We start from the raw sequence: 144,179 nt of genomic DNA, 5'->3' as shown, positions 1-144,179 counted from the left end.
TTAGGGGTCTATGTTAGGGAACAACCATTGAAGTACTGAGCTGTTATCAAAATCTTGACAGACTTCAGCTAAAATATTGAAAAAGGAACAAAATAATAGGTACGTAGCCAATTACCACAAGCTTACTGCCTGTCTTCCCTAATAATTTCAGTCTCTCACAAAAATCCACATCTTCTCTATTGCCACTATTTTTAAACTGCTCATTCTTTAAGTCTCTTTCCATCAAAACCGAAGCATGACTGAAACTCCAGCATTTTAAGAGAAGCACTTCTCACCTCATTTTTATGTCTAGAAAAATAGTCATGAAAAACATGAAGACTTTGAGACTATCATCGTCTCCGGTCCCACTTCTTTCAATTCCCCATTTTACTTTTAGCAGAGAAGAGGAAAAAAAATCAGTCTTCTCGCATCAAGAACATAGTGCCCCTGCTTTACTTCCTTACCTTGTTTGGTAGTAAATAATCACATACTTACTGAATTTCCATGCTTGTTCAGTTTTTGTGACCCACCATATTCTGCATCTCTGGTTATCACACCACAGGTCCTTTTCTGTTAAGTGCCACAAAATGTATGCAGAGGCCACGCTCCCTCCCATTCCCCACAAGCAATAGTTTTAAGGTGTGAAACATGAATAGCTTATTCTGTTGGCCATATTCTTATAGGCGATTTCTTCATCCCGTTCCTTTCAGTTTTTATAAAATGTGTTTCATTTCTGCTTTGATTAGATTTTATAGTAAAAATCTTCAAAGCAATGACTTCCTTTTTTTATTTTTATCATGTTATGAATTGGAACATTTATAGTTACAGCTTATAAGAGCACAGAGACCCACCCCCACTGGACCTTTATCTAAAGGAATGGGACAAAGTAATAAAGCACAATAGGACTACATACAGCTTAATCCTAATGCAAATGACTTGTGAATGTTTCATTCATGAACTTAAAACAAATGTCTTAGGTAATTGAACTGAAGTGCTAATTCAGTCAAAAAGGAAAAAGAAAGAATAAAAATCAAACATCCAAGGACAGAACTGAATGTAAATCAGCTGGTCCAGCCTGAGGGCGAAAAAATGAAAGTGTGGATAGCCATCACAAGAAAAACTGACATAGCTGATGAAAAAAAGCTTCCAGATGAGCGAATATCTGCTTGTCCTGTAAGAGTTCACACCTCCTGCTGGAGTTGGTAACAAAACCTTTATTTCTCCAGGAGGACTGTACACTCTCTGGGACGCGAGTATTCGCCATGACAACAAAGACAGTTTAGAAGAACTAACCTTCTTCTGTGTTTTGCCCTATGTGGTGGGTTAATAATAACCTAAATTAATAGAAATTAATAGTCTAATAATAATTGAAATAGAAATTATTAATAGTGGTATTTTTGCTACAACGTGTTTAAAAGCTGAGAATTTCAAGAAAATGTGTTTGCAGGCTTTAACAGAAAAGAACCACGTAGCACTAAATCATTCTTTTAGTAATCCTCAACTCTTTCTCAGGTATAGCCAATGAGATTCCTTAAGTGAAAATATGAGAATTAAAACCTCTCCAGTTTCAGGTAAATTACGACTGAATTAACTAGTCACACTCAAGACTCTCTGTATAGCACCACCCACCCACCCCCAAGTACTTACTAACTCCCTCAGAGGTTTGTGTTCTGCAAAGTCCAACCAATATTTTAGCATACCATAAAGACATTATATACAGACAATGCAAATAACAAGAGACAAGAAGGATTGATTCATCATCATGCCCATTCTTCTGGCATCACGATGATATTCTCCAGCACACATTTTTTGGGGGAAGACAAAGACACACTGTTTCTGCTTCAAAAAAGCAGCACATTCTCCTGAAAGGTCGCATCTTGCTTAGATCCAAGAACATGCTCTTCAGAACAACATATAAATTACTTACATTGCTCAAACCGAAAGAAAAAGCAGATTAAAATGACCACTTACTCTCCTAACTTTGCCCAGATAGCCAAAGCGACTCTCAGAATAATTTCAGAGCCTTCAAAGAATACTGAATCCCAGATCTTCAGAACTGTGTGGTTAGGCAGGCACGTGGCAAAGAGAGTCAGAAACCACTGCATTGTGAAGACATTTGTAAGTGGGGGTTCATAGCCTCCTGAAATAAAAAATATAAATGCTTAAAGTAATTTTGCAATTTATAGTTACTTTACAAGGAGTATGAAATGCATAGAGAAATCCACCAGTCATTCTAGTAACTTCTGTTAATGCTCAAAACTTTCTTCACTTGCCGCTGTCTGAAGAGAAGCTGAGGAGAACAATGAGAAATGACATACTTAGTCTTCCTTCATTCTGCTGCACTGCCAAAAGCTCTAAGCAACAATGGTGCTTGAATAAACTTCTGAAAACACCATTAAACATCTGTGCTTTTTTTTTTTAGTATCAGAAAAAATGTCTGTCCTCCACCAAAGTGACAGGAGCTGGAAGTTTTTATTAAAAAAAAGTATTGTCTTTCTGCAGACACTAAAGGCTTAAGAAGTCTTTAGCTGCATGAAGGTGACTCTCATTGAAGTCTGTCTTTTCTATTGTACTGAAGTCCTGATGCACTGACAGCTTAGCAGAAGCAGCTGTTACCATATTCAGTTTTCCTTTTGGCTTGTTAACAGTTTCATTCAAGATTTAGCATTTCGGCCTGAAAACCTGTAGTTTTATGTTCTTGTTATTCTTAGATAAAACTTCATGCACTGCATCAATTGATACTAGGATGAAGGCCATGACCCAGAGAGGCTGTTGTCTACAAAAACACTTTCAAACAGCGAACGCTTACTTGATACCCTTTCTTTGTTTTTGTACAGTCTGGGCACAGTCATGATTTTATTTACATTGAAAAGATGTACTACCGTGTTCCAAGATGGAACTCGCTTAGATTCCAGACTTGGGGGCAGGGGGGAGAAGACAACACAATCCCAAATGAAACAGCTGTGTGGTTTTTATTATTATTATTATTATTTAAGTCTAGAGAGAATGCTATACAAGAAAAATTCACAGGTGAAGTAATACTAACCAAATGCCATCTGCTCTCAAATCATAATTCTTCTCAGAACTACTAAGTTCAAGCAACTACAAACAATGTGTGGTTAGACAGATATCTTGAGCAAGAAACCTTTCCAAGGTAGCTTTTGTACTATGCTGTACATTAGTGTTGCCACTCCATTCATTTTATGACCTTGTCAACATCATCATGTTTGCAGTTAACTGTGGGACCAAATGATTTTGGTATTTATTTTTCCTGAGACACCAATATATATATTAAGCATATCAATAATGGAAATGGTCATCTTTCACTTCGAACAACCTAATATATAAATACATATTCTGAACAATATATTCAGGTAAATACTTAGAACGCTGTTTTTTAGACCTGTGCTCAGGTGAAACAATAACAAGAAGGAATTTAACAGCATTTTCTGTTGAGTGTACCTCCACTTTCTCTGTTGGCAGCTCTCTGCAGGGTGTCTAAGTGCTGGGACAGTTCAGGAAGTTTCATTCTTAAAAGATCTCGGAAAACAGCCATATCCACAGAGAGAGCACGGAGATTGTTGACAAAATAGCTATCAGGAAGCACCTTATCAATTAGGTAAATCATGATCTGTGAGAAAATGAAATACAATCATGCGGGACTTACAGAGACAGTTATTTTCTAGGAATAACAGAAGAAAAAATATACAGAATTCCAGAATTCTCTAAATTACAGCTTGGAGCCAGTGGCAACACATGCCTCTGGCATCTCTGTATATATGGGAAGAAATCATCATTTTAAGTACCCGCAGGTACTCCAGGTAACTACAAGCAATCAAGGTGCAAAGGCTAAGACAGCCTCTTGAAGCTGGTCAGATTTTATGAACCATGAATGGCTGGCATCAATTTCACAGTAAGCTATGAGTAAATTGGAAGCACTACTTGAATCAAAGGCAACTTCTTGCACTTCTGATGCCATAGGTGTTTATGAGATTCTCCAAATTGTTGTAAAGTTCCATTACCCCTTGTCTGGTTGTTAACTGCCACAACTAGAAGACTTATCGTCCAAATAATCTTTTTTCCTCCCCAAAATGCAAGGTACTGTTCTTTAAAAACATTCCTCCCACATTTTACTGCGATGTGTCACTGTGTGCTGCACTTCATCTTGTCACTTTAAAAGGTGCTAAATTAAGCAGCATGAGACAGTTGAAGCAGACATCTGTTTCAAGTAAGACAGCTCAACTGCATGGGTAATAATGCTTTAACTGGATACTGCCAAACTTTTGAGAATGAACAAATGAAACAAATATACGGAAGGCAATTTATTTCATCAGCCCAACAGAAGACAGTGGCCTTCACTTCAGGATCTTTGGCAATCTCTATTCACAATGTCTGCTTCAACCCTCCATTACTCACTTGTTTTTTCAAGTGATTTCAATTTCAAACAAGCACCTTTATCCTCCGTTTCACATAGCATCTAATGCTTGAGAGGTACTTGGTACCTCCATACAGAGAAGAAAATCCTCCTTTCAATCCCTCTTTTAAGATGTCAAAAAAACGATGTCAGATACTGAACTTCTGAGGGTACTGCCTTACACAGTCGTACTTGTTCCTTGCTTTCTCCCAGCTGCCTGTGACTGCATGCTGCCACTTATCCTTGTCTACAAGATTTCTCAGGCAATAAAATGCTTCTGTTCCATATTTTACAGAACAGAGAGCAGCTACCAACACCTGCATGTGCCTCCCCACCTTGGCACTAGAAGGTTCTCAGCCCTTGCTAACTCCCAAATCCCCTCAGAGCCTCTTTCTCTCTCATGCCTCCTTGAGAACAGGTATCTTTCGTCTTTAGCTTGTCCCACAATTAAAAGTGACAAAAGCTGCCCCCCCCCCCCCCCCTCCTTCTGAGGAAATTCCATTCCTGCAAAGCCCACGCACTGAAACTGGAGAAAAAATAACTTTGTTTTCCATTCTCATTTTTGCCAGATAAGACCCATATTGTGGTGCTAACAGTTTTCAGTGATTTACCTCTCCAGGGCAGTCTGGTGCTATGCCATTGCCTCCTTAGCACAAGGAGCCTGATGCCACTCATGATTAAATACAACTCAAAAATAACACAGAGTTCCCAATAATCAATTTGGGCTTCATAAAATCTTTGGAGAATCGTACTCCCTATACTATCATAAGGTGTCCTAGAAGCTTCTGGACAGCATAAAATCACACAAAAATAATAGCTGAAAGTATTGAATACATTTTCAGCACAAACTATTCAGAGGAAAACTTACTGCCTGACAAAGTAAATATATTATCTTCTTAATATTATAGGCTGCTCTCTGGAATGAAGCATCAAATGCCAACTAGCTGGACTCTATTACCAAAAGCTTTATATTTTAGAGCTCTGAGCAGACGTAAGTATTTACCACATTTTTGTCAAAGGCAAAACAAATGGCTCAGAATCTCAAGAGTCACAGTAATCTTTTACTATCTTGACCCTGACACATATGAGCAAGTTTACTCAATTAAATTTGCATATGACTGCGGTGAGCTGGATTTTCATTTTTATGACTTATGAGCCTCATGAAGCCTTCTCTTAATTAGAATAGAAAAGGTCTAAAAAATAAAACACTATAACAGGTATAATAAACGTGTAATAAAACACTGGCTAACACAGCCCTGACAGTAGCTTCAAATCTATTCATTTTCATTTTAAGTATTTATTTTGTGTCTTCCTACAATTTGTTTTAAAATACAGTTGATTTTTAACTGCTATGTATGGGGTTGATAATGGAAACTGGAGGCGTTAGCCACATACACGGTTTGGAAGCAGATTTGGGATTATGGGTTAAAATCTTCTAAAGTCAGTAGCAACGTTCTCTTTCATTTTGTTACGGCCAAACCCTCGTTTGTTTGAAAATTTTTAGCAAGGATAACATTCAAACTGTCCACCTTCAGCTCAGTAAGGATAACAAACAATTCACAAATACAAATAAACTGAGTCCTCCGAGTCTTCCTCTTTTTGGCTGTCTACAGCATTTGCACATTTATTTATTCTGACGTTCACTAAGCAAACACATTCTTCAACACTGCAACAAAAGATTCTACTCACTTTCAAGGCATCTCCTTCATTGCCCTCCATTACTTCCAGAATGAGTGCAGCTAGTATGTTAAAACCTTGACAATAGCCAACAGATTTATTCCACCTGGCATAAGCCAGCAAAACTCGTTTTAATACCACTCGATCTTGCTCTGCCTCCTGGCCACAATAGGAACTGCAACCAGTCCGGTGAAGGTCCTTTAAAGAAGAAAAAAGGAGAAAAGCATACACAGAAGTGTGAATTTTCCTTCCCCTTTTAGTTCTCCTGCCTGTCCAAGTGTTCCTTCCGCCTCCACCCTCCTGATACATACTCCTGAAGATGATGAGAGTTTTTTAATCTGTAAACCTTTAACTTACTGAAGAGAAATAGGTTGAGCAAGGTCTTAAGTTAACAAGTTATGCAGAAGATGTTCATATAAAGTTGTCACAGAAGATATTAGATGTTAGAAGACATCTAAATTTCAAATACGCGAAATATAAAAGTTGCATAATTCTTTTTAAAATTTCCCTTCACAGAATAGCGATTTCTCTCAATTTTAAAGACTGCCAAAAGCAAGACTTCAGAAAAATGCATTTTGTGTATCTTAAACAGAAGCCTAAGGGAAAAATACCACATTTTTCTATTTCTGAATCGCTTTCGTTGCATGGGACAGCCATTACACCATGAGTTGGCTCAGCAGAATATCATGACCTCCTATTATTGCGCAACATGGAGCAAAGGATTAGAACAGATGCTTATGTGAAACTGACATTGCCAGCAGCAATTTAAAGGTCTGAAGCTAGATACAAAATTTCTAGCAAGCATCTGTCAAGGACTTCCCCTTCAAGACCTTTGTTTCAGAAACCATTAGAGTTCTTGACTGGGATGTTCTTGACATATCATTGAATTTGTGAAGCGGTAGTTTGTGCGAGGAAAGGAATACAGACAAGGAAATGAATACAGACAAAATCAATTTTTTTAAATGACCAAATAAAACAAGAGGAACTGTTTGTTTGTTTTAAATCAAACTATAAAAGAACTGCCAGGAAGCTAAGTTTTCAAAACACAAAAACAAACAAACAAAAACAGTGTCCTTGAGAATTTAATTTAAATGATTTGTAAAAGGCAAAGCACACTACAGTTTTTCATGAGTAATATCTGTAACCTTGAATTACCAAGTACAGACAACTATTGTAATAATCAGGAACATAAGGTACTTTGCTCCGTGTACAGTAATTACGGTGGCTATAGAACATAAGCAATCTCTCCTAGGTAAATAGACTAACATCTAAGTCATCACAGAAACATACATCTGTTAAGCCCTTCCCCAAAACTACTCTCTGCTTTAAATATAGTGCCAACCAGCTGAGAAATATATACAAAAGGTGTTTCACCACTGTAAAATAACTGAAAAGATGTTCAATTGCTTTATTATAAAACATAACACTGTTTAACCCCAGAAAATATTTGGCTTTATTTACAGAGATGAGGACAAAACCATATAACTGTCTCCATTACTCCAGTATTTCTTTTATATATATATAACTTGAGAAAAAAAAAGTTCAGTAATAGCATTTTTTTTTTCCTGTTACTGAGCCAAAAGGGAATTAAGGTGCAGCTTTTCCCAAAGCTGTTACAGACAACAAAATAAATCCAAACTCTAAAAAAAAGTCTTCACTTTTCATTAAAAAGTTGAAGTAAAATAAGTTGACTACCTTCACTATCTGGATGCCCATTGAATCATCATCAGGATTACTTCTTTCATTGAAGGTGAAACGCATTGTTTTATCCCAGTCAATGGCTATACTGTGCAAGTACTGATCAGCTAGGGTCAGCCAAACCTGGAAAGCCAACAGAATGCATTATTTCTCAGATAAAATATGAGCAGTTTTTATAAACATCGTGAGATGAACCTCACCAACTTCAGCCATCGATGATCTGCTGTTAGACTTGAAGTATGCAGAAGAGAACTATATTTAAAATAACTTTTGCATGATTAAAGTAATCCCTTAATCCCTAAAGCAGAAAGGAAGGAAACAGCATTAAGCATCCAAACCTGTGAAGTGCTTACAAAGGTGTAAGCCCATTGTCAGAAACTGAATTCACAGGGACTCTCCAAAACAGAAGCCCACCTACTGCAAGGGCCCTCCTGGCCGGATCAGCCCTTCTAACCTTGTAACCAGCAAGGTGTTTTATAAAAAAAATAAAACAGTTGCAGGCTTTCCTCAAACTCCACCATGGATTCATTTCCTGAAAACACCACGAGAGAAATCTAGTAGTGCTTCTCTCCTGCAGAGGTGGTCTCATCTGATCAACTTTGCAGAAAAGCAGCATTGACTATGAAGCATTTGGGGACGATCTGAAAAACTACTACTTGAATCAGAGTAAGTTCATTCTCCAAAAGGACTTCCTAAATTATTGGCACAACACAGAGTTCTGAAAACAGACACGTTGCCTATTTTTAAAGCCTAGTAATTACCAAAACAGATTTATGAATGTGTATTGAAGACTACGGATGGACCATGACAACATACAATGGCAGCAACTAACAATGAAGGATTCTTGTCTTCAGGATACTGAAAGAAAACATGAAAGCAAATGGGTCAAGTTTTATACCAGCTGTTAAGTCCCCCAAGTGAGAAAAGCAATTCAGACACTTCCCACAAATATAAACACTTAGGTAATCGCATGGTGAAGGAATTTATAGGCAATTCACAGAATTTGAGTTTTTCTGCATTTAAACCTGCCATCCCACTTTTGGAAAGCCACCCATGCAGAGGAATGATGCTGCTCTCTGCCTCCCAGCAACATTTGGCACTGCTATCATCCTGGTGATGTCCCTTGCCTCTGCCAGCTCTGGACACCAGATGTCATGTGCCACAGCAGTAACACAGATGTCACCCTGCCCCTTCTGCGGCCAGCAGAGCAAGCAATCAGCATGCTGCCAAACCATGAAATGCTTCCTTTGTTTTGGTATCAATCTTAAAGTTATCAGAAAGCCAAGGGATAGCAGTGAAAAGATCACATCCCTTTATGTAACGCTGATTCTTTGGTTAGGACCATGGGACCATGTGGAGCAATGACAGAGATGGGCAGTATAAGAAGGAAGACAGAGACCTGATGGGGCAGAGCGCACCCCCAGCAGGTCTGCAGGTGACACAACTCTGGGAGGAGTGGCTGATACCCCAGAGGGCTGTGCTGCCATTCACAGGGACCTGGACAGGCTGGAGAAATGGGCTACGGGAGGTGATCCTTCCCTTCTGTTCAGCACTGGTGAGGTTACTGCAGTGAGTTACCTGTAGGAACGTGTCCAGTTCTGGACTCCCCAGTACAAGAGGGACATGTGGACACGCTGGAGGGAGTCCCATGAAGGGCCAGACAAGCATCTCTCCCTATGAGGAAAGGCTGAGAGAGCTGGAACTGTTCAGCCTACAGAAGAAAAGGCTCAGGGGGAATCTCATGATGTATAGAAATACCTGAGGGTAAGGTGCAGAGAGGATGGAGCCAGGCTCTTTGTGGTGCCCAGTGAGAGGACAAAAGGCACTGGGCACAAACTGGACCACAGGAGGTTACACCTGAACATCAGAAAGCCTTCCTTTGCAGTTCAGGTTGACTGTCCACTGGCACAGGTTGCCCAGAGAGGCTGCGAAGTCTCCATCTGTGGAGCTATCCAAAAGCCATCTGGACACGGTCCTGGACAATCTGCTCCAGGTAACCCTTCTTGAGGAGGTGGTTGGAGCAGAAGGCCTCCAGAGGGCCCTTCCTACCTCAGCAATTCAGTGGCTTTGTGACCTCCGCCACTCGTGCACCACGGAAAAGCTGAAACAGCAGTTCTGAGAGACTTACTGAAGAGGGATAAAAGAACTTCTCAGGAAAGAAAAAGGCTACCAAATCGATGTAATAATTCACTGGAGCTGTAGATCAAAAATAAACTGGTAGTGGTGTGAGGAAAGCAATGGCACTCACGTCTTACCTTTCCTTCCCCATTTGGTAAAGAGGAATATTTCAGTTTGGAAATACAGCAAGAAGAAAACAGGGAAGAAAATTACCTGATACATCAAAAATATATGGAACCATGTATAATTTATAAAGCTTTAAAAATATTTGTTTTAGTAGAACTAAATTATTAAAGCTGAGATCATGTGCCTCACTTAGTTGTTAAGAACAATGAATACATACAGAGGCTTGTTTTTTAGGCTAGGGAACTTCAAATGTTGCTAAAGAAAGCAGTAAGGCAAATTTAGCATAATCCCACTGGACACTTTCCTACAATACTAACCAAGTGCAATTTCCCAGTGATGGTGTACTCTGCTGTCCCACATCACTGCTGACTCTGAACCCTCCCATTTAGGGGACCTGCCCTTACCCTGTCAAATGTTTCTATCAACGTTCTTGCCAGCACCAGCATCTGGCAACTTCACCTCTCCTTTCAGTTGACCTGCAGCTGCTGGTGCAGCTTTGCCAGCGCAGTTCTTTGGGACTGACAGACTGAAACAATACCGATGGCACTGGAGTAAGTGACCTAAGCCTCGATCAAAAAGAACCTTTAAATAGGGTGTAAATGCTGTGTTTACCTGTCTCAGCCTCTCCAGCTGCTAAATGAGGTTATCACTGAAGAATGGAAAGTACAAAAAATCCCAGCACAACTTACACTTAAAATTTCCCAATAAATAAATGGTTGAAAAACACTGATGAGATTGATGTCGTTCATCTCCCTCTCATGCGAGACCACAGGTGATGTGTCCTGCATCATGTACAGGTCTACCTACCTTTCTGCGCCATTCTTTTGGGATGCCTGTTGGCAGTCTGGCCACTGCTTTGAGTGCATCGTGCCACTAAGCAAAAACATCCAAAAGGGTAAAAGTCCACCGTTAGCTTAATGCAAAAATGTGGCAACATCTATACACTGAGAACATGCACGTTCATTTCTGTACGCATTTCAAAGTTTAATTGCTTAATCCACTTACAGGGAAAATATAGATTAATTACTTAATGATCTAATAAAACAATAATATTCTAGAATACAAAGATGTAGGAGATAACCAAGAAAACAATTAAAACCTATTGTGTTTTCCAAATACTAATAGAACAGCTCTTCATGCAATAGCGAATAACATGCTGACATGACGACAGATGCTTTTTTGAACTAGGGTAAGTATCTCAACTGAAGATAGCCCAGTCCTTCATAAGCACAGAGAAAAATGAATCAAATTACCTGCTGAAAACCATTTTGACCTAAAGATGGCTCAAGAGTGAATTTCAATTTCGTATCAACCCCTAGAAACAAAAAGGAAAAATAATCGTGATCATTATTTTCATTTAGTTCAGAAGGAGAAAAAAAAAATCTAGTTGAAATAAGAACATGAGATTTCAACTAGATGTGTTTGAATAATTATATTTTCACCTGTTTCTGCTAATTCTTGTTTTCACAGTGGATTCTAGGCATGTTTTAAAAAGTACACGGACAAAACATTTTTAAAATGCAGTTGTGCCCTGTTCAAATTAATGCTGTAGTTCAGCACAATTCACTTAACTAAAAAAAATAAAAAATCTGGTATTTCACTGTTCTGAAAATCATATTAGGACACTACAAACTACCATATGAAATGATATACAAAAAGATATACTGCAAACTACCACTGAAAAAAGATATACAAAGAGGTGCTTTCCATCTACGTCAACTTCTGGACCTTAAAACACTTGATATTAATTTCTGACTTTGGGGTGTTAAAACTATTGTATTGCTCAGGATGTCAAATATTTAACCTACTTTATTTTTTGGCTGTAAGAGCAGATTACGTTAGTTTTTACATAGAAAATTAGCGGATACGCTTTAAAATACGTGACTACGAGGATCTCAAGGCCCACGCTGGATGCTGACTAGGGCATCTGGTAAGCCACAGCACAAAGAACAGCAACACTTGTCAGGCTGCTTAACAGCACCCATTTTGCCTCCACAACCCCCTGGTCCTTCGGCTGCCGCTGTCCAGCACTCCGGTTCTGAACAGCGCGTCCCGCCGTTCCCCCAGCTTCTGGCATAAAGAATAAAGCCTGTCTGTATTTTCCCTCCGTAACTCAGTATCGTGCATTGCTCCATATTTATGTCATGCATAACTTACGGTCTTCCTAGAATATCAACCCTAACCATTTTTGCATACATATTTAAATAGTCATATTAAAAAGCAAACAAAAACCCCACACGACACCACGCAACAATACTTTAATCCTGCAAGATTTAAGTATATAAAATCCACGCTAATCAACCCACCAGTAATACTCAGTACTTTGAAGCCTGGGAGTCTGTGAAAACCCAAACTGTAGTGGCATTTGCTAGTTCTGGAATATGAAATGTCTTTCAGGATTTGTATACTGTAATTTAAAAAGTGGCAATAAGTAACGTAGAAACCTCACTGCCTGATAAATACAAAGACTAAGCTTTCTCCTTCAAGGCTGCTTTTGTTTTGGCATGGGGAAGAAAAAAGAAAGAAAATTCACACAAAAATAAGTATTGTTTAGAATTTCAGAGTTTTAGTTGCATCATTGAGACTTGGGGACGGGTGCTGTCATTTCCCTGCTTCAGATTTAGAAGACACGCTTGACAGATTTAGAAAAATAAAAGCTTCAAACCATAATAGAAATGTCTTGAAAAATATTCGAGTGTTAACAGTAATTCCTGGAAGTAACTGCTTATTAGTATTCTACCCCATAAGTCCATGGCACTCAGCAGGGACTCCTGATATATAAATCTCTTCATAATAATTCAGAACAGTGTAACAATGCCGGTAACCTACTAAGACGCAATCATATCACGCTTGCTGTAAATGTGAAAAAGTGACTCTCGTTCCCACGCAATTCAGTGGTAAGTACCAGAAATCTCCAGTACATACAAACCAGTGTCATGACCAGGAACTCCTTTCGTTAAGGTAACAATTACCTGACACTGCTTGGTAGCAAAGGAGCAAGAGTCTTCCACGTTAATCACGTACTCATTTCCAACTCAACAGCCAAATATTAATCACTTCACAGTTTTCTAAGACATCTAAAGATCTCAGCAACAACAACTCTCTTTGTCTTGCCAACTTTTTAAGGAAGATGCAAGCAGACAGCCCGATCTGCAAAAGGTCAAGCACGGTCAGATACAACCTCCCAGTAAGGTGGAACGTGTCTATCATTTACTTAACATCACGGCAAGGGAGCTCACCAGATAAGCTGTCTTTCTCTTGATTAAATCAGACTGAGATGAGACCCTTGTATTTCCATCCATGTAAGTTTATCATATCATTGCTGACAATTAAGACAGATGTGAAAATTACTAGAAATAAGGCTAACATCATGTGGTAACACTAGTCCACGTGGCTAGGTCTCTGCCGTATGATGAGAAACCTCTTGGTCAGGCCATGCACTATAACCACGTAACTCCACAAAGCCATGGAGTCTGTGGCCCCTTATTTGTTCCCAGTTGCTAGTCAGAAATATTCCCAAAATCAAAGCCCACTGCCTGTTACTTGTTTCTGACACAAGAGACATCTCTACATGTGCAATTTCTGCACTCTTCACTGGATTTGTCCCTGGACTTCAGAGCTTCCCCAAGGAAATGAATGGCTATCCCTATTCCAAGCTCTCCTGGTTTCCCAAACCCTCCTACCCTCATCATTCCCCCTCTCCTAACACATTCCCCACCCTTCATGTACTTCTTTTGCAGTCAGTCCCATCATCCTTTTCATTCCGTCCACTCTTAATCTGGGGAAAGGCTGGTGATGAGCCAGGCCTCCTCCTCCTCCATCCAGTCTTTTCTCTCCTAAATTCCCTCATGTGCTACATCTTACCAGTGAATCCCGTTATCTCTGCTTTCAGTTGCCCTCTCCCCACAAAACTGGATTCCCCAACACCTTCTCCCCCACTCAGCACCCCACACCCATCCAACCCTGCCACGGACCCTCTGTACCCATTTTCACTGGATTTGCACTTTTTGTCCACCCCCCACCTCTGTCCCATATTCCTCTCCACTACATAAGCAGGCACTCTTTGCAGAGAAGACTCCTGACCCCTTGGGGCTTTGCAGGAACTTTTCTTTCCAGCTCCTCCGCATGGCAGAAACGTACCATACATGCCGCAATAATTCCTACCCTCACGGACTGTAAGCACTGTCAGTACCACTCAGCCCTTTTCCACCAAGCCAGACGGTTTTCCACCAAGCCAGGACGTAGACAAGTCTACGGTGTCATCTGACATATTACATATCACCTCCAGGTCAGACACTTTCAATTGATGCTTCATACCTAAAAAAATTATTAACCCGTGTAGGCAGGAACACAAACGAATTAACTAGCTCCACAAACACAAGCATACACAAAGGTACAGTTGTTTGGCACCGATCATATTTCTGAAGGGTAGGAGGATGGCAAAATACGGCCTGTTCAATGCCCTTGCAGCCAGGTCACCAGAAACAACTGCAGAAAAGCTATTTGGAGAGAAATTAAAAAATAACAAAACAAAAAACACAACCAACACACACAAAACACAACAAAATCCAGACCCGTTAGCTTTCCCATGAAAAACGCACCATGAAGCCTGACAACAAAGGGCTAAAAGAAGGAACATTACACCCCTAGGATTCCCAAACCCTAACAGACATCCACTGCGTGACAAAAACAGGGCACATAACCACATAATAAGCCACCAAAGCAGAGAAAACCATCCAGCCAAGCACCTGGATGAAGAATCAAGTCCCTGATCCTCAGCTATGATAAAGGGATGGGGCTGAAGTCTCAGATATTTTTTTCAGAAATACTAAAACAGGAAAGTCATAGGGAGATGATCTGTCCTGATGCACGTATACGAGCCACAGTTTCCAACTTACAAAGCACATCGCTGCAGGTTCTTGGTACTTAAAAGCAGCCGTTGAAATGTCTCCCATGGAAAACCAATAAATATTTTATTGAAAACAAACAAGGAGAAGGGCCTAGAGCTGCTTCCTGTGCAGTGGGAGTCCAAACCTGGGGACAAAAATGGCAACGTGAACTACTACCTTATTGTTGCTTGTTTTAGAACCAGAAAGACTCCTAGTCTCACCCTGTAATTTTTCTCTAAATATACATTTTCACCTGCAAAATCAGAAATAGCAGCCAAAGCTGCCACCAGAGCACATTCGGATATATCAAAGCACATCCAAAATCTGCAGTCCACAAAAACTCACTGCAAACATACGCTGACACAGATACTAAGAAAACCTGAAGAAAATTTCATTAAGCTTATATATTTTTAAGGGCTCATTAGGTTCCCTCTCTCCAGCACTGTGAAAGCATGTATCCCGAATGATGTCATCCCTATTAACTTACACTGAACAATGTGGAAAGCCCAGCCCAGCGGGATTTCCTAGCTTTAGGACTATGGCATTCGTGGTTGTGCCTCTCATTGTCTATCCTAGTCTTCACAGGAGCATTTAAGAACATCGTTACCCAGATATCATTACCTGGAATACGGGAAGACTACTACAGGGGTCTGTGAGAATCAGAAGTCAGGAAATCCTTTCAGTAACAGCAGTGGTATAAACCTACACCAGAATAAACCTGAGACAATAATAGCATCCCAAATGAATCTCGAGCACAGAAGCAGTCAGCACAACACAATTCCAAAAGCCATCTTGGACACGAGTGCTAGTACAATGGGAAATGAACCGTATGTACCTCCATGCACTGCTCTAGGTTAGGTTTTAAGACCTCGAGCTCACATATTTCCAGTACGCCTAGGAATAGACAAGACCTGACAACGCTTTAGCTCCGAGCGGCAGCTCTGACACTATAAACCCGGATTTCCACTAAAAACCAAAGGATCCAACGCTGTGACAGAAGCAACCACCACCCAGCAAGGATCCCCCGAGCCGAAAAGGATCCCCCTTTGAGCCCAAAGCCCATCTCCCCGGGACACGGCAGCCGCTGGCAGGGCTCCTGCCCCTCACAAGCCCGTGGCGCTGAGGCGAGCCCGTCAGCCCCGCACCGCAGACAAAGGCTGGGCGGCAGGAGGGGGCTCCGCCATGAGGCGGGGACCAGCCCAGCGGCACAGCGGCGGGCCGAGGAGCGACAAGGGGGCAGCTGGAGGGCAGAACCGGCCGCTGCGGGACGGGGAGCGGAGCCGGGCGGGTCCCGAGGCCGCTCCGCCCGCTGCCCGCCGGCCTCAGCCAGCGGCGCCCCGCGCAGGCCCGGGGGCGGCCATTTGCCGCCGGCCGCCTCCCCGCACCGCGCCGCGCCTACCCGGGGCGCCCATCGCCGCCCGGCCGCCTGCTCCCGGCCCTGCCGCCCGCACCGCCGAGCCGAGCCGAGCCGAGCCAGGCCAAGCGGCTTACGGGGATTAGGGTCGCGGTACCTGGCTCTAAGGTGCAGAGCAGGCGCGGCGCCGTGCGGGAGATGCAGCTGCGCTTCTTGAGGACGTTGCTGAGGATGGTGCCCACGCCGCCGCCCGAGCTCTGCCGCTTGAGGCATCGCCCGCCGCGCCGCAGCGAGCCCGTCAGCCGGTCCTGCCGCATGGGTGCCCGGCCCGGCTGGGCTGCTCCTCGCCGGGGCTTCGCTGGGCACCGCTCACGGCTCCCTCAGCCCCGAGCGGAGGGCTGGGGGCATGGCGAGGGCCCGGAGCCCCGGGCCGGGCTGGGCGGCAGCGGCTCTGTGCGGCGCGGGCCGCCCAGCGGAGGTGCTGAAGGGAAAGAGGGAGGACGAGGAGAGGAGAAAAAGAGGCGAAAAAAAAAAAAAGGAGTTGCTCCCGCCCCCAATCCTAGCATCACTGCGTGAAAACCGGCAGCCTCTCCTCCTTCTCCTCCTCCTCTTCCAGCAGCACCTGGGCTGCAGAAACAAAGGGCGGCGGGGGGCCCTCAGCAGCAGCACTGCAGCCCGGGGGGCGAGCACCCGGCAAGGGGACCCCGGGCTGGGGTCGGGCTGGGGACCTCCTCCACCCAATTCACGGCCATTTCTGGGAATCTGAGCCGCAAGCCTCACCTAATGCTAGTGACAAGGCGCCGTGTGCCAACACACTTCAAAAAAAAAAAAACACCCCAAACTAAATTATGGGTGCATTCTCAAGCACCTGCACTCGACCTAACAGCATCTTAAAAGGGCTTGGTAGGAAATCATCAAGGAAAATATTTGAAATACTGACAGCTCTGATGAGCTAAACCACTCGGTGCTGCTGCAGAAGGCGAGTAGGATTTATCACGTCACGCTGGTCAGGCTCAAAGAGCGAGCTGCCACAAGTCCGAGTCCACCCGCCGACAGCTGTAGCTGTGACACAGCCCCTCGCTCCTTTATTAAACAGATGTTTATCAGCTGCAGTACAAAGGCAGGAGAAAGCTGGCAACAGATAAGCAGTAAAGCCAATTATATAAAAGACACACACACAAAGTTATATCTATATTTAGAAGCTACCGTTAATTTTTCACAGAAGTGTGATTTTGATCATGCCTCTTTAAATATCTGGTTCAGTTCTGCAGAAAAGCCACCACATTGGAGCTGCTAGCTTGCACTCTGAATAGATAATTAAGTCTGTGTGTCGGTGGTTCTTTTTTTAACAAAGGTGACACTTCCCTGCTGATGTAGATGATGCAAATCACTTTGCTTCAGTGCCAGCTGGAGATGATGATTTAGTGGTTAAAGCATCAAATTTGAAATAAATTAATCTCCCTTGGTGTACAGATTGTACCAATGGGACTGTAACAGAAATATTTAACTACAGAAATAACCGTGTAATCTAATATTTTTCTCCTCTTCCTTGGGCGCCATACACAAACAGCCCCACATCAGTCTTTGATCATTTCAAGGCTGGGTAACTCAACACTACGCACCGCTGGCCAAAATCTCAGCAGCCATGGCCAATGTTTCAGGACTTGCCCAAAGAGGCACTCTTGTTATCCAGACAGTGACTTGGTCATCCCACCAAACCGAACACAGCCATATCCTTCCTTCAATTGTTAAACAAATCAGCTCTAAGAAAGACATCCATATTTAACTGATGAGGATAACCAGCTGCTTTGGTACAACCAAAGAATTCAGTGTCCTCATTACTGCTGTTTCTCCTACTTGTCATCCTGTCAGTCTTTGAAAACCAGAAACAAACAGGACAATCACTCCGTGACTGAGGACACGGATACCTGCAAGGACCAGCACGCCATTAAGGACAATTGCCCACATGCCAGACAATTAATGCAACGTTTCTTGTAAGAAAAATGCAAAAATGCACTTTAGTGCACAAAATGAACAAGCCAAAACATACTAATGGGTTTGATGACTCACTGGATCATTAGCACAAATGGATTTTGGAGACATGGATAAGTCTCCCATTATGTATACATATGCATATCTAAAGAGCAAGAACCTAGCTTCTAGAAAAGTGGATCGCATCAGTTTTTAAACCACCCATCAGCCAAAGCCTCTAACTTGCCAGCGGAAAGGCATGCTTTGTCCCACTCCCTGGACTTGCACACATCTAAGCATGACACTGCATGTCAGCAGCTTGTATAAATTTGCCCTATTTACCACTAATTTGTAAACAGTCTTCAACAAGAAAATTTCAAAAGGCAGACACTGCAGCTCACAGACAAATCATCAGTTTCAAGCTGAGGAAAAGGCAACAATTTGAACCCAAAGATGTCACGAGCCATCATGCATCTAGTTTGATCCACCGAGGCAGAGAAGGCTGGCCACGTTCACAAGTCCTTATCTATAATTACTGGCAGAACAGATGGCAAATTATTAGAAAATACATTTAAAAAAAAAAAGAGAAGAGTTTTGGGCAACCCGGATACTTAACCTCCAGATATTTTATAATTATCAGCCTGAGACTTTGCTTTTCTCCCCTGCAGTTCATTTCTTCCCTCCCACACAACACAGTCACTTTCTGAAAAACTTTTCCTCTTCATTTGGTATCTCTCTGCAGTCTTATCACCACCTGCTAACTGTGCCTTTTTAGGGCCTGAGCATACTTCATAAGAAATCCTCGATGACAAGTATAACTCGCGTAGTTGTCACAACCTGCCTTCTGGTGATTGGTCCTACGATCACCACCAGGTTTCGACACAGAAAAAACAACTCTATTTACCCTACACCTCCCCATTCACCAGCCCACTTCTATTCTGTCTGCTCTGCAATGAGGTTCAAGATGTGCAGCAAGAAAGGAAGACAGCGTCAGCAGATGCGGTGGTGACAGGAACAACAGCACAAATGGGGCTGCAGAGCAACCTTGTGATTAAAGAAAAGGACGCAGCTTTGTGCACAGAGCTTCAGCTACCCAGATCCAGGACTCCTGGAAAGCACACGCTTCACTGGCTCTCTTATGATCTGCACAAAGAAGACTAAACATAACCAAAAGACTAAAAATGGTAAAATATCTCCCCTGGCGCAACTTTAGCCCATTCCCCCTCGTCCTGTCACCAGGCACGTGGGAGAAGAGACCCATTTCCACCTTGCTACAGCCTCCTTTAAGGTACCTACAGAGAGCGATAAGGTCGCCCCTGAGCCTCCTCTTCTCCAGGCTGAACAACCCCAGCTCCCTCAGCCGCTCCTCGTAAGACTTGTTCTCCAGACCCCTCACCAGCTTCGTTGCCCTTCTCTGGACTCTCTCGAGCACCTCGACGTCCCTCTTGTAGCGAGGGGCCCAAAACTGAACACAGTACTCAAGGTGCGGCCTCACCAGAGCCGAGTACAGGGGGACAATCACTTCCCTAGCCCTGCTGGCCACACTGCTTCTTATACAGGCCAGGATGCTGTTGGCCTTCTTGGCCACCTGGGCACACTGCTGGCTCATATTCAGCCGACTATCAACCAATACCCCCAGGTCCTTCTCCGCCAGGCAGCTTTCCAGCCACTCATCTCCCAGGCTGTAGCTCTGCTTGGGGTTGTTGCGCCCCAGATGCAGGACCCGGCACTTGGCCTTGTTGAACCTCATACAGCTGACCTCAGCCCATCGGTCCAGCCTATCCAGATCCTCCTGCAGAGCCTTCCTGCCCTCGAGCAGATCGGCACACGCACTTAGCTTGGTGTCATCTGCAAACTTACTGAGGGTGCACTGGACGCCCTCATCCAGATCATCGATAAAGATATTGAAGAGGACCGGCCCCAGTACCGAGCCCTGGGGGACTCCACTAGTGACCGGCCTCCAGCTGGATTTAACTCCATTCACCACGACTCTTTGGGCCCGGCTACCCAGCCAGTTTTTAATCCATTTATTAAACATCACAGAAAAAAGAGCAAGAGCCCATACTTGCTTACCAAGGTGTTCACTGCAAATATAAACTGTATCAAGGATAGGAAATAACATCTATGATTATCAGAAACGGAAAACCAAGACTTAAATGATTAGTCTCAGGAAGTGTGCAGCAGAACTGAGAAACTAATCCAATTTTAGCCCAGTCCTACCTCTTCCTTTAGACTGCACACACCGTTCTTACTTATTTTCCCCTTCAACAACAGACAACACAGTAAGGAAGTTTTTGGCAGTTAAGTATGCCCAAGAAGTATGCCAAACTTTTCCATCATCAGTGAAAAGACCTGAAAGATCACCTATCTGTAACGAAGGCACTTGCAAACCAGTTGTGAAAGCACTTCCTAGAAACTTCTAGGACACCAGGATGGAACTGCGATGACCAGTCTCCCATTTAGGGAGGCACCACATTCACGGGCAGTGACTCAGTGCAGGTAAGGTCAGCTGCAAACCCCTCAATTCATATGTTGTTCTCAAGGTGGCACGGGAGATGCTTATGCAATAGGATCATGTGGGTGAGAATGTGAAAGCATCACAGGTTGCTAAAAAAAAGTACCAAAAGTACTGACACAGCTGTAACCCCCTTGAACCTGCCTTTAACCATCTCCACTTGTAAAGACGTAGCTGTTTTCATGAACAGGGGATGCACAGGAAGACATCTGTACGGTACCAGGGCTCACTAAGGCCAACAACAAAACTGCATGCTCGCGTCTCCCCAGACCCATGCACAACCCAGTGAAGTACCAAGACCCTACTTTCCTGAGCCCTTCAGGAAACCACACAGCAGTAAGGTTTTCGTGAGCTTGTCCCTGCAACACAATCACATTGAAAGCCATGGATATGTTAACATTCAAATGCTATACACCACAAATTATTAACTCTCCTCGCTGTGTAACCATCTCTCACAATCACGCCATTAAAAAGCTCATATTCTGCAGCATCTGCAGCTTCTAGGCAAAACTGTTTGAGGTGGAAGAATTAAATTTGCTGATAATGCAGGAACACTGAGCAAACAAATGGCAGCAACCAGTGCCAATGGGCCAGGTACAAAGAGCAGCCTATTTTGTTCCAAGACATGACTGTTCCCAGAGCATAACAGGAGAGAAAACTGAAAGAATTCCTGAGAAGTAGGAACCGACTCATGCTCTGTAAACAGCATATGCCACAGATCGAGGACACCTCAAATATTTTCAGGAGAAAAAAAAATAAAAAAATCAAATGTTACAAGCTAGATGTGATTTGGAAACCTCTACCTTAACACAGTGTTTCATGGCTGCACTGAAAGGACAAGGCAAAGATTTTTAGCTCAGAACCATCCATGTAAGAAACAAAAGAGTTTTAAATATAACACTAGTTGATTACAGGACAGAAGTAAGTTAATTCCCCTTATTATGCCAATTACAGAGGCAAACAAACTTGCACAACTGAGTAAGCCTGATATTCTATTAAAGCTGTTTCTGTTCACTCCAATGCCCATAAATTCTAATTCTGGGCTGCAGCATTATTGTAGTAGGTGCTGTACAAGCACAGCAAAAGACAGACTGCCTGTTTTAGAAGGAAGAAATAAGAGAAAAGAAAACATATTAGCATATGGAGGAGCACATGCAAACAGCAAGACTGTATTGGTAAGCACGACGGAAGGAGTCTTAATATAGGAGCTGCTATTGCATTTCTGTAGACTTCATGGCAAAAAGGACTACCAAGGGACACATCTGAAAGAAGACAATGACGTAGCATGAGGCCAGTAAGAGGGCTGAGGGATTAGGTTTTAATGAACTTCAACATGGATAAACACCTACAAGTAAATACCAGCACAGGGAGAAATAAGAAGGTACTTGTTTTAAAATGCTAAGTGTAGGATGCAGGGAGGAGGCATGAGCTAACCTTGAACATCGAACAGGAAATGACAAGTATGTGATAACGGAGAAGAGTAGGTTGTGAAGAGCTTTCTACGTTAAAGCAATGGAAGCAAGATATTGACTAGGTCTCTGAAGACCATAAGGGAAGCGTAGGCAACTCACACACGTTTAAACACCTATGTACGAATACTAAAATGTAGACGGGTTAACCTCTAACTGAAATCTACTGTCACAATTAATTCTTTGTACAGCACGTATGCCATCTTCCAAAAGGACACAACTATAGCCAGCAGGAAAAGAGCTTAAAGAAGTGTTGCATGTCCCAAATGCTTCTGACTAGATCTTGATTAGAAAAAAAGTGACAGGTAAATCAGTGGAAGGTTTTTCTCATGTTGTGAAATTACAGGGTGCTGGAATTGAACAACAGCATCCAGATTTCCTTTTCTTTTTTTTTTTTTCTTTTCTAATTAGGTTCAGCTGTATAAATTAATTCTAAAGTCCTCCTTGCCATTTCAGGAACACAGTGATCACTGTTGTCTTGATGAAGGAAATACAGAAATACAGTGGGGGGGGGGTGGTGGAAGACATGGAGTGAACGTCAATTTATTTCACTCGTTTATGCACTGACTATAGCAGTAAAGGGGATCACGTGCAGTTACATTAAGTAGATATTTGCATGTGGTGAGCAAGGTAAAAGACATGTCATGAAGGCATTGCTATAGCAACAATGTATTTAACCAAGTAGTAAACTGCATAAATTCTAATGTTAACAGGTGGAACAGAAGTCACAGCAATGCTTTTATGACCAATAAAATATGTACAGAGGAGTGTGTTTTAAATAAAACCCACATTAATTGAAGTGAGATCTCAAATAGCAAATACCTTTTTTTTGTCAGAGGAATTACCTGTCTCCACTGAAGTACAGAATTAAATATACTATTTTTGTAAAGGACACAGTAAGAGAAATCACTGAAGAGGCCTACATAAAAATATTATGTGTAAGAATTAAGAAATGTTCCCTTACCTTGCTAAATGATGGAAAGTAAATGCACGTCTTGGCCAGCATTCACACACCAGAATCCTGCTTAGATGCCACATGGTCATTTTAAATATCAAATCACCAAATCAGCAGAAAAGACTAATGCAATATATGAAAAAAAAGAATAACAAGAACTATACTTCTGACAGTTATTGTTTGTAGTCATGTTTAAGATAATATTTGTAGAAGAAAAGAGGTCACTTGATTGCAGGCTCCCAGCCCTCAAACAGCTGCTCTTCCCTTATTAGAATTTAATTATTTGCTTAGCATCTAGCATAGAAATTGAATGTTACAGTGCGGATTGCCAGCTTGTTTGGTTTGAACTGCTATTTCAGAAACAGCAAGGTTTTAACGCCCCTAACATAACTAATGAAAACTAAAATACTGTGTTCCCCAAGACAAGATTTATCCACAGACAGAACACGTAAATGTTTTTGACTGAAAAGTAATCATCAGTTTGAAAACTGTCTAACTAGAAAATGCCTTTGCTTTGGGCTGGGAAGCACTACGGGGGTGAGACCATGTTTATAAATAAGTTTTTACATATCTTTTACTACTTAGTTGCAGTAATGCTTAGGACTTCCATCAAAGACCAGGATCAGGAGGTACAAAGCTTTCTACAGACACGTAGAAAAAAAGACATCATCCCAGCACTGCCCAAGTACAGGAGTCCTGCTTCCAGCACAGATCCTCCCTTTCTCAATTCACGTGGCCTCCATGGACAGAGCTTCATTACAGAGGAATGGAAACAAAACCCTTTCTGGGGTTGTGGAGGAAAATGGTGTTCACTCTAACAGAAGTTAATGGAGCTTTTGGGAGCACAAATCTTGATCAGTCGCTATGGAAGCCCTCTACCAGCACTCAAGATCTTTGATCCCATATACATCAGCCTCTGTTTGCAGATGCCACTAGCTCTCTAAAGAAACTGAAACGTTCCCATTAAGTTTTGTTTGTAAATGAAGGTATTACAACTCTGAGTCCAGATAATTCTCTTCTCCACCTATCAGCTGGGCCATGGCTTCACAGAGCAAGTGCTCTGCAACCTCTTCAAGTGCTGAAAAAGGAGGTGACTAGCATAAGGGAACCTCAAGCTACCACCTCCCACTTCCTGAAAAATGAGAGTACATCAAGCATTTAGACAAGACTGACCAAGCAACAGGCTTTTACTGATGTTTGAGTGAAATGAGAAGAAAATAGTTACCAATCATGACCACATTACTATTCCAAGCTTTTTTATTCAAGTTAAACAACAAAGTTTCAGTTTATAGTCCACTCTCACAGGACAAGTTTACTGAACTGAATATGATTTGAATATGATAATTTATGGTTAATGAAAGCTTCTTTTAGAACAGAAGCCTGAACCATTAAAATTGTTTTTTAATATGTACAACACTATACAACTGTGAATTTTGGTAACACACAAACTCTGATTGTTTGCTTACTACTATGCAGCTTGGGACAACCCACTTCGCTCCTCTGAACTTATGCTGCTCCTACCAGCTTGAGTGCCCTGCTCTCACTAAAAGTTTATTTTCTAGAGAGTCTCTTACCAAGTGTTTGTCCAGTGACCAGCTCATTAGATTTCTGACTTCCCTGGGCTCCTCTAGGCATTACCACAAATATTATTTAATTCCTCAGATTAGGATTCCCATTAAAAAAAAAAAAAGAGTAGCTATGCACACTGATTACCTCCCCATTCCAACTTCCTCTAGTCTCACTGAATAATTGTTTTTCCTTCAGGATCTAAGGCCCAATAACATTTGTTGACAATGATGACTGGATGAGATGCAACCCAAGAACCACAAACTGCTCGTACTTCGGATTTTGGCAATAGTATCCTGTATGGATGACAGGAAGAACATATTGATTGGTACAAGTTGCTGTAATTTTTAGGGAGGTACATCATTTTAGAAAAAGATTTCACTGCTACTAAAACAGAACAAGAGGTTTCCAATTTTCACTAAGAAAAATACCAATAATATGCTTGTGTCACTTTTCTTTTACAAAAGTGTTTTAGTAAGATGATGTAACATGGAGATGTAACACGGACTTCACTTCCTTGGCAAATTTCAAGTGTTTCTGAGGAGCATCCACTGAGCATCCACTGCTCAGCAAGTCAAACTCAGGTTATTATTAACTTCAAGTAGCAAAACACTGTAAAATCTGAGGAGATTTCCAGAGCTGCTTCAGCACAGAATTACATGCAGGAGTATCGATCCAAATAGACTAAATTCACAGCTCGCTTTTCTAGTATCTTGTGTTTAAATGTCAAACTTATTTCGCAAGGCTGCAGAAATGTAGCTGCTAGCTGATGCTCCATAAACCGGTCTATTCCTAGGACTAATTATCCCAAGCAGCTGTTATCCTCCATTTGATCTTCAGTATCCAGGAAATCTCTTCGTCAAAGCCTAACATAGCCAAAGAATGTTTTATATGTCATATTCAGAGATAAAATGCATCTATATTACTTAAAGGCCACGTACTCTGTAGGGCATTTCCATAGAAGCTCCATTTCTCCATTTACCCTCCTGCAAGTTTACAAAGATTTAAGACAAAAAAGAAAAAAAAATGGCATTTAATTAGGAAAAAGAACAGCAAAGTTAATTGTACTGAAGTATAATACCTAGGAAAAAAAAAAAGAAGGTAGTGCTAAGCTAGACAAATGTGAAAGACTATGCATAGTCTAATTGCACACTTTATTCTCTTAGGCTATTTCCACATCCAAAAGCTTGTAAGAGAAAGATTAAAGATTGTAACAACTGTATTATGGTTCCAGAGCTCATACAGCCAACCATCCTATGAACTTATACACACAAACACATCTTTACATCTTGAATGTTCAACAATTCCAGTAAGTGCCGTGGGTTTTTACTACCTGCAGGTGTCAGAGCAGGATCTATCATTGGTTCAGAAGCGTCTAAATGCTTTGGGAAACACGAAGGTTGGAAATCTCCATCATGTGCACTCCTCACACATCACTCCTCCATGTATGGCCTTCGGCAGCACTGGCTGTACGGCCACATTCCTCTCAAATTCTCATTTAAAACAATGAACTTCTAGTTACATCCTGGATATCCTGGATACTGATGAAGTCCCACAGCAAAGCCCACGACTACTTTTAATTCTGGTTTTGCTCACGTCATACAGAGCTGCTGTTTGCTTGGCCAGCCTGCACACTCCGCTCCTCCCTTCCCCTGCCTGACGCTCCCCTGCCCTGGGCAGACTCACTGGGCTGGAACAGGATGAGCTCAGTTTCACGCTGTTCCTGAACCTGTACAGAAAATCAGCACGTCAACTCACTTAACCCAGTAATCCCAGCATGACTTCAGTAAAAGCCTCGCTTTTGCAGTTCTTCAGGCAAATAGGAGGCTAACTGAACTTCACTGTGGATCAGGCATCCATCCTGATGACTACACGTGTGAAGAGGAAACTGTTGTCTGAGAGATGTTTCTGATGTCACGACTGACTGACAAGGGACTGCAGATAGAGAACAGGTTGTTCTGATTTTTCTGTTGTTATCATCAAGCAACAGCATCCTTCCTTCAGGAGACTAAAGCGTCTCCTCAGTTCAAGCTGATTCAATACCACCTCTCCAGGTTACTGCAGTACTAGAGAAATAAGATGTCACTTATTTGAGAACCACTTTGCTCAGGGAAATTAGCAAATAACAACCACTAAAGCATTACTTGGTAAGGAATCCAAAAAAGAAACCCACGTGCAATAATCTATCAGATTAATCCACATTTCTAATACTCAGCAAGCATTTTATGTAACAAGTACTATCCAATACATCAACTTTTCATGGCACAGCTGTTGTGAAAAAGTAGTTCAGTGCATTCAAAATTCTACCTGCATCACAAAACTAATCCCATGAGGTCTGCTATTGCTTTGTAGCAGAAACAGGACCACCGTTACACAGAAGAATATGGAAAAGGCAGCAGTCAGTCAACCCAAGTTGTACACGTATACAAAATAAGCACAATCTCGGGTGTAGCACTAACTCAACTATTTCTCTGTTGTCACAGCTGCTAGCACGCTGACAAAGAATATTCACAACACGCTATAACAAACACTGTACAGATTACAGGATCACCACCAAGTTCTTGTCACTGAGTTATATACTGAGCAACCTGCACTTTCAATTGCAAACTGGGCCTAGGTTCAGCAGCAAGATTATTGATCACAGAAAGATTTACTGAATTCACTCTTCAGATCCATGATAAGCAATGAAGTATTTATTCTGGTAATTTATTTCATACCATAGCCACGTTCAGCTGTTAATACCCCATCGGGTGTCTGCACAATACACAGCTGTTGTAGAACTGCTTCACTGAGGACGCTGTAGTTAGATAAGCAGCGGCTGATGCTTTCACCACCTGAGGTGGTGAGCATTACAAGATGGCAGTGCCCCTTTCACCTCAGAGACCAACTACTGACCATGCCTGTCTGACACTGCTTACAAATTCAGCCCCACTTCACCCTCACCCCAGATGTCTGCCATTTCCCAAGGCAAGTATTCAAAGTGGGAGGAGAAGGCAGCATGCAGGTGCATGGTTCTCAAGTTCGCAGGGCCTAGAGTCTGTGGAGAAGTGGGACATCACAGCTGGTTGACCAGGGCCTCCTAGGTCTCACCACACTCCTTTGGGTGAAGGCTTGCTGTCTCCCAAAACATGCTTGACACAATTTACCACCAAACAGCTGGTCCACAGCTCCTTTATCACATGCAGTAATATATTTGAGGGTCAACAGGCAGAAGAGAACAGGAAGCTGAAGGCTATCTCCTCTCAGAGGAGAGCGCCTGAGTTCCCCTGCCCATTTCGCTCAGCACCCACCCGTCTCTGAACGAACCCCTGCTGTCTCCCTGCCCCAAGAAAATCCCACCCCTCGAGAGACAGCAGCTCTCACTGAGCTGGAAAATGAGCAGCAGCAGGGAGCCAGGAGGCAGTACCTCCCCCAGGGAGGTAGCAATCTTAGTCAGCAGCCTTCAGTGTCCCCAGGAAGCTACCATCAGCATCAACCTTCAGCTCTGACTGTAGCCATTCCCCAATAAAAGTAGCAATGGAATGACACCTACAACAACAGAAGTGGCAGTGGGGTATATCTGCACATCCCCTGCTGATACCGAGCACTGCCCAGCGTCCTCTGAAAGTGTGAGTGCCTAGACCCTGACCAGACTCCCAAGGTTCACAACAAAAGCCATCCTACCTCTGGATCCTGCCACTAGTTGAAGCAGCAGTCAAGAAAGTTTGCCTAGTTAAATCCTGAAAAATTCAGTTGAAGAAGCCCATGATAAAAGCCATTCCTGAGAATCCTGCAAGTTTTAGCCAATGACAGAATATGTGACAGCATTTGTTCGGGTGGGGCACTGACATATTTGCAATGCAGGCAAGACACTTCGGTGGCAAGGGACACAGAGGCATAGTAGGGAATATCTGACACAGAAAAATAAGGATCCACATGATCCCCAAAGAGACAGAAGAAAAACATATGCCTAATTATGAGTGTCAGCTCTGCAGCTCCCTAAATCAGCTTGGCAACCCCAGAGTCGAGCTGCCAGGGAATGAACTGCAGAGATGGATGGCTGCGTATTCCCAGGAAAATCTCAAGTTTGTTGGAAACACACTTTAATGGAAAACTCCATCATAAAACACCAGCTTGTGGAGAGCAAAGTCCTTCGTGGCAAAGTATTATCTTTGACAAAAAAAAAAAAAAAATGCCAAAAGCATAATTCAATTTTTACTCTTTTTAGGATTAAACATTTTAATGTCTTAAAAATGGCTCATTATATAACGAGAAATGAGAAAGGGCGAGGAGTGTCAAAATCTGAACAAAGCATTTTAGCTCAAAATGTAAGCTTTCAGAATTCTGCTTCATAAGCAATTGAATTCTGTGAGTAGGTGTTTTATTTCATGCTGGAACAAGATATTTTTGTTGCTGTACTCGAAAATCGGAATTTCCCTCCAAGTGAAGATTCCAGGTTCTGTACTGCTCTAAGCACTAGTTCTTGCCATCTTTTCAATTTGATACTCTGCAAGTGCACAGTCAACAGAAACTTTTCAGATGGGCTATGACCAAATCAGACAGCAAATCCAGCCTCTCATTTTTTAGAGGAGAAAAAAGAAAAGATTACTTCCTTTTTTACTTTAGAAAAGGAGAGAATTCTTACTTCATTTCAGGAGTCAAACTGAAATTAACCCTGAAGTGGTCTTCTGAGTGATATCAAGTCTGTACAATCACACCATTTGCTAAGTTTGTAAGGAAACTGACTGGAAAGTTTCCCAATCTAGAACTTATATTACAGCTTTAGTTCTACATTGGAGAATATCAGCAAGAGAAGATGGCAGTCAGCTGAATTATTTTGAATTAGGCAGCCAAGGGCTTCTCTGGCCTCACACCGGTCAGCTTTCTGGGGCTAGCATTAGTCATCCTGAAGAACTGTCTGGGGACAATGAAGTGGGATGGTCTGAATTCTCCATGGAGCTTACCAATACTACAGCTTGCCAAATGACCAAAGATGTCAACATTCATCGCCTACCTCAATTACATACAAAATCCATACTCTGTATGCACATCCCATCAACCAGTTACAAGATCCTATTCTCATCAAAATGAAGTAACCATGGAATTCACTACCTAAACAGTCCCCAGGATTATTCAGATACCGACTGTCAGCCTTTAACACAGAGCTGGTACTTTTTGTGTGAATAGCTTCCATAACTGCATAAAGTACTAAAACAGCAAACTTTGAATAGTGTTTAAAAAACAAAATTATTGCCCTTTCAACAATCAACATCTTGTTCACTGTTCCACACTGCTGGTATTGTGTATGAGATCAACATCTTGTTCACTGTTCCACACTGCTGGTATTGTGTATGAGAACACTCACTCTTCTGTCTCAAAGACTCACTAACAAATACCAAGAATACACAGCCTGATGTTCATTAGCAAATACTAAACATGACACACGACTATTTATTGAAACTCTTCTCCATGACCTGTTGCACACTGATGAACGATGCTATTTGCAAGTAATCCTCAGACCAGGCTCCTGTTGCACTGGAATAGGCTTTCAGGTTCCTCAGGATCTTGGCTGGCTATAGCTGAATGAAAAATGATAATGAAGTGTCATTTAGTTTTATAGAGGCATATTCACCACTACAGTTGGCTCTTTCTAAGGGTTCTCGCAGCTACCTTCCACAATGAGCCAAGCTCCAGCATCCTTAGAAACAGGTTCTCTTCTTTCCTCTCCTTTTACTTCACTCCCTACAAACCAGCACAGGACATAGAACAGATTATAAAATCCTTGCTAACCAATCCTCAGCCCACCTCCACATCCTGAGTCATAAATAATGGAGAAAGTCTTTGCTCTGTGTAGCATAGGTAACAGTCTGTTGACAATAACAACAATTAAAAATCAATAGCAGTATTCCATTTATTTGTCGTAGCAAATATGTATTGCTACAAGTGGACAACCAACTGTAAAGGTAATTCAGCATACCTCTGGCCTCTGGCAACTATTTAAAAAGCAGCTGGAAATGATCATCACATTTTCAGACTCATGATTCTGTTTCTTTCCATTTCCCTTTCCCCACCAGAAGTCTTCCCAAGGACAAAAGACCAAGTAGAATAAATTAAAAACAATTCGTTAGGGGAAAAAAAACGCAGCCATAAGCACTATTTCTTAGATATAAATTTCAAAAAGTCACAGCATCAATTTAAAGTATCAAATTCATTAACACCCATGAAGGATAGGCTAGTAATATAAACAAGTACACAGAACCAGATGAGATAATAGGAAAGCTACTGAACTGAAGTATACAGCCAGCTGAGTCATTTGAGGATGACTCATATGAAATCAGACTCCATGAGAAGCAAACCTCCTCTTTTAACTGCATCAAAGCAGGAATGTATTTGATAGATCAATTTAATAGTTATTGCTATAAAAAACAAAAAAAGGTATCAAAGCAAATCCATCTGGCTTCAAAAATCAGAGCTATTTAAAATTAGACGATTAAAAATGGAAATCTAAAGAAGAGTTGGAGATGAACACAGCAAGTACACAACAGCTTCTCTTTTAATTGCAAATGGAAATTGCACTGACAATATTTTAATACGAAATATCCTCTTCTTTACTAAACATTTCAGACACCAAAGTGACAAATGTGAATTGCAAATACAAGTTTGAAATTTGTACCACAGTTTATAACAATGGAGAGTCAGTGGGTTTTGTCTGGTTTTTGGAGCAAAACTGCCACAGTAGCAGCATCTGCTGAATAGCTCAGATCTTCATAGAGAAAGAAAAGAAATGAAACCAGAGCAATTGACATGTTCCAGCTTAAATGACATTCATACAACTGCAAGAGCACCTTCAACTACTGGGTTTTGAGAAGTATAAAGACAGGTAAGGCACACTGACCTGCATGAATTATTATCACACCAGCACACAACCCCACGTTAAAAAAAAGTACCCCACGTTAAAAAAAAGCAAAAGATATCTGATCCAGAGTGACAGTCGAATCAACATTAGCTGTGTTAGCAGTACACAATATGTTGCATTAAAGCTGTTCTCACACCTTATCAAACTTTCACCTTCTGAACTAAAATTTGCGAATGTCTGTCTCAGTCGTATAGCAACTGAGTGAAGAGAAGGGAGGGGACTGAGAGGTGAGCACATAATTAGTGCACGCAGGCAAAAAGACAAGGAAGAACATATGAAAAAGACTGAGGAACAACATGAAGAAAACTCAACACTGAAGAGTAGACAAGATGTAGGAAGGGAAAAAAAAAGCAGAACAAAGCTGAGAAGTCTGATATTTAAAGACAAAGATCAAATGGGAAAAGCTAATAACGAATTAGGAAGGGAAGAAAAATGTGGGAGATGGGACAGGACACGCAGATGAGGCAAGACTGAAGCTGAAGAAACAAACTTTGGAGGGAGAGAAAGAGAAGAGAGATAGCAGAAGTTTAATCTGCTTAATCAAGTTGAAGTTTAATCAAGAACTTTTGCATATCTAGATTACACTTAACCAGAGACACCAAATGAAGATGATCTTGCTCATTCATCTCCTAACCACCTCATACTACCACGACCTCAGACAGGGCTTTCGCACTTTCCCCCAGGGGAGCTCGATAACCTGTGAGCAGTATTGATGCTACAGTGAGAATAACATTCTCAGCAGTCAAAGAAACAGGCAAGCAGTCCACAGCCTGGTCATCTCCCAGGGAACTCTGTCCATCCCCTGGGAACACACAGGGTACTTCTTTGTGGACAGGTAATAGCAGTTTGTGCCGGCTTTCTACCTAGGTAAGATGCACTCAAAGAGATCAAAAGTATTGCTAGTAAGTATAGATATATAAACCTCTGAATTTCTATAGACCCCAAAACATTCAGCTTGCATGATTAGGAGCTTCTGAAATAACCTCGGCAGCCATGTGGGAATTAATAATCTCAGTTCTAATTAAGAAACCATCTGTCACCATTTTTTCCAACCGCTTCACACATGAAACCTAATACTTTCCTGAGGAGTAGCATTTATTCGCTAGGCTGCACCTGACTTCAAACCTTTTCACCCAGTTATTGCCTGAACATGTTTGCGAGGCACTTTACTTCATGTTTAAGGGAAGTATATGAAAGCCACCAACCTATGAAAAGCAGAGAGAAACCTCATTCTCTGCACAAAATAAAACATACTGTCTCCCTCTGCTGGCCCTGCATTAAATTAAACCAGGAGGAGAAAAAGGAAACAAAAAAATCTCTGTGAAAGTTTCTACTGAAAATATTACTTCATTAAAAATACATGAGAATATTAATGCACTTTCTGTTAATGTAACTTTGACTTATTTTATACTGAAACAGATTTAAGCATCCTTGCTTGCCAGCAGGAAGACTGAGCAGGGTAATTTTGCTTATAAGTGTCAAGACAACACATGCTTTTTTATTAGAATGACAGGCAAACAAAATTTGTGATTCTAAGAATTTCTGATTACTCAAAATATATTTAGTAATATAAGCTTGCTGTTACTATATAAAAACAGGATGAAAGATAAGAATGGGATGTCTTTTGCATTTCCTTTAAATGAAGCTGAAAAAAACTCGATTTTTTTTTTACTGTACTCTGCTTTTCTCAAGTGATACACTTCAGCGCATGAAGCACTGTGCTTGCTAAGATGGATTTGAAATAGTTCACAATGCTCCAGAAGAAACTTAATTCTCGTTATTCCGAATAAATCAAAATTGCAAAGGTAAGAGACTTTGTGCCTAGAAGCCGTATTTGGCATCAGGCCACCACTGTTATTTCTTTCTTACTGATGTTCTTCACTGGAGTGTTTTTGTTTGTTTTTAAATTGGGGATGAAATACACATTATTAAAATGTAACTGGTGAGGCATGTATCTTATAAACAGTCTGTAAGAGTACTGCTTTCAGCACGTATCCAACAGAGCAATTGATCCACCACCCAGCAGAGCCATAGCTATTCACGTATCCAACCAAAATGCATTTTACTCTGCTGTGAATTTTGTTTTCTATGGTAATATTTATTTGTATGCAAAACACACATTTCTTACAGACACAGAACTTTCAGATACTGAATATATACAGTTTTAAACATGCAGCTGTTTAAACAGTGCCTGTTTTCCTTTTTTTTTTTAAGCAGACTAATGCATGATAGACATTTCATCATAAAATAAAGGATAAATTTTATCCTTTGTAATTCCCTACTTAACTGAATTTATCATGAGGAGTGAATTCAACAGCATTCAATAAAGAGTCTGATATAAATCCAAAACTGAGGATGAAGGCACAGTTTCCATCTTTTTCTGAAACAGTCTTTGTTTGCAATTTGTTCTGCACAGATTGTTTAAAGGTAGCATTCAAACACGTGAACGTGACCCTAAGGTTAATTTGGCTTTCTACCTCTACGCATAACTTTCACTATGTCAGGAAAAAAAATTGTGTGGCAGTGGTATTAACACACTGTGAAACCCTACTGAAATCAATTGAGGCACCTCTGTATTATTATCTCTTTTGCAACATTAGAATTAATGATAACACAGGTAAAAGATTTTTTCTTTGTTTGCCACTAAAAATATTCTTTAAAAATGAAAAAATATTTAACAATTTCTTAGTTACTTGAGAAAGATTTTAGTATTACAGAATATTGTAATGGTAATGCTGTACATGAAAGCATATTATAAAGTATTATGGCATGTAACATAATATTCCAAGCATATAATTTCATCAGAAGAATCCGGAATAATAAAATCATCTACAAATCAATGTTTTCAATATTTTAAAATGAGGTAGTAGCTGCTATTTCAGGTGTAGCTAGCAAATTAACGGAAAGAGGCATTATGCTTAAAATGTAAATGTATCTGACATTTATAAAGACACGTTCATATTTAGGATGAAATCCCATCTCTCTTCAACTCAACTTTTTACTTAACAAATGAGGTGAGGATGTTCAGACCTTCACACTTGATAGTCAATCCTCTAAATACTTAAATGCATGCGAAATTCAAATAACATAGTTTCATTTAAAAGGAGACCACAGTGTATGCTCAGTGCTGAGGACTCAATTATCAAGATGATGTTGCGAGAGAAAAATAAAAGATGAGAAGAAGAAATATGCCTAATTAGTGGGTGTAAGTCAAGAACTTTCATGCTGCATTTTAAGTCAAACAAAGTAATAGTTATAAATACTAAAAAATTAATAGACCAACCCTTAACTAAATTAAATTAGCACATGCCACTATGGTAAGATTCTTTTAATAATATTGTTACATGCACCTCAAAGCTCCTACAAGCATTTTTGTGAAGAGACCATGCTTTATTTACTGTACCTGAACATTTCTGTACCTGTCACGCAGCATGTTAATGAAAAAATAAGACAGGAAATAGGTTATTCTCAACATGTCCGTTTGACAAAGGTATAATTTCTACTTATTTTTACATGTGACATTACATTCAGTTTCACTTTAGCAGAACAAACAAAAGCACTACTGTGCGTCTTTGGAGGACAACTTGGCCAAGGTAAACAAAAGGTTTCACTGGCTCAGAAGAAAAGGCTAAAGAATTAAAGAACAGCATTTCCCCGCTTTCCCACACATTCCCCTTAAAAACCAAAATACACAGGTGCTAATAAAACGGTTTGAGGAAAGCGGGTTTGTTTTTACCAATAGTCTTCATCTTGAAGCAATTCAATAGAAAGGAGCTACCTACATGCACTACTAGCCATGCTCTGGGAAGACAATTACATACGCCATCAATAGCTGCCAGCGAGCAGAATTTCCAATTCCAGCATCTTCCTTACGACCATATGAAGGTACACGGTTAAACACAGCATGCACAACCAAAAATTCATCTCAGAATTTTTGTAAACTAAAGGTGAAGATGTCTGGCAGACAATCTACAGTAAGGGTGCCGCACCAATATACAAAGCTGAGGCTCCAACAGCCTACCTAGTCAATTGTTTAAATCAAAGTGTACTTTGCCTTTTCCCAGGTGCCATAGACCACTGCAAGCTAGTCCTATCTACGGGATAACACAGCCTTACCTCTTGATTTTAAATTAAGTGCTTAATTGAAATACTGCCCATATTAATGAAATAAACTTCTTATACTAATATACGCATACAAAGAACAGTACTTACATCGTTTCTGGGAAACGGCCTGTAAACAAGCTGTGACAATATCGCAGTTCTTCTGGACTTTATGTACAAGCCTGTCTTTCTGCTTTAGAAGACGAAGCAACTTTGCTGACTGGACAGAAATTCTGTAATTCAGCTCCCGTTTTATAGTTGTCAATTCATCAACATCTGCCAATAAGCATAGAAAATAGCTTCAGTCCAGGACGAAACACATATAAACAGCCTACTGTAATTGACATGCGAAGGGATTTTCCCCCGCAGACATTTACGTATACAAACTTTCAATAAATGACAAGTTCTATTGAATGGCACAATTCCCAGTTACAACCATTTTCAGGATCCGAGCCAAAGACTTTAATTTTCATTTAAACTAAAGTACCTCAACTTATTGCATGGTGTATTAAACTAATTATACTTCTGTAAATTGGAAATTATATGACAGATGTACACAGAATTCATCTAGAGTAGCAAAAGCAGGGGGTCTATTTTAAATACTGAAAGTTGCCTATGGAAAACGTGCATGGGCAATAAGCAAATGATAAGAGGCAAAGGAACATGTTCAAAAAGCTGCCTCCAAGACCAGAAATGCAAGTCCAGGATGAACTCTAAATGGGAAACCCTTTCCACTAAGAGACAAACTACGTGGCTTCCGTTTCTTTTCATCAGTCAGTCACTGTTCCACCACACCCCCTGAGCTCACCCAAATCGTTCTGCTTAATTCTAATATTCCTATTAGCCCTCATGTGGTGAGCCTTGGGTCCAGGAGAAAAGGAAGTTGTGTGGGAGATGCCTTAAGTCCATTAAAATTTGGAATTCTATCCTCTGTCCTCAAAACAGCGCATCCCATCAGTGAATGCTTGGGTCTTGCTTATCGCACACTGACCTCTTCAGGTCTTTGCTGTAACAGCCTGGTGAAGTTTGCCACTAGTATCTGAACAGCCTTCTTCCTAAGGCTGTTATCAAACCTTACATCACTTTCAATCCAATCTTGCCTCCCCGATGCTGAAAGAAAAGTCAATCAAAAAAAAAAAAATCCATACTGTGGTAATCTGATCCAGTGAGCAAAAAGTTCATGAATCGTGGAAAACCTACTGTTAGTGAGATGGTGACCAGCTCAACTCATACAGAAAAGCCTTCCCCAAAATTCTGGGGAGCCTAGAAAAAAGGACAAAGTAGGCTAAAATGTTAGTTAGTCATGGGGTGACAAAGAGCCAGGTACAAGGCAAGGCAGGGCAGCCACGGGTACAATCCTGTATTTTGTAGTCTCCACCCATTTTGGCACCTGCTGCTCAGCTGGCGCCTCCAATCACGGGGATCAGGCAAGGCGACTTCAAATCACATTTATGAACCTTGAGGGGAAAAAAAAAAAGTATTCCTATCAATTTGTATGGTCACCACAAAAGCAGTGAGCTGAATTTTATTCTTTCTTGCTCATTCCAGTTAGCTGTCCCTATAAAAACAATGAATCAATTTTGCAGCAAAATTCAAGAGGTTTTATTCTCTAACACGTATTCCCAGGGAAGCTGATTCCTTGCTGAGTCCCAGATCGCCATGGGACATACGGACCGTGAGCTACATCCTGTAACATCATCACGTTAAGAAGCCAAACACGGAAGCAGAAAGCTGTTTGCACCGCCTGAAAAACAGGCACGTTTCTTCACCTCCTTTCTTTCCTTGCCAAAACCAAGAACATTTTAAGATCGGGAGACCAGAGCCCTTTGCAGAGCCTTCTTCGTTGGGTCAGCCTGGCGCTGCAAGCCCCATCTTCTCACAAGCATTCACCGCCACGGCCGCTTGGTTGTCATTAGCGCTGTTTGGTGGCTTCGTTTTGATTTTAGTGGTGTTTGATGGCTTCATTTTGATTTGGGGTAGTTTACGCGTTGTATCATTTTGCTTTCCCCTGGAAGTTTACCTGCAGGTGAGCTAAGCCTAAAAAGGCAAACCTTAAGCCTGCCAGAACAGAAATGACCTGAGAAGAGCAGCTGCCCTGCGAGAAGAGCAGCTGCCCCGCGTGATGCAGCACCTCTCACAGCTCCCCCAGGTTAAAAGGGATGGGGTGGGGGTCACACGGGGAGACCCGGCCGGTACCAGAGCGGCTCCTGGCACCTCAGCGCCGTGCCTTGCTGACAGGAGCCCCTCGGGGAGGGCTGTCCCGGCTGTCCCGTACCTTTGAGCCGCAGGTACCCGCCCTGGCTCGGCCGCCGCTGCCTCTGCAGCTCCCTCAGGACCCCGGCGCGGGCGCTGCCCGCCTCGGCAGCGCTGTAGAGCTCGGTGAGCAGCCCGCTGACCAGCGACGAGGTGCGGCTGGAGCGGCCGCTGCGGGGACCCTCCTCATCCTCCTCATCTTCCTCCTCGTCCTCCTCCTCCTCGGGCAGGCTGTCGGCGCTGCTGCCCGCCCCCCCTCGCAGGCCGCGCTCCGCCGCCTCCATCTTGTGGCGGCCCCGCCGGGTTCCGGTGGGCGGGCGCGGCCATGGCGGGCGGGCGGTACCGGGCTGCACGACCCGCCCCCCGCTCCGCCGCTCATCTGCCGGGGGCGGGGCGGGGCCGCGCGGTGCTCCCCGGGGCTCGGCAGCCTCAGCTCCGCTCCCCTCGGCTCCCCTCAGCACCTCGCCGCCATGTCCCCTCCTGCTCCCGCAGCAGCGGCCCGGGGGCTGGTGCTGGCCGCGCTGCTGGTGCTGAGCCCGGCGCCGAGCCCGGCGCAGGCGGCGCGGAGGCCCAACGTGGTGCTCGTCCTCACCGACGACCAGGACGTCTTCCTGGGCGGCATGGTGAGCCCGGCACGGCGGGGGGGAGCTTGTGGTAAACCCTGAGGGGAGCGGGGCTTCGGCACCGTGGGGCAGAAAACGCGGCGTCCCCCGGCGGGCTGGTGTCACCCGCGTGAGGGCAGGGGGAAAGCGGGCGCGGGGCGGCTGTGGGAGCTGGGCCCGGCCCTGTCGGCGTCTGGTGGCACCCGGCTGCGGCCTCACGGCGCCCTCACCTCTCTTGCAGACCCCCCTGAAGAAGACCAACGCGCTCATCGCGCAGATGGGAATCACCTTCGTGAACGCGGTGAGTGTTTGCGTTACCTCTCGGGGCCGCTCAGGTGTGTGTGTCTGTGCTTAACCCACAATTTCAGAGCCTGTGAACTTCTACAAATCCGTATGTACGTGTCTGGTTTCTTTAATACCTAACTACTCGTACGTCTCAAAATATATGTAGCTGAAAGCCATGCTCAGTCTTACAGGGGAAAATTTCACTTCCTAAAAGTACTCTGGGTTAACTTCCTTAGCCAGTGAAGTAAAACTGCCTAGTAAGTATTTTTATTATAATCTAAGAAGCTTTAAAAAAAGCTACTTAAAACTTTTACCTTTCTGTGCGTTGATAACACGCTTCAATATTCAATATTCTAATACATCATGGCTAAAGTAATGTAGTGAATCAACTGGTAGGTAGTATTTGTGATACAGGGAATGGGGGTGGAGGCCGTATGCTGGAGAAACAAAAAACTGGTTTCACATGCAGCGTTTCACTAGTGAAAATAGTTGGGGTGTAATTCTTTGCCTTTAAAAAGGAGAATATAATATCTTGTGCAGTTTTAAAGCCCTTGAACTTCTTAATCAACCTATTGTCTGATGTTTCAAACCTGTAAATTTAAAGGAAAAAAAATATTCCACAATATCAATCATGTATCTTTTCATCCTGCTTTTTTTCCAGTATGTTCCCAGTGCACTTTGCTGTCCCAGTCGTGCTAGCATTTTAACAGGAAAATACCCTCATAATCATCACGTTGTCAATAACACTCTGGAAGGAAACTGTAGCAGCAAATCATGGCAGAAGATTCAAGAGCCGTATACCTTCCCAGCCCTGCTCAAATCTATGTGTGGCTATCAAACGTTCTTCGCTGGAAAGTATTTGAATGAGGTATTATGTGCTTATGTTTCTACTGTTTGTATACATTTCTAAAATATTCAGTGATTTTTGTATTCATAATGATGTATTCCCAAAATATTTAAAATGGATACTTGGATAAACAATTTTCTCTACTGAAACAGGGTAAATAAGATGCAAAGTTCAAATCTGGAACTTAACTTAAAGTCAGATTCTTAGTTCCCTGAATGTTTTTAAAAGTTGATTGTGAAAGGATCCAAAGGTTTTTTTCAGTGTGTTCAAATGTGTTAATTGCTAGAGATGATTCATTTTAGACTGTAGGAAATAAATGACTGTCATGTAGTATCTATGAAGAATGCTATCAGGCCAGCACCATAGGTGTTAGAACAGTTTTACTTGAAGACAAAAATAGGTCTGTCTCACTGTTCCTGATGTATCTCCTTGAATCAGGACTACTTTCTTTTTAGCAGTTAATGTGCTATTTTAAATATTAAAAGTTCACTGAAGTAAACTCACTGGGATTAGTGGAGCTCTCTGCAGAGGTTACTCCACACTTTTTATTAAATTACTTGTGTGTGCATGCACTTCTTGTATTTTTCCTGTGAATTTTCCTGTATTTTTCCTTTGAACTGTGGTTCACAGTAGTTTATGGTAAGCTTTAAAATTCATCACTAATAATCTAAGATGAGGTGTGGTTCTTGTGTGATGGAGTTGTATTTGGAGCTAGATGACATAGAGTTCTTAACAGCATTATTTTCCTTGCATCTCTTGGTGGAAAACGGTGGTATAATAAAATAATGGAACGTGAATGTTCATTGCCAGGCACAAGTCTACTGAACTTACTGATGTGACTAGAGGAAGGAAGGCTTGTTTGGCCTCCTTTGAGCATCCCTTGACTCAGCATAATCTCCTGTCCCTGCAGTAAGGGGAGCCATGTAGATGGCAGAGGACAGCACTGAGAAGACGTGCTGTGTTGCTCTGAGGCATCTTCTGTTTTAAATTTGGCACTGGTTCAGCCATTGGTTTCCTTTTTGCTGGCTTCAGGGCTGGTTGTTGTGGATCATTTGGCACTAAGACGACAGCAGCTAGCACTGCTTTAAGTTCACACCAGCTCTTCAGGCAGGATGATGGAGGCTGTTGGTTTATGTGAAGTCATCTTTAATCTCTTCTGAACTGTTAGCACAAAACCCGAGACTGTCTCGTTGCATGTTTTGATCATATCTTATTACATGGTGATTTATTGTGTGTTCTGTAGGATTTCTGCATACATTCACGTGCAGAGTAGAAGAGGGAATAAAGTTTAAATTTTATTGGTGAATCCCTAATAGGTTAGTTACCTTAACCCTTATCTCTTTAACAGGCTGTACATACACTCTTATGTACGAGTAGATATATTCCTTCTGAAGTTGAATTTGGCTTATTTGGATTTCTGACTAACGTTGAATAAAGCACATGAATATGAAATGTAACTCCTAGCTTTTATTCATGATAACAGAAACTGAGTCATGGCCTGTCTCTTTTCAGTATGGAGCAGAGGATGCAGGGGGAGTTGGCCATGTCCCTCCTGGATGGAGTTTTTGGTATGCTTTGGTATGTGACTTGTTTTTAATATACTTAATTTTGGTAACTTTGGAATCCAACTCCTGTTCTAACTTTGCTGGTCCTGAAACAGCAGCCACAGCATCTAACAGTTTAACATAAATCTTACTGTCTTTTCTCTACTTCATGTCAGTCCGTTGGCTTTCACAAGGACTGCTCCTACTCAGATGTCTGGGGAAAACCCCCAATTTGTAAAGCCAAAGCAGTGTAAGATAACTGTGATATGTGCTGTTGTTGGGGACCAGTTTTGAGAATTCTTGGGCTGTCCTTGTGACAAATGCTTGTAACATATTTGATGAATGCTTGTTGGGAGTTCTTCTTGATTATTCTAAGTAATCAGTGTTGCTCTGTAGAAAAATGCGTGTAACTTTTCTTTTTTCACAGGAGAAAAATTCCAAGTACTACAACTATACTCTTTCAGTAAATGGCAAAGCACGAAGACATGGTGAAAACTACAGCGTAGATTATCTGACAGATGTACTGGTAAGAAATTTCACAACGTCTGTGTCACAAAAGCTACTTATGACCAGATAATGTCTCATGCTGGGGGCTTGAGGGGGGCTGGGGATGGCGATTCGTTAGTTCATAAATACTGCATGATTGTGCGGTCATGGTCATAAGCAGACATTAACCAGCAAAACAAGATTCACACGAGATTGTGTGAATTTAAAAATGACACGTTCGTGCACATGAGGTGTGAAAAGGAAATTGGTTTCAACTGTCCATTTGCTACCAGTAACCTCAGTGCGAGGTTACTAATGACTGCTGTGGTACGTGAGGAACGTGATGGATACAAGCCATGTCTTAAATTACTTCACAGAAGGATGTATTTCATTATAGTACTCAACTTCTGTAACAGATTAATTGCACCAAAATTTCAGTAGGAAATTAAGCATGTAAAAGTAACTTCGTGCTGTTCTGTTTGGTAGGTATTACAATGTGTCAGTGTCTTGTCACCCTTAACTACATCAAACAGATAACTTAGGCATATCAAAGGCTAATTAATGCACCATGGACCGTGAGGGCAACTTTTCTGCCAAAATGTGTTGCCAACCAGGGAAGCCTTTAGCCTTTTTGTCCTTTTGAGACAAAGAAAAGTAATTAAGAAAGTTAACAGAGATAATAAAATACTTAAAGGAAAGTTGTAAGAGTTAGTTTTAGTTCTCTTGAGGCCCTGTTTAGCAAGTACCTTGGATTTTGTTTTGTTTTTTTTCTGTTGCTTCCACCCCCTCATCTCCCTGCAAAAGCTGGAGTCTTAAGTTAGTGTTCTGTTACAGTTATGTTAATTGGCATTCCTGAGAGCTTGCATGCTCAGGAAAACTCTTCCCTGAAGTCTCCTGAAGAAGTAAGTTTGTAGTCTTCTGTTGAGACTCTGAGGTTCATTACCAGTTTTTTAAACCTAGACAACTGCTTACTAGGGACAGAAATGATTGATGTTTCTTAGGGCATGTAACAGCTGTCTGATTAAATTTAGATTTACAGTGGCTAAAGCTAGATTGGAATTGATAAGCCAGAAGTGAGTTAACTGTTCTGTTACTGGCATTGTATCAGTCTTACTGATCCTTCAGTAGCTCATAAGCATTTCAACCGACAGATTGCTCATAAACTTCTTAGCTGTGGTGGGTTGCCTGTCGATACAGCAGTATATGATGATTTTCAGTGTGTTGCATTCTAACTTCTGCCTACAGTTACCAAATATGTATTCATCATTTCAAATTAGCGTTTGAGTTCAATTCTCTGTGTGGGTGTTGCACGCCATACCTCTGCTGCCAGATGTGTGGCAATAGAGACCACCAGGAAAAAGCTTAAGGAGCTTATGCGAAGTTCCTGTGTTGCTTGATGGGATGAGCAACCTCCTTGTCCTAAGGACATCCAGGTGATGAAGTCCAGTATTAAGAATCTGAACACCTGGATCTGTCTACTGCAGTTTAAGCTCCTAACTAGCTCAGACTAGTTCTGAGTTTGCCTGCTTCACACAGTTCTTATCCTCCCTTAAGTCTGTAGTTACATACTTGAAGTCCAGTCCCTGTTGCTTAGCTGTGGAAGTTAGGAGGAAGGAAGAGGAGGTTGTATTAGCAGGAAATTCCTAGTGTTTCCTTTATTCTAGAGGATGAGAAGGAAATCTCAGGGATATACTAATCAGACAGGAAAAGAAAACGTTGCAGGATCTGAATAGTGGAGAACTCACCAGCAAGTAGTATCTTTGAAGCCTTCCCCCAGTCAATCTTAGAAATTAAAGCCGAAATGAAACTCACAGTCTCCTCGAACTGGCTACTTGAAGTTGGACATAGACTGAAGTGAAAATGAAAGTACAATGACTTGGCATGAGTGGTAGGAACCTGGCACTGTGCTTCACCGTAGAGCTTCTGGTTTCACCAGCACAGATGTGGCACCCCTTCGAGAGTAGGACTTGACTGCATCGTGAGCATACACTATAAACAGTGGAGCAAAATAACTTTTTCAGAACTTTTGCTACTTCATAAGACAACTGGATCTGACAGACTGTGATCTGTCAGGCATGAGATGGCATTCTGAGAGCCTCAAAGACTCAGACTATATTAAAGCTGCAATTTTACTCAGTGACAGGAGGCTTCAAGTGGATTTCGTTGAGACGTGGAGTAGGTGCAGTGGCATGAGAAGCTGGAGTCGTCCTTTGCATCCTTTTGAGCTTTCTAGGCCTAAATAATGTAAAGGTCTAAAGCAGAATGCTGTTCAGAGATGTGGGACAAAGAATTTAGCACTTGGTTTTATTTTATCGGGAGCTGCTGTTTTGGATGCTTGTAGATGGGCAAGTAATAAGCTTCTGAAGTGGCGTAAACGTTCCCGGTGCTACCAAGCTCTAACTGTTTTGCATGCCTAGTTTGGGTTTTTTGAGTACATTTTACCTTTGAAGTTACGACTTATTTTCTTCAACAAAACTCTTCACAGGCCAACATGTCATTGGACTTCTTGGAGTACAAATCTAATTTTGAACCTTTCTTCATGATGATCTCAACCCCAGCACCACACTCGCCTTGGACAGCTGCGCCACAGTACAAGAACAGCTTTCAGAACGTCAGTGCGCCAAGAAACAGCAATTTCAACATTCACGGAAAGGTAAGCTACCCTGCGAGGTTGTTCCACTAGTTTGTGGGAGCAGTAGGCAGTGACCCTGACTTGCATGTTAAATTTAAACAGAAGAATAGGCCAATGCAATGACTACTGGTTGTTTGGTTATTTTAATCACCCTTTATGGGTAAGGTATGTCTATTGTGACTTAGGTTTTGCATATTGATATCTTGTAAATAAAAAAAGTCAGTGGCAGAAATAACATGGTTTAATAGAATAACGATTGGTAAGTGGGGGAAAAAGTTAATTCCTTGTCCAGTTTCCAGATTGTCCTGAAGCACTTCATGTTCTTTCATTGCTCTTCAGCGTGTTCAGGAGAACACATGGGTGGTGTGCTACACAAAGGCTCAGAGGAAGAATGAGAACACCGTCTTCTGCGCGTGCCTGCTCGTGTGGGTGGGATGGTCCTTTGCTTGCGCTCATAGCAAAGCTGCCCCAACTTGACAAGCTTATCAGGCCAGCCAGAAGGCTTTGTGAAATTGTGAGCTGCAGGGCCCAGGGTCATAAAGGTCTTTGAGAATTTGGCTCTAGTTTGCTGAAATAACTTGTAACCAGAATTGCTCAGCCTAGCGTTACAAACTCAGACAGGTTTGTCACAGGCCAGTACCTTCCACTGATGGGAAACTTAGCCGTGTGTAGTCTAGTTTACACTAATCTGCTGCTTTTGCTTCCGCTTATTGGTAGAGTAAGCCACAAACAGTTAATCTGGTGAGATATTTAATTTGTGGGGTTTGGTATTTTTCTGGTCCAATTAGTCTCAAATGCAGACCTTACTGCACTTCACTGTTTAACTTACGTCAAGATTTCACTTGGAAAATACACTTAAAGGGCAGAAAACACCTCCCAGGCAGGAGAAGAGGAAACTCTGAGAAACAGCAGTGTGAGCACCAAGGTCACTGAAGAAGGAGGGGAGGAGGAGGTGCTGCTCTAGGCACCAGAGCAGAGATTCCCCTGCAGCCTGTGGAGAGGCCCATGGTGGAGGAGAGAAAAGCATGAGGGAGCAGCAGAGACATGCTGTTAGGGACTGACTGCAGCCACCCGTTCCTCATCTGCTGAGTGGGGGACAGGGGAGGTCGGGAGCACAGCTGGGTATGAGGAAAAGGGCAGAGAGGAAGGCAGCAGATGAATTTCTGTCTTTTTTATTGATCTTGAAGTCTTTTTTTCCATTAAAAAAAAATCCTTAACTTTCTTAGCCTGTGTTACCGTAATAACTGAATGCTTTCAAAGGTGTGAGCTAGAAATAACTTGACCAGTGAAGTTAGCACCTAGCCAAAAAAATACAATTTGGGATGTCGCTTATGTGAAGCAAAAGCTCTGCATGTGCTTATATAATACAAAGCAAAATGACAGACTCATTTCATGTTTGGTAGGTAATACCCGTGGGTGCAGCAATCTTGCTAGGTTTCATAACAGGAATGGACTAGCACTGCCTATCTTCCTAGACATAAAAGAGCTCTGGTCATTAACAGCGTGCATCTCTTTAGGTGGTAACGTCATAATCTTCGAGCCTAGCTCTTTTTTGAACTTCGCTGTTTTCTGGGGCAAGTGCAATTCCTGCCATAGTAATAAATGTATGCTTTGGCTCAGACCCTCAAGTCGCTGATGTAATGTTTGCTGGGCAATCTCGCATTGTGTAGTCTTGCATTTTACAGCCTTGATACCTGAATCAACGTTGCCTGGCTTCCTTGTGTAGTACGTGGGCAAGAGGTACTAAAAGGAGCAGCGTAGGTGGAATCTCTGCATAAAGAGTAGGATTTGAGTTCTCATCACGCTGGCCAGTGATGTGTACTCTGCTTTCTGCTTAGGATCCTCAGCAGTGAACTATACCAAGTGGTAGGTCGCTGCCTGGTTTCCCAGGCAAGGCTCTTGATACTCTGGGTGAGTGGTCTAAGAAAGCTTTTTCTGAGAGAAGTTGACCGAGATGTGTGTCAGGTATTTCTCTTGCTTGGATTGTTGTCCCTGCAAGCTGGAGCACAGCTGTGTCCAGATTCTGCTGCCAAGACGGGGTGTTCTGTCTCAAGGTCTTGTAAACTTTCTTTCAGAACGGGACACAGGGAGGCAGCAGGACAGGTGGACAGCTTTATGCATAATCTGGTGAAAGAAACTCGACAGGGAAACAAATTTGAGGGCAGTGCATCAGTATGAAGTCTGTTGAAATCCACAAAGGTGTTAAGGTGCTGTGTGAAGTTTCTGAAACTTAAAGAGAAAGCTAGGAATATCAAAATACTCCGGAAAAGAGGGGTTCCTATTTCACAGCAATAGAAACAAAGCACAGTTGTGCCTTGGGGAGGACCTTTCCCAAGTCCACCTCCTGAGAAAGGTGTCCGCACAGGTGACATTGCTGGATCCTTCATTTCCTGAAGAACTTGTGCTGAGCTGGGGATGGGGGTTGTGATGTCTGTCCTTAATTTTGCACTCCTGACCAACACATAAGCCCTAGGCGTTTGGTCTTGATGATGCCATCAGTTTTCTTGCCGAGATGGATGTAGCATCTGTCCAGAGAACTGCTTTACAACTGCCACAAGCAAGGTCTGATACAACTGAGTTAAAATAAACTGGGCATGATACTAGTTCTCCATGCCAAAAATCTTTTCTTTGGTCTGCAAAACACAGAACAGGGAAACTGCAGAAGATGAGTCACTTCATTGTGAGTCCTTAAAGCCTTCTGAACCCTTGCAGTCATTCACTTGTGACAGGAGGGAAATTGCATAACTAGAGGCTCTGGAGAGGAGTGACCAGCTAAATATAGGCTCAAGCTGGAGATGAGGAGTGGGTCATGTCTCACTTAGTAAACAAAAAAGTGTAAAGTTGCCTTGACAGGACTTTCTCCTTTATTCTGCTCCCCACTAATACTAACCTTCAGCCTGCTCACAACAGCCCTTCCCATGCATTTATACAGTGCCTGACCCAGTTCAGGCTGGTGCTTCAGGATGTGCAGCTGTAACTTTTCATATGAAGAGTTTGATCATCTCTCTTACTTGGGGAAGGGGGGGGGTGAGGGTAGAAGGGAGAGGGCTGTTTCTGAAACTTGGGGATGAAAAATAATAACAATTCAGCAAAGAAACACTCTTTCTGGAATAAAAAAAATCCAACTAAATTTGGGATGTTTTTTCCCTCAAATTTGGGATGTTTTTCTCTCAATAGTCTCCAGCCCTGAGTTCATAGGCTACTGAGAATCTGATAGTGGCCGATCTTTCTATCACCTGTCCATAAATTAGGTAGTCTTAATTGCAGGCATTTCTCCCCACTTCTCAACTTATGCTAGGATGCTCCCAAGTATCAGTCCCAAAAGAACCTTACTTTGACAACCATATCCAATTTTATAATGCTGCACAATCCTTCAGACTTTTTTTCCTATCAGACCTGTATCAGGCTTCTTCCTGAATTTTGGTAGCTATTGAAACTTTGTTTGGGAGAGCCTTCCCTAGCAATTTGCATGAATTCTTTCCTGGACTGCTTTGCAAATATTCACAGCTATTTTTTTTGTCAAAGGACCAAGCACAATGGAGCTGTAACATGTTCTCTCTTGCAACTTAGGTCTTACGTAAACCAAAACTGGAGTCAGGTCATTTTGATAGTATTACCTAGCTATTTCACAGGAATCATGTGGATGTTTTACCCTAAACAAGATTTATTTTGTAATCAGCCTAAGAAAGGTTTAAAAGCTGATACAAACCTTTTCTTGTTCTTCTCTTCTACCCTGATCTGTCTGTCTTTAGAACAAGCACTGGTTAATTCGACAAGCAAAGACTCCAATGACTAACTCCTCAATACAGTTTCTTGATGATGCTTATAGAAAGAGGTAAGAATTTTTTTGTTGTTGCTTAAAATTTCTGCTCAAAACTTGTCTTGTTTTTGGTTTCATGTTTTTTTGTTCCTTTTTTTTTTTTAAAGGGCTGTAATAAGTCTGACAATAAATGTTGAGTTACCTGTAATAGTTGTGTCATTTGTCTCAACACATCTGACTTTGAGTTTACTTTTTGCAAAGAAAATTGTAATTGACTTTGGAAATATTTTTCTCCTAAATCATAGAAAGACATCGTGCTTGGTGTCTTTACTTCTTTTCTTTCGATGCACAATACATTTTCAAAAATAATAATAAAAAAGACACAATTCTCTACTTTGGAAGCACTTGAATTCCAGATTCTTATATGATGTACATGAAATACCAATTTATCAGCCAGCTAGTCTCATTAATGTTGGCTCTGTCTGTTTCTTAGTCCCATCTTTTCAGGCAGGATTATCTGTAATAATTCTGACCGTCTAAGGCAAGTGCTCGATTCCCTTTTTATAAGGGGTTAGGGAAAGTGGGGAGGGAATGTGAAGATACAGCTTGTTCTCTTACTATAAAGAGAGGTGTATTTGTTTACATTGTAGGTTTCTGAAAGAAATGTTAGCTTAACTTTAAATGTTAAACTTCATTTTGAGCAGTTATCAGGCATTAGCTTATTGCTTTGGAGGTGGAAGACCAGGCTTTTTTTTTTTTTTTAAGGCTCTTGCTTTATAAAATGTGAAGGCAAAATTATGCAGCAATCTTAAATTAAGCCTGGAGACAACAGGATCTAAGAATTAAATAACTCCAGTTAATTCAGCATAATACTAGTCTGAGAAGAAGTCTTATTGTTGACCTACTGGAAGCGTTCTCAATGACAGACCCCATGACAAAGGAAAGAATAACCTGTGACTGTTCAAGGCTTTTAGATATCCTGGAATAACAGACCCTGATACTGCATAATACAAAATAACTGACGTGCTTTCCAGGCAGAAAGGATCCCTTAGAGAAAATCAAAAAAAAGACTTGTATTTTAGTATTAAAAATTAGATATAAAGAACTAATAACAAATGACCTTGTAGGAGATAACTCTGACTCTTTGTTACTGTGTTGCTTCAAAGTTGGTCCTGGCTGTCTCCAGATAAGATAAGAAGTAATCATCATTTTGACGTCTTTCTCAGACACTGCAGAATAAAATCAACAAGAACTGAAGACAAACAGTCCGTTTCTATCTTAAGCTGCAGCCTCAAAAAGTACAGAATAGTAATCTTTGAAGTTTGTTGTTGTGAAGTTTGAAGCAAATAAAATAATCTGTTTACAGTGCATACACTACTAATTTAGAGCAACATGAATGCCCTAAGAGCCAGAATTATTCTAAATTTTTCATTTTTGTGTGAATTGCTTTGTTTCTGTATAGGTGGCAAACTCTGTTGTCAGTAGATGACCTGGTGGAGAAACTAGTGAAGAAATTGGAATTCCATGGAGAACTGGATAACACATACATCTTCTATACATCAGACAATGGCTTCCATACTGGTAAGGTTTTCACTGCTTACTGAACGTTTGTAGAAGATCCAGAAATCACACACAACATGTCACTCTTGTGGCCACTCCAGAAAATGGGAACAGCAGCTATGGAAATCTGTAGACATGAGAAGTACCAATGTGAATTGCAAAACGTTCTGTAGTTGCAGTGTGGAGTGTTTGGCGATATTTCTTGGTTTGTTTGGGTGTTTGTGTTTTGTTGGTTTTCAGCATTACTGTCTACTGCTAAAATTAGATAGAAATGGAAGAAGGATCTCTGTAGAGTTGACCAATAAATATCTGTCTCGAAGACCTATCTCTACATCAAGTTGCACAGCTGAATATGTGGTATCTAAGCTGTTAATCCTTGAGATATGTCTTACAGAAACTGACAGCTTTAAAATATCCTCTACTTTGTTAATGTAGTTGATGTTAAGAACCTCTCCTGACTTCTTAAAATCGGTTGCTGGAAATTGAGTAACACAAGACTCTTTCTAGATATAAAACAAGAACCCATTTAACTTTCTCCCTTTTCTAATGTATAGGCCAGTTTTCTTTGCCAATAGACAAACGGCAGCTGTATGAGTTTGATATCAAAGTTCCACTGCTAGTTCGAGGACCAGGGATAAAACCAAATCAGACAAACAAGGTAGGTAAGAAGTGAAGACACAATACTGCTCTGCTTCTGTTGTTTCACAGTTACCCATTTTATATCATTTAGAAATTATTGCCTACATGGGGTGGTAGAAAATGCAAAGACCTTATTTAAAAAAAAAAAAAAGCTCTACAACCTTGCTTGAATCAGTAAAATTAAGTAATTGCAGGCTGTAGAAATAAATTAGGTGTGGAGATCACTTTCTGAAGACCCTAGCATTGCTTGTGAATGTGGTTCTGTAGTTCTACAGGTTCTATTAGACAATGAAGATGAAATTAAGTACTTGTGATTTTAGATACACCTAAACACTAAAATGTAGCAGTCTCATTATTATATCTGTTAGGTTCTGTTCTTCTGAACTAACAGTTTTCCTCACCCTGCAGATGCTTGTTGCAAATATTGATTTGGGTCCCACTATTCTGGATATTGCAGGCTACGACTTGAATAAGACCCAGATGGATGGAATGTCACTATTGCCGCTGTTGGTAAGTAGGTGGACAGGGATTGTAACCAGTAATTGTTGTAGGGGTTATTCAAAGTGCGTACCGTTCCCTTCAATGGACTTGTGGTTTGTATTCTTCCCTTGTTTACTTTTACAGATTATTCATAGCTTGCGGGGAGGGAGAGGGGGCGTTGGTATGCTGTTTAAATGCAGGTATATTGTGATAAGCACTACAGCTTTGTGGTTGATTTGTAACCAAAACTTGTCATCCTTTGGCTAATCCTGCCGTACATAAAGAACTTCCTATTATGAAGGCTGTATGGTATTTCCAGTTTGCACCATCGCTTGCCTTTTCCTTAGGATTTTTCAGTATAGATATAAGAGAAAAGCAGGCTGTTTTTACTGACATCTTTGGTTTGCCTCAGTTTTCAGCAGAACTAGTGGTTCCCCCTAAAACTCTGCAAAAATGCAGGTGGTTTCATAAAGTGAACCTGACCTTTCCACTATGCGAGCAGAAGCCTACTTAAATAAAGCTGCTTGTAGTTGATCCTTTTAGTTTTAATTAAATTTAGTCTATAAATTGAAGACAGCTTACTTGGAAATGTAGGAGATCATCTAGATTTAAAACAGTGCTTTGCTATTAAAACCTTGTATCCCAACCTTAAGCTGTTCATTAGATGGAAGCAGATAAAAGGTATCTAGTTTAAACTCCAACAAGCAAAAATGTGAAACTCGTTGTTTCACTGCTTATGTCTGTGATGGTGCTGTATATTAACCTTATAATTCTTTCCCCCACTCTATCTTTTAAAATACGTCTACAAATAGAGCAGCTTAAAACTTAGTTGCTTCTTAAAGCTGTTTATCTTTTATGCTAAGGCTATCTGTTTCCATCTGTTGTGGTCATCTGATATAAATCAGAGAGAAAGAGAAACAGCCTTGTTACAGGGATCTTGTCTGTAATACAGTAGTTTCTAGCCGTGTGGCTCATGTTTTGTACTGCTGCATGATTGATCCCTTTATAACTTGAAGATGGTACTTTAGTACCCTTATTATAAAGGTTCTTTGATTGAATCCTTGTCCTCTAGCTACCCAAGGCATTCTAACCTAAGACTGAATATTATTTTAAGATTGAGTCATGGTCCCTAGTTTGAGTCAAACTGCCTTTTAAGCAGTGAATAGAATTTATTTTCCCAGGCATGGAACATTTCTTCTCTTTCACAGTTCAGTGAATATTAAGTCATGTTAACCTCTTGTCCTAGAGAGGAGACAAAAATGTGACATGGAGATCAGACTTCTTGGTGGAGTACCAAGGAGAAGGATATAACGGCAGTGATCCTACCTGTCCTGGCCTAGGACCTGGTGTCACAGTAAGTAGGGCAAGATTTGTTTAATATTAGAAAATAGCAGCTGACTTAAAGCTCTGAATGTTCTGTGGGCTAACCTGGTTCTAGAAGCAAGCTTCCAGTGTCTTGGTAAGCAGGGGCTAGCTCTGTAGGTGCTGCGCAGCATTTAAGAATCAAGGAGACATCCAGCCATGCGGAAGTGATGTGTCCACATGACCATACAGAACAGTTGCCCTTTTAGTGGGAATCTACGGGGCCTGTGGGCGGAAGAAATATCCAGAAAGGAGTGGACTGGACAAAATGGCTGGCAGCGACATCTTCCTTCTAGAGTTCCAGTGGCTTGTCACACAGTACAATCTTACAGCTTTTTAAGTCACTACCTGCTTTCTGAATCAAAGTTTCCTTTAAGGAAAGCATTCATTTTGTGGTGTATTTAGTAGTGGGTTTTGTGCTGTACTCTTTAGTGTGCATACACAAGCTTCCCAGACAAAATGCATTTAATCACAGTGACTTCATTAACAACACTTCCTCAAGAAGAGCTGACCTTTGCTTAACATCCCCAGTGGACACTTGTTAGGCTAAGATCCAGGTGCTCATTAATTAACTGCATTTGGCTTGAGCTGGTATAGGCTCTAGGGAAAGGATTGCTAGTTCATCTTTATTTTTCCGTGACCTCAAGTATTTGTGAACTGCTTACTTCACAGCACTGCTTCCCGGACTGCGTCTGTGAAGACTCCTATAACAACACATACGCTTGTGTAAGGACGATGTCAACTTCCTGGGATCTGCAGTACTGCGAGTTTGATGACCGGGAGGTGAGTCTCTAACAGACCTTAGCTGTTCACAGCTGTGCGAGTGATTGCCCACAGTCCTGTCTGCTCTCAGCATTTGCATAAAGTAATCTGAAAAGCAGATTACCGCTTGCCCTGCAAGCAGTGCTAAAGTATTTAACTACTGATGAGAATGTTTGACCAAAACTTTGTGGTGAGATGGGGAGGCAGGTGGGAGGGCAGCACGGGAATAGCCTAACTATCACTTTTGCTTCCTGGTATTACTTAACACCCTATGGGGGAGCTGTTTTGAGGCTGGATTCAGTTCCCATTTTTGCCCTAATTCCATGTGACAGATTCCTCTGTACAGCATTTTCTGTTGCATTGTACTCTGCTGTTCTTATGTTTAACTGCAACTCTTTTCCTTGAACAGAAGCCTCAGGCTAATTATCTCTTCTGTTGCTCACGTGTTTGCCTGTTATGGCCAAAAGTCTGTTACAACTCTGAGAAAAGTCTCTGCTGTTAGCTTAAGTTATTTGGTTGTATGGGACGTAGTTGTCTGTTCAGAAACTGTTCACATCTCACTTGCGGAGCACCAGCTGTATGTGCTAAAGCTGGTGAGTCTCAGGGCTGATTGTTACTTGTGCCCATTTGCAAACGGTTGTTCCAGAGAGCACATTGAGTTTGAGGCAAGTGTTAGGATCACAAATTCAATAAGTTGCATTGTCAGCAGATGTGCAGTAAATCAGGTATTCCCAATATCATGCTGCCACACGTCTGGTAATCTGCAAGAAACAACTTAAAGCAGGACAGCCAATTCCACAAGGTGTGTTTTTGCAGGCAGACAGCAAAAAAAGACTGTATAGGAAATAAAGATAGCAGATTCTGCACTTCATTGGTGGCTGAATTTCTGGGTCACTCAGCTTACCTGGGTCAGCTAAATTAAGGCTAACAATATTGGAAAGATGCAGTGAAGTAGTGTTTGAGACCTTGCAGTGAACCTTATAAGAAAGCTTGCAACCAGAGTCTGTCCTGATGCATCTTATCGAAGTTAGACACAACTGAGTCAGTGTTAATAGTTATCATCTGCAATCACAGCTCCTACTGCAGCACAGACAAAACTCCAGCTGAATTTTTTGAGATATGTTTGACTACTGTTTGTCCCACAGACTAGTTTAGAGATTTAATGTACCAAGAAACAAATATACCCCAAAGTTGTCTAGACAAATGAAGTTCTCAAAGTACGTACACACAACAAAAGCTTTTTTTATTAAGGTTATTATTTGTATTCAGCATGTTTTGTACATGCAGTTAAGATGTGTCTGAGCTTTGACAGCTGGAAGTACATGATGAGCATACAGTGGTGATATGATTGTCAGGAAATCGTATTTTGAGATCCGTTAATGAAAAAACAGCCACCTTCTCCATGGCCTTTTCCTCTGGAATTGTAGGCTTAAGACAGGGTCCTTCAGGTGTTAAAAAGATCTGTACTGTAGCAGATGGTTTTGCACCCACCTAAAATACTCCTTTAAAAAAAAAAAAAACTCTAACAAAACTTTAGCTTTACATACACACTGTCCTGTCTATATTCAACAGGTGTTTGTGGAAGTATATAACTTGACTGCAGATCCACACCAGATCAACAACATTGCTAAAACAATTGATCAAGAAATTCTAGAGAAGATGAACTATCGATTAATGATGCTGCAGTCCTGTTCAGGAGCAACTTGCCGTACACCTGGAGTCTTTGATCCTGGGTAAACACTGTATCAACTCATAATACTTTTAAGTATAATAATGTACTTTAAAATATATATACGAAATTCTGCATAGAAGGTATTTATGATGAGAGAGAATATCACCAACATACATGCTTTTGTTTAATAGAAATGGCTTCTTGATGCTTATATTTCTTAAATACTTAACTTCTATTGTAATTTAACCTACAAAATATAACTTTATGGTATTAATTCTACTATTCTAATCTTGTCAGCCACTGACTTAGCATAGCTGTAAGCATACAGCTATTCTGGGTAGTCAGACACAAGTGACTTCAGACTTGCCTGCAAGCAATGAAAAGCTCTGCATATTTCCATAGGCAGGAATTTTCCAAATACTTACTTTGATTATTCCTGGAGGTACTGTTAGCAAAAAATATTTTATTGCAGGACCTAAGCTGTATGTATTAGACAGCTGTGGTAAGTAATTCTTGCTGCTTATGTCAAAATTCAGTCAGTACTCATTTGGACTGAAGCTTTTCTAAGCACTGTTTAAAATGTTCTTACAGTTGTGCCACATAAATCTGTAATTTGAGGCAGCAAATGCATCTCGTGAATGCTTAATGTTATACATACCAATATGCTGTTGGTATGTTGTAGCTCGTATTTATTTCTTTCTTATCAACTCCTTAACTACGCGTCGTTATAATTCAGCATACGGTAGAGACAGTCTCTCTACCTATTAGATACCAGCAGAGGAACTATTCGTGTAGCATGATATTGGACCTATTTTAGAGATCAGCTATTTCTAGAAATGACTGTTACTGTAGACTAAGTGTAACTCGCGCTGTTCCTTTCTACAGGTACAGGTTTGACCCACGGCTTATGTTCAGCAATCACGGTGTTCGGGCTCGGAGGTTTTCTGCACAGTCCTTATGAAGCGTTTAAGAGCCTCTTGCAATCAGCTCCCACTGACCAGTTTCTCCAGTGATTGCAGCAGGTCTGTCTCTGAAACTCTCACTGATCGCAGCTGGAAGACTTCTGATGGGCTATTCAAACCCTGTTTGGAAGAAAACCCTTGTCTTTAGCTGGTTGCCTTGTGCAATATGTATATTTTACAGCTGAACTGTAACTCTAAATCATTAGACACAGCTAACCTGTCTTGCTCAGATATTTGATTACCACCTTTGTCTTTTAAGTACCTTTTCATATCACAGGCACAGAGGTGAATCTATGGCCTACGAATCTGAACAGTTTTTGTTCTAAAAGTCAATAAATGCATATTTGAATTGGGTTAGATAGGCAGGAGCTATTGCACAGTAATGCTCACCTATATTCAGTGTCACACACTTTCCTGAAGGCTATGTTCAATGATAGGTTTCCTGTGTTGAGCTCAAAGCTGTTAATGACAATAGCAACCTAGCCCAAAATAGCATAGGGAAGGCATTAGTCAAAACTGTAGGATCTGACTAGCAAGTATCTCTTGCAGTCTAAAATCAGTATGCAAAATACCCTCTTTCAATAAGACCACTTTAAATGAGACCAGTGAATTTTGTAGATTTGCTTTGGTAGCTTGCAAACAAGAATGTAATTTCAGCCTCCTAGTTTGAAATGCTGGAATGGGTTAATATGTACTACTGAAAAAACTTAGGGTTTAATATAGGTTTCCTAGTGTGTTAATCAAAACAGAGACTAACAAGTATTCAAATAAGCGTGCCTGTGTTTTGAGCTGTTAAATCTATTTCAGTACACGGAAAGAAGTAATACTAAAACACAGAACAGGGCACCACAGTAGAGTTGATCTCTAACCTCCAAATGTCTTGAATTGTCTAACAAGTCATTAGATTCTTGAAGGTAAATTATTCTGAGAGAAAACTAAAATCACTGTTCGCTAGAAGTTAAGGTAAGAGGGCTATTTTAGGCAGTTTAAGTTCTTTGTAGAGAGCTGCTTTTTGGTTGAGACATAACTACGCAATCTGCAGTAAGTGGCCTTCACATCAAAGGAGTGCACAGTAGACATCTAACTGTAGTGTGTTATCATTTGGTTTCCCTTTGGAAGGGTGGTGTTGACTTTTCAACCTTCTGATTAGGCTTATCTGAAATGCAGCTGGCACTTGTACCCAAACTTGAGTATCTTTCTGAATCTTGAGAAACACCTGAACTTGAGTTAGTGTAGAACTTCTGTATAGGTTCATTAGTGAAACACCTTCTAGAAACATTGTGTTATTTGAAACACAAGTTCAAAGTTCATGTTGCTTGTGTGCAAATCAACTGTATTATCAGGCAAAATGGTCTTTCCCTTGTCAAACAAACTGTGGCGCAACTCTAGTTTTTAGCCAGCTATTTTAGATCTTCTAAAGAGAGAGCACGGTGTTTTCAGTTTCTGTCACACAAAACCTTTTACCAAGGGGGCAAAAAATGATCAGGCAACAAGTATGACAATATCAGAACTGCGGAGATACCCTGACACAGATCCACACACAGGACAAAAACAGTGCTACAGTAAAATCATATGAGCTTTCCTTGCTTTTGATTCTGAAGCACAGAAGTTGCCTTTCATGTAGTTTAGTTGCAAACTTCTGTGATGGTAAGGTTTTACTCAAGCTTTTAAAAGCCCTACTTAGAGCTTTTATTTCAAATTCAGCTCACTGTTTCAAATCTTTAAAGTGACCAAATATTTGGAGAAAAATTACTGGAAAAAGGTAGTTTCTCAGCTGAAGCATCTGTATCAATGCTGAGATTTTTGGATACTCAAACTATTTGCATGCTTTCAGCTACTCAGGATGTTTTTTTTTCCTCCATTACAATTGGTAGCTTTATCCTTTTCTCTTTGTTTCTCAAGCCTTAGTATCGCCCATCAGTTTGCTTCAGACTCTGTTTTGTCTTTAAAAACTAAACCAAAGTTTTTCATGCTCAAGTATTTTCTTGTATCCTGAGCTAAACCTAAAGTTCATTTACATAGTGTTTTGCTCACATAATTTTGGCAAGTTAGACTTGGTCTTTGTTTAAACTTCATATTGGTAGCTGTGTGGAGGCTGGTACAAAATACACTGTTTATGTTAAACCCTCAATAGCTCTATCAAATCGAGGAGATCGTATGTAAAGTTTATACTTCTGTTAAGTTTCAGTGCAAGTAATGATTTCATTATGATGCTTCTGAATAGAAGAAAAATCTTTGTTGTGGGTACAAATACATAACATACACTCACTTTTCTTAAAGTGATCTAAAGCCATAGTAAGCAAACTTTTCCTTTTGAAAGTTTTACTTTTTGGCTAATAAATGACATGAAAGTTGACAGTAGAATTGATATAGACTATTCAGCATGTGTGATGAGACAAATTAATCACAGGTTTATGCAGATAGTACAAGTGCTAATTTGGGTACGACTTTATCTGTAACTAGACTCAATAACTTTCCTTCTGCACTCAGAACCACACTATACCTGAAATCTGTTGTAGGTAATATGTCATACTATAAACTCAATTTTAGAATGAAATTAGGCCTTTCTTAACCAAAAAGAATTAGCTATTCAAGAAAATAACTTCACTCTCACTTCTGATAGAGGCTTAAAAACATACAATGAATTGAAGGGAGAACAGGAACCAACATCTGCCTGGCTTCCGTTACTTTTGGAGGAGTTTGTTGTGACTTGTCTAGTGTTTATTTCCAGGAATTATTAATTCTAAGTATTCTAACAGTTCTGAATGAACAGTATTAATTCTTATCCCTGACAATTAAAAAAATACATATCATGAAGGAATTTTAACTTGCAGCCAGATCTAATTCCCAACCAAATGGATTTAAAGCTAAATGGTCTTCCTGGATATTCAATTTCTTATGCTATTTGATCGTAGCTGTGTCTGTACCTTGTTACGGAAGGCATTTGTGTTAAATGAAGGGGCCTTACCAGTACAGAGCTGTGTTTAAGTAAAATGTGATTTATTTTTTTTATAAGTCATTATTATCAAAAGCAGAGCTGTGAACTTCAATGATCTGATGCGGTAAAGCAGATACTATGCAGGGAGAAATACAGTTAATAACTTTGACGTTACCCTGAAACAAGAAACACATTCTGTATCATCACTTCAGCATAAATCAATACAGCTAGTACATGTTTACCCAGCATAGGCTCAGTAAATTGGACTTCTGTTTGGGGAATAAAGCTGTAATGTGGACATGCATGGAAACACACAAAACAGGTGCAATACCTCTTCAAGCAATCAACTTAAGTTTGAGACTGATTATACATTTCCTCATAATGAAACAGCTGTCAGTTTTGTTATGATTCAATTAAAGTGAATCTTATTCGTATTCCTTTTCTCTGTATGTGAGCATACTTTGCTGTAGCATGTTGTGAGCGTATTTAGTTTCTGCTGTTTGAACATTTGTTTAGAAAGTGCCCTTCCAGAGGACCCTGTTCACTGCTGCACTTTTGGGAAAAGAAAAAATAAACTGCCTATCAAACTTCTTATCTTTGTTACTGAACTTCAATTAAAGCTTTCCAAAGGATCAGGCTGTGTCACTTTTCTAAAGACGGACTTCTGAACTGATAAGCTAATTCTGTGCTTACTGCCCTATTACTTTAAAAAAAAAAAGTCTACCAGTGAACTTCTACAGAGTCACAGTTGATCTCTATGTATAGAGTCTAGCAAGACCACGCTTGACTACTGCAGGAGGTAGGAACACTGAGGTGAGTGAAGTCATTTAAATGCAGGTTGTACTTCCCAATATTTCTGTGGAAACTGATGTAGCTGAATAGATGGAAAATTTTAAGAACAGACAATGGAGAAACTTGTTCATAACTAAAAGCAGATCGTTCTAGCTCTGCAAAAGAGGAAGAATACAATCCCGTGTAAGGCTTTTTCCAATAATGGGAACTGTGTGCAACAGTTAAATAAGTGCTGCTTCACTTAAGTGCTGCCCTCACCTCAAAATCCCTGTTACAGAATTTGATTCCTTGGATGATACTGTGCAACTGCTTTAAAAGTATACACATAACAAAAAAGTACATACATAATTTTCTAGACTAAACAGTAGGTATGTTTAACCTATTTAAGTCTGAGGATTTCCCAAGCTTCTAAAGAAGTATTTCTGCACTGTATCTTCATTTCTGCTTCAGTGATGTAGCAGTCTTTCATTAAGTAGAGGAAAATGTCTAACAGCTTCTTGAAGGATTTTTTTTTGATTCAGGTTATGAAAACTTGAAAGTTTACTGTAGCACCACAAGAAAATGCATCTCTGTTACCTAGGTGCATCTTCCCATTGTGCTTAAAGACATAACTGATAGCCCAAGTGACGTTTCCATATGGGTCATGGAAGCTTTCCACGCTGTCTCCTTTTGTCGTTGCTTTCTAGGAGCAAGTCACGTGCATGAAGAAAAATGAAGAATGATAAAGGACTCACATTCATTCAAGGAAAAAAAAAAGATGGTAATGCTAATACACAGTTTTCTAGATGTTATTCTATTCAGATTAAGCTGTCATTTAATCATATGTCGATATCCACTGGACTGTGTCTGAAGTTGGCAGTCCTGTAATAGCTCATTAATCTTAAAATAGAGTTGGTGCCTCCTTGCTCAAGGTGTGGATGGTACTTGAACCTAGTCCAGCTGCCAAAAGAAACTCTTTTTCTTAAAAACAAACACACATCAAAGACAAGAGGACTAAGAGGTACTTGATGGAATACAACTGCATCACCAGCCTCAGTTTTTCCTGTACAAGCTCTGAGGAAAAGGCAGCAGGGTTCCTAGAAAAAGTAACGTGTTTAATATTAACATGGTGTGTGACTCTTGCTTGGCAAGAAGGACTTTGCAGATTTAGATTCCTATAGCAAATTCCCCATATTTTGTGTGAAGGGTTCTTCACCTACATTGAAAATAGGCTGCTATAAACAAAGGGATGAGTGCTTATGAATGTGGGCTATTTTTGTTAATGCTGATTTTTCTGCTTTAGAAATAAGTTCTCAGTGTTACCGCAAAACTACGATGCTTCAAAATATAAAAAAGATACCAATCCTCAAGTATTCCAGAAAAACTGAAGTTAGTTTGTGTTGGGATACTGGCACACTGGTTGATAAAGCTCAAGCTATGTCTCTTGCATTTCATAATGAAAAATAGCAAGTTCTTTCATACTTCTCATGCTTTAAAACAATTGTGACTTCAGGTGACACTGATAGTTAATGCTATACAGCATCAAAGTTACTTCTGCAATAATCTCTTCAGGATTAGGTATGGTCCTGAAGCATCAAAAAAAGGAGAAAAACTAAGAAAGGAACTAACACGTATTCCAACTTTGTGTAAACCTCTGTTTAGTAATCCGATGTTGTTTGGATATCCAGGCAGGTTGTTCGCTAAGTTCTTTCTTTCCTACATTAGCTCCACTCACCCAATAGCCCCCAAAAGGGAATTACATGTGAGTTGTAAGGTCTGCAAAATACAGCCAGCTTATCAGCATGGAAGGCTACCTGTTCTGCCTTGCCTCCACCCCCGGCCACCCCCCCCAAAAAATAGCATTGCAATTCTTACAAAGCGAACAAAATGAAGACTAATATTAAATTTGGCTTTTTGTTGTTGTTTTGTAGTTTTGTAGAAATGGAAGCTATTGAGTTCCTTTAGAACTATTAGGAAATACAAAACTTAAGAAAACACTGACTCCTTTTAAAATGCGGAAAAATGGAGCATTATGCTATTATAATCATACAGTGACACTTGTCCTGTGAGGTCTGTAATGAGGGTGTAATGAAGATAACTAATTGAGTCTAAGGGAGTCAGGGCCCAATACATCAGTAAATAGGTATAAAAATATTTGGCAGCAGACAGAACTGTTCATCCCTACCTAGAATTAACTAAAAGTATTTTAGTCTGAGTTTCCAGTAGGAACCCTGTTAACTGCACACCTTCCATTTGCATTTTAGGAAAGTAAAGAAAATAGGGCAATACAAATAAGATACATCTTCAAATTGATTAAAAATGTATAGTATAAACTAATGTAGTATTTTGTATCCAGGAGGAGAATAAAGTTTTATGTGCTATATGATTCTACTTATGCTGTTTTCTGCTATTAGTATGTAGTCTTCCTAGGAGACAGTACAATCCCGTTTGCAATGTACAAGCCACCAAGCACTGTTCTTGCTGTTCCTGCTAGAGGATCATAGCCCAAGAGGAGACCAGGATGGTTTCTTTGTATCACCTCCATCATGAATCTAACGAAAGATGAGGTTATCAAAACACCTGGTTTCAATTAGAACAGGAAACATTCAGAAGTTGTGTTCACCTAAATTATTTAAAAGCAGACTTGCCGATGGCATCCTTATAAAAACAGAAATCTCACAGCACTTAAAGGAGTAGCAATTTCGTTCACACCATGCAGCAGTGAGCTACAGCTCTCACGGGCGGAGGAACGTGAGTGCTACAGGCCCTCAGCTCCAGGCGCGTCGTTCTGCAGCTCCTGCTCCAGCAGCGCGCTGAGGCCTGCGAGGGCCTGCGAACAAGTACAGCCTCTTCAAATCGAACTGGGAAGCGTTCACGAGTGTTTGGTTAAGCAAGAAATCAGCTGACGCTTTACTTTTGATCAGCAGGCAGCTTTGAATTACATAAACACAAGCCTCGTGAGGAAGAAATGGCTTTTGTGTTTGCCATGTGTACGGGCACCCTCTTGTCAGGCTGAGAGACAAAGTGGCGGATGAGGTAGCCACGATGTACTCCCAAACAGTAACTCTGAGTGCTTTAAGAAGCAGCAAGATATCCATAAGGGGTTTCAGCTAGTCTTTTTTTCCCCCCTCTTTTATAACCTGGATCTTGAGTCCCACCCCTTATTAAATATATTTCCCTTCATGTGACTTTTCTCCTTGCTTAATTTTACCCAGAATTCTCTGTAAGTAAAGAAGACTCAGTGTACACTTTATGCCTGGGACCTCTCTGAATTTCAGCTTTACAGCCAGTCCATTCTGGATAAACTTTTGTTCAAAGGGTAATGACTACACAGAAAAGACACCTTCAGGTACACCAGCAGTTTGCTACCATGCTCTCATTGCAGCGCAAGAGCACGCTGGTAGGCAGATACCACACGGAAAGCACCACACTGTAAGGACCCAGACACGACAGTTTCTTCTGGCAGTCTCACCCTGAGCTTGCTTCAGCCCACAGGACCTCAGGGCCTCGCCAGGCCGCATTCAGGGCACGCGTCTGCCCTGTAGCGTGGTGCACGGTGCTGCCGGCACAAAAATGGACAGGTGGCTGCGAGGACATCTCATCTCACCTCATATTTGTGCTGGTGCCTTTCCCACTTGCTGCTCGAATCTGTAAACAGAGCCAACCTTTGCTTTGATATTTCTAGTTCACTGAGGGCTTTGCAAGGAAGGCCATCCACACCTAGTTAATAAGCGTGACTGGTGATTAAAATAACTACAAATCCTCCAGGCCATCAAAATGATTCAAATCCACACAAGCTTAAGATTTCAGCCATTTCGATTCCAAATCTTATTGTTAATGCTATCCTTAATTTGTCCCAGGCTAAATTCCAAACTCCATATGACTTTTGTTTGTGGGGAAAGATGTTCAGGTTGTAACTCGACATAACACATACCAAAACAAAAGCCTATGACAAATATTGCTGCTTTTTTTCTCCTTCTATTTCTTAAAGAAGTCTTAAAAGTAGAAAACCAATGGGCTTGCCATCAGTCCCAATCCCCACCATGACTGGTACTGATCTCAACTGATTTAAGCGGTTTGATCTTCCAATTTAGATACAATCATGCAGGCCAAACCCAAGCTCAGTCTACTCCCTGTTGGCTGTTGCATCACCTTTTTCCCTTGATAACAGGAGTGTTTTGTCTCCTGTCCCTGGATTGACTTTGTACAGGCCAAATTAAGAATCCACTACAATCATGTTGCCATCCCAATCCATTTGGGCTCTCTGGGGCCAGCCGCAGGTTGGTTCATGGTCTGGAGGTCCTGACACAAGAAACAATTTGTTCCCTACCTTCAGCAATATTCAGCACTACTCCATTTCCCAGACAGCTTTAAAGGTGGCCGAAGAACTGGTAGGATTACTGAATCAGTAAACCAGTAAGGATTACCTGCTGCTTCATTTATATTACCAAGAAATAGATCGGGGAAAACTGCTTTTAGGAAAGATTTAACCAACTGCTGTCCTTCAGCTGAGGGACCCAGTTCCCCAGGCTCCATGAGAGCAGTCCTCAGCCATCACTGCAGAAGCCAGGTACACAGTGCTTGGTATTTTTGTTGTGAATGATTTTTTTTTTTTCCCTGAGAGCAATGAAGTTAGTGAAGCTTGACACCCTGCACTTTTCTGACCTAATGCCCTCTACCCCACGTCACATATTTTTCCCCATCATGGCACTTAGCTGAGCAGGGGACACCAGCATATCCGTAACACGAGCTGACCGACCGTCTGACAGCTGCCAGAAGTTAACAGCTGAGCTCTGGTCTCATTCTGAACAGATCAATCTTTTTGGTCTCATTTTGGGCCTCTTAACTTCCACACAGCCAATCATTTTCATGAGATTAAAAAAAAAAAATCAGAAATTGATGTCTTCCAATTTTTGAAAGGGACTGAGGCAAAAAAAAACATACAGCCTACTTTTTATATAGTTTTATATTTTCACAAAGCAGAAAGAGTAATAACAAATTGGAGATTAGCACAAATATGAGTTGCTCATATGTTTGTTTTAAATAAACACAATACATGTAAAACTTATCGTCAGACTTTTCTGCGTTAGCAGTGACCTAAGGCATCAAGGACAGAACTGCACATCCTCAGAGATGTTCTCCTGCTATCGATGAAATTCAGTGAAAACATTAGCAAAACTCCCACAATCAGCATTTTTCTCCTTGGGTCCTGCAACATTATCAGCTGGCCAGAATAGACAGGAGATAAAAGAAAATCATCATAATTACTGATCCAAGACAAGAAAATAACCCTTCTCCTAGGACATTAAAATCTTAAGGAAAAAATAATAAAAAAAGGAAGTTGTGGTGTTCTGCTTTGTTTTTCTTCTTTCTTCTTTTTCTTCTTCTTCCTTCTTTTTCTTCTTCTTCTAGGTCCGCAGAGAGGGTTCGGGGGGTTCTGGCTGACAGCAAGCTGAACACGAGCCAGCAGCGTGCCCTGGCAGCCAGGAGGGCCACCCGCACCCTGGGGTGCATCACGCCCAGCACTGCCAGCCGGGCGAGGGAAGGGATTGTCCCGCTCTGCTCTGCGCTGGTGCGGCCTCACCTCCAGCACTGTGTGCAGTTCTGTGCACCACAGTACAAAAAGGACATTAAACTGTTGGAGAGTGTCCAGAGGAGGGCGACGAAGATGGTGAAGGGCCTAGAGGGGAAGACACATGAGGAGCGGCTGAGGGCACTGGGCCTGTTCAGCCTGGAGAAGAGGAGGCTGAGGGGAGACCTCATCGCAGTCTACAACTTCCTCGTGAGTGGGAGTGGAGGGGCAGGTGACCTGTTCTCCGTTATCACCAGTGACAGGACCTGCAGGAACCGTGTTAAGCTGAGGCAGGGGAAGTTTAGGCTGGACAGCAGGAAGAGGTTCTTCACCGAGAGGGTGGTCGCACACTGGAACAGGCTCCCCAGGGAAGCAGTCACGGCACCAAGCCTGTCTGAATTTAAGAAGCGTTTGGACTGTGCACTTAGTCACATGGTCTAAACTTTTGGGTAGACCTGTGCAGTGCCAGGAGTTGGACTCAATTATCCTTATGGGTCCCTTCCAACTCAGGATATCCTATGATTCTATGATTTTTTTTCCCTCTAACTACCAGAATGATATCAAAATGTGTGAGTTTGCACTGAAGGACTGGGCACTGTTTTTACTGTTTAGCAGCTGCTTTCTCTTCTGCTTGTAATGCCTATAAATTATCAAGGTAAAAACATTGCAGAAAGTCTGCAGATCTTACGATGTTGTATTGTAACTCCAAAAACTTCTGTTTGATACCCGCCTACTGTAGAGTATCAAAGGAGAAACACCAGCATGGATGAGGCCACTCCTTCCAAAAACAGCGCAGGTGCGTCTTGCTCTCTTCTGATGAGCGCAGGTTGTGAAATAGCACAGCGCACATGGCCAGTCCTAGACTGACCCTTCAACAACATACACATTAGTGTGAGGTCTGTTAACTCTCTGGGAACATTCCTCTGATTTCTCCTTAATTCACACAGGCTGGAATGAGGTAGACATTATTTTCTTTAAATGTGACCTGCATTTTCAGCTGAGCCTTGTTCATGTTTAAAAATGTGCATTGTTACTTGGCAGCAGGCATTAAAAGATACTCCGTAAGAGTTATGCTACCTTCCTGTCCCAACATTAGTAAAAAACACCAACTCTAACTTTGTCCAATGAGCACGTATACCAAAGGATATAAACAGATGCAAAAATGTCTGGCATCTGCTCGCTCACAGATATGGAAAAATGTTATGAGCAGAGAGGAGAGATTCTCAAGATATCGGCTGTCAGATCTAGATTAAAAGAATTGTCTAGGATTACTGGCATACAGAAAGCACCTGTTTATCCCAACGGAGAACTTCGGAGCCACTGTTCAATACAATAATTTTGCCTAGGAAAAAAAAAAAAAAAAAAAAACAGGCTGAACTTCTCTGTCATCAAATCTACTGGTGCCCTAATGCCTCCCTGGGCATGTTGGAAATAGCTGAAATCTCTGATCACATACCAGATTCTGTATTTAAGGAGAGAAATCTTAGCCTTGTACTGCTATTTTCTATCATGCTATGCACTAGGCTATGATGTTATATTTAGGCTTATATAGCTAGTGCAAGTGATGTTTGCACTAGACTTGTCTCATGGGTACTTGTAGTAAATTCAAGGCAAAACAGAACTGCTCTAGTTACCCATAACATCCCATCTTATTCATATGGAAAGCAGCATTTACCTAAATCAGGCAACATCACTACAATCTTGGCCATACAGTATGATTTCACCTGACTGAATCCAAAACCATCCCAAAATTCAGGGATGACCCATGGTAGCATTAACGCACTCAAATATCACCAAAGCAGTTTTATACAGCACCATGAAAGAGGTTAGATTTGGCAACATGGAGCATTTGCAGGATTAGTCCTCATGTTTGAAATACAGAATGACAGATTGGCTTGGGTTGGAAGGGACCTCTAGGTCAGGTTGCTCAAGGTCCCATCCAGCCTGGCCTTGAACGCTTCCAGGGAGGGGGCATCCACAATGCAAAACTCCGGTCACAAACACAGCTTTCTGAAAGCTGTAGAGAAAGCAGTGGAGAACAAAATGTGCAATGCAAAAACTATTTAAAGTAACACTTTTGAGGAAAGTGGGAAGGAACCAGCTTTGAGAGGACGTGGTAGGAATGGTTGCCTCAACGAGAAGCGCTGAGCTAGGTCCCTTCCCATCCTATGTTCCGACAACTGAAAACACTTATAATTTCAGCTTGCACAACAGCAAACAGTGATTCAGATTATGACCTCTTAGCTCTGCAGAACACCACACAAGATGGGGTGTGTTAGTCACAGCCTGAGCAGTAGTAGGGTGAGCAGCTGCAACAACCCCTGAGATGTTTGTCTGATCATTTTTCACCCCACGAATAGGATGCATGGTGCACCCCAGCACAACGCATGAGTCCACAAGGGACTGGTAATATTTGTTCCCATGTTATCAAACAATATTCTTGGACCTGATGTTAATGATCAAGTGGGGTGAGGTGAAGCTCATTGGCTCTGTCTGTCCATAGGGGTTTCCCTAACTAACCCCACAGGAGTTAGTTTGTTATCTCCCTTCTATAGCTCGGTATCTCCCCTAGAAGTTGTTGCAGAGGGAGGCAATAATTAGGCAAATAACTGTATGAACAGTTGGGACACACTAGCACACGTGCCCTGTATCAGCATGCAGCAGGACAAGGTAGGCCAATTACTAAACAACAGGCAGTCCAACTGGTGAGCACTTGTGGATTTTGTAATGAAAATGAAGGATTATCTTGTCAGAAGTCAACCACAAGCAAACCTTAGGGAAGGGAAAGTCCTTTGAGGTACTCGGTATTGGACATGTGACACATACCTCTGAAGAACGGATTCATTATGATTGGAGTTGAAATAGTGAGTGGTTTGGGTAATGTTTACCCGACACATACTGCATCCAGATTGGCATCTACAGCAGAATTAATCCCGTGGTTTGCAATGCACCCAGTGCCAGAAGAGGTAGTCAGATAACAGGTCACATTTTTTTTAAATAAATAGTACAGGAATGGTGTTAAGCATGGAGTTATGTGGACTTTCCACTTACCCTATGGACATCAGAGTAACAGCATAGTAGAAAGATGGAATGTTAAACAACTCATATGGCAAAATTATAATGCTAACTGGGGAAGGAACTTACGGGAGGCCATACAAATGCTGAACCCATGTCAGGCTCCTACTGATAACCCACTAGATAGAGGTTTCGAACCATCACCTGTGTTGAACCAACACCAGCAGGACGATTTGAGCACCTTGACGTGGCACATAGGAGATCAGGTGAGAATTCAATACCAGTCACTGGAAAAACAACGTGTCAGACAACGGTAACCCTTGCACTGGGAAATCTGGCACACTGACCCAAATATTTATGTGCGTTATAGTAACCAGGTAAACCCACAGCATTTGGTAACTTCAGCCTTAACATGAACAGGTGAGACCCAACACATCCCAAACCCACCAGTGGGGTAGAAAGAGCCAGTGTATCCACCTGACCACCCACACCAACCTCAAGTGCCAGTAGTCCCTATCCAGGAACCTGGATGTGGGTTGGACAGACTAATACTTTTACTGTAGATGGAGGCATTGTGCCACAATATGATCACAATACCACAGAAGGACCTATTCATTTCTCACATGACTGCATGCCTGTAACAGTATCTGCTGTTCTGACATCTGCAGCACAGAGCAAAGGGTCCAGCCCAGGCAAGAAAGGGGGCTCAGAAAGGGCTGTGGGGACGGGAGCACCTCTGTCACCACCACCCTCACCTGCATCGACCTCTTTCCTCCAGGGAAAGAGCCCCTGGAGGGCTCCATCACCACCAAGGCCAAGGCATGACACAGTCATGGAGAAAGACCTGGGCTGCTGAGAAGTATGTGACACTCGCTCAGCCTTTCCTCCTCTTTCCCAGGAGGCCTGGCCTCCTGCCTGGCAGGGGTGGAGAGATGTTGGCTTGCTGGAGAAGGCTCTTCCCAGTTTTTCCTCCGAGTGCCATGAGCATGCCACACGGGCGTTCAGTCATGGCCAAGCAGGTTGGAAATTGCTGGGTTGTTCTGTGGAAGAGCCTGTGTTGGCCTTGGGCACTGCTGGTCTAGACAATGCTTGCGCCACACACCCTGTGTCACATGGCTAGGGTGCGAGAGCTGGCTGATGGCCTCTGAGCATCTGGGGACTTCCATGGTCACAAAAGGTATGTAACAGCAAAGCCACATCAGATTAGTCTCCACTGCGTGACCATGGTGAGACCACATCCAGCCCACCATGGGAACTGTCAGTAAGCTGGAGCAAGCCTGACAGAGCCTGTGGAGCTGGCCCAGGCTGGAGAATGTGGCCAAGGAGGGAAGATGGAGGTAGCTGGGTTTCTGCTGTCCGGGGAAGGGGTGGCAAAGGAGGATCCAGTGCAGTCACCCTGCACCTGAAGGGGGGGTGTGGGGCAGTGAGCCAGGCTCTTCTCGGAAGTGCTCAGTGCATAGTTTCTGAGGGACAAAGGATGGCCGGAGGCTGTTGGGTGCCTAGTCCTGCAGGTCTCCAGCGTGAGCTCCAGGCTCAGCACAGTGCAGCTGGGGCAATACACAGGCCACGGGGAGACATTGTCACAGCAGTGCTTGTGTGACCCCATGTGTGTATGTCCTGGTACAAGTATTGGTGCGACCCCACGTGCCCCATCCTAGTGTCCCCTGCCCTGAAATTCACAGTGAGCCCCAAGGCCCACGAGGTGATATTGCCAACACAACACTTCGTTGCATGAAAGGGACTGTGGGGATGCAAGCATCCTTGTCCCTGGCCAAAGAGGATGTCCTGTCACACATCCTTTGTCAAGGATGGTGATGCCACAGCACCAAGGCATCATGAACAGCAGAGGGAGCCTGTCAATGGAGGTGAATCTGGACTTGAAAACCAGCGAGGTAATCAGCAAATCCTGCTGCTCTTACAGAAATCTATTACCGGAGTATCCCTGAAGAAGGGTAAGAGCTAGTCAGACGGTGATTTGTTTCTGGTAGTCACAGCACCTCCAACACTGCTTTAATTCACCCTTTCTTGTCAGCCAACTTGGAGCGCTGGGGCAGCTTCACAAGCTCTGTACCCTTAGGAGCACCTTTACCACTGTGGGTATGGCATATACACATTCACCCTGCAACCCCCCTCTCTCTGGTTCCCATACTCACCTCTCCTACACTCTGCACCAGAGGTTCTCCAGGCAGTCAGGAACAAGGACTGATCTTCATCTATCTTGGATTCACACCACAGTCAAAGGGGAGCTGTTTTTGCCTTGGGCACTAATAAAAACTCCGGAGGAGCCAGATGAGCATCATAGCGCACAGCCATCCCACAGAAGTGTAATCAGGCTTACGTACTTGTGTGATCCTCCTCATTTCCATTGCACAGATGCCATCCTGACTAGTCACAGATGGAGAAGCAAGAAGACACAGCTCCCATTTCACTCATGTTGCAGCTCATGATGATACGCTACCTATGAGACGCCAGCTCCTCAGCTGATGGCAGATATTGGGGGCAGAAACAGCAAATCCAGGAGAGGATACCAACACTGCCCCTTTGTTGCACACACGGATGGCTGATGAGTGGCAGGTCCTTCCTGATGAAGCATCGTGTCTAGAGCCTGTCCAAGCATGTGATTTTGGGCACAAGGCTAAATACCCACAGATTACCTAATGAACAAAAGTCCCTGAGCTTCCACTACAGACATGGCACAGGAAACAGAGCCAGGGAGACACTGATACTTCTTTGAACATCTCCACAGCCCATTTCTTATCGACACTGCCCCTGGCTCCAGGTGGGGAACTCTAGGATGGTCTCCACTCCTGAGGATGGGCTTTCCTGTTCGTTGCCGGTCACTGGGCCTTCACCTCTTCCACCAATATCAATCTGCTACAGCCCACACTCTCAGGAGTCTCCTGGTGTGTGGGGGAGGTCTTCTGACTCACCAAGAGCTCACCAAGCACCTCCTCTGAAGGATAAGACAGGATTTAAGTTGGTTGCCACTTCTGACTCCCAGGCATCTGCCCAAGGAATGTGTCAGGAGACGGACAATATCGCATTAAATGCCCACCCACCCATGGATCCTCCAAGGCAGGGGCCTCTCACAAATACACTCACTTATCATTCAGTTTATTCAGGGCTTTAAGATTGAAAGTCAAGTTTTAGCCAGGTATTAAAAATAGCATCTCAGACACACGAATTACTCACAGACTTATCAAAAAAGCCCAGCTAACAAAACGAAGTCTGACAAGCACTGTAATTTCCTGACTAGGAAGACAAATTGTAAAAACAGCACAGAAGCATCTCCTTAGAACTAACATCTCCTACGGATTTTTAAGAAAATGGCATTGGAAATATTTCTATTATTCATATTGAGTCAGTTCTTCAATAGAATTTCAAAAAAGCTAAATTTCAAGGTGTGTGCCAGTTCCATGTATTCTTTACTGACTGTCAGGAATTTAAATAGTAGGTTCTTAACAACCACCAGACACCTACTCTGAAGAAGGCTAACATGAGGCAGCCACTGTGGGAGTCTACTTACTTTTTCTTGTTGTACTTGGAAAAAAATAAATCTGTTGGTTTAGTTTTTCCCATACTCTTTATCAAAAACAAGAGCCAAAATGAAAATGCAACCACGTACTTCCATACACAAGTATGACTGGGACACACGCATATACAGACACTGAAATTTACCGGCTGTTCCAGACAAACTTAATTTATGCTTACAGTGAGTGCATCTCCTTTAGCATGATCGACAGCAACAAGGAAGTCTCATCAAGTATTCAAGTATCACACCATGAACTCCAGATAATGGTAAAATAAAAACATACCACGTAGCTAAGTATTGCCAACTTCAACTTTAATAATGGAACCATCAATTGCCATTTCAGTAATAAATTTTAGGGGAATAAAAACTTCCCTATAAAAATAAAACTAAGCTTGTCAAAATTATAAATAATGTTTGCTTACTTTTAAAGACATACATTTTAATGTTTCCCTGCAATCCCCCCTTCCCCCCCACCCCCCCAATACATCCCTCCTTTCCCCCATCATCTAATCATTCTGGTACCATCATAGAATGAAATGAAAACAGTTCTGCAACAACAGTTTTGACAGTTTAATTTGATGCTAAAACTAAAAAGAGAAAAACTGGCCAGGCATGACCATTTCTTTTAAATTAAAGCTGCTGTAATTGCCAGTGTGTAAAAAAAAATAATAATAATTAACCCCACACACGACATCTTACAATAATTAACCGTGGACTAAGACAAAATTAAAACATAGTAAGTTTGTTTTGGTTCCTGCCTCTCTTCCCCCAATTTGAAACTTGTAGTGCATACAACACTGATTGAGGTTTTTGGCTAAAGTAAATGCAGATGTGCCTACTTAAAAGACTGATAGTTTAGTTCAAGTAAAAACAAAATTCACATATTTTTATACTCCACTTTTAGACTCAAACAGTGTTTAAATCTAAGCAACAAATGGTTCAACATTAACAGCGATTATGTAATGATTACATAGCTATGGGCAGGCATATAAATAAGTAGATGTTAACAGAATACCCATCAACATGCTGCATTCACAGAAAAATAAAATTAAAAAAAAAAAATGTAACAAAACATAAAAGCATTCCCTGAACCATTATAAAGTGTCTCACTTGAGGATAATGTTACTAACTCACACATGCACTACAATGTTACATGTGAAATTAAAAAACAAACAAGATATGCCTTATATATACTTTATAGTTAGTCCTACTTTTAATTTCTCTTAACACTTTAAAACATTATGATTGTCTCATTAAGCTTGCATTTTTTTTTCCAATTTTTTTTTTTTTTTTAACCAAAAAAATCAACCTGTGAAAAGTTTTAAAAAACCTAAGGAAAGGAAACAAAGGCACAATTACATCAAATTAAGGTGGTGAACAGAAGCTTGGAGTTTCACATAGTATCCATTAGATGTCACCAAAGTTTTAACAATTCCTTGGGAATTTAAAATGAACATCCTAAGAGTGGAGGAAAAAAAAAAAAAAAAACACCACCAACTTCTCCTGCTCTTAAATCTTTAGCACTTCCCTCCCACCCCAACCCCCAATATATAACTCATTTCCTCTCGGCTTGGTAATGACTAAAGTATTGGTTACTCAAACCTGCCTCATGCTTCTATTGCACACCCACTTCTTTGGTTTCTTTCAAACGTGCTTTTTAGATAAATAACTCTGAAAGAAAAACAATTTTATTTACATTAAAATGTTTTCTTGCTACATTTTCCCTACTTTCAAATCAAGTAAATCAGCAGTCTACAGAATTTGGTAATCAGTTGTTCAATTAAGAATTTTAAAAACATAAGAAAAAAACTTTCTGAATTACTTAAAGCAGGAGTTACCATGCTCAGTCACCAACACTGATGATAAATTTTAATTTTCTGTTATGCTGGAAACATGAATAAGTTCTACTTTCTTTGCCCGACTGAGCCTTTAACAAACAAGGAAGCAGAGGAAGCTATTTTTGTCTTTCAGATATATGACAATTTAAAAGTATCCAGCCTAAAAAAGGATTGCTGAGCCAGAGGAAAGATCCGACTTACAGTAAGACCAAATGTATCTGCAGTTATAGCTTGGATCTGAACACTCACTAGCTGGGCATTTCTCACAGGGTTAGCTGAGACATTGTCCGCATTTCAGAATTCAAGTAAGCTGCCACTTGTTAGCTTTGCTGCACTTTTCAACCCCCCATTATAGGTTTCTGGAACCAGCTTCTCCAATGGTGACCTGTTATGTGCAGCTCCATTTCTATTCTTATTCAGCTTTCGCCTCTCATTCCTTCCCAGTATTTCTATTATCTTTATTTCTTTTCCAGTGTGGATTTATGCAATTAAAAAACCCTAAAACTTATTCACAATATTATAACATCCTAAAACTTTATTCTTGTAGAATTAGTATTTTAACTTTCCTCTGTATAAATACTATTTCTATTTAAAACCAGTCCTCCTCCATCAGCTACTACACTTTTCCTTCCTCAACTCTTACCCTCTTTTCAACATTCTCTTTACCTTCTCCAGGAAGACTGATTTAAAGCCTTCCACAAATTCACAGAACAAAAGATCTCATATGCCCTCCATCTCTAACAGTTTCCTCACAAATTATACAGTAACTATTTGAAAACAGAAAGGTAGTGCAAATCAATTTCATCTCAAAGATAGTGCTCCAACTAATTCTTTTCCAGACAGTTTCATTCATTTTTTTTGTTTTTTACCAATTAATTTGCACCTCCTTACTTGAAAAGCTACCATTAAAGCAAAGAAGAAAAAAATAATCTTATTTCATAGCATCCTAGAAAATTGATTACAGTTTCACAGCTTGCACCAAGATAACTTGGAAAACTCTCTAGGCACACAGAGGGTTGCAAACTGATGTACAAACATGCAGAATCCCTTACACTTGTGGGTGCAAGATCTTAAGTGACCTGGCTTATGGAACTAAGTCTATAGCAAAGTTCAGGTACCCTGGCATCACAAAACAGTCTTCTGAATAAAGAAAACTACTCCTTGCTGCTCTTTTGTACATTGGGTTTGGCATGCTATACTGACATTTGGTAGCGTGCGTTTTTCCTGAGTGTTCTTTGGCCCCCTTTTAACCAGGTTTCCACACCCCACCAAGGGCTTCTTCAAGTTTGTCTCTGTAAGCTGCATAACGCTTCTTTAAGATTTGAAGTTGCTCGTTTTCCTCTTTGTCCAGTATACGCAAGAAGTTTTGCAGTTCAGGAAGACTAAAAGCTTCCCACTGTAAGGAGAGAAGAGGAAAGAACGGATGAGATGAACAGGAAATACACAAACCATTTATATATACAGCATTTTTAAACAAAACCTCAGACTCTCAAAACCATTTCAACACTGAAACAGCATCAGGCACCCTTCTTGCAAGTCCTACGAATCTGAAAACACTTTACTCTTTTAAACTTTTTCTTTGTTCTGCAAGTAACAGGAGGTCAAGCTAACTGCAGACTAAATGTTTACAAAAAGCACAAAATAAGTAGCACAAGAAAAAAAATGCTTCCAAAAAATGGATCAACATGCCAGCACAGATCAAAGAGGAGCTTTAACTTCACTTGTGAAGTTAAACAAACAAACAAAAGCATGAGTGTAACATACCATAACTTCTCCAGTTTCATGCTCACGTAGAACAAAACTAAGCATTTCCGTTCTGGGGCCTGCCACCAAACGCAGGTAGAGGGGATGTTCTCGGTCTGACAGCTTGCATGTATAAACTGCAAGAGAAGAAAAGACAGAAATTAATCATTTTTAGAAATAATGAAGTGTTTTGAATGGTTAATGCTAGCCAATGTTAGAAATTTTCAGAGATATGCATACGTAGCCATAAATTTCCACATTCTACATACTAGTTTTGAACAGATGAGTTTCAGAGAGGGTAACTGTGCAAGACTACATTCGAATATGAATGAAGTGGCTTCCAGTCAACACAGTATCTGAGTACTTGTGGGGGTTGGGGGAAGGAAAAGAAAAATCCAACACAGCTCTGTTGCTATAAATAAGTATTGAAAACATCACAGCTGTGGTGTCACCATTCTGAAACTTTTTTTTCTGACAGCCAGAAACATCTGAGCTCCTGCAACACTGTCAGTGTACACAGAAGAAGGCAGATTCCTAAGTGCACAAACACAATGCTGGCAAAACACATTTTTCACGGAAGATACCTTTTGCATATTCTGGTATTTCCAAGCACAATAAACACCAAACTTTAACAGTAGTCATGCAGAGACAGAGCCACGTGAACCAAGAAGCACATATGAAAACAACACACAGCCCATGATGGTCATCACCCCAACAGCTGTCTGCCAACGCAGGGACTGCAGGTATTGCTGACATCATGGTTTCTCTTCAAAAAAAAAAAAACCTGTCCCATAATTTAATCTCACAAATCTGCAGTGTTTCAGCCTAACTGAAATTTAGGGCCTGATAAGGGGCATCTTAAATGAAATACAACAGACTGAACAGCGGAGCGGACTTGTGCAGATGGTTCAGTGGGTTCTCCTGTCTTTTGCGAGCTATCCTCAAATCACTTATAGTCTTATGCACGCTGCTTTTCACACGAAAAGAAGATAAAAGAGAGCAAGGCTGTCACGTCCCTGTATCTTTCTTCTACCCTGCCCATTTCAAGTATTCCTATAACGCAGCTGCCCCCCAAAACCACTTTGCCACCGAAATGCCGCAAGTCTAATTTCTACCTTGGTCTTCCTTGTGACAGCGTTTGTAAAGTGCAAATTTCGCGGGGTTGTCGGTCACGAAAAACTTTTTGAGCAAGGCCTCAATAACTTCACGAACAGTATTGGTGCTGCTGATGTGAAGCGTATTCACACAGTCGTTCGGCAAGTAAAAAGCAGTTTCGTTATTGCTGTGAGCACACCTTCCCTGGCTGGGGGAAGACTGCACAGTGATCGGTCTGCATAGTTCCATCTGAACTTTGATGAAGCCAGTGTAAATCCCATTTGAGTTCTGCAACAGGAAGAAAGCATCGTGAAGTTAAAATTAGTAATGACCAACTGTGACATACTACGGGAGAAGGCAGACAGAAGTGGTTACAGAGAACAGAATTTAAATGCCATTGTAATATGTGACATCTCCTAGGAAAGACGTTGTTTCAGCATTTCAGATATTTATTCTTTCTGCTATTTCTGCTGAATAACAATACCAGCCTTAATAATAACAGCCAAATTCTAAGGCTATTAGGATCTCACCAAGCAAAAGGTACTATGAACTAGTGGTAAGTTTTCACGTTAGGAAAGAACTATGAAGTGAAAAAAGACCAGTGACACGCGTCTATAACTATGCCTCTATAACTAACTACACATTTTATGCACAAATGCAGAAATTACTCCCCACATTTCAGCTGCAAATTAGCCTACAGTATTTAGATACTCAAATCCTCTTTCAATTCAAAAATAATTAGAATAAACATTATTCTAATCAACATTTCAAATTATTTATTGATTGGTTCTGTAAGAAAATATCGAAATTGATCAACCATTACTGAGCTAGAGAACTTCAAGCAACCTGGTTTTAGGCATAAGTCATGACCCACATGGAAATACATAAAAGCCTTTTAGTAGATACTCATGCCTATATGGTTTAGGATATAGCACAATTTCTAAGCCTGCATGTACTGTACACCCAGAGGAATGCATAAGGTATCAGAAAAATCTAGACAACGAATGACAGCTTGCTAGGCAGGTAGACGTGAATATTATTAGTATGGTCTGGAGTAGGTCAGACTGAGTCTCAGACCTGGTCCAAAGTCCTTGGAAATTAAAAACCTATATGGGTTTTATTGTCTGCATTATGTTTATGGAGGGGATTGTGGGAGGAAGTCTCCAAATGCTGAAAACCAGTACAACTGCTCTGAATATTATGTCTCCTATAATAAATATGGCATGTTTTACCTTTTCTCACTGCTGAAGCATCTTTATCAAAGAGATAGTTGACAAACATTTATGAACCCAAACAGGATGAATATCTTCACATTTACCAGCTGAAGGGTTTTCATCTGATAAATTGACATCTTAGTGTTGAATTAGAATTTATCTTTTAAACATTTTAAATGACATCTGTATTTGTTTCAATCCATATAAAAAAGCTACGTGGATAAAAATATTCCAGATGTAAGATTTAATTTCCAGATCTAAGAGAAAGCCTACTACAAAGTCGTTAAACCAGAGACAGTTTCATATGTGAGATGCTAAGAATAAAATGATTCATAATTCACTACAAAGTTACCACACAGTTGCTCCTAACATAAGTTACAGTAATCATATGCAAAACTCACCAAGGTCATCTTTAATTTATCAGTGACAGATGAATTATAGCTTTGTATTTTCTCTTTAACTTCTTCTTTACTGAGATAAACATGAGGTTCTCTCTCCTTCTGAACATCCTGCAACAACAAGAGAAAGAGCGGTTTTAGAAAACAAAGCGAAGAGCAATCTTTTTATGACTTTGGATATGAGCGTTCTCAGTCCAAGTAATAATTACTTCACAGAAGCTCAATGGATATTAATTATCTGTACAGCAAAAGAAAGTATTAACAAGTTAGGCAAATTGAGTAGCGCACTTGAACTGAATAGAGACAGTCAAATCAACACACCCAAAGACACTTGGGTCATTTTTTTGCCAACTGTTTCCATTCAAATATTTATCAGCAGTATGTAAAACAGCTCAGCTCGCTTTATGGCCCGATTCGCTCATGTCAATGCTATGCAATATTGTTAAGAAAACAGTTGCAATTTTTCACCAGATATTACTTAGGGCACAGATGGGTATTTCTAAGCAAACAGAAGAATACATATAAAAATAGCAGCACGTACCGACAAGTAACACCAGCAATCCCCAAGTGTGCCAACAATGCAGGAGCATCCCCGCATTCCAGCCTGACAGACCGCACGCTACGCACTGGGCCGCTGACTACTACGTGAGCCATCGTGAGTAACTCTCTAGCTGTATCACGTTACACCAAATTCATGGTTTTTCCATGGGGAAGGCCCCGCTCGATTTTTGACTGCTGCTTTTATGAGCTTGCTACGGATTTTAATGCAGCAGTAAAACCAGTCCCTGGAGCTGGATTTTATCCAAACAAACATTTGTTCCCAATCCACGTCGCTGCAGCAAACCAGCGTTATAAATACACTCCGATTTCCACCATGAGCACCAAGGCCATATATAGTATGGAAGAGGTTCAGCTCCCAGCTTTAATGACTTAAGACATCGCTCGGACAGGGGGAAGCAGCGGCTCGAAGCTTTCAGGGCACAGCCGAACACAGCGACACGCGTTCACTGCACGAACGAGGGGCCAAGCGGCAGCGACGCGGTCTGTCCTCACGAGCGCATCCTCCCGGAGCTTACCCTAGGAGAGGAGGTCCCTGCCTGCCGTGCCCAGCCCCGTACGTCTTTAGGACAACTCGCACGGGAGCTACCCCAGCGATGACCACAGCTGGCGGGGAGCTGAAGGCTGCCGTTTCCCAGAAAGACTGTGCAAGACATCTTTCCGTCTCCTAATTTAAAAGCGGCTGGTTTTAGCTCCTTTGGGCTTAGGGTTGCTTTTCCTATATGGTATTTTACTAAATGACATGCTGGAGCTGACTTTTTTTCCCATAGCTATAAAAAAGAAAGGCGTGGCCTGAGTGCAGAACTGGGAGCCAGAAACCTTGAATTCTGATCTGGACTCAAATGCTGATTTCCTGCGTAACACAGAGAACACACCTTTATTTCACAGATCAGGAAACTGAGGCAAAAAGGAACACAGCCAGACAGCTCTCCTATTCAGTCCTCAAGCACAACTCTTACTAAGCATGTGCAGCATCTTGCACAGTCGCCAAACCCCACCTAATCTATTACAAAACAGCAAATTACTAAATGGCTTCAGAATCCAAGTCTTCAGTCTCAGTAGAGAAATTAATCTCTCTTACCCTTCTATTTGTCATCTTTCCCCTTCCCCCAAACTGCCATAATTATTACAAATACAACTTCATCTCAACTTCTCTCTTCATCTCCTCAGGGGCTCTTACAGCTTTGTGGTGCTCAATTTGGGAGCAAATGAGTAGATAAAAACCAAAACTGTAAGTGTGGTTTTTGTTGTCGGTTTTTTTCCTCTGACATCAAAGTAGATATCTTTGTTTTTTTTAATGCTCAAGATGAGTACCAAAAGCAATGACCCATAGTCAGAGTCTGGACGTATAGGTGTTCTGAATGCCGTCTTCAAACACTGTTGTGAGAATGGGCCAGCACTGGCCATACAAACTTGACAGAGCATTTACCATCTATCTGACTGCTTTCACGAACCCAAAGATTAACTCAGAAAGTTCCTGGCCTCTGCAGCCAAAGACGAGCCCCTAACCATAGATACTTGCCAAGACTCATTTTTCTGACAGACGAGCATGTTGTGGAGTTCACACCAATCTGCTCATACTTTCAATATTGAGTTTCCAATAATGGACACCTCAGCTTTAATATTTGTCATTATTTCACTGGTGATTGTTCAAGCAGGTACCTCTCTCCTCTACCCTGTCGGAGCTGTCATCGTGATTACCACAGTCATCCACAGCAGCACCATCACGAGAAAACACTAACCAGGAAACAGACCTTTCCTTTGCTTAAACCTCAACCTTTGTTTCAGTAACATCATCACATTAATTTCTGGGCACCTTAAGAGGCTGAATCTGGCAGCAAGGTCTTGTAACTGGAGATGACAGAAAGAAGGTGTTGCCTTTAATGGCAACAGGAGAAGTTCCCAGGGCTCACAGCAAGTAAACAACCTGTCTACGTTGCAAAAGTAAAAGAGGGATGAAGGAAAAAAAAAAAATAAAAACAAACAGATGGGAACACAGGGAGAGAAAGAGGTGACCATCTTCCCAGGGGTGGCTCCCTACAGGGCTGCGCAGAGCCTGGCGACACTGGGGGATGCATCATTCCCTCACGGAGCTGCATACCATTCCCTGCTTGAACGTGCCACTGCAACTCCTGGCTCCTTGCATTGGGGCCACGCGATTTTGGCAAAGTTTAATTCAGCAGACAGAAAACATAGAGCCCTGTTTACGCAAAAGCTGAGAGAACTTCACTCTGTAGTACACTGGCAACAAACTTCGCTATAACTCATTTTCTGAGCCACCAGAGTCTGTGCCTCAACTAGTCTTAACAGCATGTATGTTATGCAAAACTATGGACTGAATACAAAAAAAGACTACTGAGGATTTAAACCTTAAAGAATAGACTTGAATCCTTTCAAGAAAAATCATTACACATAAGAGACAGAGACCCTGTTTACTTTAGTAATCATTTTCACCCCGATCCGCCATCCTTGATCAAGGCCAGAGAGTGCGAGCAGTGAGGACATCAGTCACAGAAAAGGAAACACGCCTTTAATTGCAACGGGAAACCTAAGCCCGAGGTCTTCATGAATGAGCCTTGAGATAGTCTCCCACTCCCAAACAAAAGCTCTGGTGCTCTGGCTGTGCATGCAGGGGGGAATGTGCTTCAACCAAGCAAAGAGACCTCCTCGCCTGCCAGACGCACGAAGAATCACTCCGCTGTCACACGGACTGAGTAAGCCCCACATGGCTGCCGTCAGGAGAAAGCCCGCAGAAGCATACCTCACCGAGCCCATCACGGACACAAAGCCTTGGACCGCTATGATTCGCTGGGTCAGCTGTGCACAGTGCTTATCATTCAATACCACACACAGACCTGAGGCACCCGTGTATTTTAATTTTTCCTAATTACACTTAACCAACACGCAAGTAAAGCTTCTTGGTGAGATGGTATGCAGTTTTTCCCAGAGCTGAATCGCTCTCAGTGGCTCTGTGACACTTAGCTGTTGCCACACAGCTGTCTAGCCATGTCTTGAGTTAAAACAAACAAATCCTTGACCAGTATGCCTATAGGTGGGTGGGGAAGGACTTGGCAAACTCAAGGACTCTCTTATTTCCTCACTTACGTGTCACATCGTAACAAGACGCACCACAGGGAAACCTCCTCTGATATCTCTGCATAGGTTCAGCAGATCAAATTCCACCTCGCTATCGCAGCAGATAAACCTGCCACCTGCAGAAGACCTTGAGGCACCCAACAACAGCAGAGCAGCAGCAGTAATAAACACATCTCCACCAGGCTTCGCAATACGCTCACGTCACGCTGTTCCGAAATGGCCGCCGAGTGGCTCAAGTCACACCCGCTCTGCGTGGGACTGCTGCGAAAGCAATTCCTCCGACCTCAAGCATTTCAAACGAAGCTCAAGGGAAAGAAGGCATTTCAGAGGTGAGATTTAGATGTTACAGCTAAGTACTTACGGCCTCGTCTTGTGATGGGTTCTGCCTGGCCTGACGAGAGCCGAAACCAGTCCGTGTCGCCTGGCGGCTCACCCAGCCCAGGACACAGCCGCCATTTCCTCCACAGCCCCGTGCCCCGCAGGCACGCTCTGCCAGCCCCGATATGGCTCCCGGAGCATCCCAGCCCCCTGTGAAACACCCAGCCCGCACACCTAGCAAAATCTGAACGTTGGGAACTGCAAAACTGCCTTTCTGCAAAAGTTAGGCCTGGCGATGAGTTTCCTAGCCACAGATCCGTGTGCGTATCAATCACTGCGGAAGCGCAATCAGCAGAGCAGTTCATGTGTGAAAAAAAAAAAAAAAGGATTTTCCATACAAACCAATGCACAAACATTTCCGTGTCATTCTGGTCAAAATCAAAAACCAAACCTGAGGTAGGTGCAGCTCCTCCATCACTTAGCCAGATGATATTCTCAGCAATGGCTGCCATGTCGTCAGCGCTTCCTCCTCCCAGCCCAATTAAGTGTGTTTTCCTCATCAGAGCTCCTGGTCTCCTTCCATTCCCTGCTTGTCATGCTACCAGGTATTTCCTCAGCCCAGCACAGATGTGAAAGATAAAAATCTGATCTCAAGAAGACAGCTGAATACATCAGAATCCGTACGGATTGCGTCTTTGGGTCCAAAACACTACTTCCAGTACAGGCTGTTAACTTCCTGGGAAAATCACGCTGTACGTCCCAGTGCTTACAGCGCACACCACCGATGGCCACTCGTATTAAAACCATTTCTCAGGTCACCAAAGCAGCAGTTCATTCGCGAATGAAATTCCTAAGCAACAGCTGCCAGCAAGAAGGAAATGAGGCAAGTGCTCTTGTTTTCCCAAGGGAAGTAGCTGGTCTTTCATTAAAACTCATGAGGCAATGCCTCTTCACAGTTGAGCTTCCTCTCCACAAAAATGGCAGAAAATGTTTTTTTTTCTTTATCCCCTCCACACCCCCCCACATCTCATTTATTGCATGACAGAAGTTTGGAGAAGAATCACTCTCTTTCTTACACTTATGCCCAGCACAAAGCCTACAGAGACCAGTTCATCACGAATCCTCAAGGAGCACAACTAAAAGTGCACAGACTACAATTAAAATGAACTGCAAGTCAAGTCGTGGTCCCAGGAAAGAATCACACCACATCTGGGACTTTCATAAAGTCCAAGTCCCACGGTTACTGCCAAAGCCTAGAGAAAGCTCTAACTTCAACAACTAGCAAGCTGCTATGGAATTAGGCTACGATACAGTTCTACAAACAAAAAAATACCCCAAGCCCTGAAGCCTTTTTCCTCACGATCCTTGACTTGAGACAGATGCACAGCTTCCCCAAACTGCTGCTATGGACTTCTATTTATAGGGTGATACAAGAAGCTGCCTCTCCTCTATCTAACCTATTTCCACAAAATTTCTAGGAATTTAGTACCTTTGAGGAATGGGAAATCAAGTTCCTCTTAACTTTTTGGCCTGATAGACAAAGGAAAATAGAATGAACAAAAGGTAAACCTATCCTGGGAACATTACAATAGTTTTGTAACAAATCTAAACAACTGAACACCTGCGGCAGCTCAAGCCAACTTTTAAGCAATAGCAGTCCCTATCCCCTGTCCTCACACATCATATTAATCCCACACATACAGCGAACCATGATTCAGTCAAATGAATGAAGATGCGCTGATCTTGCTGTAAATCATGGCTAGGAATCATTTCTGAGTTAAAGCAGTAAAGCTTTTTGTCAAATGAGAAATGCAGCCAAATCTACATTAAAAAGAAAAAGTATATTTACATCTCCTTTAGTAATAAAAAAATGAAGCTAATGCATAGTATTTACATCCTGTTTGCATTTAAGAAATGATTTAACTAACATACATCATACAACAGAAGCCTAGTAGAGAATACAGGGAAGAAAACACTGAAATTACTTTTATCTCAATAGCTTCTTTCACAAGAAAAAAATGCTCCTTTTCCTACAATCTGCCAGCACTTCCACAGAAAATAAACCTTGCAATTACATGGTTTAGAAACAAACATTGTGTTTTTTCCCCATCTCAACTCTCCTGAGAGCAAAGCAGGTTTGCCAGCAACAGCAATTTCTCCTTCTATCCACACTCAGAAGACGCACCCTTCATTAGAAAGCCTGAGAATCAAGGTGGATACTGGTCATCTCCATCCACAAATTGTCAGACACACCAACATCCAGAAAAGCATGGAGGAAACAGCCAAATTAAAACAAAATACCCCACCCCAAACTAAAAAAAAAAAAAAAAAAAAAAAAGGCAAACAGACAGAGCTCTAAGCTCAGCACCTTCTCACGCAGCTGCACCTTGAAACGTTTGTGTCCTCCTGAACAGGCTGACACTGTTCTCTGGGTCAGGGAATGGGGCATTTTCTGACAGGATGGATGATGTAGGCAGAATAACCTCTGTATCCTGTTCAGTACCTTTTTCTTTCCGCACACAGTGTGACCCAGTTCCCACCCTCCATTCAGTGGCACACCGGGCAGGGAAGCAGTCCAAAACACTTTTGTTTTTCGGCACAGGCTTTGCTGACTCAAGTCTTAAATAATTTATCCTAACAGAGCAAGTAAGAACAACCTGCACCATGTCTTCCTGAGGCAGCAACAGCAGAAATGCCCGCCTGGGTCAGGTGTAGGGTCCATTCAGCCTGGTATTCCGCCTGCAATGGCAGCAGAAATGAAGGCTATTTCGAGAGAGCACGTGAGCCTTTCCTGCAGCCTCTCTGCTGGCATCCACAACTGCTGCAGCAGGAATGCAGAGGGTACCTCCCTTCCGAGTGCTTTTAGTCTCCATTTATGGACCTGCTGCCTATGCAAGCTCACAAACCCTCTGTGAACCTGCCGATGCTGCCCGTCCCTGCACCTCCTGTGGCAACCACTTCCAGAAATTCACAACTGCAGTGTGAAGGACTGTCATCTGCTTTAAACCGATCTTCTGTTGAGAAAAAAGGAAACTTCTGTTATGAATACTGGGCATCCCTTAATCCTAATACTATAGGACATGGTGAACCCAAGTTTCACATCAGTTTATATATCATTTTTTGTGATTTTGTAAACTGAAATCATACACTTTTTTCCCTCTCTCCAAAATGCAGCGCCCCAGACTCCTTAGTCTTCTCTCCTGATACAGCTGCTCCAGTCTCTCGGTCATTTAAGCAGGGCAGCTAGCTCCAGCGTGCCTCTCCTGAGATGTGGTGAGCAGAGCTGCATGCAGGACTCACGACAGGTGCACCAAAGCACAGGTGATCTTTATTTAATAACCTGAACACTATAGATCTGCCAGAAATCCTTAACTAAGATACCTGTGATGCACCTTGGTGCCTCTGCCAGGGCACCTTCACCATGTTCAAAGAGAGCCACCAGCAACTACCACAGTTTTGGCATAATTTTACAGGGTACAGGCATTCCAGTCAATAAATGCTTGTTACTTTCTGACTACTTCCAGTTTTTCCCCCCAAGTACCAGCACACCATGTGGTTTGGCATGCTAATGAAAGGGCAAAGCGAAGCATTTTCTTTCCTGCCTGACCTCCCTGATGTAAACATTCATATGTTTATATGGTGAACGCTTTTAATCAGCGGAGAAAGAAAACACGAACTTTAACTAACTTCCTTTTATTCATTTTAACAAATTATTTTCCTTTAAACAGGGGCAATATAAACACGGTTAACGTTCAGGCATTGTGAAAGGAAGGACAGCAAAAGAAATCTATTTGTTGGTGACTTTAACATTACTGAAGTTTCATTTAAGTTTATCATGACCTCACCTCTGAAAACCCCTAGTTACAAAGCCTGCCATACCCTATATGGCTGTACTTTAACTACTGGCACGCAACCCAGTTTTTAAAAGGCGGTCATTTGTTTAGAGTGAAAACCAACCATATGAAGAATAGTCTTCAACAGCTGGCATTAGTCTATCCACAAAGACACAGCAGGTTTTATGCAGATTTGCACTCTTTTTCTCATATTATGACACATTTTAAAAGCAATACATTACATGAGTTAAGTAACATTTCACAGCTGCTTCAATTCTGCAAATTACATCTACTAAAATTAGATGCAGGAAACATCAAATAACCTCCTTCCTTCGGGTCTTCTCTACAGAAAACGTGCGAGTTGATTGCTGACTATTTAAGCAGATAAGGAGTTTAATGAAGTAAAATGGATTGCCAGCCTCTCTGAGACCTGTACAACAAAATCTAGCTTTCAGCAGGCAGTTAGGAAACAAGCTTATACAAGACACTGCGTAGAAGTCTAATTAGTGTATCTTGAAAAGAAGGTTAAGCATCGTCTGAAAGCTGAGCTATTCATCCAGCTAGCAATCAGACAATGAGGTAACATTAGGACCCTCGGTCACTGCCCCACAGCATCTACACGTGAACCTGAAAGGAAATCCAGCAGGACCCATCTAACAGGAGGCAGGAAGAGGCTGCTTGGAGCAACGCCCCCCCGGTTTTCAAATGCAGCTATCGACATTGTACATCAAAACTGGCACTGGAAAACAACCAGCGGCTCCTGGGGAAGTACTGTGGGGGAAGAGCCAGCCCGACGGAGATCTGCCATCTTCTCCCCATGCCCACTCTCCAGTCTGAGGCCCGCTGGGCCGTCAGCCTCCTCCGAGCAGGAGCTGGGTGCTGGGCCAGGCTTTTGAGCCATTTTACCTTCAGAGCAGCGATCCCCTCCCAGGTTTGGCTGGGTAGTTCACAGACTGGGTCATCAAAGCATTTTTTAAGCCATATGACAAAGCCTGCCTGTGTCAAGAAAGAGTCATGGCTTCCTACCTAGGCCCGGCTTCAGGGCTTGGGTTAGAAATGGAGAGTCTGCACATGGTCATGTTCCCAACAAGCCCATCATTTCTGTTTGGATTTCTCCTACTTGAAAGAAAAATAACACAAGCTCTTAAAAAGGGCGCAGTAGTCACTCTGACTGTGGAAGCATGATGCAATACATTGCCTCTTCTGATACAGCACAACCCTGACAGACAGCTTTCCCTGACCAAGGCCACTGCAATGAAAACAGTGCTGTTCAAACAGACCCGTGGTCTTCCCAAGCAAATGCTGACCATGAGGGTGAGTTCCTCACTGAGGAACGTACAGCTTCCTAAAAAAAATGAGGAAGCTACTGGGTCTCTCTTGGCTCATCTGCTGCTGACCTCGCATTGGAAGCTTTTCTGAACAGAAAAAGCCCTCCCCGACCACATGTGCTTCTTAAGAAACCCCACGAAACTGAGCAAGTACAACTGAAGTCCACATTCTGAAGGCCTCAAAATCCCACAATAATCTAGGGGGAAAAAAAGTTGCAAGCAATCACTGTTGTCTTTAACAGCATACATCCTCTAGGCCACTAAAAAGCTTAAGCATCTTCTTAGTATGTTGAATATGATTATGACAAGGCTTTCATATGCATTTACAGTCAACCTACGTAACCGGTGCTTTATACCCACACATCAGATGGTAAGAGACAAAAACTAACACCACGCCTGATAAAGTTTTCAGTGACTGCAGCTCTTTTTCTCTTTTTTTTTTTTTTTTAACAGAAAAAGAGAGATTTTCATGAAATAGCACACGGGAAATATCTTTACTCCAATACTAGCTTTCTCACTGTACCTTGTGTGATTAACTGTCTACACAACTTTCACAGAAATATTAAAAAGGAGTCTCTTCAAAGAAGCTACCAGTCTCTTCAAAGAGGCATCCAAACGAGGTATTTCACAAAAAGCAAACAAAAGGAGACACCCCTGCAGACTAGCTTGTATGAAGGATTTTTCTCCCTTTACACTCCAGAAAATTTAGATCCCCTGGTATACTTCATTAACAACTAATTGTGTAGTGACTGCACCCTTCTGTACAGCCTCATGTCTTATTAAAAATAGGATAGTAGCCCAAAGACATTTCTGAAGAAGCACAGCACAACCATTAGCTTCACCTACTGCTGCCAGGTATGATCTGGCAAAAATTCAATTCGGTATTACAAAAAAAAAAAAAAAAGAAAGGGGTGGAGGGTAAAGCGGGCAACCATCTCAACACCACCACCATGTACTGCTACGTTGCAACTTACATTAACCTTAATGATAGGATTTTACACCTTTCCTTGACATCTCCAGCCTAAAGATGTCAAATGCTGGGAGGAAGCAAAAATAAAAGCACCCAAACCCCTTTAGTCAATGATCTATCTATCTAAAGGCTGCAGCAAAAAGATTTTTTTGTTGTTCTTTTTCCCACCTGGGTTCGATTTGACTCAAGTTCCAGCTTGAACTCACTGAAGCTTCAGAGCTCAGGTTCAACTGCAGTTCCAGCAAGAAGGAAAAGAAAAGGAAGAAAGAAAGAAAGGGCTCGAGGCAGTCTTTCACACTGCTGCAGCTCCCTGGTTTAAGTTATTTTCATCTTGCAGATGATGAATGCAGTCACAGGGCTCCGCTGAGAAGTAGGTAAAGGCAGGAGGTATCTGGACCTCAGATGCACATCTCAACAGGCTACCCAACACTTCAGTTGTGAGCAGAGTGGGGCTGAAAAAAGGACAAGTTTCTTCACAACTCGTACGTTCTCTAAGGAGAAAGACAAAAAACACTAGTACCATTACAAAAATGGAAATCTGCCACAACCTTATCTGACTCAGCCCTTTTTGCAAAAATACACTTGCTGAATAGTAGCCGACTGCCTAGTTTCAGTATGAACTTGTTTCTCCACAATACACACGCATTTATTTCTCACAAATGAACCCAGATGCCTCAACTTTTAGAAATCCACTCTGGGACAATCTAAAACAAAAGAATTAGCATGGGAAAGTGTTTTTGTGTCTTGGTTCTTGTAGCAAGGTAACAAAAAGGTTACAGTTTGTGCAATCAACCACCACTCAGGTCTGCAGCGAAGAGAATCACAGGGCAAGAAGAAGTAAGGAGTAGGAGGTCACTATGAGTAGGCTTTCACAGGAGGTGTGAACAGAAGACCTTAAAACATGGTTAATGAGTATCCCACTGGAAAGCTGGATAAACAAAACTGTTCTTCTGAAGAAAGGTCAGGAGAACCGCACTAAGCCTGCCCTGGAGAAAAGGGCTTGCTGGCTTACAACCTGACTGCATGGCCCGACTCCAAACGCAAGTTATTTTGCCATGCTGGAGAATGGCCACCAGGAAACCAGAGAAGGGGAAAAAACTTACAGGCTTTGTTCTTAAGCAGCAAATGGGAGAATGTGTTGATTTTACAACAAAGTTCAGAAGTTGTTCTCTTTTTTCTTTCCAAACAGCTATTTCCCTGCTTTTATGGGCAGGATGTTACAGGCACAAGGAAACGCTGCTGTTACTCCACCTTTCCTTAGCCTCAACTTCTGTTTCAGGAAATGTAATTACGAAGCTCATGAAGACGTGAGATCTGTTAGCACTGATACCCATTTCAGGTGGAGGGAGAAGAGAGTCTACTATTTTTTTTTCCCATTAAAAAAACCATACTTGTTAAAGAGCACAGGGAGAGTCAGGACCCACCACAACCCCCAGCAAACACCCTCAGAAGGCAGGGCACACTGAAAAGCACAGGTCACCACCTCACAGGCAGGCACAGGATAAGCTGAGAACAGTAGAATCAAAGATCATTTAGATAAACAACAAATCCTACAAAGCAAAACCACAAACGGATTTTTATTAAAAGTCCCCGAAATATTGCCATTAACATTTCCTGTACTCTAACAGAAAATACTGTCCTAACCTAAAAATCTTTGTTAAGTAATCAAAGAATGCCTTTCTTAAAGGCATTACTTTATAAATACACGTGTACTTCAAAAACAAATAGTCAAGGGGAATCTCTTTAAAGCTGGAAAAAAAACGAGAATATATCTGTAACTCCTGACAAAGACAGAAGCGTTGGGCCTGTGAACAGACCAGTTGGTTCATACTGATTCTTCTACTGGGAACGTGTAACGCAGTCCCGGTAACAAGGCCCCTCCAACTGCAGGCTTGCCACGTGTGAGGGACCTCAGCCTTACATGTCCAAACCAAACCTGTAACAATTTTAAGAAATATATTTATTTTTTTTCTTCTGTTCCAAACTCGTTCAGTTTGGCCAGAAGACTGAAATTGATCAGGTTTCTACCAGCAGCTCCCTTGTGTAACCTGACTGCAGAAACTCTCCAAATTAGCAAAGGTTACAGGTTCACGTGAAAACTTTTCCGTAACGCCTAATCGCATGTGGGGAAAGGAACACATTGTCGTTTCCTACCCAGCGTCTTGGCCAGGCAATACCATATTATAAAAATATGGAGCAGGGAGCAGACCTGCCTGCTGGAGACAACAGAACAATACCAAGTATTCAGGTAGCATTGGCTGGTATTTTTTGGTTTTGTTTTAAAAAGGCACTCATTTAGCATCCAAACAATGATTTCCATCTCAGTGACCTGTATTATGAATGCTATAAGTTACAGTAATATAGTAAAAATTGTCACATTTACACATAAATTACAAGGCATGCTTGGGCCTAAGAAAGTTCTCTCAAGATGGCAGAACCCGTTCCTTGACTATTAGGACCATTCATTTGTAAGTGCTAATAAAATCAGTAGATTTTTCACGCAATCGTACTTTACTAAGATTATTTGTTAGTAATTAAGTATAGTCACTTACACAGGCTCCATAAACATCCCAAGGTGACACACACAGAAGCACATGTGTGCACACAGGAAAGACATGTTTGTGTTTTGTTGTTTTTTTCAAAAAATAACATGCCAACATCAAAGTGTGGAAACAGTGGGACTTTAAAGGGAGTTTATTACGTGCTTTTAATCAAATGTTTTTTATGAAGCGAAGTGGGAAGAAGCCAGCCGCAGCTGGCTGTAGTATTATAAAATCAGCATTTCAGAAAAAGAGCAGAGGTAATATAAACAAGCGAACTACAAAGGATGCAAGTGATCCTAAGAAAAGATAATGCTGTGGGGAGTACAACTTGCAATGCCACCACACCTCCCGGTTTTGCTTCAGTAAGCCACATTCTGTATGCAGTTTCTCAATGCAGTACGTCTTAGTAATTTACATTATTGGAAAAATAACAAGAGCCCCAAACATACTACAGGCTTCACCAGACTGGGAAATGCCACATTTCTAGTAAGCCATATGAAGCTTACTCCTATCCCAAGGAATGACGTTGATCAAACCCAGCACCATCCTGACACCGCTGGTGCTACGAGGAGACTCGTACTCCCAAGCAGCTTTACACAGCCGCATAATTATACTCGAAATGAAAGCACACCTGCTCCCAGCCACCCTCCCACGGACTCACGGTGTCATGGGTGGTAGCGGTGGTGCCCAGCAGGGCCTGCTCCAGGGCCACGGCCTCCCAGAGCACCCGGAGCCACGAAGGGTAAGTCTAGACAAGAGACGCTCACCTTTTCCAACAGAACCGAGCCAGCCACGGAGCTATGCTCCTTTCCTGCTCAGGACACCCCAGGTGTCCACTGACGGTGGCTCTTTGCTTTCCCTGCCCACGCAGGACACCCACACCCCATTTGATTTTAAAATGCTTTGAGGGGAATTCCTGTGCGTGTGAGCAGGCAGGCGTGCTGCTGGGGAAGGAGTCCCGCCGTCGTTTTTGTTCGCTCAGACTTTGCAATAACACAGGTAACAGACTGTTTTCCACCGCAGAAGTGGATTATTTTATTACGTGCTAGTAATACATAATATTGGTGATAGGTAAGCGGCCAGCTGCCGGCTCCAAGTGGTGATGTGCTCTGCAACCTCCTGGGTGGGGCAGAGGCTGTCCTCCCACAGGTGCTGCCGTACCAGCCCTCTTGGCCACGGACTGCGGTCATCAAATGCTTATCGGGATTCCTCCCAGCCAGTGCTCCTACCCTCCCTGCAACCTTTCTGCATGTTTCTGCTGGTTGAGAGTAATGTCAGCACAACTGGAGATTCCTGGGAATGTTTCGCAAATCAGCTGTACATCGCAGGCTGAGCAAACCCTTTCCGAAACGTTACACATAGCACAGAAACACTACCTCTGCAACCATCATCTCAGCATTCTTGCGCTTCGGTTTACATTAAGTGCCACGTATCTGCTTAAGAGGATGTTTTGAAATACCGAATTATCAGGAATGCTGGCAATAGGATTCTAGATTTTCGCATCAACTTTTCTAACACTGTGAGATCTTCCAGATCTGACTGCTTCAGTTCAGAAAAACTACTCCTGCAGAAGGGCTACGGCTGCCTTCCACCACAACAGCTGTTTGCAAAACGTGATGTCTGACCACGTCCAGCACCTCGCTGTTAGCTGTGTCTTGATCCAAGCAGTTTAAATCACCGCATGATCCTGGTAGCTCTGGAGCACAAAAAGCACTGAAAAAATCCTCTGTAGGAAGATTGAAAACTAGAAAGTAACATAAGAAAGAGGAGCTAAGAGAGCACAACCATCCTCATTTAGGTTTATAAACAGCACAACACAACTCTCCTCCCCCCACCCAGACAGACTTAGAAACTGCAGCTTGCTTATTAGAAACAAGAGCCATCAAAATGCTGCCAAGGGACACCTGGCCCCTTCAGAGGCCTCTGATTTACTTTCTCTGCAGCTGGATGATGGGGAAAGTCAGTGTTTTTCACTCCTGCACTCAAATCGGGAATGAAGACCATTTCAATTTTTGCCATGAACACACACGTAGGTTCAAGGAGAAGCGTTTAATCTAGCAGTCTTTAATTACGTGCTTGGAGAGTGAAGTGCTGAGCAAGAGCAGGCTATCACCTGTACCACGAATTTGAACATGACCACTAAGTGATGGGTTTAGGTACATTTCATTATAAATAGGGCTATGGAAAGCTACAAAAGATGCTTTCTGTGGACAAATGCAAATTTGACACTTGGGTGTGAGCTGTAACAGTGATTTGAGATTATTTAAAAATCACAAACCACTACCTCTATGAATGAAACCAAGTGCATAAATACACATTGACTAAAACTGTAGCAGACATTTTTCACTTGATTTTAACTTCGATCAGTGCTAAATGCCTGAGCCAAGGTTCACAATACTGCATATTAATACATTTTCTCCCTCTCAAAACTTCAGCCAAGACTGCTCAGCCACAGCGGAGGGAAAAGCTGCAGGAAAAGGCTATTTTGTCCGCAACATAAATTCAGTTTAGTGTCTCTGGAGCAGCTGTGACCAACAAGGGAGAGCTACGGAGTCCAGAAGGATGACAGGGAACCAGTGGGGAAAGGTAGCACAGGCACAAGAAGTCAGGACTGTATCCTGAAGGAGATGTGTACAGCAGTGGTTTGTAAGCGTTGCTTAATTCAAGGACCTCCTACTGTTTAAATAAATCAGTAAACGCACAGATCTTTCTGAGCAGCACTGCTATACTTGTTTTCATTAACAGCCAAACAAAACCTCAGAATAAGCTTATTCATTTACGGTACTGAGAAAAACAGTATTGTTTTTCTTCACGCTCCACATAATACTGTTTTCCTCACGCACTTGCAAACACAAGCATTTTAAGTATTTTGTGGCAATTCTTCATTAAGCAACTGTGACTGTGAGGTTGGGAATAAAGCCCGGTCTGCAAGGTCCCTTACTGCAGAAACTGGAAGCAGTCCAGCGAAGGAGGCAGGAACCTCTCGGATAAATACTGCTCAGCAGAAAGGGATCCCATCTCTGGCCAGAAATGGAGTTTTAAGCAGAAAAATACTCACGGATGATTGCTAATGGCAGGTTCTCTCCTTCTAGGGGAGCTGACTTGTGACCTAAGTCAGAAAGCACCAGATCAGAAGACATTTTCCCTATACAGAGGAGGGAACAAAACAAGGGGAGCGCACAGATCTGTATCAAAACACCCCAAATGTTTCCCTTTCATTCGAGCTGATGCAGTGGGCAGGAGGAGACACCTCTCACCCACGTGCCGTAATTCAGAAATGCCTTTTGCACTCAAGATGCCTGCAAGTCACGAAGTGGCACCCGGAGGCCTGGCAGGATACCCATCCCACAGCACCCAAAATGGCACAGGATACCTCTGCTTTAGGCAACTGAATCCAACCCCATACACGTTGACTTGGTGCCGAGCTGCATTTCTCCGAGCTCCTCTGCCAGCAGTGCTGCTGAGATGCACTCACACACCTGCCCGTAGGTGTTCCAGCTCAGAGCTGAATCCTACCCAGTGACGACAGCAAGAGGCAGGCAAAAGCACAGAAAGATGGGCTGCTTTTAGTGTGTAACACAGTTAACCTGTGGAATCCCATGCCACAGAACACTGGGGGTGCTACAAGTTTGCACAGACCTTGCTTTTGTGACTTCGCATGGCTACTCACACGTTCCCTATGCTTCACCTCCCAAGACGGAAAGGGAATTGTATCGCTGCATCAGGCACAGCGGGTCCTGAACCGCGGCTGGGCTAACCAGACAGATCTGCGGGGAGGAACAGCCAGGAATCACATACTTCAGCCCTAGCGCCAAATGGACATCCTAAAGCCAGAACCATGAGTGGCAGTGCATTTGCAGATGGGAAGAAACTGTTAATGTGTTATTATTGGAAGGCATGTTCACAAACATTTGTGAAATACCGTAATAATAAAAAAATCCACGTTGAAATGATTAATTCTTTTAAAGCAAGCTCTGAGTGCTTTGCAGGAAATTTATGGCCATATGCCACCTTTTCCACAATAAGGAGAAGGGGAAAGACTCATCAAGATCAGCACCACACACTCTGCGTCCTGGATGAGGGAAGGAGTCTGTGGGAGGGATGCTGGCAAGCAATAACGTAATTAAGAGCTGTAACCTAACTCAAACAGACAAGGAGGAGGAATAACTCTGGCTTTTCCAAGCCAGTGACAACTTGACTTAGTTATCCTGTGTTTTTAAAAATAAACAAACACATGCTTTAATGTGGTCATTTATACTAAGAATTATTTTATTACCTAGAATGTCCAATCCAGGGTAAGAGTGCCATGGAGCTAGGATTTGTCAAAAAAACTATGAAGACTATGATGAAACTGTACACTTAAGGCCACTGAGAACAGTTATACTTGACTGTACATGACTAAGCCCTGGCATATATATATATATATCTCATACCTCAACAAGAATTCCTCTAAACAACTATTTATTCTCACAAGATTTATGATAAACTAAAAGACGTGGGAGTTTGGGCTTGAATGAAAAAATAACCACAGGACCAGATGAAACACTGCAAACAGAGATCATGATTTCCCCCCCCCATCCCCTTTTAAAATAGACTGCAGCAGACCAAACTGTTTTAAACAATTCTTTCGAGAGCGCCTCTCTTGGGAGAAGAAGTTTATTTAGCTTTTCCTCACAAAATGTCTTGAAAACGTTTTCTTGCTTTACTATATACGTCTTAGTTATTACTCACACAGTTATTTCTGATGAAACATCTAGTAATTGCTTCCTTATCCTTGCTGATGCCTTCCTCTGTTTTTCAGCATGCCATCCTTCAACCAGCAGACACGATGGGAGATACCTCAAGTTTAGCTAGACTTGGCCACTCTCCCCTCTCCCGTTCAAGTTTCGCCAACAACTTTCAGGTACAAGTCTTGAATCTGAAGTCATTGTGTTTTATTGTTAAAAAGCCCCCCAGCTTGTTTCAAAGCTCTGTTAGAAGGGCCGCAGGGAAGGCAGCGGCACAAGTTTTCTCAGGCCCTGTCTGGGGAAAGTTGGGCAAATCCACCACGCTTATGGAAGACATTTTAGAGAGTAACAGTTCAGAGGTCTTAGTTTGAGACACACACAAAAAAAATGGCCAACGAGACCTTGACTGTCTCAAAGAAAGCCTGGCACTCCAAGTAATATGACAACCTTCACAGAAGCCAGATCTTGTTTCAACCCAAGAGGCAGATATGAAATTATTACAGCTGGCTCTCATTTTGACAGGTCAGGAGAGATCTGCAAATCCTACACGCTTATGGAACATGAGAATGAATCTATCTGGCCAGGGCAAAATGAAAAGCAAGAATTACCACTTCTATTCACAGCCTTCTAGGAGGACAAATTCATCTTTCCTAAAACCTGCCATTCAACTGCAGCAAGCATTAGCAGCCTTCTATAAAGAGCAAAAAATAATTAAAGGCATCGTTTCTGTCTGAACACACAGAACAGAACAAAGAGAAATGCAGGAGGTTAAGCCTATGACATATATGACCTTATCCAAGAAGGGAGACCAAATAAAGAGTGACCTCAAAGAAAAATTGGTTGAACTGCCATCCATCTTGCTGCACGGGATATTCAAAAACAAACAAACAAAAAACACCACCACTTAAAAGGATAATAAAGAAAAGCACGAGCAGATAAGGTGTCTGGTCAAGAGTTCAAGACCGCATTCAAGTTTCATGGGGTAATGAGATACTGCCCGGAACCCAACAGCACAGGATGCCCTTCCTGAGCAGATGAAAGATTACTGGCTGGAAACTAACGGGACAGCTTCTGTGCTCCTGGGCACTGGGAGGACCAGAACCTGGCTTGTGGGGCAATCCTCAGACAATTCTTCAAACATATAGCCTGCAGCTAAGCAGCGGAGTTAAACCCCTTGCAATACAGATCTTTTCCTCACTGAAAGGAACACTAATGAGAGAAGAGAATGCAGATCCTACAACATGCATTGCACAAGCTAAAAATACGCAGAGGCTCCGTAAAAACCCACTTGCACACTTGCCATTTACAACATTTCCCTAGCCTGGGTAATAGAACAGAGCAGTACTGGTAGAGGCAAAGCTCTACATCTGGCACCACAGAGCTGAAGTTCCTATGACCTTTCACTTGAAGCTGCAAACCAACCCAACAAAAAAAAGTTAAACTTCCTTTGTCATTTTCACATTTCTTCCAGAAGCTTGCATTGATGAGGAGGCTGGAGGGGAAAAAAAAAAAAAGTTGTTTGAAAGGCCTATTGGAATAAAATTCCACCTCAAAGAGTCCCACTGCCATCTGTTGCAATTTATAGCAGAGATGTATTTTAAACCATACAATCCCCCAAGGCATGCTACTACTCCTCTCACTGGCCTCTCTTGTACGATTCAGAGAATTCTGCCTTGAGCAGCACGAACACACAGCTACATCCCGGGGAATTAGATACAACGGAGGAAACGTGTCCTCCTGTATCTTGCAGAGCCAGTAAGAGTTTCTCAGCATTTTGCAAGTCCTGCCATTGCCCTGATTTTGCTATTTTCCCACAGAAAACCCTTGGGCTGAGGCATGCACGGGGAGATGATGGAACATTAACTTTTCCCGAACTGCAGCGAAGTAAAAAGGGGACCGTGCATGAGGATATCGCAGTCCCGGGCACCTGCCAGCCGGTCAGAAAGGCAGGGCATCCCGCTGGCACAAGGCGAGACGCAGCCACCACCCAAGTGACAGCACCTGTGGAATGACACAGAGTTTCAACGCATCTCCTCCTCCTGGAGCAGGAAGGAGTGGGGCGCTCTGACAGCCTCCTCCCACGGGAGAGGCTTCTCCTAACACATTTTGCTTTACCAGCAGGGCTGTGAAGGCCATCTCTCAGCCACCCACAGAGCAATCGCCTCTTCGCCCGCCTCCTTGGGGTAGATCTAGGGAAGGTGGGAAGCCCAAGTGCACGTGCTCAACCTACAGTGTGGCTGCACCAACGCTGTACGTGAACGAAGGGTCCCCCAATTCCCCTGGTTGCAAAAACCAGCGGCCTCTGATGCAGAACTTCAGAAAGACAGACTCCCCGCACGTAAATTGGCCGGTTGTCCCCAAAATACCTTGTGTCAGAAAGAAAGTGCAGATGATCATCTGACCTGCCCCACGGGGAGCGAGATGGAAACAATGGTGTTTGGGGGGAAGGAAGCAGCTACAGGGAGTACCCCGGGCAGCAAGTACCTGCCCGGGAGCCAGGAGCGGCACGGGGAGCGCCCGAGTGGCTGTTATCTGCCAAGGGAAAGGAGCGGCTGCGGGAGGTGCCGGAGATCACAGGGAGTCAGTAAGCAAGCAGGGAGGAGATGAAAGGGCTGAGCTGGAGACAGGCACCCAGCCCAGGCTGAGTCAGGGCACCAGCACCGAGGGGGAGCCCCGGTGGAAAAAGCTGAGGGCTGCTGCACCCGAGACACACGCGAGCAGAAACCATTGTGGGGAGCACGAAAACAGCCAAGTAGGGCTGGGGAGGAGTCGCGAAGGCTGCTGCTTCGAGTTGAAGGCAAGCAGAGCCACTGTTCCTACGGCATGGGCACTTCCCAACAAGGAGCTTCACCGCTGCAGTGCTCTCATGAAACTGCAATGGACACGGTCCGCCACGTCAAACAGAACTGCCTGCTAGCACAGTCAAACCAACACAGCCTTAAATATGCGGTCAGGAAGCCATTTCTGTCGTGTCCCACTGTAAATGCTCAGTAGTCACACAGCTAGTTCTCCTCAGCTCTGGGTAAGGGCTCGCTACAGAGAGAAGGCAAAGAAACGGAGCACTACGCCTCTGAGCTGCAGCTCTCCGGAGCCCAGCCCCATCGCAGGGAAGGCTCTGCCTTTGCTTGCAGCTTGCCCCGCCGTCTGGTTCAGCACAGCGTCCTTTGATCTTCCTCCAGCAGCTGCTGTCTTCCTGCCCCTTCGTGGGGCACTCTCAGAGCGCACAGAAGGTAAGCTGCAGCAGCCTGCAAAACCAGCACTCCGATCCTCCGTTCTTTAAAGATACTATTCACGCTGCGTAAGGAGCAAAAGAGGAAACAGAGATAAAATAAAACTGATTGCAACAAGTCAGCAGACTGTCAGGTCAAGCTGTAGAGCTTTTTCGGTCACAAAATAGTCCAAGCAAAAAGAAAACCAGAGGCAGTAAAGCTTGGTGACCTAGGGTACCAGAAAAACAGCAAAGCTGGTTGCTGCTAGCTAATAAAGACAGAGCTGAGTGTGTCTCTCCCCACTTGGTGAAAGCCAAGGAAAAAAAGAAGCACTTCACTCTTCTGTAGTTAAAAACCTGGAGCGATTTAAACTGCATGGTAAGAAGGGAATGGAAAGCAGATTCTTTTCCTACAAAGGTGTGCTTTAATTCACCCAACATCCTCAAATACCTGGAGGCAGCCACCACCTCTAGACTGCACATACTGTGCCTGCTAAATGCCTCGGAGGAAGCCATCAGGTGTCACTGAGGAACTTCTTATTAAAGGACAAGTCACAAGTGAGGTTGTTTCTATTGCTACGTGTGAAACATGTTGAGAAGAGAGCACTGCTGTCAAGTCCATTTTGTTTGAAAGTACCTGTCCCAATAGCTAGGCCATTTTAGGAGGCGTTTTAAAAAGAATAAGCTAAACAGAGTGCTAAATTTGAGACTTACAGACCTCAAATGCTTTTTTTCAAATAACCTTTTATTCTAATATCACCTTCAACAGGTCAGAATATGAAAAGGCTCTTCTGAACTTAAAGGATACGGAGCCTGATTTTCATAGGTGTCAAGTGTTTGCAGTTGTCATGAACTTCCTCGGAAGGCACAAGACCACAGAGAGCTGTCAGTTACACTGAAGAAAAAAAAATCCTTTAATCCCTTCTATAAAAGACAAACCAGTAACAACATTTATTTGCACAGCAAAGTCTAAAAGAACTCTGAATTTGAAAGTTAATCCTTGAAATCTGGCTATGTTTAACGACATGGTGTGCCTGCAACAGTGCAGGAAACAAACCCTGCATTAGTTGCTGCAAGTTTGATACTAGGGTGTACTTCACACTTCACAAAACATACTTAAGCCAGCTTTGCCTGACAAATTCTGCATGCCTACGAGTGACTTCTGCATAGCGTAGATTACCTGCTAATACACATTTCCTGGGTACTGAGCAGTGAATGGTTAGATTTCAACAAGGAAACACGTTTTCTCTCCGATCAGCTGCCACTTGCAGTGGCAAAAGTGAATGTGAATACATGGAAAACGTGGTAGCTTTACCTCGATTTGTGCTTGGTTGTGCTTTAAAATAAAAAGATAGATTTCCTGTTATTTTCAGTATGTTACCAACTGCTAGCTTAATTTTGCTAAGAGTTCTCCTCTGTCTGACTAGGTGAGATGACAAATGCTTCGATGGATCCGTTAGGTATGCATTAGGGCGTCAACTGAGGCGTGCACTGCAAGTCACTTCTGGAAAGGACACGCTCTCACTGGAACTTTTCAAAAGAAAGAGAATGCTTGCAGACCTGAGGATCCCTGATCTTACAGCCTTCCCAAAAGCCATACTGGCGCAAGCGAGGGGTTGAAGGAACCGGTTTTACACTGGACGACACAGCCCCTGATTCACATCACACCATGCTCTTAACGGCTCTTATTTGCTTTATGGAGCAAACACTACAGCGTTATCACCCAGACTTGGTCAAACAAGAGTGTAAAGTTTTCCTAGGCGGTGCGACACAACCCCACAACTTGCTGCTCTTAAGGAAAAATGAGGTATGTCACCCCCCTTCCCTTTAACCATGAGGTCTCACCTCTCGCCCAGCTCTCCGCATCTATTCAGTCCCTCGGCTCATGAACCTGTTTGGAAATTAAATCTGGAGGAAGAGAAAAAATGAGCGCAGCTTCCCACTAAGTTAGCAAAACAAGGTCCAAGCAGCACAGGAATTGGTTCACAGACAGTATGTAAGATGTTTAAGCAGCTTCACGCTGCTCTACCCAATCACTTACTTCCTGACCTACTCACGCAGTGTGAGCCAAATATCCTAAAGCAAGGTTTATGGATACTGGGTTGGTTGCTTCAATAACAGCAAGAAGTTAAAGGCATTTCCACACAAAACTGGAAAGACAACACACCCTAGTTCGTGTTGGAATCCTTTACATTACTGTGTGGTATGAGAAGAGTCCATACTGCACCTAGAGAACATTTTTAAATGTTCTCTGAGAAAATTAGTGAGGCAAAAACTCGGCATATATAAGTTTAAATATAAGGGTCAGCTCCAGAAAGGAATCCGGATTTCAAACACAGTTATGTGGGTTTTGAAAGAGGACATCTGACAGCCTCAGAAATTCAACATGCACCTTCCAACTTGGACAAACACACACGCTTTAATTTTTTTTTCACCCAGAGCTGACAACCTACACAGGTTACCTCTGCACCGAAGTGGAGCCAAGCGTGTGTGCTTTTCCCAACGCTAGTCCATAATGCTCCTGCAGTCAGAAGACACATCTCCTCTGCAACCAGAGCCAGCTAACACAACGAATCGCCGGCTCTCCTGCAAGGGTCAGCTGTCGTATCTATGAAATAAGCACCAGTCGAATTTTGACTCGGAGCCCACAGTGAAGAACGGTAGTATGGGAAAACCCCTCCTCGAAATGACATGGATGACCACGTGCCTTCATGGCGTTACAAAGTCACAAAGTCCCAAGCATTCCAAAACTTTCATATGCTTACTCAGAAAGGCACTCTTAACGAATGTAAATGCAATCTTACATGTCCAGTCTTTGACTATTAACATTAAAAACAGTTGCTACTGGGAACAAGTCAAGGGAGATGCTTATCCAGGGAGTATTTTAAAATTACAGAACTGCAAGTGTCAGATTGTGCTTCGGCATTCACAAGTATTGCCTTTATTAATCTTTCTCATCAGACTTAAAGTTTAAAATTTTCTACAGTGCTTCACGCATTTGCCTATAAATGATGTGTTTAAAAGCCACCCTGCAGTATGAAACATATTGCTGTAAAGGATCAAAGTCATGCAACTGACTGGATGTGACAATAAAGCAACACATCCTCACTTGGAAAGGAAGTACGGCTATAAAGGGCAGGCGTGCAGAAGATACTGAAATTCAGCTGGATGACAAACTTGAATATTCTATTATTTTATTCAAAACTGCTTTCCTGTTTTGAGGTATTTTTACGGATACTATAAATCCAGCAGCTTTCCTTAACAGCTTCTCAGTTTACTGCTACCCCAGAGTACAATTAAAAGCAAGGTAGGAATTCAACTTGCTTCCTAACATCTCGCTGCGAAGAACAAACATTGTCATTTGCATGATCCAGCTAAGACATGTAACCAGCCTCTTACAATAACAAAGAACTCGAAAGGAATCCTGTTTTCCAAAGATGGAAGTGGTAAAAGCAGCAAAGAGGAGGAAAAAAATAGCATCCTTTGCTCTGACACAGTGGCTGTTGCTTACAACTAAACTCTAGGTTATCCGTGAACTTTAAAATCATTTTTTTTCCTTTTAAAACATAAAAGACTGCATTAAACAGAAGAACATTTTGTATATTTGCTTATAAACCGCAAAGTTCTCAGTCCCGTCACTCTTACATAATTGCTGGGTGAAAAAGAAAATAACGATGAAGTTTCCTCAGGTCAGATATTTGCAAAGACCAAGACATTTCATTCCTTTCGCTTTAGACTAGAAGAGACTGGCATGATTAGGAGGAAGATGGATTTGATCTGTTCTTCCTAACACAGGCTTTTCCAAGGTTTGCTTCACCTGGAGGTAAGTGGTCTGATGAACAGTCCATCGGTCTCTGCCACACACAGAGAAAAGGACCTGCACGCAGGTTTTTCACAAAAGGTACTCGTGGCTTGTTCCAAGCACAGAGGACTGCCAGTCTGAGCTGTTCCAGAGAATTACTTCTGTAGAAACAAACCACCTTGCTTCCAAAAACCATTCCTAAATCCCACTCCTTATTGGAAATCAGCTCCAATATCACATAAAAGAGTCAGGGAGGAGTACGCAACGAAGGAAAGCCAAAGCATGGAATCAAGAGCCAGCTGCCTGCTTTAAAAGAAAGCAGGATCCTTTGAGGTTTATAAACTCATTAAAGATGTATCAGTCCATTTTTATCTTTGCCTTGTGATCTGAACGGTCAGTGGAAAGCAGGCATTCATACTCCTGCCAGAAGCAGCGTGCTGCTGAGGACAGCTAACCCACGAGCTTCCCGGCCAAAGCAGCCCAGCACAGGGTCCTGCAGCACCCCAGTGCAGGGGAGAGGGGGAGAGGGGTAACCTCTGCACTGCACAAACACACAAGCCTGGGGGAAAACGTAACATCAAGACTCATTTACCACGAGCATTTCCAAGACTGAGTTCAAAAGCAGGCTGCCTTCTCTACTGGGCAGGCTCTGGACTGTCTGGGGCAAGAGCTAGAAGCGTGCCAAACGACTGTGCTGCAGAGTACCTCAACACCTGGGGGATGCTGGCTCTTCCCTAGACAAGCAGCGAACCCAAAGCAGCACGGCCTCAGGGGCAGCAGCGAAGCCACTGGCACCCACAGGGCGCGCCGGCATCCAGCACCAGCAGGAAGCAGAAGCAGGGGCCACCGGAGCATAAATTTCAGGTGGTTCTCCTGCTGTGGTCCCTTCCATGAACAGCCTGGGCTGCTGCTGGCCACAGAAACGCAGGGTTATTTACAGAACTTTTCAAAACTTTCAGGTCCTCCTTTGTTCTAAAAAGGCAAGGCTGTTCTAAAACCGTTTTCTGACTCAAGTGACCCAAGGTCAGGGATAGCATCAGCTCCATTTAATACTGGAAAGTCCTCCAGTATCCGCTAAAGGGCAACAAAAAAAGCAAGCGGTTTACAGGCAAATGAACTGCTGAAGCCTGGTTTCCTATGGTCTCACACATGACCTCGTCATAAACTGCACGAGACTTTCACGTGGATGGCTACAAAGGGGCAAGTCAGGACTGAAATTCTTTCCCGTTGTGTAGGGCTATAAAGCTTCTCTCGAATGGATTCCCTGATGCTGACGATGAAGTTGTTCTAAGCTTAGGAGAAGGAAGGGAAGGACTGCAAAAGTCTTGCTTTTGTAAAAAACAGAGCTAAACATGGACAGCCTTGTTTTGAGATCCTACCACCAGCAGCAAATTGGGACACTTTTTGTGTTCTTCACCCAAGCAACAACTGACTTTGAAACAGCTGCACACCACAGTCAAAGCTCTGCCTGTCACAGACAGAGACAGCACAAAACCAACTGTATTTCTGCCATCCATGCTTGTACTTGTTCCATGCACAAACAGCTTTCAGCTTCCCCAGGCATTAACCAAGGACTCTCCATATACGCCACAGATCTGTTACATCAAATGACTTTGTTATTGCTAGAAAAAGAGAATTTCAGATGGTCAGAAACACCACTCTTAGCCGCTTATTGTAAAAGACTATTGTTACATCAGTAACGTGGACACAAAAGAACAAACATGCCTCATAAACCTTTGCAAATTGTGGAAGTATTCAAACAAAAACAGAAAACAATTTATTTTGTTCAGTGAATTAATTTTCCCCTCCCAGAGACCAATATAAGATGACAGGTCACCTCAAAAACGAGCAAGTCGTATAATTATCATAGAACACTTGAAACAGAAGGAAAAAAAAAAAAGACACCATCAAGGCTCGAGGCAAAAGAACAAACAGAAACTGAAGAACAAGACCTCCTTGAAAGGAGAGCTTTAGTTTTAATTGCATATCTTTTGCAGCACAGAAGAAGAGAGAATTTGAAACGGGACACAGAGCTATGATTGCATGGGCATTTGCTAAGTAGGTCTGTGTATCCAGTTGCGCAGAATAATAAAAAAAAGCTCAAGAGATAAGCACTTCAGCCTGCCTAAGGCTTGGACACCTTCCCAGAATTCAGGTCATAAGCAAAGACTCTCATAAGCAATGGAGGGTGCCAGAGCAAACACTTCCACGCAACTGGTCTGTGTTTGCCTGTCTAGCCAAAGTTAAACGATGCACTTTATTTTTCTTTTTTTAACTGGCAAACAAGCAATACAAAAGTGCAGTTAGTGGACAGCAGCTTTACAAATTTCTCTCACTTTCACACAGTATCATTGGATGTCAACATCCAAGTTTTAAATACTGCTACCCATAAGGTACTCTGTTGGGTTAACTCAAAGGAAAAAAAGTCCTGCTTTCTACACTTCCTTTCCAACAAGTTCTGCAGAGGACAGCCAAAGCACCCTGAAGCCTGCTGGAGAAAAGCAGCTGGGTTCCAGCCTAGCCGTACTCTGATAACAGGCACTCCAAGGTCTCTGTGAAACCCCATCTAAGCTCTGAAGAGTATTCCTTACATCCTTCAAATATAGTCAAGGGACTACCATCAGACAGGGGTTGCTACACTTCAGTATGGGCAAATATTTTAACAACCTGTCCATTATCAGCAACAATCTTCAAGCATCATAGACAAGCAGTCAAAAATGAGGGATTTACAGTTAATAATTACCCAACATATCGTTGTTTATGAACAGGCTTGCTTAGTAAACGTCTGGTTAGTGGTATTAGTAAATACCATTTGAAAAGTATTTGTGTGCAATGAGTGTTTGTTTTTTTTTGTGACCTCTTTAGGCATCACAGCCATGAAGACAGATTTCAAAGAACAAAATAATAAAGGTTGAATTGATGGTATCAGCTCAAAGCCAGTCCAGCCAGTCCTGAGAGGGAAAGAAAACAAAACAGGCAGCGGAGGAAAAGATGACAAAAAACAAAACCACACCACCACCACACCTTTCCCCATATGTAAGCTGCTCTCGTACACGCTGCTGTTTGTGTAGCACAGGCTCAGGGTTCCCACCGCATCAGGTCACCATTTGACCTCCCTGCACCCCTTCAGAGCTCTCACCAAGCCGCCACCACACCACCACCACCTCCATCAGCCTGGATGAGGCTGATGGCCCACAGTGTCCAGTTTCCATGCAAACCTCCACTCCAGTTGCCAGCAGGAGCTCCCAAGCCACCCTTCTGGCTGCTGCTCAGCTCCTAGGCCTCCCCTCGCCACACGGACAGGGCCCTGCACGCTGCCTGCTTGGCTCCCTGTACCGCTAGCCGGAGCGCCAGCAGCGCCCAACCTACACAACCGGCTCCATCCTTCGCCCACCCAAGGGTCTCGCCCCAGGCGGCTCGCTCTCACAGCACACCAGAGCCCTCCAAAGAGCAGGGAGAGCAGCCTTTCCCTCAAAGCCATGGCAGCACATCCCCTGCCGGCCTCTCCCCTCGCTGATGTTGGCAGGATGCACGGGGCTCGGGGCAAGAGGCCCTGTGAGGGGAGGCTGCGCCGGGCAGCCACGGGTGGGCTCCGGGCTGCATCCCCTCTGCTCACATCCCCTCTGCTCACATTGTCCCCTTTGCCCAGAGCGGGTGTTTTAACTCCCCACATCGTCACTGCACTGAGTAGAGCTTTGAACCAGGACAAGGAAGAAGGAAAAGACAAAGGCCAGACCATTTCCCCCGGTGTCCTCGCCCTGACCGGGACACGCTGTCTGTCCCCACAGGCTAGACACTCACGTGCTCTTCCAGCCTGATGGCTGATGATGATCCTTGCCCCATTTCTCAACTCTCAATAAAACACCAGGGCCTTCACAATTAAATTCATCTATGGGGCTGAGTTCAGAGACTATTAAGAAAGAGACTGCCTTCAAACTGCCAAATGTTCTCATGTCTCAGCGGTGTCAGTCAGGGCTTGGTCCTTCTGTTCCTGTCGGTGTCACCCAGTCCGCTGGTAGCAGTCCGTACTTGCTCCCTGTTTGTTTTAACAAAATACGTGGGGCAGACTCATGCATTTGTCAAAGAAAGATCTAAGAGAACAAGGAAGGGAGGGAACATCTCATGTCTCATACAATAAAAACAACTAAAGTAAGAAACTAGATCTAATCTGTGAAATAATGAGGTATCACTTGGTGTGTTTTTTTAAACTTGGTATTATTCTTACACTGATAGTATATGCAGCTACGATATTTCCCATGATCCTGACAATATCCATGCCTTACTCGTCTGAGTCCTGTCCTAGTTTTCATCTTCAGTCTTCCAGGAAAAAAAAAATGAAAAAACAAGTGGCAATGTTGCCTTACAGCTCGACCAGAAGCTCATGAAGTGATGCTCTCCCTTTTGAGATGAGCAAAATAAATGATTAAACAGTCGGGGTCAACAGGCTCAAATATTGTGACTAGAGAAAGGCAGAGGTTTACACAGCCAGTCTTGTCCCCTAACAGTGGTCCGACAGGAGAGCAGGACCTCTGTCCCAGAGGAGCTTCCTCTTCTCTCACTGTAGCTTCTTTTTCATTCACATTTCTCTTACATCTTTCATTCAGGAAAAGATACTTTTTTATTCCTAGAGCAGTAGTGATGTGCCAAAAAGCTGCCACAGAGCTATATTTATGCTTGTGAAAACACCACTAATTGTCGTGCCATAACCAATAAAGTCCAAAACAAGAAAGTAAAATCATGGCACCAAGTTGATTACTGTAATAATTACCACAGGCAGACAGTTTCAGCTGTGTAACTTTTTATGAATTGGCATGAAAACAGATACTGATGATACTTTTGTCAAGCAGATTAAAAAAGCCCTGCCAACCTCCCAAAACTGACAAGCAAGGGAACCTACCTGAAGTTTTCAAAGGCAGAAGAAGACCAGGAGACTCAATTTTCACTAATAGTTTTGTGTTTGCAGTGGTGAAAAAAATAATTGCTTGATACTGAAGTTATTCAAGGTACAGAAGAGTGCTGCGCAATAAAAAGCCACCTTTTGGTGTTGCATAACATTTAAAATGTATTTTAGTACATTTAAAACAGTGCCCTCAACTTTACTCCTTAAATGGATGAACTGGCCTGTAAAACCTGTTATAGGGAACAATTAGGAAAGGATTCCAAAGCCACAGAAAATATGAAGAGCTAGAAATACCCAAATACATTTATTTCTAAAATCAGAAATCTGCAAGGAAATCCATGCTTTACATTGCAATCCTATTTGGTGCCCTACTTCATCACAGACTAAAGCACAAGCCATTTTTTCCCATTCAGTAAATTCTACTGCTTTCTCCTTGCTTACCCCCTTGCAGTATCTCCTATTCATTCAAAACAAACAAACAGACTTTTCTACCTGCTGCTTACCTGCAGCCTTTCTACCGAACATCCAGTTAAGAAATCTGCCCCAACGCTCCAAGGCACGTCTTGCCTGTGTCTTCTGCTGAGGCTCTTCCTCTGGGGGATCCCAAAGCACAGCTCCATGAGGCAAGCCAAGCCCAGACAGGGCTTCCCGAGGTCCCACCCTCACTGCCAGCCTCCCCACCTGCACATTCCTGCACCCGCTCTTGCACCAGTGCTGCTCCTCGTGCAACCACACAGAGAGCTGGTTCGAGGAAGGCATTTGGCTTAAAACTAACTTAATTAAGCTAAAGCTGCAGTGAAACCACACCCTCTGCCCGAGTGATGGCAGCCATGCTCTAAAACAACCCGAGACCTGCCACATTTTGGGTGTGTTGTTGAGGTGTTACAGGACACAATCAGCAGAAGTAGGGTGAACTGCTCCACGGTAATACTTCCATGTTCTGTCCTGTGAGACATCATTTGTTCTTCTTGGTTCATGGGGTGAATCTTGGAGACTGGAGAACTGGCAGTACTTAGCACCCTTTACAAAATGCCCCAAAAAAGAAGAGTACCATGTTTTACTGAAACATTTTGTATATGTACGTTTCAACAAAAGTAGAGCTGATAAACTAGAAAGAAAATACTATATAGCGAATTATAGATAACCCGTGCTGACCAGCAGTCAGAGTTGGAAGACTTCTTTGTGCGAATGCGTAACAAGCCATAAAACCCTACACGGACTGTGTGAAGAAGAGAGAACAGAACAAGCGCTACCCAGGGAAGTATGTCCTGGTACGTGTTTGAAAGAATACGGGATCTCATTCTGGCTCAGAGTTTCAGTAGGGCTTTGCCACCATATTTCAATTTTTTTTTTTGCTTACCTTCTAAGTACTGGCAACAGTCAGGTCAACATTTGTATTTCTCTAGGAAGGCAGTATCATTTAGCAGCATGTACTGACAGGATGGGGAAGACTGAGAAAAGATCTCCAAAAGTACCCAAACTAGCAGTTATTTCCCGAAGTTATTCCCAGAAGTTATTTCCCAAATTCAGGGAAAGGCACTGCATTTCTACTGACTGCACTTACCATGCCGTAACGCTTCATGCCCCCAAGATAATGAAATGCCAGTGCTAGTACCGACACTACTACTGTAATAATCCTTAAAATAATTAATGTCGCTCTGCTGCCTTTTGTTTCTGCCAGTTACCACCAAATGTGAAACACCTGCAGAAGATGTTTTTCTCCTGTATCTTCCATATCCATCTCTCAAGATGAAAACATATTGATTATTACTTGTATGAGCGAGATGTTAAATCCAGAAATACATCATGGAGCACCTATCCTAAGTTCCTCCTGTGATGTTTCACAACTGGATAGTGCAGTAAAAGCTGTGTGACATATTACGAGATTTTTCTGCCAGTAGCCATAAAAGCCTAGCTAAAACCAAGCTCATTTTAACAAAGCTCCCTGATTAAATTTTGAGGCAGGGGGGAAAGAGTCTCATACTAGCATCTTTAAGCATGTGCTTCACCAAGCTGCTTCAGGAGCTATTTTGAGTTATGAGTAACAAAGGAGTTTGACATCAACTTCGGCTCTTACAGGAAAAATCACCGGGTGTATGATTTTATATATATATATATATATATATAACATCTATTAGAAATACCAGGCTATTTCTATTTTCACAGAACATGTCATTTTATCATCTTAAGAGGCAAACGCCTACTTCACTAAAGGCCTATTATCTTCACAGCTCAAAGCTGCATCTTCATCTTCCAGTGGTAACCGGAACTTCAAAAACGCCTCGGGGAAGAAATCACCAAATCATTAAAATCAAATATGCTTTGAAGAATACTTGGGGTCTGTTTTAGTGGGTGGGGAAAGATGTTGCTTTTGATTATTTTTTTTAATTAAATCAGCTGTGAGTTTTAAAGTTCAGAGCACCGAAAACTGCTTTGAAGTTTCGCTGCACGTAATATCCACCTTTTAGCACAGTAGAAACAATCATGTTCGCCCATCTTGAGATAAGCTTCATATCATGTGAACATGTAACTGAATCAAAAGCAGCTGTCGACTTAGACAAACCCACCAACTCTCTCTATAAAACAAAATAACCCGTGACATAATTAATCATATCTAATTATATTGTAATAAATATATTTCCCTAACTAGGCGGACACACGCTATAAGCAGAGGGCAACTAGAAAGCGACTAAAGGCAGTTTGTAATTTCTGTTCCATTGCAATGACTTGTGACTTACTTAAAACCTTTGCTATTCCTACCAAGGCACATCTTAACACCTCTCAGTCTTGGGAGAAGCAATGCAACAACAGACCGGGTATCTGAAATGCCAGAAGCCTTCCTATGATCACCACGTTAAAGGTCTTTGCCAAAACAGTCCGGCAAGCCAAAGCCTGGCAAGAGGAATGACCTGTTTCAGAGTAACCCATTATGGGGAGAAAATTAAGTTTTCCCTAGAATCCAACTCAGCAGGAGCAATGCTCCTGCGCAGAGGCTTTCATGCCCACTATTGCCATTAGGACACCCAGCCACGGCAGCTGGAGAACAAACCAAAGACTCCCAGCGGGACTGAGCCAAAACAACAGGGTGCTGCCAACAACTTCATTGACTGAAAACCCAGTTCACGAATTCATCCTGGGCACAGGTGAGCACAAAGCATTTTGTGACAAAGCACGGGATTAGCCTCCCAAGGAAGCTCATTGTGATTCTGTGATCAAAGAGAAGTCAAACTGACTTGCACTGCACCACCTGCTATGTTTCACAAGATCTTGCTTGATTTTCTGACAGCTGGGTGTTTCTATGCGGTCGTTGTTTAACAGACAACTTAATTCCCAGTCAGAACTTGAGAAAGGTGTATAGCAGGCATTATTTTCTCTGTATGTTATAACAAACCTGCCGTCACAGTATCAAGGCAACCACAAATGCCCTGTGATTTAACAAAAGAAAGAGAAAATCCTGATGCAACGTGCTCTTCGAGCATCCAAGCCGCTTTGTATTTGACATCCAATGACTTAAGAAGTGTCATTGGTTTTCCTCTGTGCCTAAATATCTGGAGTTTAGTTAGGATAACGTGCATGCTGTGATCAGGCTTAAGATGGGGGGAACTGCCTATACCATGTGCTGGCTAATTAGCACCAAACCTAATCCAGAATTTAAGGCCTCACCATGCTAAGTACATCAGCTGTCTGCTTCGTTTTACAGAAAATCAAGAATTCAGAACCAGGGTGACAAAAAACCTGAGATCCCACAGCGAAATCCACCTCGAGAAGCCCCCTTGCACACAGGCTTGAGCTAGTGATGAGGGCATTCTCTTGATTTTTTCTAATACCCTGTTTTCGCAAGAAAAAAAATTAAACTACAGTACAAAATTTAAAATCTTGTAGAAAATATTTTCTTTAGTCCACTTTAATTAAAAAACAGTAGTTTTAGATAAGTTGTATTTTATTTTGCCAATAGCATTCTCTTTGAAAAGCTGTAACATACCTCCTACACAAATCAGGGACCAGCAAGAGTTCAGAAGAGTGGATGACATGGTCAGCTGAACACTAATACCGTTTTTCAAATTCTATGAAAACAAACTTGTTCCCATGAAGGCCAAATCAGACCCAAAGCAATACTTGACAGATGAGATAGGGAATGTTGAGAGAAGGTATTTAGATTTGTCAGCAATGCTGGTACAAACCACAGCAGTGCAAGTAAGTCTCAGACTAAAGGGAAAAGGGAAAGTAGGTTGTACCCAAAAGAATAAAATGGGTTTTCACATGGCCAGGACCTTGAAGAAGAAAAAAAATAAAGATCAGTGCGTTATGTAGAGGAATAATTCTTTTTATACTGTCAGTCATGAAGCCCTAAGAAAGAAACTTAGGCAAGGCCATTCTTTCTTTATGTAATTCGTTCAACTTTAGATTCAGTGGGAATAGAAAAATGCAGTTGTGGTATCTCCTCACACTGCCATATGTACATAAGTTCGTCTCTTACCACTTTGCTGAATCAAACGATAGCTAAAGCAATACAATGGTATTTTAAGAGTCACTTTCCCATGGAAATAGCTAAATCATATTAGGAAACATAAAAAGGTGGTCCAGTCTTTGAACTCTGTAATGGTCCAACTCCATGGGAATACCTTTTCTAGCTACTGTGAACCCATCCTCTCCTATCCTGAGATCCACTTATCAGGATCTCTAACAGCAGTTAAATGGTTTTCATTACATAAAGAGTTGATTAAGGCTCCTGTCATTAGTCATCACCCCACACTGCATATTCTTCGAATGGAAAAAAGGTGTGCTCTGAAGTTAAGAAATGGAAGGCCCCTGGATTCCAAGTTAAATATCTGGGTTATTTTAACCTGGCCTGCTAACTCATGCAAGAACTACAAACTGTCCTTTCCATTACATTTCACATCCAAATCCACTCACAAAGCCTTATATTTTTAAACACAGAAAAGAAGGTTTGAGTTACAAGGTTACAGTTCATGTAGGAAAAGCAATGCAGTGCGAAGACGCCACGCAAGCTGGGAGCATCATGACAAGAGGAAGATTTCTTTAATGAAAGATTAAGTTTTCATTTCTAAGTTCTCTCCTGTGGATTACATGGCAGTCTGACCACTGCTCACACCAGGCTGCCTGCACAAGCGATGCCCCCATGACCGTGCACTTGGTGTTCTTCCTGTGCCAGCCTTTGCATACGTGATGCAGCAGCTGCTCCAAGCAAGAACTTTTGATTAAATTGTCCATTTGCCCCAATTTGCTTTCAGCAGCAGGTAAGCGTTTCTATTTATCATCCTGCAACAAACAGAGTGAGTCTTTCAGGCAAAAGTCTCCTTCCTCCCCCACTCCTTAGCCATAAATATGAACACAATGCCCATCTCCAGCCTCCAGCTGCAAGGGCAAAACTGCCAGATCCACACTTCATGGAGGATTTCAGCAGTTTTGGGGAGCACCACCCATGTTAGCATGTTGCCCCTGTGCTGTATCACAAAAGAAAAATTTATCATTAACTTCATAAAGTGTAACAAGAGACATACCTGTCTATGGCTATGCTACAGAATCCTTGCACATATCAATAATAACCTATTAAAAATCAAAATATAATAGTTCAAATTACATCTGTCACAAAAAAAAGTTCCGCTGACTTATGCTTATTTCAACGGCATTGGGCTTTGAACTTCCTCATTTCAGGCACTGGACAAACAACACAGGTCACTTCTCTCATCACACAACATGCAACCACCACACTTTTACTCTTTTAAGCAGAGCCAAAGAACATGGCAGCTTCTGAATACACAAGCACTGGGTCGCGCTGAAATCCCTAGCGCAGTTGCTAGAGTTCACACAGCTTTCCCAGATGCTTCTCAGATGAACCGCAAAGATGCTTTGCAATTAAGTGATTAGCTCAGAACAAAAAGACTTCACAATCTCAGCTGCTGTATCTATAAGCAAACCCACTAAATCAAGCCACTGGTGGACCAAACAGCAAGGTCAGCATCTTTTGCTCTCGGTGAGCAGAATTCTTCAGCAGAGAGGAAGCCAGTAAAAAGAAATAATAATAAAAAATTAAACTTCTAAACCAAACTCTTCCAAGCTGGCAGGCTAGTGTGATCCTAAGCACAACTATCTATAGGAAGTGACTGAGAGGAAGGTCTCTACAATAAAGGTTATGATCCATCAATAAAGGTGTTAAGCTACTTTTGCAGCATTAGCAAATGCCATCTGTCCCAAACTTGTCTTCAAAAGGGACAAGCCAAATCGTGACACCCTCTGCTTCACTGGAAATAAGATTAAGCACTTACTTAGTTATTAAGCAACGTATCATCCCCAGCCAGAGCAGAATTTGATCTTCAGTTTTTGTCATTACTAATCTGGCTTCGAAGAGGCCACATTGATCGGGTACCGCAAGTAGAAACCAGGGGGGCTGTATTATGGGGAAACGTACAGCACGGTCAGACTGCACACCCAAGTACTTGAACACACCTAGGATCGAGCACAAGAAAAGCAACCCTAACTGTGGACAACAGGGACGACTATAAAAGATTACAGACAATAAACTTACTTTGTAATTTGCCCCTGAACAGAGAGCCAATGATTTTCTACTCTATTATTGTATATAATTTCTGAAAGAAATGCACTTGCAAACACCATTTTTCACAATTACTTAGCGTGAAGTCGTCAGCATCTGCTATGTGAAGAGCAAGACCAAGCAGTGAGTAACACCACGCGGTCAGCACTCCCAGGGAGGCAACGCTGCCACTTGAGGCTTCCTCTAAGAGGCAGAGGAACCACTGCTGCTTTTACTATTATTTTCAGCACAGCACACATTCCTCTGTGCAAGGGAACACAAATTCCTCTCCGGCACACACACAGATGAATAACTAGAAAATGATCTTAATTGCTACATAAATCACATGTGGCTACTTTACATAGCCAAATGTACGTCCACATAGGAAGTACTCTCCTCAAAACTGTCTGCAGTATTTCATCAACCTTGCAGAAGAGCGAGTATGCCAAAGAAAAACAAAATGAAAGGAGCAATTACTCATCCCGAGTCAATTCATACCTGCCTACAGAAGTGTGCGTGCTTTATTACAGGCACCCAAGCAAATACAAAGCCATGACAATGGTGCAGTTAGGCAAGTGCTGTGCTGAGACTGGACTGGATGAAAGCACGCTGGGCTAGCTTTAGTCACACCAGGGCGTTCCCCTGAAGTCCGTGGGATACGCTGGTTTTAAGGCCTTTCCTGAAGGTTGGTCTCAAAAGGTACAGAACCATCTCTGTGTGTGTAGGAATATAAAATATGTATTATGTGTGTATATATTATATATATCATATACTATACGTTATAAATATTACGTATTTTATAATAAATATATTAAATAGTAAGTGCTGTTTGTATGTAAATATATCTATACATATTTTAAAACACCATTATGTCTACCTGGGAGGAAAAGTGCAGCATGCATTGAACAGTCCTGGCCTGACTGGCACATCCTGCTGAAGTCAGCGGAGACTCAGCTGCCTGTCAGTAAGGGGAGAGTTTAACTACGGAGATTTGTCACTCTGATTTATCTCTTCCTGACACTTACGTTGCTTGGCTTGGTTCACAAGTATATTGTCACTGGCAAATGCTGCATTACAGATCTATTGCTTCATCTGAAATCCTCTGTTAATCGGTTTACTCAGAGCTGTTAATCCAACACTGGTGCCACTGCCATTTTACACAACAGACAAAATGCAGTATCCAGTTTTACTTCATTTATTCTTCATATTTTTGCTCTTGCAGTGGCTAAATATTAGCCACTAAGTACCTCTTAGGTTATTCTGATATTTTTCTTATACACAAGTCTACAGCTGAAATAAAAAGTTACAAAAATGAGGTACCAAATCTTCTCTTTCCTTCCTTAAATAACTGCTGGTTGTTTTGTTTTTAATCTACTTACTGTATTCAGATGATCCTGAGCTCAGTTGCTCTGCAGAGCATTTCCCTGCATTCACCAGACTCCCCAGCTTAAACAAAATTCCTTGCATCTTGCGCATCCATTCATATGTCTAAACAAGCCGAAGTCTAAATATTCCGGGCCGTAAGGTACACAGGTCCCCACACTTCCTGACGTCAGTGGAAGTTCAAAGCTCCAGCAGTTCTGCTCTTAAATAAAACCTCAGTTTTAACCCAAACTCAGTTACGTTTCTGAAACTTGAATCTCCAAGCATCCATATGTAGCTGCTGCCCTCCGAAACTCTGGTGAATCACAGGCTTTTTTTCCCCAAAGACATTGACAAAAAATTCTCATGTTTATCTGGTGATATTCAAATGAATGTCAGCAACTAAGCCGGCAGCAGATTGCTGGTGCTCCAAAACCTTACGTTGGCAGAGAAGAAACTGCTTGAGACGTGCCTAATACAGTGTTAACACAACAGACTGAAAAAAAAAGTGAAAAGAGTCACCTAGCCCGAATAATACCTGCTGGTGTTGCTGTACAGGGGACACTGAAATTCCTCAACTCGTGAGATGTTTCAGTGACTTTAACTCCTCCGGGGACAGTACAGCACGTCAAGCCGTCTCTCCTAAACTTGTATCTTAATTTTTGGGTTAGCAGTTCACAGGAACAAAACAGGGACTTTGAGTTTACTCTGACAGTGACGTAGCCTTAAAGCAGACACAATCTCTACCCTGCTCATTCCCCCACAGCCTTAACTTTCAAGTATTTTAGCTGCAACAATGTTTATCCCATAATATCCACTGACTGCCAAATGGATTAAAAAAATAAGAAGAATGAAACACATTACTGGATATTTTTAGCTTTATTTTTTAAATAAGCTTCATGACTACGCGTCAAACACAACCCCAACCTTTTTGGCTCCGAACAAAGCCTATAATTAGAAAGCTCGTTTGTTCTGGTCGTCAGGAGAGCCATTTTCCCTGGGGAATGCTACGGAAAGGAAACCCAGAAGGAGTTGTAATGGCCAAACAAGATGAAACGTATTAATAATGGACATCGGTAACACAAAACTATCCCAACTGCACTTGAGCAGTTACAAACAGCATTTAACCGATTTCTTCCAAAATAGCATGCTTTCGCCTCTATTCTTCTCAATGAAATGCCTCAAGCCATTGTGCAACTTCACATCGGACAGACCTAAAAAAGGGGTTTCTGGACGCAGAAGTTGGCCTAGTTTTTCACATGGACACAAGCTCACCCAGAACAAAACGCAAACCTCCTCATCCAACAGCGGAGCCGCCTTGCTGGGCTCGCAGGGACAGGACTTTCACCCACTGCCTCTTGCTCTCCCTTCACATTCCCTCTGCCCGTTTATATCCAGCTTCCGTCTCCAGCTTTTTTATTAATTTCCTGTCCCACCCTCATCACCACACCTGCAAATCCCACTGAAACGCAGACAACTCTGGCAAGGCAGGGGGCAGCGCATTAAAATGAGCAGCACCAGACGTGGGTGCAGGGGAAGGAACCAAGAAGGTGGTATATAAACTGTAAAAACATAGAGCAGAAAGGGGAAGAGAGAGGAGAAATTGGACTTCAAAAGGGGAAGGACCGGTGCTGAACATGAGGCAAGCAGCATGGTCTGAGGAGCAGGAGGAAAGCGTGCATTTCTGGAAACCTCCATGAGAAGACATTACATTTTTCTTGCAAACACTTCTAGAGTCCTGTCTGAAGTGGTGAAAAACACGGCATGATGAACAACAAAGTTTCTTTCTTTCTTTTTTTTTTTTTTTTTTTAATTAAAGAGAATAGCAGCTTTCAGGGGCCAAACTGTGCATCTCCAAGCTATTTTACATTAGACTTCAAGCAGAGCTCTCATGTTCTGCATGCAAACCATTCGGGATTCAGATGCCTCAGGATTTGCCCTCTTCTAACAACTGAGGGCCCACGACCTTCACAGCACTGCCTGCTCCCGAAGCAGCGTTTCCCAAAGTGCCACCATGTCCTCTCTCACACGAGTAAGGGCACAGAGCCTGGGGTGTCCTCGGGTATTTCTGTGACCTGGATGGAAGACAGGAGCTCAGCATGGCTGGGAACTAACCCAGATGCCCAGGGCAGCACCTGAAAAGCCGCCAAGCTTCCTAAGAAAGGAGGGGAAGTATTGCGAGGACTTACACCAACACTACTCAAAGTGGGAGAGCATGGGGAACTGGCATGTGGAAGGGAAGTGCCGAACAGGCAGGCAGGAAGATGCATTTCCCTCCAGCACATGGCAGGGCTTGCAGGGGCAGGCTGAACTGTTTTCACTTTTCCTGAAAGGATGGGGGTGGGCGGGAGGAGAGAAAGGGGTCGGCTTTCAAAAGTTTGCAAAACATCTTCTTTTGGTATTTTCTCTAGAGGGAATGGACCATTTCCAAAGGCCTGATCATACAGAAGCACGGGTCTGATCTTGCTGCAGCCCATGCGCATGGCTAACTTTACCTCACAGGAATAGTCACTAGCAGGTCAAAAACATTTGCAGTTCCTCCTTTCTCATTTAGTAAATGAGTCACTGCAAACATGAAACGGGGCCACGCTGAGCTAATCCAGCCTCCAATGCTTAAATTTACAACAGCCACAGAAGGTACAACAAACCTTAAATAAAACTAAACTTCCAGGGATGCCACAGAGCAACCTGCGCTTTAGGCACTTTGCCCTCAGCTTAAAGCACTGCTTGCTTAATTTTCCTTTCACAGAATTTTCTTGCATCGACCTCATCATTTGTATTAGAAAATTTGTGTTGAGTCTCTTGCCTAATGAACCCCAGATTTCGTTTACTTCTTTCCTCCCACACGTTTCACTGGCAGAAGGAAGGGGCAGGGATGGAGTACGTACAAGTCACCTACTGCCAGGGTTACACATTCAAAGGAGATTTTTATTGGGAAAGGGAAAAAGTCACTTGTATTTGAAGTGATACAGACATGGTAATTCAAGTTTGAGATCCATCTGTTTCAAGTCTGTGTCTTTAACTGGATGAGGCTACAAACATTGGATTCCTAACCCTAATTTGTCCTGGAAACAAAGAAAAAAGATTTGAGGAGGTGTGTGAGTCCACTGGACTCACTGAACTGCCAATAAAACAGAATTCAGCAAGAGGACAGCAAACAGCACACCTCAGCCCCAAAACACCACGCTGCCTGTCATGATTGTGTCACACCACAACGATTTTCATGCTTCCCTCTTTTCAGAAGTGGTGGAGAGAGAGGAAGAGACAAATCTTTCAACACCCTGCAGAAGATTAGGCTTCTTTGGCAAAGCCCAAAGGCACTATTACCAGATATTTACATCAGAATTGGTATCAATCCACTCATCCTGTCTCAGCTGTAGGAACTGCAGTACGTAAGTAAGACCAGCCCGCCCCGTTAAATGGAAGACGAAAATTTCACAGAGCTACTTAATTTGTTTTTTTCTCTTTTCTTTGGAAATCTTTACGAAACAAGTCCAAAAGCTACCAGCATGTTTTTCCACAGGCACAGCCACAAGATGTAAGTTGTAACCAATTTTTTCCCCTTTTAGAAAAGGGGAAAGAGGGAAATAAGACAGAGAAGGATAAAGTAATTGCCACCACTTTGTCTTCTGCAGGAAAAAAGAAAAAAAAACAGCCTGCGAAACTTGGTATCTGTGTGGTTGAGAAAGACACAGAAACAATAACTAATAGCTCCCCTCTTTTCTCTTTGCTCAAGGGGACATAGTATGCATTTTTTGACTAAACCTCAAATACAAACCAAAAGTAACATCCTCATACATACAAAGAGCCTTATTATGATTGTTATTGCTGGAAGGGGAAACTCACTCTTACTGGCCACATGACTGTTGAAATCTACATTCAGCATTGTTTGGGGGATTTTTTCTTTCTTCTGTAACTCAGCAGCGCAGCACAACCGGCAATAACTTTATGACTAGAAACATTTAGCTGAGCGTTTCTGACGCTGCGTAGTCAGCAATACGGATGAATTTGTTCCAGGCTACCCAATATGTACTTAAACGCATACCCCGCAGCATCTTACCACAGTATTCTTTTGGGAAACATTACTGGAGCAGAATATCAAATTTTAGTTTCTTCCATCCCCCTTGACTGAGAACGTTAACATCACACACAGCGATTCACGTTTGCACAATCCACCACTTACCTAACTCGTGTTTAGTAAGACAACTCGTGTCACAGCATTACAAAGCAAAGACACGAGTATGTTTTAGGATCTGAACCAAGACCTGGGCCCCATCACATCCCTTTGTACAACAACCACACAAAATATGGCAGCAGCTAGCTATCTGTTCGCGCAGTAATGAGACACTGTGGTCTTCCTCTACAAGCAGAGGAAACTTTACTGCAGCTTTTTAATAATTAGTGGGGACTTATAAGGAGGATAGAGAAAGACTTTTTACAAGGGCTAATGGTTTTAAACCAAAAGAGGGGAGATTTAGATCAGATTTTAGGAATGAATTCTTTACTCAGAGGGTGGTGAGGCCCTGGCACAGGCTGCCCAGAGCAGCTGTGGGTGCCCCATCCCTGGAGGTGCTCAAGGCCAGGCTGGATGGGGCTTTGGGCAACCTGGTCTGGTGGGAGGTGTCCCTGCCCATGGCAGGGGGTTGGAGCTGGGTGGGCTTTAAGGTCCCTTCCAACCCAAACCATTCTGTGATTCTACATGGGCCAGGCGGTGGCCAACCATGGCCAACCAGATCAGAAGATGGAGTTCAAGGATGCTCGGCAGGACTTGCCAGCTTCCAGTCACCGGGATTCACAGGAAGCTGAAAATCAAAATGGATGAGAAAGAGACGGCCTCGAGGAAGGCTGCAGTGAGAAAAGTCCTGGGGAGGCAGCACCGATCTGGTAAAGCTCTGGCCCCGGTCTGTTTGCACAAGGCGCCTGGCTCAGGTGTAGGCAGAGGGTGTGCCCAGGCTCTCTGCCAAACTCTGCAAAGGGAACTAAAGCTCAAGAAAGCTCCGTGCACTTCCTTGAATGGGAGCAGGAGTTTCCTGGGGGCTGGCCAGAGGGCTTAAGTTTTAAGCAAATCACAAACAGGGAATAAGTTGGAGAACCTTGGAGAAACAAAAACTAAGGTCGGCTTTCTGCAGCACAACATAACCTAGAGGAAGGGCTGGGGGCAACAAAGAGTCTTGACAAGCCCCACGGGTTGACCAGAGGGAACCAAGCTATCCAGGCTTATGCAAGGAAGTTTATAACGAAGTCTCCATGGTTGTAGACCAATGCAGTGAGGAAAACAAACACGGAGTTTGAACAGGGAAATAAACGCCGATCAGACAGGTCACAGCCCGCGGTGGGAGCAGGGGAAGGAGTGCCAGCATACAGAGCACTGGCTCGATAGCTTGCAGTTTCTGAACACCAAGCCCATCTCCAGAACGGGATCCTGTGCTTGGGGAAGAGAAAAGCGAGAGGGGCCGGGCTGTTTTAGCTACAGAAGCACCAGGTTTACCCCAGCTGGTTTCGCTACCGCTCCCTGACAGGAGCCCGACCCATTTTGTGCTCCCGAAGCGAGCTCTGCTCCTGCCCAGCGCACCAGCACTGCTCACCCCGCCTGCAGCCCTACAGGTCCTCCCCTACAGTTTCAACACCGACCACGGAAAGGTTTTGGAGGTTTTTTTTTTTGTTCAGCTTTTAATCACTTCTTCACTTCAAAGACCCCTCGCAGCCCATCTGCGGAGCCCGGACGCTTAAACCGAGACACTCCAACGCGGCGGGGGCCCTTCCCCGCCAGCAGGAGAGGCTGCCAGCCTCCCGAAACCGCCACGGACACGAAGGGAAGGGCAGCGCCGAGCCGCCAGCACGGCGGGCAGGGAAAGGGCCGGCGTTTTCCGCCGCCTCCCGGGGCCGCGGCGGCCACGTGGAGGCTGGAGGCGGCGCGGCGGAGCCCGGCACTTACTTGCGGGGCGGCGCGGGTCTTGCCCGGCGGCCTCCTGAAGAAGGAGGTGCGGGCGGTGAAGAAGAACTCCTCGGACTCCTCCTCCTCCAGGCTGCTGTAGCCGCTGCTCATGCTGCTGCTCCAGGTCATCGGCGGCTGCCGCCGGTACCGCTGCTGCTGGTGGTGGTGGTGGCGGTGGTGCTGGGGCCCGGCGGCGGAGAGCGCCGTGCCGGCCGCCGCATGGGGCCCCGCCGCTGCCGCTCCTCTCCCAGCGCCGCCGGGCCCGCGGAGCAGGAGGAGGAGGAGGAGAAGGAGGAGGAGGAGAAGGAGGAGGAGGAGCCGCCGTGGAGGCCTCTCCCTCCCTTCCTGCCGCACAAGTTTCCGCGGGGCAGCGCCGCTCCGCGCCCCGCCAGCCGGCGACGCCTCCTCCCGGCCGGCCGGCCGGCCCTGCGGCCCCGGGGGGCTCCGGCAAGGGCCGGTGCTCGGGGCCGGAGGTTGGGGCCTCAAAGCGGCGAGGCCGGAGTGAGGCGAGAGCCCAGGAGCGGGCTGGAGGCAGCTGAAGCCCCGCCACCATCACCCAAGCTCTTCTCGGCCCCCGGTGTCTTAATCGCAGTGTAATAAACGGAGCGGTGTAATAAATAATTGCTGAATAATCGTCTTTCTTGCTTTATTCCCCCGGTGAAATTTGAGTTCAGACTTTGCAAGCGGTGCTTGAGCAGCGGTAACCCCGAGCGGTGCTGCGGGCGGTGGGGATGGGCCCGCAGACCTTTGGCAGGAGGAATGCATCGCCCCGGGACGCCATGAGGAGCGATGCCTGTGAAGACTCGGCAGAGATGAGATAAGTGTAGGGGTGGCAGGAATATCCAGAACCGCGGCTGGAAAACATGTTTAAAAACACAGGAGTTCTGGGACGGTGCAGGGCATAAATCAAGCTCGGTTACTGGCAGGGGGAAGTGGCAGACAATGCCCGAAGGCCACGTCGCTCCGTAATTACCTGTTTCAGGGTTTCTCATATCTTCCATTAATTTATCTAGCGCTGGTCGCTGTCAGAGACAGGATACTGGCTTTAAGGTACGGCTTCCTAAGCCCACGCAGCTGCCCAAAAAAGCAGGCTTGCCTTTCCTGCAGGCCCTCGGCCCTGAGGTCCCGGTGCCTGCCCTGTGCTGGTGATCCCGTGGGGGGACGTGAGTCATGAGCATGGCCCGGAGCGGGGTCTGCAGCCGAGGCAGGGCAGGCTGCACCTTTTGGCAGCAGTGCAGTCTTGGGTTAGTTTAAACGGGTGTGAAAGTGCGTGTTTGCCAAGCCCTGGTCTGCGCCAGCGCTTCAGCTCCCATGGCCTCGGCACTTGGCCATGGATGCGGCTGGGATGCCGTCGGCTGGCGCCTCCGTTCCCTCTTCCCCTGTCCCCATCTCGCTAGCCCTTCTCAAACTCCTCACCAGCTGCATGCGGCTGATCCTGTCCCTGCTCTCAGTGGGGACAGGGTTGGTTAGGTGCTCTTCCCACACTGTTATGCCATACACATGGATCAAGTCACCTCAGCACCAGCAAAAAAACTCACACCCAGCACTAAAAGCAGTTAGTCTGGCTGGGGGTGATGAATCCTTACTTTCTCGTCAGCTTGGATTGGTCTTTGTATTGAGTTTGGCATCTAGCATATTAGAATGTAGCACAGCTTTTAAAAACAACTAATTAAGTTTAACAGTGTAGATGTAAATGTGTCAGATCTTGAGCCTGCTTGTTGGCACTGGAAAGCTCCACGGTATTCAAGATAGCTTTGAGTTGAATGCCAAGTTACTTGAATGCAACTGGTATTAAAATGCTTGCTTTAAACAAATGAGCTTTGTGCTATCTGGCTTGCTGAGACCATACCCATGCCAAAAGGCAGTCCCACTAGGGATCTGCTGGACTTGCCTCTGAACCTGTCCAAAACCCACTGACCCCAGTTTTCGGAGCTTTGGGGTGTAAGGCCCCTAACTATGATCATGATCAAGGTGAAGGTTTTAAGTGAGTTGGGTACACTGCAGAACAGGATTTCTGTTTTCCATCTACAAAGGTGTTTTTAAGTGTTATCCGCTGGCACACTTGACCGACACCCCAGCAACAAAAGGCATTGTGTGCATAGCCTGTTTGCTTAGCCACCGCCTCAAAACCCATCGTGTGTGCGTGGACCGTCGAGCTCGAAAAAAGGGCTGGTGAGACAATAAGCTGCCGCAAGGGAGCTTCAGTCCATCTGTGCAGTATCAGTTGCAAGTCCTGGGCTCCAATTTATATGTTCTGGGGCAGCAGGGCGTGACATTCACCTTGTCTGTGAAGTATTGTTTCTGTTGATGACACTGAAAGATTTACAGTGCAGTTTTCTCCAGCTGCAATGAAAACTGATGGGGGAAAAAATATATAAGTTCTTTTTTGGTATATCTTCCTATATGAATTCACTCCTCAAATAGAGCTCAGTTTTTAAACCTACTAATTTTGACAGCGTCCTCTTATTTTTTTTTCAGATGTGACACTGAATCAAAGAATTTATATGAAGGTCCAAGCAGAACCGATGCCTTTCAAATTTGACTTGCTTGGTGCTTGCAATAATTTATGCAAATCCTATCAAGTATTTTGCAAGACTGCTACTTAAAAATTAATTGGTTTCCCTATTCTACTGTACAGGTATATTTCTTGTAATGAATTTTAAACTAATCTAGGTGTTCTCAGTTTGCAGAACTGTCATTTCAGTATAGTGCTTTCTAGTCAGAACTAAAAGACTCAACATACAGAAGCATAAATATGACCCCACAGACTGCATTACTAGGACAGTAATTCAGCTTAATGAAGTTCAGATAAAATCTGCTAATTTATCAGGCCTATGTTTTATTTAGAACAGCACCAACAAGCACAGATTGCCCTCCTAAAGCACAACAATATGTTGTCACTTGATATACTACTGCCTGGGCCACTCTAAACACCACCTACATTATAATCAATGCCATATACCCACTAAAACTTCCAGAAGCTTTAAAAGAAGAAATAAGTCCTCCTTGGGCATTTCCTTTCAGCTTCCATCTCTCCATGGTTACTATCCTTCTACATTGCAGCATGGACTGGGTAGATGTTAAGCACCAAGGCTCTCCAACTGGGAGCTGGAGGGGGCTCTGTCTTCTGCTGGTGGGACTGGAAGGCCATGTAACACCCTGATTCACGGTTACACTTCCCCCACGGATTTTACTGTTCCCAGGCTACTCGGTCCATTTTTTAAGGTCTCTCCCCAGATGAGTACTTTTCCACTTTCTCAAAAGGATTTCTTGACCTTACTTAGGTGTGATTCTTCCAAGGCTCTTTGTTTGCTTATTTGGTGCTGCACGGAAACCTCTAGACTACAAGCCTTGGATTATTTTCCTTCCCCTCTGACAGGCCTCTTAAATAGTCAACCAAAGAAATAACGCTGCATGTTGTAAAAAAAAGACAGCCAGGTCTCAAGATAAAGTTAGTAAGAAGGTTTCTGAATGCATACTTGTTCTTCAGGAGAATTAATGAAGCATTAGGTAAAAATAATGAAGTTAAAAGCCAAGAAATGTGGCACAGGAGAGAGATTTAAAACACAGACAAGCACTATGAAGCCCTCGATCACTCATTCCAAGAAATAACTCAATTGAGTGAGAAATTAAGCTGGCAATCAGCTACCGTATGATCACAAAGGCAGCTGGTAAGAAGACGAAGATGCTTTTTATTGAAATGAACAATGAAGTTCAAGTAGCAAGCAGTGCTACAGATGCACCTGTGAAGAAAACAAGACGAAACGTTTTTTGTTTATTTAACGAAGCTTGGTGACGCAGATTGAATGTCAGAATGTTTTTAAACTCTAGCCCATTCAAGCCACTTGAAAGTGGTGACTCAAGTAATACAACCAAAAATAGTAATGGGCACTCTGTGTTCCAAAACACGATTCATGTGAATAAAATATTAACAAAAAGCAATCACAGGCGAGTATAACCTGAGTGCTAAACAATTATTTGTTATGTAAGAGGAAAAACAATATTTAATATCACTACTACATTCAAGGATAAAATTCAGCTTTAAGATACTTTGTAGTTTTGGAGAGTCGGTTTAAAGAAATGAAACGTCGGGTATAGCTTCCAGAAATTGGAAATTAAAACTAAGCTTCCTAAATGGCAAAACGGGTTTGAATAATTTTATTAATTTGGCAAGGATTAGGACTTTCCACCACCACAGCTGAAATAACCCTTAGAAGCAGATACTGAATTTTATAAAGGTGGACTGCGTCACAAGGTTTTGCAGCTTCATTTATTTATTTTCATTAAAATGTCACTGTATGAGAGCGGTCACAATACTGTAGGGAAGTATGGTTGAACAGGATTACAAGGGGAAGTTCACTAAATTCAACCCCTGCTCTAAGAAAGAAGCAAGGTCTTTGCAGCATCCCTGCAGACCTTGGCTAAGCCATTCTTCAAACACAGCGTGGTAGTGTAACGTCTCCCTTGTAGGTCATCCGTCCCAGAGTTTTTTAGCTACCTATTGGAGTTAGAAAGACTATCTCAACATCTTATTTAAATCGTTGACAAGAGAGAGAGAGAGAGCAATCCATCACTGTTTTTATAGCAACCTTTTGGGTATTTGAGGTCTCTCATTGTTCCCCCATTCTCCTCTTTCCCAGACTAAACAACAGGACAACTGATAAAACATGCTATAGAGTTTACATTAACTCCATCAGTGACTGCATGATGTTTACATGTTTCTAAAACATCCCCTCAGCCCTCTGACTTAGAAACTCGGAGAGCTCATTAAAATGGGAAATTTAGCAAACACTCGCTCCGCCGCTATGGCTGCTGTGGCTGCCAGGGCCCAAAATGATCCTGCCTGTACACAAGCCTTGGTCTTTTCACCAGATTTTGGCCAGGCTGTTTCAAAAGGCAATGTGTCAAAGCACCAGGAAAGCTAAAAGCAAGATAGGGCATGGGTTTGGAGAGTCCTGTAACATTTCACGCTGCTTTTCTATTAAAATACAAACAGTAGTGCAGAGATCTCAAGAGCTTCTCATTTGTTTTTTCTTGGCCAGAGGACAACAAGGAATTAAGAATATGCCAAATTTTCAAATATTTTCAAAATCTATTAGCCTATAAAGTACTAATATGTGACCTCAGTGTCAGCAAAAAAGCTGATGACTTGGCAAGTCTCGTGGCCAGGCTGGATTCAGCTTCAGTGGCAAGGGAGGAGCCAGATTGCCTCCTTTTCTGCTTTCTGCAGATTGCAGAAAGATTACAGATTGCATTGTTTTTACCTTTTCTGCTATCACCAGTGTTTTCCAGGAAGATTCCCATTAATGACCTGCGCAGTATTTGTAATTATAATTGCTATGAATTTGCAAGATGCCTCTAGCTCCTGGCTGCTACAGGAACCCTTTTGGTCACATCTGGCGTCCTGTGGTTCTCTCTCCCCCTCTCATTTTCTGTTTTCACATGTCTTTGCAAGTGCTGGTCCTGATCCTGTAAAGGCTTGACCACGCGCATAGCTTTACCTATGATTAGTCCCTGTGGGACATACTAAAGCTTCAAATATGCTTTAGGACTGAAATCAAAGAGTTCCTACCTAACAATGTTTTGATTTTGGCTTATCTGTAACATTTTTGTAGCAAAATATAATTATTCCATGATATTCATTATGCAAATTGTTTGTATAGCAAAAACAATGCAAAGACAAGTCGCAGAGGAAGAAGTACAGTTTGTAACAGAATACCCTTTTAAAATCAGAATAATTAATTCAGAAATCATGTGTTTTTAGTTTGCCTAAATTCCAGCTGAAAACAGTGGTAATTTCAAATGATCAAAGCAGAGCAATAAAGTTGAAATACAACCAGCACAGAGCATCCACTCAGGCCTGTAGTTTCCACAGACCAGTAAACTTTCTGTTTACTCATTTCTCCCATTTGTCTTGAATTAATAGCTCAGGTCTGTTTAGTACCACAGGCAGCAATGACAATTACACTTTGATTCATACTTGGTGACTTGCTAATTCAAACAAGGGCATTCCAGCCACACAGGCGCATGAGTGCAGGCTGAAAACAAGCAGGAACCAGTTCAGCAGCCTCCCTCTGCTGCCTTGTGAAGAAATGTGGTGGGGATGTGCATCTGCCATGGACAGATACAACCGTAGGCAGCGTTATCAGGAATCCTTTTGCAGCTCTCAAAATGCTTAGTTCTGCCCAACCTGTAGGTCCCCTTAGTGCAACTCTTTCATCAAAGTCCTCAAAACGAAGGGATACCTGGAAACTAAAAATAACCCGTGTGATCTCTTCCATCCTTACATGTTCACACACTTACAGTCATGCACCAGATCTTGGTCTTGATCTCTCTCGCTTAAACCAGTCACGAGATAACAGAGCCCAGAGCAAGCTCCCCCCCGTCCCATCTTGGCGTTGTGCTGGGAGCAGTCAGACTTCACGCTCTTTTGAAGGGAGATAAAAAGGGAGCGGAAAGAGGAGATTGTGCTTGTCTTCTTCTTTTACGATGCTGCAAACATGTGGCCACCTACCCACACGCACAGTCTTACTGAAAGCAACAGAGCTACTCATGATTTTAAACGTGGATATTTTAAATTGGAGGATTGGGGACTTCTGATGGCAATGTAAAGCTATAGAGATAAACCTGCTCCCTTCCTGACAGTTTTGGGATTACCATCATCCCCTGGTTAGAGTTTGACGGTTTCCCAGAATATTCGAGAATTAACTCTTTTCATCTCAGAGAGATGTGAATGTCTCTGATCCAGCTTAGCGAGATGACGAAGGATCGTCCAGTACAAGACTAGAAGTGCAACCTTCACTTGGGGGTATTTCTGCCATTTGAAGACACTGCTGTGGGCACCCATCGAAAGGCTCACATGGCCTTTGAGGGGATTTGGATGGGGCTCATAAAGCAATTATCAACTGTACTTGTGTGCATTTTACTTACAGGGTACATGTGTCCCTGTTAGGCAGAAGTGCTCTCCAAAACAGAGACATTTGCTAGCAATTTTCCTTTCTTACTCTTCTGCTGACTATAAAAAGCGTTATCATACAGGCACTTTCTTGTCACAGATATAAAAGGGTAGATCTCACACTACAAATGAAGAACAAATATTTCATATGTCTGTCACATGTTTAATCAGAGGGTTTCAAAGAGCTGTGTGAATGTCAGGGAGTGAATCTTGCCATCCCCCTCACTCCCCTTCCCAAGGCCGGATTTCTGTGGCATGGACAGATCAGTAGACGTGCCAATACCAGGGAAAGCTGAGAGCTGAGAGCCGTGGTATTACATCTGGCAGCCTGTTCCCTGCAGCAATGGGCTTCTTAGCTTCAGCTGTAGCCAGCCCTAGCAGTGTCAGGTCACAAGTCTGTCAACATCCAGGTGTGGTCCAAGAGCCCTGGCTCAATAAACAGGTGAAGAATTCATCCTCGCTCGCACCGTCCCATTGGTGTGAGTAGTCAGACACAAGTATAACTAAAGGCTGGCATAAAGGAAGCTTAGAGGCCTGGGAGCGCTGCCGTCTAATTCCTTGTAAGCACCAAGGCCTTGCCAGGGTAAGCGGTAGAGCTGCTATATGAGAAAATATAGTATTAAGGAAATATTCTATAATAAAGTGCACAGAAAACAGGCATTCTCCGACTTTTAATTTTCTTCCTAATTGTTAACAGTATGTAAAAATACTTGGGGCAGTAAAATTAACTAGGACCTTCTGTTTTAAGTATAGAAACCACAACTGTGGAAGCTCAACATGTTTGTGAATACCACGAAAATGTGAGGCCTAATGCACTGTAGCTGCAACCCGACTCCCCGCATCTGTCCCCTAACGGGTAAGTCGCTGGGGGAAGGGGCCTTCTGATCGGGGAATCGAGTCCACATTGTCATTTCTTAGACAAAGAACAAGAAGTTGGCCTGTCATCTTGTCTAAGAAATGTCATTTTACTCTGTTTAATAGCACGTCTGAATGTGACAGAGAGTAGAAACCCCCTAGAAACTGTTCCCCCAAGCTGAGGACTTTCTAGATCTTCCTGACAACCATCCATCGGGACAAACATCCCAGTGTTGCTTGACAGGACAACAGATCCGGAAGCTTGCTGCTGAAATGCTGGTCAAATCCAGCCTCAGCACGGAGCCCCACATGTGCCCAGCCAGCCAAAGCACTGGGGACACATCGGGTCTCCCCCGTGCCTGCCCGCCATCCAGCAGCCCAGCAGGCAGCAGAGGAGCTGCCAGCTGCTAATGCAAGGTAATTATTATTTTTCCCCTTATACTTACGCAGTGCTGCACAAGATTAACATTTTTCACATTTTCAGGAGGATGTGACCACCTTTGAACAACGTGTCCTAGATAGAGCTTTTTTTTAGCCAAATCTTGCCTTTCACATTTGGTTCATGTCCCATTCTCCAGCCTAAGAGCTTCCTGATTCCCACCGTTGCTGTCATGCTCTTCCTCCCCTCGTGCAAGAGACAGGAAGGGGTTCAGGGACCATTAAGAAACAAAAGTGAGAAATAGGCAAGTTGGCCAGAATCGAAAGCAAAGAAAAAGGTAGCATTTTGAAATAAGAATCAGACAGATTTTTCTATCCAGAAATTCTGAAAAATCCCAGAACAAATGGCCAGATGCATTTCTGGGTAGAAAAAGAACACATGTCTAGGAAAGCTGGGATGTATGTTTCTAATTCTGAAGGAAGATTTAGAGAAAAAATATACTAAAAAAAAAAAAAGAAAGTTAAGGGAGAAGTACACTAGATGAAAGGACAGCTAAGAAAAGCATATGTATCAGGGCGGAGAAGATGTTTCTAGAAAAGAGAAAAAAAATGAAAATATGGTGCTCCTTTTTTATATCAAAACTGTGGAATGGTATACTCAGCATCTTGAATCCATAATTCAACCGATTTAAAGTCAGCCTCCTGGCTTCATGTACAGAGGGAAGAAGACGTGGGGAAGTAGGTGCCTTACGTCCGTGAGAAGCCCAGCAGAGCCATGGGCTGCATGGGGCCACGCAGCGGTGAGAGGATTTTGTACAGCTCTTGCTCTCCTCTACCTGCATGTTATCACTCAGGTGTAGCAACAGCAGTTTGGGGGGAAAACCAAAAAGAGATGACCAGGGAAAGAAACCACATTTGCACTTAGATGAAGCAGGAGCACCTTCCCACCCCAAGGGAAAGAAGCTCTTGATGCCTTTGCCTGCTGCCATCTCGTCAGGCTGCGGGTGAAGAGGTCAAAGCCTGAGCCCTGGGCTGATGCGGGACAAGCTGGTGTTGCTTACTTTTAGCTTGTTCATTAAGAAGAAAACGTGATAGTATAAACAACAAAATACAAAAGGGACATATTTTGGTCTCAAAGAGAAGTGCTTCTCAGCTGGGAAATGCCTCAGGGGGCTGACCACAGCCCCTCTGCCTTGCATGCAGGACCCGACCAAGACCCTCATTACTTCTCTGGTCTCCAGCACCAGCTGGACACAGGTCAGTATTAAGGTCACAAAGGAAACCATAAGTCTGACATTTGATATACTTCTGCCTATTTGTTGATAGATAGCCTTTTATATATAATATGCATAATATCACATTGAATTTATAGGAGCTGGACCTACACAGTTGAATAATTCAGCTTTCCCATTCGGTCTTTAGTCTGGTGCTCTGATAACAAGTTTTACACATTAGTTATTTCTGGGACCTCTTTTACAGTGAATCCATGCATTCCCTTCCAAACAAACCCAGATATGCTTCCCGTTAGCTCCAGAAATCACCCTGTCATGGCAGCGTGGACACCCCAGCCTTCCTCTGCTCTTCACCATCCTCTCACCCTGTCCCAGCAAGTATTGCCTCACAGCCTCCTCTCTGAACTGTCAAACCACAGGCGTCACATTTGGCGTCCACAGGTATGGGTATGTGGGCACACAGCCCGCTCTTGGAGGGGACAGCACTGAGAAAAGGGGACCAGAGCTGCTTTGCTCTGCCTGGTCGGAGGCCAGGGACCACTGCCTGGGCTGGAGGCCTTCAGCAGCACAGACGGAGTCACATCTGACTTAGAGGCTGTGCTACATCTGCTAATTACTGTTCAGTCTTACCTTTAAAAGTGAAATATGTGATTAATTAAATGTTATGGTCAATGCTTATGTTTATATTTTTAAACTTGTTTTCCAACATCAGGGGGAAAAAAAAAAACACAACAACAACATTATTCTTACAAAATAAAAGTCTTTTCCTATTTTATTAAGTCTGGGTGATTATTCTTCATTGAGGATCCAAAATTTTGATGTTGTTATCATTTGGGTAGAGAGAAATAGTGAAATAAGATGCAAAAATAAGTTTTACACTGCAGTGCTTTTAATGTGAAATGTTGCCAGTTGCAGGATAAAACAAACCGTCGAGAGATCCTACAGAGCGAGCCTCTGGTATTTTCCCACCACAGCGATGTCCAAACTCTGATGTCATGGCCATAGATTGATTTTTTAAGGCTTTAGAGAGGTGTAAACGCTGAGCTTCTGGAAACTGATATAAAATCTTTGTGGTAAAGGAACCAGACTCAGAAGCGAGTTTGTAATTTTTATCCAGTCCTTTTTCTTCCAACACGGGCACAGGCTTGCTAGGAGAAGTCTCACTGGCACTGGCCGCTGTTTGGGACGTGAGAAGGGGGCCAGCGGGACACGCGGACAGGGGCTTTGCAGAAGGACGGCGCGTAGCTTGGCACCACCTCTACAGACTGACCCCTATTTCACAGAATCTCCTAGAAAATCACAGAAAACCTCATCTCCGAAGGAGAAGCTGGGGGGAGGGAGGCGGCGGAGGTGAAGCAGATGCGTCCAGCCCGGGCTGTTTTGCAACCTATGACTCCGGCGCTCGGCGCAGAGCATGTGCTGTGCTCCCTACTTGAAAGCCACTTCAGATGGGAATGGTTCCGTATGTGCTGCGCCGTCAAATTACCCAGGCGCAGAGGCCCGCGCTAACTAGCTGTTTACCTCTGCCTCCTACCGCAGCACATAAGTTATAATCAGAGGAAGGAAACTCCTCGGAGATCTGAAGGCTTTAATTGTTTCAGAGTGCAGATGGTTTGGATTACAGCACATCAACACAGCTCAAGGTCAGTTCGTAGTTCAGCAAGAGCTGCTTTGGCAAGTGAGTTTAGTCTGCTTGGGCTTCTTCTGGGGAAGCTTTAGCTGTTTCGTTACTTATTTTACAGATAATTCTAGGCTTAGGAAACACCACAACAGGTGAAACCAGAGGAGCATAGGTTGCCACAGACATTTCCTTTATGTCTTGCACTGGGCAATTTTTAGAGCTGCTAAATATAGCTGTTTTCCACCAACATTTGAACATTTTGTTTCAACATGTTTACTCTTCTTCTACTGACATAAAAATGCTCTGTACAGACTCACAAGGACGCTGCCCACAGCTCTGATTTTCTTTACCACATCGAGATCTGCCCCACAACCTCTCTGGCCGGAGATGTAGGCCAGACACAAGCAGTCATCCTCGCCTCAGCCATCAGTCCAATCTGCCCCTCTCCCAGAGGTTCCTCGTCCCTCTGCAGACAGCTCAGCTGTTCACAAAGCAGCTGCTGAACTGCCTCAATTTAGGGCTTAGATTGTTAGGATAAACTGGAACCAATTTTGATACTTTTTTTTTTTTAATAGCACCAGCCTGAAATGTGCCACAGCAGAGCAGCTGCTTGATGTGCTGAGCCATCGCTCGGAGCAAAATGGAGCTCCCCAGGAGGAAAACAGGCTTGGTACTGCTGCAGCCCTACCAAGGTGGATGTCACTGGCTGGGAGCTGGAAACCTCCCTGGAGGAGAGGAACACAAAGTGCTCGGGGGAGCCGCCAGCACTGCCTACTGCCAGGTGCCACCCGCACCGCAGATCTGCTCTGGTGGCGCAGGCAATCCTGCCAAGGCCAGCTGTTAAAACACTGCACCCAGCAAAAGCAACGCGTGATTTTTGTTTTAGAAGGGATGGCCTTTGTTTCTTACACCTTGTCTTTGAGTTGTGCTGACCAAGTGCTCGCTCCTGTCAGCAGCATGCTGCCTCCTTCACCACCTCCTCAGCCTGCAGTTGCAGGGCCAGACCCCCAAGAGGCCAGGGGGCATTGAAAAATGGGTTGTACTGCAAGTTTGGAAAGCAACCAGTGAGCATATGGTCTATTCAAAGACCTCAGAATAAGTCAGAAACTTCACTGAACATAACGCCACAGCAGAACAACGCTAAAGAGCTCTTTGATGCAGGCATTAGGGCATCCACCTCCTTTTTATTGGGATCTGGTAGATTTTTTAAAAAGTATGTGTCTGTTTCAAATACCTGCTTTTACGTTAACTCAGGAAAACTCTGCAAAGCTTTTCAAAGGAGGCTTGTGGCAGCAAGGATTTGAAACTGCCAGAATTTGTGGGGCTGCCAGAATGGAGCAGAGCGAGCTGCCGCAGCAGCCCTGCCAGCAGGTTCTGGGGGGCAGCCTCTGACACGGTTTTCAGGTCAGCATATTGTGAATTTCAAACGCAGACATTTCCAGAAGACTGCGGCAAGAGTATTTGTAAAGAAGGGGTTGTTCTTGGAGGAAAGCAATTTCCTAAGGAATCTGTTTCCTCATTAAAACGCCAGAAAGGTGGAAGGTTTTCCTAAAGCTGGCACTGAGGGCGTATCTGCGACACAAAGATAATTCCTGGAAGTAACGGGCGAAACTGCCAAATCTAACTACAGCAGAACTGCCAGATTTTTTTTTTTTTTTTCCTTCTTAATTGCAGCCAAAAACCACAGGTGACTTAAAAGAAATGAAAGTGTGAGGAAGAGTGTGGGATGACCAGGAAATACTGCTCTTACACACTTTGCTTTAGCACAGTCTGGAGGACTTGCCTATGAAATGCTGCCTCAGCCCCCAGTATTAGGGACAATTGCCAAGTAATCTTCAGATTAGGGTAGTCTGGGGATGGGTGGGACCGAGGCAGGCCCATTTCCCTGGCCTCGGAGGCCCCGTCTCTGTTAACCTCTCTTTCTGGCTCAGGATGCAAGGTGGCTCCTGTTCCCAGCATCAGGAGAGGCCTGGGGCACGCTGTGCTCACTCTCCAGCAGGCAACCTCAGGCTAAAGAAGGCTCCAAAATGTGAGCTGGGGACACTTTGAAAAAAAAAATAATAATATGGTTAATAGGTGTTTACAAATTGGTATTGAAACTGGGTCTGTTGCAGCAAAACTCTGGTCTCACAGACTCTGCTGGATCCCACATCCCCTTTTTCACTGTCTACTCGAATGCAATGGTTCTCACACCCAAGAGTGGGGTTGCCCTGGGAGGTCCACCCTGTGTGATGAGAGCTGGAGAGAAGAGGAGAAAATCTGGATGGCTTGTGCCTGACTCCTTGTCCCCCTTCTGTTTCTCTCTTTCGCTCCTCTCTCCTGCCCCACCACCCAGAGCTGCTCTTTCTGCCAGGATTCAAGAAATCCGGAGGAGATGGGGTCGTGCATGTGGGATGAGCAACTCCTAGGTAGGGTGGATGGACCTGTCAGCAAGGGGGTGAAGCCCAGCGGCTGCGGGAATGTGGGGCTGGTCCAGGGGAAGCTCTGGGGAGCTGTGGACCAGGCTCAGGGTCAGGTCACCTGCTGGGAGATGGAGGATCTCAGAAAGGTGGTTCAGCCAAACACATGCTGGCTTTGCCGGAGTATACACTGCAAAAAATATCTTGGGAGGAGGAGGTGGTAGGGGCAAAGGGAGAGCTGCGGGCTGCAGTGCAGGGGCTGGAGGAAGAGGAGGAGAGCAAGGAGGAGGAGAAGGAGAAGAAGGAAGGGGTGAAGAGGAGGAGAAGGAGCAGTAGGAGGAGAAAGAGGATTGAAGAGGAGGAGGAGCAGGGTGAGGAGGAGGACAAACAGCAGCTGACTAGTTAAGAGATGAAAATACAGATTGTAGGTATTTCCTGAACTTATTTCTTGTATTTTTTCACTCCAATAAATCGTTCCAGTCCCTAGCTATGTCTGATAATTGTGTAGAAAAATATAAAGTACTCAGTAAAATCATAGTTTACAAATGCAGCTGCTTGTGATCTTACTCCTTCCCCTCTCTTGTACTGTTACCTCTGAGCTTATCCTGTATGGAACCCCCAATGTTAAGAATTAATCTTTGCCTTCCTTCTTCAGATTACAAATTCTTTAACAAATTCAAGAATATTCTGTGATAAATCACTCTGCAGTACATGATTTCACAGAAGTATGGGTAAAGCAGAAACAAATTAAGAAATAGTCAAATTCTCAGAAGAGAGCTCTGCTTGCTGCTGACTAACAGCCATGCCACAAACTGCATTTATGTGCCCACAATGCTTCACATCAAAGAGTGTGTCCTCAGCGTGACTTGAGAGCAGCAGATAGGCGAGGACCATTAATCACATCACCATTTCCAAAAACTTTTTCTACTTCTGACTCCCCAGACTGAGACATTTTTGAGATAGAACAAAATATGAGGTTTGCATACCGTGAACACCTCCCTCCTCCTAGAAGAAGGAAGAAAAGAAAGCTGGAGGCTAGGGACTAAAAATTAAATCAGTGCATCTAAAAACTGAGGCCAAATTGACTTGCTGAAGGCCATATCTAATCAGTCATTAGGAGAGCAAGGACTGCAAATCTGGTTTCCTCAGTCCCAGTTTCATGCTCTAATTCCTACCTCCAACAAATTGCTTTATAATAATCATAAGACCTTACTGATTAGTCATATATGCAGATAAAGAATCTCTCCAGGGTTACTGTAAAGGAAAATACCGTCAGGATGGCAAAAGAAAGGTTGCAGGGAGAGTGCAGTGCGAACAGAAAATGCAGTGTGTACTGAGAGCAATATTCCTCTAAACATGAGTTCAGGAGTGACAGGAAATGTAGAAGTGGTCAGCCTTGCTGTACACAGGTCTTCCTTCCCCAGAATAAATGTTGCAGAATAGTTTGATAAGGTTGCTGTGACACAAAAGTGTAGCGAAATCAAGATAGCATAATTTTATCCTGACGTCAGCTAGGTGAGGTCAGCCCTAGACAGGATGTTGACCTCTTCCTGCTGCCCCATGGCAACTATCATCGTGGCTTTGTTCTCACTGAGGATTGTAAAGCAAAATAATCAATGATCATACTTATCTTGCTGTAAACAAATACCCTGCCAGACAAGACAGAACCTTAAAAGGGGATTGACCCTGGCTACATGCACGCTTGCAAGCACTGGCAGAGAAAGAGGTGGAGAAGAATAGGATATGATGGAGGCAAAGCAAATAATTTTATCCAGTTATCCAGCTGACTGCAGCACATCAGTCGGCAAAACACTTTAAATGGGCATTTGTCACTCTCTGTTGGTTCATGGTATTGGTTGTGGCATATGTGTCTGAAGAACTCCTGGGGACCCGTGATGAAATTGTTCCTCTCAAAGTTAAAGGGCAGATAAGATTTTCTCCATTTTCTTTGTTAGATTATCCATCCAGGGCAGGCCTGCAGAGGTTTATCTTCTCAGGGCACCATTCACCTGCCAAGCAGAATGGCTCCAACATCATCTGGTCCAGGTGCTGATCCAAAATTTCAGAGAGGCTGTACGCACACAGAGAAAACAGTCATGTAGGCTGCTCTGTGTCAGTCCGTCTGAAGACTGCCGGGAGACAGTGCACAGAAGATATGTTTAATAAGAGAGGCTTTAATGAACAACTACTGTACTTGCCAAGTACATCAAGTCTCTCAAACATTTTCTTCCTTATTTTCTTTCAGGTAGTATGTGAATTTCTTCTCTTGGCAAGACAAAACAGATGTAGACACAAAAGCAACATGAGTCATAAGAAATCGAAAGATCACAAGTGATAGGCAATCAAGATGCAAAGAGATCTCTGGATCAAAAATCTGAAAGATTGATTCAGAATATCACAACCATAATGTAAAGTGTATATCTTGAATGAAGTGGTGATAGGACTTAATCTCATTTTTGAAAGGGTTGTTAAACCTTTTTGTGAAATAAACATTTAAGGAAATAAAAAACAAATAGCTGATCACCAGCATATTCTTTTTTGAACAAAACAGATCTAAAAACCATGTAGGAATCTGCATTTTTTTAGCTTTGTGTTCAGAAGAAATACAACAGCCTTTCATATCTGGGCAGCTTCTTTTGCATGGCAGCAGAGGACCAGGTCACAGGAACCAGAAGCGTAAGACCCCCACTAGAACCTACGCTGCACGAATGGAGGCTTAGGTTAAATATGTTAAATAAAAACAGAGAAGGAGACATGACAAAGTAATTACTTGAGGTCTCCTACAGTTGTGATGAGAACCCAGTATGTTCTGACCCTAGGAAAGCCAGTTACTTCTTTATGGTTTGGCTAGGAACGAGAGGAGTACTCCCCACAAATTTAAATAATATGACTTCATTGCCATTGCTTTAAAATGACAAAGTAACTGGGGACAGTTTCCTCTCCCCCAGTAAATACATTGAAGCATTAGCATTACTGTATTGCTGAATTTTCACACACTCATACACATTTTTTTTGCAGAGCAAACAGGGAATATGTAGGTTCTTATCCACAATTCCTGTGGAGCAAACTGATATGAGACAACACAGATGAGAATGAAGCTTCACTGTACAACAAGATCCTTGGAAGAACAGAAACCAACACTGAGAACACATGCCAAGCAGCAGAGAAACTGAGCTTATGAATACAGAAGGGCTCCTCTGACCACTGCTTGGTGGGGAAAGCACAGTGAGGAGGACTCTGGACAGACCATCAAGACAAAGGCTGGGAGCTGACTACCAAGTAAAGGCCCCAATAGCAGCTTTTAGCAGCATCCGCAGATAGGGGAAGCCTTGAATCAGTAAGGAAAAACTTTACCTGCTGTTGTTTGATTCCCTGCTTGTAGGGAAACAATGCTTTAAATTCCTCTAAGATAAACACGACTGCATCAGCACAACATAGTGCCCTATTCTCTATCTGTTTTCCTAACAGCTGTCTGTGGGGCTGCTGGTTGGCAAACCACATGGATCAAAGACTGGGAAAAAATATTTTCATATCTTCACCCAGCAATGTTATCATTAAAAATAATCAAAAACTGCTCCCCACCTTCCTTCCCCACCAGGGAAGGTTTTGCATCATGCCTTTCCTGCCCTGAGTCAATAGGCAGCAGCAATCTCTTCTCTGTACGTTTCCAACAGCTGCTAACACCATAAGTAAACAAAAGAAGCCTGATACTGTTTTAAAAAAAAGAGACAGAGAAGCTCCAAGAAAATTTAAGCCAATTTGGATGAGAAAACGGGATGCAAGTCTCACAACATTTCTTTTTCTTCTAATCAGCCCTGCTGCTACCTTGTTAATTGCTTAGGGCAGGTCTATGTAGGGTGAATTAAGTAGCCTGCAATCATTATTCCAGCCCAGCTTCCTTCCTGAACTCTCAAATGCAAAATAAAATCAGCCCGGTGAATAAGCAGACTAGAATGTGTGTGATATTAAGTATTTCTTTGGACCCTGCTTGGAAACCAGTCACCCCCGTGGATTAATAGAGTAAGATAACTCTGACACAGCTGCTGGGCTGCCAATAACTTCATTTGGGATGAGGTATATGAACATATATCCATATATCTTTACGGATATGAAATAAATAATCAGGCAGATTGTGAAGGGAGGGACGAAAGTGACTGTCACCGCATTTACCAGCTGATCTCCAGCAGAAGGGGAAGTTTGGTTGTCTGTCTGTCATCTCTGGCACATCGGCGTTTGAGAAGAGTCAGTGCAGGCCTGGACATGGGCAGAGAACTGCGGGGCTGCCACTGACCCCCACACTCACCAGTTGCCCAGCCAGCACTCATTTTCTTTGCATGTTTTGAGGGCTGAGTGAGGCACTGGACACTATTATCGCTAGTGTTTTATCACCAAGGAAATGGGCATCTTATATGTACAATCACGCATATTGAAAAGATCCCCCCCGAGCCTCCTCTTCCCCAGGCCGAACAGGCCCAGCTCTCAGCCTCTCCTCACAGGGGAGGTGCTCCAGGCCCTTCACCATCTTGGTGGCCCTGCGTTGGACTCTCTTCAGTACGTCCAGGTCTCTCTTTTACTGGGGGGCCCAGAACTGGACACAGCACTCCAGGTGCAGCTTTATCAGTGCTTTGCCTAATGCAGCCAAGAATACCATGAGCCTTTTTAGCAACAAGGGCCCATAGCTGGCTCATGTTCAACTTGGTGTCCACCAGGACTCCCGGATCCTTTTCTGCCAAGCCGCCTTCCAGCTGGGTGGCCCCCAGCACATACTGGTGCCTGAGGTTGCTCCTCCCCAGGTGCCTCTCTTCAAGCACATTTCAATGCAGGCAGCCAAAAACCATTTGCCTACACACATCCGATCAAAACCAATCATTCTAGTGGTCACTGGCCCGATCTGCATGGTGAAAATCTACCCAAAAGATGCCAAAAAAACTGTGCTCTGATCTCTTTGCAGCAAAGCATCATAGGCACAACCCTGGGGACCCTGGCTTATTGACAGCTCCACCTGCTTGCTCAGGCGGAGCCTGGCCACACCTTGCCTCAGCGTCTCTATCATATAATATGATATATGCAACACAGAAATCAACATTTCCCAGGCCTGGTTCTCCTTTAGCTTTTTCTCCAGCAAGATTAGGCAATGTTATTTGAATTGACGATCAGCAAATTACCTGAACACATGGGACATGCAAGCCTATATTACTTATATTAAGTTTGCAATGTGATCATCTGTGCTCTGCTAAGCCTGCTAAGATACCATGAAGATATTAATATCTTTGAATTAGGAAGAAGACTGCTGCAATAAAAACATGTAATTAGTATTTTACATCAGATATATATGCCACAATAGCGCAAACTGGAAAGGACCGTGGAAAAATGTTTGTGGCAAGAATGGTTTGTGTAGAAATAAATGTTGGAAGAATAGCATTGATCTTATAATGACAGCTGACAAAATTGCACACTGAAGGTGGACGCATTATGGGGGAAACACTGTGCATCATTTTCTAGGGAGACTATACAAATGTCTTGAATATGACAACACACAACCATGCAAAAATCCAAAGTGCATTTGCCACGTTCCCCTGGTCTAATAGCAGATTTCTCCTGTAATTTGAAGCCTTGTCTGCTTCTTTTATGTAGCTAGAAAGTCAGGGCTGTTTGACTGGAGTTGATCCGGTTGCTAAACAACCAATAATTGATCTTCCCTGGATTTTAGCAATGTGTCCTTTAAGCAGAGAACTCGCTACCTTTCTGTCTGAAAGGTTACGCCTGTATATTATTATCCGAGGACTTTAAATCAAATACTTCTGAAAAAAACGTTTAAGGATAGATTTACTGATATATATATGTTTTTTAAATACCATTTTAAAACCATAGTGGTGTAACAACACAATTGTGATTGCTTCTGTGGGCTGTAAATTCCCATCAGGTGCCAGGAGGCCGAAGTCTGTCCTGTTGAATGTATGAATTCCTGTAATATGTCATTTGGTGGTATGATGATACAGGTCCACTCACCATGTGCCTCATCCAGTCTTTACTGACTGGACTTGAAGCAAATCCAAGTGAGTTTGTAAAGATTGTGCATAGGATGTCCAAGATTTCTGGATGCCTGGAGAGCTAGGTAAAGCAGAACTGCCTGAGCTGCCAGGCGTCTGGAAATCACAGACAACTATATAAAAAAAGTCTCAAATTCTGACAAAATAAAAATGCCATATGGGAAAGGAAGATGTTTCCAACAAGAAAAAAAAAAAAAAAAAAAAGAATTCATATTAATTCCAGCAAGAGATCCCCTTTCTGGCAAGGGATGGAAAACTTCTGACCCACAGGCTGGAAAGAGAGAGTCAGAATTAGTTATCTATATGCAATAACGTGCTTTCTGCCACTTTTTTTTTTTTCCAGAGAGAAATAAAGCAGTCCAAGTATATGATATAGTAAATTAGACTCTTTAAAATGTTGCAATTTATGTTTTCTGTATACATGTATATATATTATAATTTGAAATTCTTAAGTCAGCAGTGTGCAAAGCCATATTAGTAACACTCCTGTGAAGGAAGGCTGCAGATGGCACTAACAGAATTTCTGCGAATACATCTTAATTTGTATTTATTTATTTATTTTTAATTTGGGACTAATTTCTAGCCTATACAATTTATCAAGGCTTTTAATTATGTGAAATGGATTTCTCTAAAGCCAGCCTGAGCAATACACACAATTGGAAATGAAATCAGCTCCAGGCTTGAAATCACTCCAAGTCACTGGCAAAAATGAAACTATGCTCAGCCTGCCAAAATGAACGTCATCCAGTTTTCCTTCTTTCCTTTCAACTTCTACCAAGCATAATCAGGTTTAATAGAGATCTGAAATATATAAGCCATAAAAAACACGCACACTCTACAGTGTACAAGACACTACCAAGAGTGAGTATGGGAGAGAAATCAGTAGCTCTATGGTAGCTTTTGTTATTAATCAAGAGCTGCACATATCTCCATGGTGATATTTTGTTCTGTATTGACCATTTTCTTCCCAAAGGGGATATTTTTGAAAATAGATGTCAAACTGCCTCACGTCTGAGGTGGAAGTTGCATTAGTGGTAACCTCAGCACTGATCCAGACCCAGAAATTTCCATTCTTGCACTCTCCCTCTTCTCACAGAGGGTTCATGCGATTTGAAGTGATCTTGGGGATGTTATTATCCAAGCCATTTGGGATATCCTCTATCCCTTTCTACACCTTACAAAGTCCCTACAGTCTTGGACAAACATCAAACAAGACCACCGTGTGTCTTTGGGGAAATCTGAGTGCAGTGGTGGGAAGGCAGACCTTCCTGAACGAGAAAAGAAATCGTATCTGTGCCTCACACCGAATAAATTTATTATTATTTTTTTAATCTATCCAGGATGGAAAAACAGGGGAAACAGTGAAAGTCCACATAACAGCTTCATACTTCTGAGACTTTCAGAAGCCCTTGGCAATGTCAGGCAGAAGGTGCTGCTGCTATGACAAGGCAGCGGAGGAGAGGTGAGCTGGAAGGGGGCTCTGCTCATCCCCCTACTCACTTCTGGAGGACACTGGCAGCTCTGTCTGCTGCTTTTTCTGAGAATGCTGTTGCAAGATCACAGAAAGCTTACATCCATCGTTTCCTCTTTAGTCTCTATAGGAAGCCTCTTCAGGAGGAAAACATTAAAGGCCAGAGAATTAGCACAGCAACATCCCTTTTTCACCTGAGCCATCTATTTCTGTCATCAGGTCCTTGCAGCATGTGTGAAATTGGGAGCTTCATTTACAAGTATTTAACCCCACAGCCTTACTGATCTCTCTAAATAGCTATGTAATTGCATATCCTAGACTTTCTAATAATGAAATATATGTGTACATAAATGTATGCGTATACACAGGAAGAACCTCAAACTTCAGGCTTCTTCTGGCTTTTGAGCTCTAATGGCTTATTAACAAAGCCAAGCAGTGTGTCTATATTCCAGATTGTGAACCTATCTGACCACTTGTGTGTACACCAAAGTACTCCATGCCCTGGCAGGACTGCACAGGTTGTTAGCAAGGCATTTCTCTCCATAAATACTGTAGAGTCCCAGCAGTTCTCTGTAATCCCTTCACATTTTCAGCTGACACCCGCTGCATGGCTGAGATATCCTCAGATACATGCACAGTCTTTTCAGCTCTGCATTTTACTAACATAGCTTGGTTCAAAATTAACTGGTTTTGCATACCATGTGATTTTCAAAGTCATGATGAAGATAAAGCAAAAGCAGGCTTCGCTGGAACACTTATCAGTCTGCTGCTCGCTGGGGGCTGTTCCGTGCCAAATAGCTTACGCCTACGTTAGCAAATCCTGTGGTGCAACAGGAGCAGCTCTATAAAGCAAAGCCATCGGTGATGAGAGCCCGAAGTCCTCAGTATAAATACTTCAGAGGTTTTACTTTAGACAGTCTCTGTTTTGGTGCTGTGGGCTGAATGCCCATCAGTGGTTGGAGCATGGTAGATCTGCTCCCGGAGTGCCTCTTCGCAGGGGCTCCAGGAAACAGCTTAGCATCGCCTGAAAGGGCACGAAGTTTGTGTGCTCTACGGCTGCCTGCTGATATGAACCAAAACAAGGGAAGTGAGGACAACTGGAAGATTTGCTTCCAAAGTACACTGAGTCTGACTAAAACTCTATAGACTGGACTCCATTCACAGAATAAGAATGTGAGAATAATTTTACAAATGGAATAAATTCGGCCTTTTTCCTATCATCCAATGCCTTGTCTTATACTAAACACCACAGTTGCATGTATGAAACGGAGAGGGAGATACAAAATTTAAATAGAAATGAAAAACTGAAAAGGAATCAATAGAAAAAAAAAAGCAGTTCTTTGATGCGAGATTGTTGCACACAACGCACACAAGACTGCTTCCCTGAGTGCTGCAAGGGTCAAACCACAAGACACAGTTTCCTTGCTCGTTATTCATAGCTGCTCTGCCCAAGACAACACTAAGCTCTTTCTTGGATCTCTTGCGTGGACAAGCTATACATGTCTTTTTGAGTACAAGTGGCTTTTCACAGTCTTCCCTTTCTTTTCCTCTGATATTTTCATGCTGATATTCACCCATGTGCTGATATTCACATTCCAAAACTCGTGCTGCCATGTCTTTCCCCTTCCTCACCCCCTGCTACTCCTCTCAGCACCTGATTTATGCCCGTTCACTCTTCCCAGAAGCAAGTCATGAGGAGCACACAGGAGGCATTGTGTCTGCAGCTGCAGTTTGGGCAGCTGGAGCAAGCACCTTTAACAATTTGTTTTACATTTCTTTTTAAATTTGTTTAACAGGCAAATGCTGCACTTGCAGAGAAAATTCAGTGCTGTCCTGCAGCACTCTCAGAAAGCTTTGCAAGGACAGGGAGAAATGTTGGTGCCCTCTCAGAAGTTTTTGCTGGTTAGATGTGAATGTCCAGGGGTTAAGTGTGGATGGACTTCTGTGGATGACAGAAGGTAAATGGACTTGAAAATGCAAAAAGACAAGAGCTAATTAGCACAGCGCAACCTTTATCAGACCACTGAATATCTACAGGGTTCATTATCAGTGTGTGAACCTCCTTCTTGGAGGACTCCCACCTCCCTTTGGGTGCTGCTTTGATGTCCCCAAACAAGGAAGGGCAGGGAGAAAGGCCCTGATGTCAAGGGCAAAACGCAAGGATTGAAACTCTGTGGTGGTGTAAAGCAGGAGATGAGGAGGTACATCACGACCTATTGAAGCTGCTGGGGAATCCAGGCAAGGAAATTTGAAGTTACCCAGAGAGGGGTCTGACGAGAGCTGGGGGACACCAAACCCAGACAGACCCAGAAGCGTCTTTAATGCTCACAAATGGCCAAGCCCCTAGCCTCACTCGCCACCCCACAGCTCTACGTTTGGCAGCTCTGTGCCAGTCA

The 144,179-nt window shown here is 43.0% G+C and overlaps 3 protein-coding genes and 1 long non-coding RNA gene across 7 annotated transcripts in view; 1 reads left to right on the top strand and 3 right to left on the bottom strand.

The window, feature by feature from the left end:
- TBC1D30 (TBC1 domain family member 30) overlaps positions 1-38,301 on the bottom strand; it is a gene marked incomplete at its 5' end in the record, with an annotated part of 52,165 nt that extends 13,864 nt beyond the window's left edge. The window contains 8 exons of one of the 4 annotated variants that reach the window (XM_083844382.1): positions 1,951-2,119; positions 3,442-3,610; positions 6,083-6,268; positions 7,766-7,891; positions 10,820-10,885; positions 11,266-11,327; positions 35,839-36,003; positions 38,003-38,301. In XM_083844382.1, the coding sequence (XP_083700508.1) occupies positions 1,951-2,119; positions 3,442-3,610; positions 6,083-6,268; positions 7,766-7,891; positions 10,820-10,885; positions 11,266-11,327; positions 35,839-36,003; positions 38,003-38,264 (1,205 nt within the window). Of the gene's footprint in view, positions 1-1,950; positions 2,120-3,441; positions 3,611-6,082; positions 6,269-7,765; positions 7,892-10,819; positions 10,886-11,265; positions 11,328-16,412; positions 16,788-35,838; positions 36,004-38,002 lie in introns of those variants that run through there. The other 3 variants (XM_083844383.1, XM_083844385.1, XM_083844384.1) reach the window with 3 other exon arrangements.
- Positions 38,302-38,352: 51 nt separating this feature from the next.
- Positions 38,353-59,143, top strand: GNS (glucosamine (N-acetyl)-6-sulfatase). Its single transcript, XM_083844422.1, has 14 exons — positions 38,353-38,603; positions 38,824-38,883; positions 39,529-39,735; positions 41,227-41,292; positions 41,686-41,784; positions 44,230-44,397; positions 48,129-48,211; positions 49,599-49,717; positions 50,251-50,354; positions 50,744-50,845; positions 52,062-52,169; positions 52,850-52,960; positions 54,512-54,672; positions 55,497-59,143. Exons 1-14 carry the CDS (start codon positions 38,451-38,453, stop codon positions 55,570-55,572), a joined length of 1,617 nt encoding a protein of 538 aa, XP_083700548.1. The 5' UTR covers positions 38,353-38,450; the 3' UTR covers positions 55,573-59,143.
- A 12,399-nt stretch (positions 59,144-71,542) lies between these two features.
- Positions 71,543-121,169, bottom strand: RASSF3 (Ras association domain family member 3). Its single transcript, XM_083844353.1, has 5 exons — positions 120,823-121,169; positions 77,693-77,800; positions 76,098-76,365; positions 75,004-75,119; positions 71,543-74,635 (listed from the first exon to the last, which is right to left on the bottom strand). Exons 1-5 carry the CDS (start codon positions 120,949-120,951, stop codon positions 74,486-74,488), a joined length of 771 nt encoding a protein of 256 aa, XP_083700479.1. The 5' UTR covers positions 120,952-121,169; the 3' UTR covers positions 71,543-74,485.
- Positions 116,676-120,816, bottom strand: LOC310902587. Its single transcript, XR_014586812.1, has 2 exons — positions 117,077-120,816; positions 116,676-116,962 (listed from the first exon to the last, which is right to left on the bottom strand). It is a non-coding gene; the product is annotated as an uncharacterized lncRNA (long non-coding RNA).
- Positions 121,170-144,179: the final 23,010 nt, after the last annotated feature.

The sequence above is a fragment of the Anser anser genome, assembly GCF_964211835.1.
Source record: "Anser anser genome assembly, chromosome: 1".
Taxonomy (NCBI): Eukaryota; Metazoa; Chordata; class Aves; order Anseriformes; family Anatidae; genus Anser; species Anser anser.
The sequence above is the reverse complement of the archived record's forward strand: the minus strand, read 5'-3'. Positions and strand labels throughout refer to the sequence as shown.

Excerpts from the sequence above, each read along its gene's own strand:
- GNS (XM_083844422.1), top strand. The coding sequence starts at position 38,451 with ATGTCCCCTCCTGCTCCCGCAGCAGCGGCCCGGGGGCTGGTGCTGGCC. Across the intron at positions 41,293-41,685 it reads GGAGTTTTTGGTATGCTTTG|GAGAAAAATTCCAAGTACTA; the intron begins GTATGTGACTTG and ends CTTTTTTCACAG. Across the intron at positions 50,355-50,743 it reads AACCAAATCAGACAAACAAG|ATGCTTGTTGCAAATATTGA; the intron begins GTAGGTAAGAAG and ends CTCACCCTGCAG.
- RASSF3 (XM_083844353.1), bottom strand. The coding sequence starts at position 120,951 with ATGACCTGGAGCAGCAGCATGAGCAGCGGCTACAGCAGCCTGGAGGAG. Across the intron at positions 76,366-77,692 it reads ATAAATTAAAGATGACCTTG|AACTCAAATGGGATTTACAC; the intron begins GTGAGTTTTGCA and ends TTCCTGTTGCAG. Across the intron at positions 75,120-76,097 it reads CTGTCACAAGGAAGACCAAG|TTTATACATGCAAGCTGTCA; the intron begins GTAGAAATTAGA and ends CTTCTCTTGCAG.